Source organism: Candoia aspera, chromosome 2 (genome assembly GCF_035149785.1).
Source record: "Candoia aspera isolate rCanAsp1 chromosome 2, rCanAsp1.hap2, whole genome shotgun sequence".
Taxonomy (NCBI): domain Eukaryota; kingdom Metazoa; phylum Chordata; class Lepidosauria; order Squamata; family Boidae; genus Candoia; species Candoia aspera.
The window spans coordinates 69931461-70062223 of NC_086154.1; the positions used below are offsets into that span (position 1 = coordinate 69931461).

Consider the following 130763-nt stretch of genomic DNA (forward strand, 5'->3'; position numbering starts at 1 on the left):
AAATAGTTAACAATGGCCGAATCCAAGCTCACGACCGGGAGACTTGAGGAGCCGACTGGCTTGATGCCCGAGTCACCGGTCAAGAGTGGAGAACTGAGCCTCACCCCAGAACCTTCAGGTTTCCAGCAGAATTCGAGTTCCAGCCCTGAGGTGGAGGAATCCGATGATGGGAGAGCTCCAGAGCAACCGGCACCCAGTGAATCGCCCACAGAGTTGATCACCTGGGATGAAATGGGAGAACCCCAGGCAGGGACGTCCCAGGCGTCCTGGAAGTATCAGTTCCCACTGACCCCAAATGCAGAATCTACCACAGTATCAACAGGGAGACAGCCTAACACGCGAGGGAGGGAGGAATCTCAACCCCCTGAAAGGCTAAGAGTGGTAGAGGCCAAAATAGAATTGATGGAGTACATGCTAAAAAAACCTGTCTCTGTCATGGGGGGGGGGGCAGCTGAGGCATGAAGGAGATTCCAGCTCCACGCAATCATCCTCCATCCCCTCACCCGGACCGCTGGCGGAGCGGGGCTGGAGACGGCGCCGGGATGAATCTCCACCCCGCAGAGTTCGACCATCAGTGTCCCCACCCTGAGGAGGGAGAACTACTGTAACCTGGGGCCCAACCATTCAAGCAGCCACTGATTCAGCTCCAACAGGAGTGGGGGTGAAAGACTTTTCTGTCAAGTTTGATGGGGATCCAACTAAGTTATCTTTCTTTCTCACTAATGCTAAAAGTTACATGAGGCAGTTTGGACCATGCTTCCCTTCTGAAGAGGCTAAAATAACTGCCATTGCCACCAAGCTGAAGGGACAAGCAGCTGATTGGTATGTTCAATTAAGTGAGGCTGACTCCCCTGAGCTTGAGTATTTTGAGGACTTCATGTGGGTGTTAAAGCTGCATTTTGAGGATCCTCTAGCCAAGGCAAGGGCTAAAAAGGCACTGAAGGATCTTACCCAGGGCCAACTGTCTGTAGCTGATTATGCCCTGGAGTTTAAGGCTTTAGCTGGGAAAATCCCCAACTGGTCTCAGTCAACCTTAATAGAACGGTTTAAAGAGAGACTCAACAGGGACGTCCTCAGTGGGCGTTGTGTAGAGACGACCCAGAGACATTGTATGAATGGATCTGTCTGGCCGGCAAGGCTGAGCATGCCCAGCATACCTACATGCAAACCAAACGACCTGAAAAACAACCAGCCACCATGAGGGGACCCTGAAGTGCCGCAACTGCTACCCGGCCAGGCTATAGAGCCTGGGAAGAGGAGAGAGATTGGTGCTATGCGAGGGGTCAGTGTCTCCAATGCGGAAAGGAAGGGCATCGAGCAGTTGATTGCCCAAAAGCCAAAGCTGGAGATCGAGCAGGCAAGCTGCTGGCCAAATTGCCGCCCCCCTCGTGGAGGATGACAGCAGCCAAGGGGGCAGCCGATGCTGAGAAAGTACTCTACTTCTCGGGAGAGGCTGAAGATGACTCTAAGGAGCCGGTGGGAAATGCCAGCTACCTGCCATGAAGAGCGCCTGCAGGCAGGTGGAGGAGGATGGGCGCGAGGATGCTATGGTGAGTGCTGACTGTCCCACTCTGGCAGTAAAAGTGAAATTGGGCTCCTGCACAAAGACTACAGAGGTCTGGGCTTTAGTTGACTCTGGGTGTTCCAGGGGTCTGATTCACCCTGATCTGGTTGCTGCTCTGGACCTGCCTAGCTTTCCCCTCCAGCAGCCTTTGATCTTCACACAGTTGGATGGTTCAATGGTGGGCGGGGGGGCGGCAACCCATTTCACTGGAACTGTCGCAATGCAAATGGGCAGCCACCATGAGACTTTAAAATTTGTAGTGGCACCTGTTGGCAACCCCTTGGTAATTCTGGGGATTCCCTGGTTGACCTATCGAAGCCCACATATAAATTGGGAACACAGAACTCTGACTTTTAAGGATGGGTTTTACCAAGTCCCTACTTGGTGGCGCTGCGGGTTAAACCGCTGAGCTGTCGATCGGAAGGTCGGCGGTTCGAAACCGCGCGGCGGGGTGAGCTCCCGTTGCTCGTCCCAGCTTCTGCACACCAAGCAGTTCGAAAACATGCAAATGTGAGTAGATTAATTGGTACCGCTTCGGCGGGAAGGTAACGGCGTTCCGTGAGTCATGCTGGCCACATGACCCGGAAGTGTCCTATGGACAACGCCGGCTCCAAGGCTTTGAAACGGAGATGAGCACCGCCCCCTAGAGTCGGACACGACTGGACTTTACGTCAAGGGAAACCTTTACCTTTACCTTTACTGCGGAGAGGGCTTCAAGTGCAGGGGTTGGAAGGGCTGCAATTGCCATGCTGCGCCCTAGTTTGGCACATTTACAAGGCTTGCCCGATCGATACCAAGACTTTGCAGACGTCTTTGGAGAAATGGAAGCAGATCAGCTACCCCCACATTGGAAAACTGATTGTGCAATAGAGTTGGTTTCCAACACTCAATTGCCCAAGCCAAAAATTTATCCAATGACTCAGAAGGAGCTTGGGGCATTACGGGACTTTATTGACAAAAATCTGTCAAGGGGGTTTATTGAACCTGCAAATTCCCCAGTTGGGGCCCCTGTGCTATTCCGGGAAAAGAAAGATGGCACACTTTGACACTGTACAGACTATCGGGGGTTAAATTCCATCTCAATTTCCAACAAGTACCCTCTGCCGCTCATGAAGGACATGTTAGCTCACTTGTCTGAGGGCAAGATTTTCTCCAAGCTCGATCTTTGTGAAGCCTATTTCTGCATCCGCATATGAGCTGGAGATGAGTGGAAAACCACTTTTAATTGTCCACTGGGTTCATTTCAGTACAAAGTCCTCCCTTTTGGGTTAGCAGGGGCACCCAGAGTCTTCATGCAATTGATTAATGAAGTATTACATGATCATTTGTTTAAAGGGGTCCTGGTTTATTTGGACGATGTGCTCATTTACACTGAATCCGAGGAGGAACATGAATGACTTCTCAAACAGGTGTTAAGTAAGCTTAAAGATGCCAAGCTTTATGCCAAGCTTTCCAAATGTTTCACAAAATCCAACTTGACTATCTAGGCTATAGGGTACCTGACAAGGGCATTGAAATGGACCCTGAAAAAATTCAGGCAATTTTAAGTTGGGAACATCCCCGCACCTGGAGGCAATTGCAAAGTTTCCTAGGGTTCAGTAATTACTATTGCCAATTTATCCAGGGGTTCGCTGAGATTGCTTTGCCCCTTACTGATTTGCTCCGTACCAAGGGTTTGGGGGAGACACGCAAAGTAAAAAACCCTGGGGCAGTGCTGAATTGGATGCCTGAATTCCAGGCAGCATTCAAGAAGTTAAAAACCCTCTTCACTGCTGAGCCTATTTTACAGCACCCCGATCCTGAATGCCCCTTTGTGGTCCAAGTTGATGCTTCTGACTCCTCAGTTGGGGCTATATTGTTACAGAGAGATTCTGAAAATCACTTGAAACCCTGTGCTTATTTGTCCAGAAAATTTTCTGAAACTGAACACCAGTGGCATGTTTGGGAAAAAGAGGCTTTTGCTGTAAAAGCCGCTTTGGAAGCCTGACATCACCCCCTGGAAGGTGCTAAATGCCCTTTCGAGGTTTGGACTGATCACAGGAATTTGGAAGCCCTCTGCACCTCCCGGCATCTCAGTCCTAAACAAATTCCCTGGGCTCAATTTTTCAGTCGCTTTAACTTCCAATTAAAATTTATTCCAGGAAAGAAAAACTTTCTGGCCGATGCTTTGTCACGTTTACCTCAGGACCTTGACCACGTGGCAGATATAGTTGGAACTGTTCTCACTGAACCACAACTGGGCTTGGTTGCCGTCACTCGGAGCCAGACCCGTGCGCAGGCAATCCCGCCCCTAGCCCCGTCTGGAAGCGGAAAGTGCAAGTTCCTTGTCAGTTACAGAAGGACTTTCTCCAGGTGCTGAAATCTGACACTTGGTTGCTAGCTAATAGAGACAATGTTTCTTTTGAAAATGGTCTGGCATGGGTGGAGCACCGCCTCTATGTGCCTGAAACTTTAAGAGCTGATATTTTGCAGCATTCCCATGATGATAAACTTGCTGGACACTTTGGTTTTGTCAAAACCTTGCATTTGGTTCGCTGTCAATTTTGGTGGCCAACCTTAAGGCATGTTGTAAAAGACTATGTTGCTTCCTGTCCTGTTTGTGCCATGTCAAAGCGTAAAGGAGGAAAACCACAGGGGCTTCTACAGCCAGTGGCCAGCCCATCCCGTCCCTGGGATGAGATTTCTATGGATTTTATTGTGGACCTACCTCCCAGTCAGAAGAAAACTGTCATTTGGGTTGTAAAAGATTTTTTCTCCAAACAAGCCCATTTCATTCCATGTGCGTCCATCCCGTCAGCCCCGCAATTGGCCTGCCTATTTCTCATCCACATCTACCATCTCCATGGTAGCCCCTCCCATTTGGTCAGCGACCGCGGGACACAGTTTACTTCCCAGTTTTGGAAATCATTTTTAAAATTGATTGGCACCAAACAGGTGCTGTCCATGTTGTCCCATCCTGAGACTGATGGATCTACTGAGGTTTTGAACTCCGCCCTTGAACAATTCCTTAGAGCATACATAAACTACCATCAGGACAAGTGGGTGGACTTGCTGCCTTTTGCTGAAGTGGCTTACAACAATGCTGTCCATCAAAGCACCGGGCAAACCCCTTTTCGTGTGGTTTCTGGTCATGACTTTGTTCCCATCCCTGAACTGCCACAAACCCCTCCCCAATCCTGTTCTGCCTCTGACTGGGCTGTTAAGCTGGCTGATTCCTGGCCGGTGATTCAACAGGCTTTGGCTGATGCCCAGGCTGCTTACAAGTTTCAAGCCGATAAACGTCGTTCTTTGCAACATGATTTCAAAATTGGGGATCAAGTATATCTCTCTACCGAATTCATCAAGTCCCCACAACCCTCTAAAAAACTTGCTCCTAAGTTCATTGGTCCTTTCCCTATTGTTGCTCTTATCAATCCAGTTACTGTTAAGTTGGACCTGCCTCACAATTTGAAACGCTTGCACCCTGTTTTCCATTGCAGCCTGCTCAAGCCTGTCCACCACTCTTCCCGCTGGCATCCCCAACCTCCTCCTCCTGCTCCAATCATGATTGATGGCCAACAGCACTTTGAAGTCAAGGAGGTCGTTGATTCTCGCAAGCTTTGAGGCACCCTCCAGTACCTGATCCACTGGAAACACTTTCCTCATCCTGAATGGGTGCCTACTTGCCACGTTAATGCTCCTGATTTAGTTAACCGTTTGCACTTGGCTTACCCTTTGAAGCCTGACACTTAGTGTTTTCTTTCTTTTGGGGGGGCAGTATGTCATGTTCACTGTTTCACTGTGCACTGTACATCGCAACGTTTCACATGCCATGGCGCTGATGCACGTTTCTGTTTGGGAGGGAGTTGCTGTGAAATCTTGTGCCAAGCTCTGTATCTATGTTCATTTCAATGGAACGTGTTTGGGTTATGTGCTCTGCTCAAGGACTTTTCCCGTGGACCATCAGAAGCCGTTAGGAGCACCTGGGATTGTGAGCTTGGGAAGATTCTACTGGGGGAGGGATCTCCTTTGTACCGAGGGCTTTTAGTTTGCATTTGGCATGCTTTTTCCATTCTCAGCTTTCTTTGTGATCCTGCACACTATTCTTTAATAAATCAGATATCTTTGTGATCCTGCTCATGAGTCTGATGGTGTTTTAGAATAGGCAATCCTTACAACTATCCATATTCAGTAACGATAATAAAGAAATTAATCCAGTACAGACAAGTGAAGCAGGGGCCAAACACTATTAAATGAATAGCATGGAACAGTTTCTCCCATGGAGGGGGAGATGTAAAATATCCTGAGAAGCTCTCAAAGAGTACAGCACAATTAAAATCCAAAGGGAAAAAAATGAAGTGAACAGAAGAGTTGAGAAAAAAACGATTTAAGCTAAAAGACAGGAAGACTAAGAACTCAAATTTTTATTCCACACACCAATATACAGCACCAGTGACATACAGATACGTTCTGCATTACTTTCGTACCAGTCTTCATTCAGTTTGATGAAATACAACTTGTTTGAAAGAACAAGAGATTTGGGTGACATTTTTATGAGTAGAAAGCACTTAACTGTACTTCATTATGAGATAGCTTAGAGGTGTCTCTGTGTCTTTCAGTGTACTTTTTTTTTCTCCAGTGGTCTGCAGCTTCCCTGAATTTTCTTGTTCAATTTATCAATTCAGTTCAGTTCATCAGAGAAGACATAATACACTTGAAGGAATTCTTCCCTTGACTTTTTCAGATTGCCAGGTATAGCCAGACAGAGAAGCTTCAGGGTGATGGAAAGATTGACAACAGAAAAAAATAGCATCACCTTCAACAGCAAAGGAAGTCCAAAAATATTACCAAGAGAAATTCAAAAGAAACGAACAAGCATTCTGAGGACAAGGTAGGAAAGCAGAAGACTCTTTTAAACAGCAGCATCCATAATATTTATTAGTAAAAGTTCTAAACTGTCTGTGATGGTTGCCTTATTCCCAAAGAGACACAGACTCACTTAGTCAGGGCTAAGGATTTCCGGTTTATTAGGAATAGAATGCATACACAGAAAAAGATGGGAATGAGTACATGGCGTGCGAGGTAGCCGGTAAATACCCGCGGTGCAGACCTGGTCCTTCTCCACCCCCCATTGTCCCAAAGTCCTGATCCGGAGTCTTGATGGGCGATCAGGGTGCGATTCTGGAGTCTCGATGGGCGATCAGGGGGATTAGCGCTGATTACCCCTGTCCTCTTCCTGTGTCCAGTGCAGGTGTGTCCCCCAGGGTAATGCATAGATGTCAGGGAGATAGGATGATGGCTTCTCGGGTCAGGGCAAAGGTATGGCTCCTTTGTCCTTTATTGGTATTTGTCTTTTAGTGCTTAAAGGATTATCACTAATTCCTTCCTCTTTCCTTCCCTTCTCCGGAAAGGCATGTTCCCCGTTGTGATGCCTGTATGCATTGCAACGGGGGACATGACACTGTCTCACTCCAGAGGCTCTAGCAGTGTCATGAAGTCTGATATAAACAAAAAAGTTGCCGCCTCTGTGTAATGACTGTTGCAGAGTGCTGAAAAGCGTTTGGCCCAAGAGATCAGGAAAAAAAAAACACCAGGCATTTATATAAAAATAAGTATTTAAAGAAAGCATAAAACATAAACAGTTTCCATATCCAGAGCTCTGGATAAACACAAAAGCTTCTTACTATTTGCAAGCTCACCCACAGGTGCTGAGCTGGAAGAGAGGCTGCAAAACAGAAACTGAAACTTCTGGTAGCAAGTCCAGGCAAGTTCCCCCAGGCTTTTTCTTATTTGGTCATCCTTTCCACACCCCATCCTGAGGACAATTAAGTCTGACCATCTGACTCTGCCAAACACTTAAGAAATGATTTGTTACCATGGTAACTTAATTCCTCTGCATCCAGGTTTCCTGGCAGAAAACACCATATACCAACAATCATATCATCTTACACATGTTGTTATTGTCTCCCTTGGCATCCACCAGGAATCAAGGGAGGCAGGCAACTGATGACACTGGCATCATATAATTGTGCAAATGACACAATTATATAATTGCATCATGTGTTTGATACAAGGATGCAAGTTACATCATACTGATTTTGTTAACAGAACCAGAACTTTATTGTGCTTATGAAGATAGAGGCAAGTTGTAATGGGAGGTAGGAATAATCTTGGGGAACAAGAGGAAGAGCCCAACCGAAACAGGAGTGAGATAAAAGAAATCTGAGCCCAGGGCAGAAAGGTACATTGAAAAAGCATCTCAGACATGACCCTCCCCAGTTCTCATGAAGATAAAGGGAGGGAGGGGGAAGTGCATTGAGACTTGCAAGATTCTGTTACTGTAACCTTATAATAAAGTAGTATTAGGATTCATAACTCTGGTGTCCTAGACTGGTCTACATTGATGGGCTGACATCAATTTTGTAAGTCTGAATGCACTTCCCCTCTTTTGGCTACCTAAATATTCCCTTCTGGAGATGAAGCCCATTTACTATTCTACATATTGTCCTTTTGAATCATGATATGGTAGTTCAAGGTTAAAACATTTTTTAAACTGCTTTTCTTGGATCAAAAGCATAACAAGATCATATTTCAAGATGAATAAAACATAGTAGAAAGGGGATGCTCTGCAGCATGCAGATAGTACATCTTTTGAGGAAGAAAACCTATAGAACAAAAAATATCCAAATATACTGCTTATTCCAGGAAGATGTCAATGATGTCTTGATTCACAGCCAGATTAGAAGGGGGGAAATTATATTCTTTGTTATAACCACAGTCTGAATTTTTAAAAAGTGAATGCTGGATTTCTTAAAGTCCTGGAACAATGTCATTAGAAAAGAGTCCTTTGCAAATTTGGAGATATATTTTCCAAGAGTCAGAGTCCCTTTTTCTCTAATGCAAAAGGAAGTTTTTTTCACCAGAACTTTACTGTACATATGAGTAACTAAGAACATTGTGTGAATATAGATTCAGTTAAAAAAGTACTTCTTTACTTCTCATTGGTTTTGATTAGTAGTGAGCCTAATCAGTCCTGTAAATAGTACATTAATTTTTGGTGGGGTTTCTTAGAGCTTTCCCAGTCCCCACATCCTATATCTGCCTTAATGAACCCTTCTGTATTCTCCCTGCATTCTAATTGGCAAACACTGGGGACTTCCCAAGGCAGCCTAAAATTTTAGTGCTTATCATAATTAACCGTGATGCTGATGATGCATGAGCACGCATGTTTCATTAGTTCGGTTAGGCTCCCCATCACACACACAGTCCTCATCCAGATTCTTTTGTAATGTATTCTTCATCTTCCTGGAGAAAAAAAAAAGGATGTGATTATTGCTATAGCACATGCAGCTTCACTTTGTATAATTTGCCACACTCAGGATTTATGTCACTTAAGGATTCTTACTTGGCAAGAACCCTTTCCTCTAATGGGTATGCATTAACTGAGCCATGAAAGACAGGCAGTAAAAATGGGAAAGAGAGACCCAGGATGGTTTGGAGCAGTGCTGCTCAACCTGGGCAACTTTAAGGTATGTAGACTTCAACTCCCGGAATTCCCCAGCCAGCAAGCTGGCTGTTGAAATCCACCTATCTTTAAGTTGCCAAGGTTGAGAAGCACTAGTTTGGAGTGTTACACTGGTTAGGAGCTAGTCCCCAAGCAAATCAGGCAGAGCCACTTCTTTCATAAAGTCTGGTGGACCAACCTTCTCCAGGTGGCAAATTGTGCAAAACAACTGGTTTAGAACCTAAACTTGAAAAATGTATTATTGTTTAGCAATATGTGTAAGAAAGCATGTGCAGTGATGTGTTCAGGGAAGTCTTGTGTTCCAACCAACATGAAAGCCTGAGCAGCTGAAAATTCAAGGGGTGGGAATGCACTCACTCCCTATTTGTCCTTAGCTTGCAGGAACTACAAGTGTTTTCCCAAACAGAAGGCCTGATTTTTGAAGAAAGACTAATTTCTGGAGATTATAGGAAGAGCTCTCGACTGGGCAAAAGCCCAAGTTTAGGCTTTTGGAGGCCCTGGCTGCCGCCTGGAATAGGGAGGCAGCCAGAGCCTTGGACAGGATCGCACCTGTGCGGCCTCTCTTGGCCCATCAAACCTGGCATTCCCTGTGGTTTACGGAGTTGTTGAGGGTTGTGAAGAGGATTAAGAGACACCTAGAGCACCACTGGAGGAAGACAAAGACCGAAACTGACTGAACACAAGCTAGAGCTGCCATTAAGGCCTACTTTGTGGCAGTAAGAGCGGTGAAACATCAATATTTCTCTGCTCTTATTGCATCCGTGGAATGCTGCCCAGCAGCTCTGTTTAAGATCACCCAATCCCTTTTGGGGAAAAGGAATTCAGAAATCCATCTACAGGGCCATGCTGAGGAGTTTTCTGGGCAGCTGCAGGATAAAATTGCTTGGATCCGTTCCACATTGGACTCCGAAAGTGAGGCAGGGTCTGTAGAGATGCCTGGGGAACATACTTACCCAGTTATCTCGGAACAGTTTGATCCTGTTGGGCCTGAGGAAGTAGACAGGATCCTCTGGACTGTAAATGCCACCACTTGCCAATTAGATTCATGTCCCTCCTGGCTGGTGAAGGTAGCCCGGGAGGGGATGTGTGGTTGGGTCCAAACAATGGTAAATACATCCTTGAGGGAGGGGGTGTTTCTGGCAGCCTTTAAGGAGGCACTGGTGTGCCCCCTCTTAAAGAAGCCATTGCTGGGCCCTACTGTACTGGACAATTTCTGTCCAGTCTCCCACCTCCCCTTTTTGGGGAAGGTGGTTGAGAAAGTGGTGGTGTTACAGTTTCAGAGGATTCTGGATGAAATGGATTATCTGGACCCCTTTCAGTCAGGTTTCAGGCCCAGTTATGGGATGGAAACGGCATTGGTTGCACTTATGGATGATCTTTGGCAGGAGAGGGATGGGGGCAGTGCATCCATCCTGGCTCTTCTTGACCTCTCAGCAGCTTTCAATACCATCGACCATGGTATCCTTTTGGGGTGGCTCAGGGAGTTGGGGTGGGTGGCGTGGTTTTACACTGGTTCACCTCCTTCCTCCAGGGCTGGTCCCAATTGGTGTTGATAGGGAGCAAGAGATCCAGCCCACGGCCCCTTCTTTGTGGGGTGCTGCAGGGCTCAGTACTCTCTCCACTCCTTTTTAACATCTACATGAAACCACTGGGCAAGACCATCTGTCACCACAGGATGAGGTATCATCAATATGCTGATGATACCCAATTGTATATCTCCATCCCAGGTGAGGTAAGTGATGCCGTGACCACCCTCTCTGAGTGTCTGGAGGCTGTGGGGGCCTGGATGGGGAACAACAGGCTTCAACTGAACCCTGGTAAGACGGAGTGGCTGTGGATTAATGGCTCCTTGGTATCTGGGAAATGTCATCTTTAGTTCTGGATGGGGTGGCACTTCCCCAGACAGACCTGGTACGTAACTTGGGGGTCCTCCTGGACTCACGACTCCTGCTCGAAGAGCAGGTGTCAGTCGTAGCCAGGAGGGCCTTTGCTCAACTTCATGTTGTGCGCCAGTTACGCTCTTTCCTGGATCGAGAGGCCCTTTGAACTGTCACTCATGCCCTGGTCATCTCCCATATAGACTACTGTAATGCGCTCTACATGGGGCTACCCTTGAAGAATATCCGGAAGCTACAACTGGTCCAGAATGCAGCCTCGCAGGCAATTTTAGCTGCCCCAAGGTTGGCACATGTAACACCGCCACTGCACGAGCTGCATTGGGTACCGGTTTGCTTCTGGGTCCAATTCAAGGTGTTGGTTATCACCTTTACAGCCCTACATGGCATGGGGCCAGGTTACCTGAGGGACTATCTCATCCCCATCACATTGACCCATCCCACCTGGTCATGCAGAGAGGGCATGTTATGGACCCCATCTGTAAAAGAATTCCATCTAGCAGGGTCCAGGCAATGGGCCTTCTCTGCAATAGCTCCCCCCCTCTGGAACATTCTTCCCCCACAGGTGAGACAGGCCCCCTCGCTCCTGGACTTCTGTAAAAAATTAAAAACCTGATTCTGTCAGCATGCCTGAAGCAGGAAGGGGAACAGTCCTTCTTGGGGCCCTTTATACTCACGGGTTGAGATACAATCTTAGCCATCCAGAATTTATTATGTTTTATATTTTTACTGTTTATTTATATTTATATTCATATTTATTGTATTTAATGGCATTGAATTTTAAACTTTGTTTTTGTTGTAAACTGCCCAGAGTCCCCTCTTTGGGGGGAGATGGGGGGTGATAAAATTTGATAACTAAATAAATAACTAAATAAGTTCCCATACTCCAAAGCATTCCCTGTAATCTCCAGAGGTCTTTCTAAAAAATGAGCAATGCTGGGCACACCGCTTGGGAAAACAGTTCCAGTTCCTGCATGCTAAGGGCAAGTAGAGAGTGAGCATTGCAGCCTTTTCTCCTACCTCTTTGTTTCTATGTATTTTGAGGAAATTTGCTTCAGAGTAACTGAATACAGGATTAAAGCTTCAGCAGCCATTTAAGTATCTGTGTCTGTATCTTCTGGCATTTAATTTGGGGATTTCTTTGCATTACCATCTTGATTTCCAGTTCATTGCTGAAATAAAAATTCAGTTGGTCACTCAAGAAAATTTGTGGTCCTGGGAAAGGAAGATCTCATTTGTTTATTTACTTAAAAGAGCACAGTTCCTTCTGTATCTTGGTTTTTCATTTGTAATATTTTTCAAGCATCACCTAGAAGTCATCATGCCAATACTTTGTAGTTATATTTTCCAAGAATAACAACAAAGTATTGGTACAATGACTTCTAGGTGGTGAAGCCCTGAATATGAATATAGGTGTGTTCTGAGGTTTGGCTTGCCATGGTGTTAACTTCCTCAGAGGAGATCTGAAAATGAATTTGGCAAAAGATGTCACCTTCCCCTATATTCCCCATGTTCAATGAAGAGAAATGCTATGACCATCATATAAATGGCAACTGATAATTTTTCTCCTTATTTAAATTATTGCCATTTCTATTGCCTCTTTCATCATTTTGGGGTAATACCTGTTATATCATGCCAGGATGCTAATGTTCTCGAGGTCTATTTTGTGATATGATTGATACCTTAAGATTGGTGTTCAGCCAATGCTGATTGTCCCTTACATTTACACCTAGTATTCATTTCCAAAATAATTTAACAGATGTTCCATATCTGTTAATTTGGGTTAATTAAAATACTCTCTTTCATATTAGGAATTATTCCTGCAGTTTGCAAAACTATCAATTTTACTGGTAAGTAGGCATTTGGGGCATGCATATACAGTACTGCAAATGTAAAGTCAAAAGTTTGCAAATCACTTAATCAATCTATAAATCACTGAAAGAAATGAGTAGGCCAGTTCAGTGAAATTACCTATGGGTTGAGTAGGAAATACGAAGTCTTGAAGTATAAAGCAGTCATAGGTAAATTTTATTTATTTATTTATTTATTTATTTATTTATTTATTTATTTATTTATTTATTTATCCAATTTGTCCCTGCCCATCTCCTCCCATCGGGAGTAAATACCTCAAATGTTTTACACCCATTCTATGTTCTAGTGACATTTATTTTGTATCTTCTGTATCTTTGGTGTCTGATTCTTAGGCATGGCTTGATTCACACTCGACTCATTTGAAATGCTAGGTCTGGGATTCCTGTCAATTAACATTTTACCTTGAAATTGATTAGGATTAACACCTGGACTTTATAAGCACGGATCAAGTGGGTATTGGTGCATGCAATGTATTGGCCAAAAGACATCTAGGTAAAGTCAGGGTACCCTTTGATATCCTACTTTAAGCAGCAGAATTTTTTTTTGCAAGACTTGGCATTGGATAACATCTGTAACATTGCTGTGCCTGCCTTTGCTGGGTAACATTTCACTGTTTCAGAAGAGGCCCTCTGGTAATGCTATAACTAAGTCTAGTCTTCCTTTGTGAATCATCTCTCTCATGTATGTCCTGTGCAAGCCTCTGTGTATATTGTGCTCCTGCAACCCAATTCTCATTAACAAGAGATATTTGATCAGATATGGATAACTAAAACCTTCTTGGTTTTGACATAAACCCAGTACTTGGCCCCCTTAAACAATCAGGAAATGGAGACTGACCATTCTAGTTCTTCAACTCCCAGGTTAACCTAGTACTTCATCTAGTACTTCATCTAGTACACCTAGTACTTCATATAACATTCTTTAGGTCATTGATGCACTACCAGAGGTCCCAGGGTAGAGGTGGCCTTCCAAGATTGGGCCTTCCAAGGATTATTAATCCTTACACAGGGTTAATAAAGAAGGAATGTGGAGAGACAAGAGAGAGACAGGGGGGATGGGGGGAAGCACAAGGCCACAAGAAAACAAAGACCTAACTTTGAATATGACAGGAAGGTGGAAATGCTTAACTACTGGACTGGAAAAGAAAATTTAAATAGAAAAAAATCATTTTTTGTGTGTGTGGGTCCTGTTCTGACACACTACTTTCATGCCACTGAAGGGGCAAATGTTTCCTGTATCAGGAAAACAACAACAACATGCAATTCTGTATGACATTCCACTTGCAGAAGCGAAAAATGACTCCTGTAACACAAAGCAAATGGTTATCTACAAAATAAATGTGATAATGTTTCAATGAAGCTGAGTTCCTTAAGGACATGCAAAACAGATTTCTGTTCCTCCAACAATTAATAGAAACTCATAACCATCTTATCCACAGCACCCATGGGTACACAACCAGTCTTGTGCTGATTTCCATGTATATAATAGAAATCTATCAATGCACAAAAAATCCAGTTTTGGCACAGAGCCATTACATTAAACAGCTTGAGCCATCCTTACTTCCAACCTGTAATGACATGCACAGAACTACTTGACTGCAACTATCATAGTTAGACCTGGAAATAATATTGATAACAGTAGTTACCCTCCATTCTTTCTCCAATTGTTTCTACCTGTCCTACCAGATCTGGCAGGAGGAGCATGCTCCGGGAGCTGTTGGCTAAGGAGGGCCTTTTCTGCTGGGCATAAGGATGGAGAACCCAGAAGTGATGACCAATTGCAACTGGGTGCTCCATCCTTACACAGGGTTAATAAAGAAGGAATGTGGAGAGACAAGAGAGAGACGGGGGGATGGTGGGAAGCACAAGGCCACAAGAAAACAAACAGCAGGAGACATGAGAGGCCAGTGGCATCAGAGGCATCAGTGCCAGCAGGCATGAAGCCAGAAGAAAGTCATTGACACAGAATAAAGAGTAATCACAAAAGAAGGAGCTGAGAGGGAGGGGTGAGTTGAAACGAGAAGACTTAATGTTTAAAGGAGAGATGGGGGTGGAAGGAACCCATTTGTGGCTTTAACGGAGTGCGATACTGATCTAATAAAAAGAACTGCACATATCCCTTGTGGCTTGAGTTGTAAGTTACTGGGTTTAGATCATAAAGATCATATACCTCACACTCGGGCACCCAGCCTATGGAACTTCATTCCACCTGAGATTAGCTTAACCCTAACCCTGCTGGCCTTTTGCAAGGCCCTAAAACTTGGTTTTGAGCCCTGGCCTGGGGCCCCAGATATATGATAGAGCCCATATAATCCTCCTGCCAATATGGAGTTTTATAGTATTTGTTTTTTTTGTTCCAGGGGCATAGAGTATGTATTCAGATTTCCATGCTGCAAGTCAACACTCAGCAGAGACTCACTGGTTGCTTCCTTTTCATTAGAAGTAATATACTGAAATGTAGTTATTTTGCAGCAAGGCAGAGCAGAAAATGTAAATTGGGTTCACAACCATACTAATCATAGTATTGAATAAAACACGATCAGCGTAATTCACCCAACATACTAGCCCAAACAAAAAACCATTGTGGCCTGAAGTGTGAACCCAGCCCAAGTGATGATATGAAATCTGATGCATTGACTGGAACTCAGCCAAATGATGGAAATGGGACAATTGTAGAAGTTCCATTAAGTATATACGCAGTAGGTTGCAAATGTTATACCTTTGCTGATGTTTCATAAAATGATCCTTTTCAGATGCTGCTGTAAATAATCATAGGTGGCTACAACTGGATTTCTGTATTTAAACATTTCTGAGAGGCTTGGAAAAGGTACACAGTGCCGTCTACAATTTACAGATCTGAAACCTCAATGAGCAAAATTAAGAGCAGGAGAAAACAATCTCTTTTAAAAAGAGAAGAAAGTAAATTTGTTTACATTTACCAGAAAAGGCCAGAGAAGGTAAAAAATTATAACTACTTGCATGAACCTATTCTCAATAGTTAGGGAGGAACTACAGAAGAGGCTTTAACTGTTTTTGGATGGCATATCCAAAAGTCTCCAAAACTGATCTTGTGTGTAGGCCTTCATCACATGTTACATTAGCTCAGTGTTTCTTAAACTTTTTTTCTCTCAGGACCCCTTCCTGCTTTTAAAAATTGTGGAGGACTCCAAAAGAGCTTTTGTGTGTATGGGTTATATTTATCAGTATTTACCATATTAAAAACTAAACATTTTCACATTCATTGCCACTACCACTTCTCACCATTGTTTGATGGGATGTTAATATTATATTATTTTTCAGCATAGGCTGGCAAATAATTTTGATTTCGTGGACCCCTGAGAGGGCCTTGGGGGAACCCCAGGTGTCCTAGGACCACACTTTAAGAAACACTGCCTTAGTTCATAGATCTTTGTGATATTTTTACAAATTGCATATAAAGCTTTGCCAGTAGTAATATAGACTCAGCCGAAGCGACTCCTACTGGGACTCCTATTTAATCTAAAAGTTGCAAAGATTCATAAGGAACAAGAACTCTGTAGTTGGAACCAGTGTTAGAGATAGAGATGTTAGAATCAAATAGCAAAGGATCTTTTTAATACCCAAACAAAACCCAATGCAGGTCCACAGTCTCTCTTCCTCCAGAGAAAAAGAGGCAATTCTTGCTTGCATCTTTGAGGTGCACTCCAGCATTTGACCACTGACAGGCCACAAGCCAAAAGGACTACAGTATTTCCATAGGAAACAGCCAATGTAAAGAAAGGAAGGAAAGAAGGAAAAGAAAAGAATTCCAAATGCTGAGGTTGGATGTTAAAATTAATTTCAAAATCACAGTCCAGAATCCAAGTTCAACCTGGCTTTGGAGAACTATAAAATTTCTGCAGCTGGCCAGGATCTCCAGATAAGTGGAAATTATGAATCAGGCACATTGCCATCATTGTCTGTGTAGTGGTTGCCAACCTGTAATTAAAATGTAGCCCTGATTATTGATTCAGAGAAGCAGCCAAGCACATACATACTGTACATTTATTCAAAAGTGCCCAGATAGGCATTGAATATTATTCAAATATTGGGAGCCACCTATATTGGGCAGAATGCTCACTTAGAATAAAAGGGTCACTCAAGCTTGTAGAAGGGATCAGATACCCTCTTGCTCCTTGGCAGAGCAATCCCGAACACAGGGTGGTGGTTGGGGGTGGGTGTCCAAAGCTAAGGTGCCATTGCAGTGCAGATATCTACTGAGCCATAATGACAAGAACTGCAAATAAGAAGAGGCAGTTTTGGGCCAAATTCTTTTCAAGGGAGTTAAGAATGCCATCCTGAAGCCGGTATAGTTTTTCAGCCTGTTCAGGACGTAAGACGGATCAAGCTGCCCACAATACTTTTCCAAAGTCCCATCTTTGTCAGCCTGTCTCTCTCCCCTCCTGGCCTTTTACTGTCTCTCAGCTGTCCTCCCTGGGAACTAGAATTTCTCCACAAGTGTCCTCGAACCACACACAACCTGCACTCGGCTTTGGGTTCAGGAAAGAGTGAAAAATGAGAAGACACCTTAGAGCAGTGTGGATTTCAAGCTGCCAAGATTGAAATCCACAGAAGATGTGTGGATTTCAAGCTGCCAAGGCTGAGAAACACTGCCTTAGAGACACTACTCTGAGCTTCTTAGAGGAAGCATGGGAAAGAAAGATGGCTAAGAATAATTTAACGTTGTCTCTGTTTTCATCAAGCTCAAGGGATAAGCTATTCCTTTTGCACTATTTTACAAGCTATTATATATATATAGAGAGAGAGAGAGAGAGAAAGAGAGAGAGAGAGAGAGAGAGAGAGAGAGAGAGAGAGAGAGAGAGAGGTAGTACACACACACACACACACACACACAATTGGCAGCCTGGACTGTAACTGGGGTTGGTTTGAATCTTTTCCCCAGGCCTGGGCATCAGTTCATTTTTTTCTGATATCATCTGATTTAGCACTTGATTTTTTTATCCTTGGAATTAATCACAACATAATTAATTGCATGCACGAGAATAACTTGGACAGTCATAAAACGGCAAAGAAATGGAAACTGTAAATTGGGCCACTACTTGTAACACACCCATTTTATTTGAATCTCTCTCCAAGGAAAGATTATCAATTTTATTTGTCTTTTCTATCTTCAACTTTTATTGGGCTGTCTCTAGAGTGCATGGGCCATATGTTTCAGGGATTTGTTATCTATTTATTTTCACAGCCATTTCACTCCCGGTGCTTGCTTCATCTGCTGAAATGACAACCTGCTCATATTTTACCATAAGACTCCATAAAGTACCAATTCACTTTTTTAGTGCTAAAAATAAATGTTCCTCTCTTGACTTATGTAATGAAAATGTCTTCCTCTGCATTGTTTCAAATTACTTCAACATATTCAGACTTGAAGTCAGTTATCAAAAACAACGATTATCATACTTTAAAAAGACATTTTTTTAAAAAAAAATAACAGCAGGGGAGATGTCTGTAGATTTGAGATTTCAGCAGCTTCACTCTTTGCAGCAATGACACAGTATTGCAAGGGTCTTTCCCTGCAGGTTCTTTAGAAGTGAAAGCAAGATTTTGAGACCTTTATACAATACTTCCATTTTATTGTTCTGTTTTGTTTTATTCCATATTATTTGAATGTTCTTGTTCTTTATGAGTGTTATTCCAAAATCTGATTCAAATTAATTTCTAGCTAAGAGAAATAAGGTGTACAGTTAAACATTATTTTGCTGGCTTGTTCTTGTTTGATGTTCAGTGATATCATTACTAATATATGAGTTTGTAGTGGCAATGGTATTAACAGTATTTATTGGTTTTAACTGGCTTTGTTTTTAAGAGTATTTTATGGATGTTTCATTATCTTTATTGTATGCTACCAAGGTCAGGAGAATAGGCAGCAAACAAATGACAGTAAATGCATAAATTAAATAAATCAATATTCCAAATTGTAAGGAAAAACATTGTTTAGCTACTAGACAATTATGATTAATAACATCAAATGAATAAATCAATAAACAATAACTAGACAAGAGTTTTATCTGGGTGGTATCATATTGATGGGCACTGTTGTGACTGCTATGTGCACAAATACAGGTAGATAAATTAAAGTATTTTAATGCAAGGAAAACTTGAAGTGGGAAGGTGGAAAACTGCAATTTTCCTAACTCCAGGTTCACACGTCAAGACAAGACCCTGACTTTCATCCCAAACTACCATATTCCAAAATATTTGTCCTCAAAACTCTTTTTCTTGAAGTGCTTGAATATGAAGGAAAACCAAAATAGATATTCACGTGGCACCTGCTACACAAAGGTTAATTTTTTTTCTTTGACTGGGCAAGAAAAAAAATGGGGGGGGGGGAATTCCCCAAATATCTGAAGTTGAACAGTCCAGGATTCAAACAATCTTTCCCACTTCTCAGTAGAAAGATGGAAGGTTTATGAGAGGCTGTCTTGCTTCTTGAGCAACCTAGATTTTTGACCAAAAAAAAAAAATCACAAAAATTGGTTTTTCTGAGGGTTTGACCTATGATGTTTCATGTTCTCCAGGCAATCAGGGCAAGGTCCATCCTAGTCTAATCTTTTGTTCACAATGGCCCACTGGATGCCTCTTTATGCTTGCAAGCAGGGGATGGAACATACCTCTTTCCTGCCACTGTTCCTCCGCAGCTGTTTTCTCAGGCATACTATCCCCAACAGGAGACAACATTGTCTCAAGACTAATAGCTCTTGATAGACCTGTCCCCCATGAATCCATTCAATCTCCTTTTAAAGCCATCCAAGTTAGTGGCGATCAAGACACTTTGTAGTAATTAATTCCATAGGTTGTGGATGCCACACTATGTGAAGAAGTGGCATTGTGTGAAGTAATCAGCTTCTTTGGATGACTGTTAGTCCTAGTGTTACGACAGACACAGAAGAATTTCCCCTTCTCCACTGTCTCTGTGCCATGCATGTTTTATACACCTTGATTATACCCCTGCTCAGCTGCCCTTTTTCTAAGGTAACAAAACTGTCTAGTCTTTTTTTGTAAGGAATATATTTGTGTTCCCTGATGATTTTGGTTGCTCTGCTTTTCCAGATCTATGATATCCTTTTTCAAATGCAGCAATCAGAACTGTACCTAGTATTCCAGATGTGGAAGTACCAATGATTTATACAAAGGCATTACAATATTGACAGTTGTATTTTCAATCTCTTTTCTAATGTCCTCTAGCATGGAATTTACCTTTTTCACAGTTGCAGCATATGGAGTTGACATCTTAATTGAGCTACTCTTCACTATGACTCCAAGCTCTTTTTCCTGCTATTATAGACAGCTCAGACTCCATCAATCTGCTTACCCCTGCCCTGCTTATCGAGATCATTTATGAACAAGTTAAAAAGCACCAGGGCTAGGCCAAATCCTTGAAGGACTCCACTTCTTACTTTCCTCCATTTAAAAAATTGCCCATTTATTTCTCTGTTTGCTTGCTATTTTTTAATTAGTAAAGTATAAAAAGACAAATCTTCCTATCTCATGACCCTTATGTTTATTCAAGAGTTTTTTAGGAGGAGCATCACCAAATGTAGATAAAATTCCACTGCAGCTCTTGTATAGAAGTTGATAAAAAGCCTCCTGATTTCCAATTATTTTTTGCCATTTCATATGACCCATTTGTTTTCCTAGGTCTATATTCCAAGTTTCTTTTAAATCTACAGAGGGATCTTAAACTCCTTTTTCAATAATAACACATATGCACAAACATATATTTGGGATTGCTCCTTTAGGTTGGGAGGAGTAACTAATCATTAATTTCTCAAAATCTGAAAAACAGTAAGATGTTGACTCTCTTACATCCTTTTTATTCAAAAAAGATTTAAGTTGCAGCCATGTTAACCAAGACAACCCTATTTGTGTCTCACTCTCTTCCTTATAGAAGTCTTTTTTCCTACAAAGGCTATCATCACTCCATGATGTCAGCTTGGGTAATTCCACATTGTTAATTAATTCCTGGAAATATCATTAAGGATATTTGGGTGGGAGGAGAGAGGAGCCTGAAACATAGCTTTTGTAAACATATTATCCAGATTAACTCTTTAAAATAAGTTCCTTAGGAAACAAAAACATTTGCCTTACAGATTTATCTAACCCTTGTATATATTCTACCTGTATCCACTATCTTATGGAATCTTCCCACATAAATGGAGTAATATGTCCCAAATTTGCTAATATAATTTTAGAAATGGGATTCCCCCAACTTCCCTGTTTCTGAGGCTAATAAAGAATATTTCTATTAACTCTTAATTTTTTTTAGGTTTCAATTTTTCTTTGCCATAGCATGAATATTTTATCTGGAATTTTTTACAGGAAGAGATTGAAATAAAAAAAAATTCAAATTTGAAAGAGGTATCATTTTTACTGCCACAATCTGACCCTGTATGTTCAGATATTTCTTATCTTCAATTTTTCATTTCCTTTTTTATCTTCCTCCAAACTAGAATAAAGTTGTGAACAAATTTAGTAAACTTTTTCATAATGTTTATGCCCAGACCTATTTAAAAAATTGGATAAATGTTTCTGTATCTAAATTTTAAAATACTGTATAGTAAAGGTAAAGGTTTCTTTTGACATTAAGTCCAGTCGTGTCCGACTCTAGGGGGCGGTGCTCATCTCCGTTTCAAAGCCAAAGAGCCGGCGTTTGTCCGTAGACACTTCCGTGGTCATGTGGCCGGCATGACTACACGGAACGCCGTTACCTGCCCGCTGAAGTGGTACCTATTAATCTACTCACAGTTGCATGTTTTCGAACTGCTAGGTTGGCAGGAGCTGGGACTAGCAACAGGAGCTCATCCCGTCATGCAGATTCGAACTGCCAGCCTTCTGATCAGCAAGCTCAGTGGTTTAACCCACAGCGCCACCATGTCCCAAAATACTGTATATCTGGGCATAAATATTATTTTAGGAGGAGTATGGAAGATCATCAATTGTGACTTTTGAGAATTTACTGTTAAGCTGGATATTTCTGCAATTCATCCAACTCCATTGTAATATATTTGGCTGAAAGACTAGAAGAAAAAATAAATATTGCATAGTCTGCAAATAGGTTTAATAAATAAGAATTTATTTTTTTAATCTTTTTTATCACTTTTAACTGTTGCCACAGTGTGCTACTGCTAATATTTCAATAACAAGATTAAATAATAAATGGGATAATAGGCAGTCCTGCTTACACTTTCAAGATTAAGAATCATTCTGAATCATAACTAGTAAGAATATACAGTAAATCTGATCAATCATACCATGAAAGTGATTGCCAAATTTAATTATATCCAGTGTGCACTCTGGTAAAGGAGATGCATTTATTTTGCAATAATGAATAAATATTCAGCAATTTCTTAATGGGGCTAGATGTATTTCTTTTTGGAATAAAACCTGATTGATCAGGGTATATAATTTTTCCAATGATGAAAGTAGTTTAAATTTCCTTTCCTATGATTGGGCAGTAATTTGACATTTAGTCTATATTAAGTAAAGAAATTGGTCTATAAAAAGTTAATTCTAGCAGATCTTTTCCTGATTTGGGGATTAAAGTTATTTTAGAACTAGGATAGCAGACAGGGATACGTTTGACGTAATACATTGCTTATTAATAAAAATTCAGGTGCAAGTTTAAATTCTGTATACAATTCACCTGATAAACCATACAGACCTGGGGATTCTCCATTCTGAAAAACTCTGAAAACCTCAATAACTTCTGATTCTGAGAATGGGGAATTTAATTTTTGGGCATCCACTGAAGATTGTTCTGGAAGATTCAGTTCATCCAAGTACTTTTTCTATTGTTGGATTTGTAGACATCTATAACTGTTTGAAAATAATTTGGGAAAATATGTATTAATATCTTTGATGGAGTTTTTAAAGGTTAATAAAAGAACTCCAAGCAGCTAACAACAATCTTGCAAAGTAGAAGCATGAACCAAAAAGAAACTTGCACATTAAGCTTAATTACATTCAGAAAAGAATTCAGTCTTCACACAGTAGTTAGATGAAGGGGGGAAAAAAGGTAGCTTACATTTATTCAGTAGATCTGGATACAAGTAGATTCACAGTAGAAAGCACTTATTCATCACTGGTTCTTTGTAGACACTTTCTATGGAAATAGAAAGTCTGCATGCAAGTAGGATGAGAGGACGAGAGCTGCATTCTGCAGCACCTCCTGCTTGCAGGTGTGCCCAAGAGGTAATGGAGATTGTTAATCCCCAAACCCAAGAAGGAGGAGGAAGTGGAAATCAGGTGACCCATGTGACATCCCACAAGCACAATAGAGATGCGTTTACTAGAAAGACCCCCTTATGCTTATCCCCTTATGCAGTTGCCAAATTCTGTGTTGCTGCAATGAAAATAAGACAAATCCAGACAAAGAAAATAACTCCCTATTTTAAAAAGTACTTTTAAATTTGAAATATTTTAATTGATAAATTGTCAGAGGATATATATTTTTACTTTTATTTTATAAGTTCTTACCATATAATTTCTAATGTTTTAGGCTCACCCCATAAGGTAACAAATGTATTAATACAGTAATAGCAGAGTGAATGCTGTATTATTATGTGATATATTTTGTTAGTTTGTAGTTTATTATTGTATTTCTTGATTGTACTTTGTTTTTTCTTTTAAATTTTGCTGGTCATTGATCGAATAAATAAATTTATTTACTTACTTATGAGGCAATGCTGAGTTGACCCCTGATAATTCCAACAATCTTTAGTATTAGAAATAATATCACCTTTAGTAACTTTTACTTTTACAAACTTTCTTTCTTTTGCTTTTTTGAATTTCTTTGTTAATATTCTTAAATTCTTATTAACTCCATATTTTTGCTTTAAAAATAAAGTAGAAATTTTAGCTGTTTCTAAAACTCCAAGCTCTTTTCCTTTGTAATTGTTTGTATACAGTATATTTACTGATACTGTTCTATTACATTCTACCCATAAGTTCTTGATTTCTGAATGTAATGAATTTATCATTTGTATAATATTCTTTTTAATTCTGATCATTTGGCTTATGCACTCACCTCTTATCACTGCCTTCATGGTGTCCTATCTTGTTGTTAACAATGTTTGCTTCTCACCATTTTCATTTTTTTTTTTAAATGTCAAAACCTGAGCTGAATGTTGTTTCACTTGGCTGGAATTCAAATGCCAAAAATGAGAAAATGGGATGCTTCCATCTAAATTACATCCCAAAATCAATGGAGCATGATCTGAATGATGTATTGGTACAATTTCTGTTTGCTTCAGTTGATTGAAAAATATTTTGAAGCCCAAATATAAACTATCCTTGAATGAGATTGATGCCTGCCTGAATAATATGAAAATCCTTTCATTAAGGGATTAATAGTTTCCCAAATACCAATGAGTCCATACATTTGCATAAATTTTACAGCTACTTAAATACTAAAAGTCGCCTTCTATTTTTATGAAAAACTTTTATTCCCAGGTATACCTGCATCACTATTTAAATAATCATTTAGAATAAAATTTTCCCAGCCAAATTACTCAAATCTTTTTATTTGCTTCTTTTAATTCTGGTTTGGTGCATATATAGAAACCAGTGTTATAATTTTTTTATAAAACTTCCCTTTAACAAAAATAAACCTCTCCTCCCTATCTTTTGGAATATTTCCTATCTTAGTTTATATTAGCCTTGAATAAAATGGTCAGATCTCTTGACTTACCAGTGCCTTCTGCAAAAAAAAATATCTTCCAAACTACTTGTCCTTGATCCTTTCTAATTTATATGTTTCCTGTAATATACACACAGAGGCGTTGGAAGATCTTAAATAAATTTTATCTTTTTTTTTATCCCAACCTCTGACATTCAAAGAAACGATCATCTGTTCTTCACCCATTTCCCTATTATGCTTCTGTTGTTCCTGCCTTGCTTACCAGAAATATAAACTGCAATCATCAAAAGTGAAAACAAATCAAGCATATAACCAAATAAGTTTCCAATTAAATTAATAGAAAATACAGGAATTATTTTCTGATTAACTATCATTTTTAAAAATACTATTCCTTCCCCATTTTTATCTTATTTTCCCCATACATCTCTCCACCCTGCCCTCCCCCCATTCTGGCCCTCCCAATCCCTTTTAGGCAATGTGCAATAACTGCTTTATTATTTGTTTCATTTCTTTATTTAAATAATGCATATGGCCGCCCAACTCAAACATTGCAACTGTGGGCAGTGTACAATAGACAAAAAACAAAAAAAGAAAACCATTTCAATTGAAATCCAACCAGACATTAACAGATAACCAGAGACACATATTTGTATCCGCTTCTGGATGGGAACTCCAATCATCCTGGCCCTGAAGCCTAAGAAAAAATGGATACTTTTACTATCTTCTGAAGGCTAGTAGGATTGGGGCCAATCATATCTTTGGGGTGGGGGAGGTCATTCCAGATTGTTCTCATGAGATTCAATAAAGCCTGTTTGGTCTAACATAGGGAGATGCTATGCTGAGCTCATGTCTTCCCACTCCCCAGCCAATCATGCCCCTCTATTAGCTTCTACAAAACACTTAGCCATTCTCTTTATTTTTTTCTCACATTTCCCAACTAACATTGAACACTTATTCTATAACATTGAATTTTCTTGTATTTCCCCAGACTACAAAATGTTATTTTATCTTATTTTCTTCTTGGAGAGTTACACCAGTATTCTAAGTGTCCAAGGTTGTTGTCTGTTAGTCATTCAAGCAGTATTCTGTTTTTTAATAATTCTTTGGTAAGAAGCTTAAATGCTTTCCTTCTCTGTAACTTAATAGGGCTAACACATCAAAAAAAAGCATTGTATCTCTGTTCCACTTCCACATCATGAGTTCTTTGCACTTTTTTGTTTCTCACTTGAATATTTACAACTGTTATATTTCACCTCTTTGAGTTTGCATTTGGGTGAGCCTAGGGGGAAAGCCCTATGGGCATGTTGTACATCTTTATCTGAAAGCTGAAAGTCTAGCAAAGGGCATTAATCTTGGAGATAAGTTATCCGATTAAATCAGTCTTTTCTGCATTTTCTCTGATGCCTTTAAGTCTCAGATTATTTCTTCTGTTCTGGTCCTGGACATCTATCAAATCTAATCTAATATCTGTAATTTTGGGGGGAAGTGTTCCAATATCAAGCTCATTTTTCATAGCAGTGTCAGATGCTTTACCAGCCATCTGAGTGACTTCTGATATTTGATAAGACATTTCTTTCAGTTGTTAATTTGTTCTAACGTACCCACCAAATCCTTTCATATCTCCTTAGTTGACTTTTTAGCTTTCCTTAAGTTGCTTACACATATCTTTTATTGAATCAAAATCCAACCCTTTCCAGGACTGTGTATAATTTTTGACCTTCCTCTTGAGACAGGAAGTGCCACTTCTGCTTTGTCTATATAAGCTTTCATTCCTCTGCTTCTTTGTGAAGCTCCTTTTTAAGACACAGTATCTTTCTTATTTAGCCTTATCACTTAGCAGGATTCTAGCCAGATCTAAATAGCTAAAATTATAAAAAAATCTGGGTCAGGAAGGGAGCAAATGGCTCAGTGTGCCGTTTTTATAAGTGGCTACCCACTCTCTCTCCCCGGCTCCAATAATTGAGGTTTTAAAGAACCTCCAAGCATTATGGGGTGACTTGGTCCTCTTTCTTTTTAGTTTCTTTTTCACCACCCCTCTCCTTTTGAAGAAGTTTCTCCCTTTGTAGCCCTATGGAATAACGTTATGATTATTATTGGTTCCACATCATTTCCATTTCACGCTGATAGTCACCATGTAGGATTAAATCTAGGGTTGCCTTCCATCTTCTTGACTCCAGCCCTAGCTGTGCTAGGGCTCAGTCATTTAGGTATGCAAAAAATTGGCTTGTCGTGGCTTGAGCAGAATTGTGCTTGAACTATGTGAAGTCCTCTATTATTACAACAACTTCCTATACATCTGCATTGACAGGAGGGGGTTGGACTTAATGGACCCTTCAAACTCTGATTATTTTTCTGTTAAGACAATTGTTGGTATTATTGTTGTTTATTCGTTTAGTCGCTTCCGACTCTTCGTGACTTCATGGACCAGCCCATGCCAGAGCTTCCTGTCGGTCGTCAACACCCCCAGCTCCCCCAGGGACGAGTCCGTCACCACTAGAATATCATCCATCCATCTTGCCCTTGGTCGGCCCCTCTTCCTTTTGCCCTCCACTCTCCCTAGCATCAACATCTTCTCCAGGCTGTCCTGTCTTCTCATTATGTGGCCAAAGTATTTCAGTTTTGCCTTTAATATCATTCCCTCAAGTGAGCAGTCTGGCTTTATGTCCTGGAGTATGGACTGGTTTGATCTTCTTGCAGTCCAAGGCACTCTCAGAATTTTCCTCCAACAAATTGTTGGTATGCTTTGAACCAAATGTTTTTCTTTGTTTTTTTAAAAGTTCTATGCAAACCCCAGGATATCATACTCTCCATCTTGGGAAACTCTTAAATAATCCTTCACCAGGTATTGAACTAATCTGATTCAACTACTGTGTGTTTCACAGTTAATCTAGTACTTTGTGCTTCTGATTGCTAGAAAAGCCCCTGCTTGTGAACTGTAGACATCTGGTGACAAGTGTTGGCAAATTCCTTTCTCAGTGCTCATAGAACGTAATGATGAGAAATACTTATTCCTCTGAAAGCTTCTCTGGTTCCAGATGGCATGTGATATAAAATCTCATGGTGGAAGATGACAGTGGTCTGAAATAGTTTATCTCCTTTGGATGTTTGTGATGATTTCATTGGTAGCTGGACCAGTCTAATCTCTAGAAGATTTGCTAACAGAAAAGCAATGTGTTTTGCATTTTTCCTTTCTCTGTTGAACGTGGATGAGAAGGAATGATTGACTCTATTCTACATGAAGATTAAGTTTCACAACAAATGCAGAAAAGGCACACAGCAATCAGAAGTTCTGTTTGAAGGTCGGAGTCAGAAGACTAAATGAATAGATTAAGAGAAAACAGAAATCAAGACCTAAATTAGGAACATAAGTCACAAATCAATCCAAATGTCAAGGTAAATGGACAACAGTATCTTTAAGGAACTCTGATTTATGATAATTGCATTCATGCAGCTTTGACTGACGTTTGGTGAAGTTTTTATAGCTAATGTTTCTTTTGGCCCTCCTCTATCCCAGTTTTCTGTTTCAACTAATTTCAGGAAGTCTTTTTATTTTATTTTCCCCACTAACTTTGTATCTCCAGTTCCACTTCTAGCAGTCAACTCATGTATGTTTCCACTTCTGTAACATTGCAGATGATTCCAGCTCAAAATCAGATGGCTTTCTGATCAGCTATTCTTGGATTAAATAATGGTTCTGTTCAAGCACCTCCTCCAGTTCAACTAATTCTGGCCTCCAGTTCAACTGTCCTAATATCATAATCTGTGCTTAGAAACAATAATCCTTCCTGAATAATCTCTCTTCATCCCCTGATTTAATTAAATCAGACTGATTTATGATCCCCTCAGTTTCCTCATTTCATATCTGTATTTCTAGGAAAGGCTTGGAAAACTATATACAGTATTGTTGTTGTTGTTGTTTATTCGTTTAGTCGCTTCCGACTCTTCGTGACTTCATGGACCAGCCCACGCCAGAGCTTCCTGTCGGTCGTCAACACCCCCAGCTCCCCCAGGGACGAGTCCGTCACCTCTAGAATATCATCCATCCATCTTGCCCTTGGTCGGCCCCTCTTCCTTTTGCCTTCCACTCTCCCTAGCATCAGCATCTTCTCCAGGGTGTCCTGTCTTCTCATGATGTGGCCAAAGTATTTCAGTTTTGCCTTTAATATCATTCCCTCAAGTGAGCAGTCTGGCTTGATTTCCTGGAGGATGGACTGGTTGGATCTTCTTGCAGTCCAAGGCACTCTCAGAATTTTCCTCCAACACCACAGTTCAAAAGCATCGATCTTCCTTCGCTCAGCCTTCCTTATGGTCCAGCTCTCGCAGCCATATGTTACTACAGGGAACACCATTGCTTTAACTATGCGGGCCTTTGTTGTCAGTGTGATGTCTCTGCTCTTAACTATTTTATCGAGATTTGTCATTGCTCTTCTCCCAAGGATTAAGCGTCTTCTGATTTCCTGACTGCAGTCAGCATCTGCAGTAATCTTTGCACCTAGGAATACAAAGTCTTTCACTGCTTCTACATTTTCTCCCTCTATTTGCCAGTTATCAATCAAGCTGGTTGCCATAATCTTGGTTTTTTTGAGGTTTAGCTGCAAACCAGCTTTTGCACTTTCTTCTTTCACCTTCATCATAAGGCTCCTCAGTTCCTCTTCACTTTCAGCCATCAAAGTGGTATCATCTGCATATCTGAGATTGTTAATGTTTCTTCCAGAGATTTTAACTCCAGCCTTGGATTCCTCAAGCCCAGCTTGTCGCATGATGTGTTCTGCATACAAGTTGAATAGGTAGGGTGAGAGTATACAGCCCTGCCGTACTCCTTTCCCAATCTTAAACCAGTCTGTTGTTCCGTGGTCTGTTCTTACTGTTGCTACTTGGTCGTTATACAGATTCTTCAGGAGGCATACAAGATGACTTGGTATCCCCATACCACTAAGAACTTGCCACAATTTGTTATGGTCCACACAGTCAAAGGCTTTAGAATAGTCAATAAAACAGAAATAGATGTTTTTCTGAAACTCCCTGGCTTTTTCCATTATCCAGCGGATATTGGCAATTTGGTCTCTAGTTCCTCTGCCTTTTCTAAACCCAGCTTGTACGTCTGGCAATTCTCGCTCCATGAACTGCTGAAGTCTACCTTGCAGGATCTTGAGCATTACCTTACTGGCATGTGAAATGAGTGCCACTGTTCGATAGTTTGAACATTCTTTAGTGTTTCCCTTTTTTGGTATGGGGATATAAGTTGATTTTTTCCAGTCTGATGGCCATTCTTGTGTTTTCCAAATTTGCTGGCATATAGCATGCATTACCTTGACAGCATCATCTTGCAAGATTTTGAACAGTTCAGCTGGGATGCCGTCGTCTCCTGTTGCCTTGTTATTAGCAATGCTTCTTAAGGCCCACTCAACCTCACTCTTCAGGATGTCTGGCTCTAGCTCACTGACCACACCGTCAAAGCTATCCCCGATATTGTTATCCTTCCTATACAGGTTTTCTGTATATTCTTGCCACCTTTTCTTGATCTCTTCTTCTTCTGTTAGGTCCTTGCCATCTTTGTTTTTGATCATACCCATTTTTGCCTGGAATTTACCTCCAATGTTTCTAATTTTCTGGAAGAGGTCTCTTGTCCTTCCTATTCTATTGTCTTCTTCCACTTCCGCGCATTGCTTGTTTAAAAATAATTCCTTATCTCTTCTGGCTAACCTCTGGAATTTTGCATTTAATTGGGCATATCTCCCCCTATCACTGTTGCCTTTTGCTTTCCTTCTTTCTTGGGCTACTTCTAGTGTCTCAGCAGACAGCCATTTTGCCTTCTTGGTTTTCTCTTTCTTTGGGATGTATTTTGTTGCCGCCTCCTGAACAATGCTGCCAACTTCTGTCCAGAGTTCTTCCGGGACCCTATCTACTAAGTCCAGTCCCTTAAATCTATTCTTCACCTCCACTGCATATTCCTTAGGAATATTAGTGAGCTCATATCTAGCTGATCTGTGGGTCTTCCCTAATCTCTTTAGTCTGATCCTAAATTGTGCAAGAAGAAGTTCGTGATCGGAACTACAGTCAGCTCCAGGCCTTGTTTTTACCGACTGTACAGATGTCCGCCACCTTTGGCTGCAAAGGATGTAATCAATCTGATTTCGGTGTTGTCCATCTGGTGAAGTCCATGTATAAAGCCGTCTCTTAGGTTGTTGGAAGAGAGTGTTTGTTATGCAGAGTGAATTGTCTTGGCAAAATTCTATCAGCCTGTGTCCTGCTTCGTTTTGTTCTCCCAGGCCATACTTACCTGTAATTCGAGGTGTCATTTGACTGCCTACCTTAGCATTCCAGTCTCCTGTGATGAAAATAACATCTCTTTTAGGCGTGTTGTCCAGTAGGTGCTGCAGATCCTCATAGAACTGCTCTACTTCAGCTTCTTCAGCATTTGTGGTTGGGGCGTATATTTGGATCACTGTGATGTTAGATGGCTTGCCCTGAATTCGAATTGAGATCATTCTATCATTTTTTGGGTTGTATCCAAGCACTGCTTTAGCCACTTTACTATTAATTATGAAGGCTACTCCATTTCTTCTGTGGTCCTCTTGTCCGCAGTAGAAGATCTGGTGGTCATTTGATGTGAAGTGGCCCATTCCAGTCCATTTCAGTTCACTGACGCCCAGAATGTCTATCTTTAATCTTGACATCTCACCAATAACCACATCCAATTTGCCCTGGCTCATAGATCTTACATTCCAGGTTCCAATGGTGTGTTGATCCTTAGAACATCGGATTCGCCGTTCACCACCAGCACCGTCGGCCGCTAGCCGTCCTTTCGGCTTTGAGCTAGCTGCGTCATCACGTCTGGGGCTAGTTGAGCTCATCCTCTGTTCCTCCCCAGTAGCATTTTGACCATCTTCCGACCTGGGGGTCTCATCTTCCGATGGTATACCGACATATCTCTGGTTGTGCTGATCCATTTAGTTTTCACGGCAAGAATACTGAGGTGGGTTGCCATTACCTTCCCCAGGGATCGCATTTAGTCTGACCTCTCTGTCATGACCTTCCCGTCTTGGGTGGCCCTTCACGGTTTAGCTCATGGCATCATTGAGGTGCTCAAGCTCCAGCACCACGACAAGGTAACGATCCTTTGCTGAAGATATACAGTATAAAACTATATAAAACAAATGTTGATAGAGTAGCGATGTAGCTCTAAATAGCTGATGTTAAAGTGTTTGAAATGGAGAATTAGGCCGTAATATTCAGTGTTAGTATTGCTGGGATCTCTCAATGCTTAAAGCAATATCAGTATATGTGACTGCATTCTTGACAGTTTGCATGGTAGACTGAGTGTTTTTCTCATAACTGAATCTTCATTTTTGCTGTAAAGAGCTAACTTCGGCACTGTGATGGGCTTAGAAAGGCAGAGCTGTTTTTATTTTGCCATCCCGTATCATGTCCCCTGGGCTCAACACCTCTCTGAGGAATACTCTGATGAAGCTCAGGGTGCCCCATCCGAAGGACCCCTTGAGGAGAAACTTGTCAGTGACCACTCACATGCTTCCCACCTTGAGCATATACAGTAGCTCTGCACTCAGGTTTTAAATATTTTATGCTAAACTTATCCACACAAATAAAATGCAAAGATATAAAGCAGAATAAAGGTCCAATACCAACTCAATATGGGAAAGCATAGCAATAAATAAACAGTGATTAGTTTCTGATAAATAATTTATAGAGTGGGAATAGAATGGATAATATATTTCAGTAGGTGAATAATAGCATAATTGATTCATGAAGCTGAGACCTCAGCCTTTTCAGGCCAGTGGAGACTTTGGAATGTTGAGATCATGTTACCAGCCCATTCACAAAATGGTTGCCATGATGAGTATGGCCAATGCCACTAGTCAAACAATGCATTAGAGTGCTGTCCCCTGCTCCTCTTCTTCCTAAGAATGCCTCTGGCATTCAGGCACTGTTTGGAACACAAGTTAGAATTGAGGCACATGCTTTGCTTTGCAGCTATTAGCTTTCCATTCATTTTTTAAATTAAAAGCATCTTAAATAATACAGAGCAGGAAGTTCGGCAGTTGCCCTTCCCCACCAAAAATAGTTGGAGATATGCTGTCATCCCAGGTGGCATTCTAGGGAGTTAGGACACAGCATAAATCTTTTGAATTTGCCATGCTGATCCACTTTATTATTTAATGAGCATTGGGTGTACAGTATATAAACTGAACAAAAATAGGAAGGAACATGGGCAATTTATTAAACCCTTATTGCCCAATCTTGTTTCCTCCATCAGCCATGCTGGGGGGAAATTATAGGAATTGAAGTCCAAGTCCTCTTGGATCACGCTGGGCCAAGATGATTGACACAAATAGATATGTGGGATGCCAGATTATGCTTCTAGGTCTATTGGTAAAGTTATAGTCCCATGTTAATGTGGAAAACAGTATTGTTAGATCAGGGATATAGAGGGGCTGCTGTGGAAAGTTAAATCTGAAGTAAGTGCTCTGGATGTCCTCTAATGATGAGCTGCATCTTGTGGTTGTAGAAGAAGAGCTACAGATTTATAATGTACCTCACAATGACTCCCCACTTCCCACCCCCTGCCCCAAGAAAGACCTTTCTGAGATTGTGCCAAGAGGAGGAGGTGAAAAATTTACGTTGATGTCCTTAGGACCACACACATTTTTTTTCAGTTTATAGTGGAAAAGAACAAAAGTAGGGAAGGGTATGTTTTTTTTTCTAAATGCCATCAGCTGCATATTATTTAAGCAAATATCAGTGTTGATCCCCAATTCACATTTTGTGTGGAGGAAGGCATCATAAGAAATCAAACACTTGAGTTTTAATTTCCTACATCAATATGTTTCACTCAGCTTGATGAATGTTCATCTATTTGTGCTATGGTGTTCCTGAAATCAAATTCCATAAGTGGCTCTAAATTGGATTTCTTCACTCCTTTTACTGTAAGACAAGTGCTTAATGTCAGATGAATCAAGAGGAAATGTCTAAAAGAAGGCAACACAAATGCCTATAGCTATGAAATAATTAGAGAATTAACAGCAGCTTCCTGTTATTTAAAAGCTACCATGAGCGAAGAAGTAATCCATCCTACTTGGTTTATCCTATCAATTACATGTTTTATATTAAAGTGAAAATTTAGGTCAGGGGGAAAAAGTGATTCTGAATCTGGCCAGGTTACCATGAGCATTTTCATTTAAAAAAACGTTGTACCCAGAGAACAAATGAGTAATGTAACCCTAGGCTTATTTACTCCAAATTAAGGCCTATTGAATTCAATATAGTTTACACTCCAGTAAGTACAATTTGGGTTGCAATCAGTGTTCATTTTTCTCCCAAAATAGCCATGCATGAAATGAATGTCAAATATTCACAGATTTATTGTAAACATTTTAGTAAGAAGATTTCCAACTTGGCATGAAGTAGAAGCAGTTCCATGCCAAGATAAAATACAGTGCAGTTAAAATAATTAGAAAAAACATACAACAGCATCAGTGGAATAAAAATTATGTATAATAATTTATCATAAACAGTTGTTGAATGCACTAAAATTGGAGGTGCAATTTTGTTTTCTCTCTGAAGACAAATACAAACAAAGAAAAAATTAGCACTGAGGATGTTACCTAGTCGGGTAATGGAACAACTGCAAGCAAACAACCAAGCTCAGAGGGCACCAAGGACTCCACAAACAAAAAACTGGAAGTACAATAGATATGGTAAAAGTGCTAGCCCCATATGAAATGCAGACTATCCAAATCTCAGGTTAGAGAAAATCTCCCTAGGTTAAACTTCATTGATCTGGGACAAGAGAGAGAGGGAGAGGAAGAGGGAGAGGGAGAGAGAGAGAGAGAGGTTAAACTTCATATACTTAACTATGCGGTTTTCTTGGGGGCAATGTGGAAGTAGTTTGTCATTAACTCTGTCTCTCTGCATTTGTGTGTGTGTATGTTTTAATTTCTCGGTCTAGTCTCTAGCCCTGGTATTCATTGCAGTTCTCTCCTACAAGTGCTAACCACACTTAAGTCTGCTTACCTTCTGACCTCAGACAAGATGGGCCAAGCACCATCACCTGCTAAGACAGAAATGCCTCATCCCAAAGACACAAAAATAGCCAGATTAGATAAAAGTGCATCCAGAGCTAGCAGGGTAGACCTTAATTATTTGTTTACAAATTCGTGTGGTACCCTTATATCATACCAATTTGTCCTGGCACTCAACTTGAGAATGAATAGAGAATTATTATTTCATTGTAGTGCAATAGTTGATCAGCAATTGTGTTTTATATTTAGAAGCGTTTCGTAGCTGACATGCTACGATATGTAATCAGCTGATACGAACTGACGGAGGAGATGTATTGGTAATACAGCTTTACAGCTTCAGAACTTCTATTAGTTTAAATTTTAACAGGTCTCAATTACCACATGCACACAGGGATCAAAGATTTATATTTGGAGGTAATCAAAATTCAAACAGAAAATATGAAGATTAAATTGTTGCCTGCATATATTTGATTCAGCTCTGCATAGAAGATGTAAAGAATGTGCTGCAGGCTGGAAACAACCAATCACCTCCTTCTGTAGGGAAACTGAATCCAGATAAGCACTGTATTCTGGAACTTCTCACCACTTCTAGGGAGATAGTAGCAATGTTCTGCGGTTGGACCCCATTTAATATATTGTTTGGCCAACAACACCAGGACTGGTGTGAAAGTAAACCTACTTTGTCTAAGCAAATGAATTAATATCACTTCTACATCTTGCTTTTGAGTTTGGGGGAGCGCTCCACTCTATTTCAAAAGAAATGAAGCATACTTAACATCTTTGGGTCTTTCTTCTTCCTTTAGAACAGATTGAATACAGATGGCGACAGATCATTTTAGAATAGTGTTTTTTCAAGTTCATAGGATATGCTATTCATAGAGCCATCTAGTGTTATATTTCAAAATAGTTCACATATATTTACTCCAGTCGACCAGGTGTTAGATGTAATTTTTATTGTATATCAGCATTTATATCCGTCTTTTTTGCTTTATACATGAGACTCAAAGCACTCAATGATAAATAACAGAATAAAATAGATAATTAGATGGGAAGAAATTGCAAACATCTATTATAACTCAGCCATATCAGAAATAATCAGAATCCAAACAAATAATCAGAGAACATAAGACATGCTTTTTTAAAAAAAAAACTGCCTTCACAGATATTTGAAAAATTAACAGATGAAAACAAATTGAGCTTCCAAGGAAGGATTTCTGCTCACATATCCTTACCTGGATAAGGAATCACACAAACAAGGGTCTGAGTGTAGGTCTGCTTAATGAAAAGAGTTTTATCAATTCCAATAGTAACTGGGTAATCTAAAGCTTCCAAATTTAAGAAACGATTTTTCAACCCCTCCAAATTTTGCAATGCAGTTAATTCAAAGTACTGTGTATTTTAGGCCAAAATACACTAATCCAGGGGTTCGCAAACTTGTGAATTTGTGCAATTCTCCCTCCACTATAAAACTAATAATAATTTTATTGGCACTGAGGCTGGGCAAGAAGTAAATATACATTTTAATCTATTTCTCAAATAAAACAAGGCTAGAACTTTTTGTTTGGGTTTTTTTTTTTTTGGAGTGCCTTCAAGTCAGTCTTGAGTCCTAACAACTGCCTGGAAAAGTCCACACAGCTTTCTTGACAACATTTTTAAAAGTGGTTTGCCATTGCCTCGTTCTTAGGGCTGAGAGAGATGGGCTGGCCCAAGGTCACCCAGCTGGCTTTGTACCTAAAGCGAGGCTAGAACTCACAATCATCAGTTTACTAGCCTGGTGCCTTCAAGGACTACACCAAACTGGGTCTCACTAGAGCCTTATGTTATAAAATAAAACTGTTTCACTGGAAAAAAACAAAGAAATCACATTTCAACCATATTTATTAAATAGGAGCTTGATTATTTTTGCAGTGCAGTTAGAAGGCAGAACACTGTTCCATTCACTTAGCAAAAAGCCCCCCCTTTCTTTATGGTGTGCAGTTATTTTTACTCACCAAAGTCAGGACTATTTTTTTAATCTGGTCACCAGACATAACACTGCTCCTTGGCTCAACTCAGCTTCTCTTAAACTGCTCTTAAATTCCTGCTGTTTGCAAAACAACAGGCAGGCTGTAAACTGTTTTTCGCACTCTCTCTCAATGCAGCTACACTGAGCTCTCTCTCATTTCTAACCTGGTGCTTGATGCTTTTAAACTTCTTCCCCACCCTTGTAATTCCACCCTCAGTGCACTTTCACAGCCCTTCCTCCCTTTCCCTCAGTTTGTAATTCCCTCTGCAGAGAGAGAAACAGATCAGATGGTCAGAGGTTTGCATACTCCTCCTTTGAAAGACAAAGGTAAATTAAAAAAAAAAAACCAGCAACACAGACAGACTTGAAACAGAGCTCTGGAAACATTGCTTTGTATTCATCATATTTTTGCATCAAACTGGGCAAGCTCACGGATGAGCCCATGTTAAGAATCACTGCATTAATCTACATGCAGTTGGAGAGAAATGAGAAAAGCTATTTCAAAGGGCGCATATTTGAATTCTTGTGGTGATTTTCAAAAGAAATGTGCCGATTCATAAGCAATGGAGACAGGATGAGCCCATGTGAAATTGTTATGGACCATCAATAATCTGATCATCATCCTGAAATATGTGTGGTGCTCTAGCGAGTGATAAAAGGGGGAGGAAAGAGAAGGAATAGCTCTAAAGCTAAAGTGGTTTCTAATTTTGCCTTTTTCCATGAAAAATATTTGATTTTAGCTGTTTAAAAAGTGTTCTGTTTCGGTCACAAGTCTGATTACTCCTTGTTTAGGTTGGCACTTGAAAATATGAAAGCAGCAAATTTGTCTATCATTCAGGCATGCTTACTGAGAGCCATGACTGGCTGCAGCTTCCTACTGAAGTGACAATTCTAGATTTCCCTCTGCATCAGGTATGAAGTGACATAATTAATTTCTGGTTCAGATGCCCATATTTATGCATGCCTAATGGCTACTGAAATAGATGACTATAGGAGCACACGACTCGGCAGAGGATCACAGCCAAAGAGAACATATTCATCTTAATGTTTTGCAAATCCCCCTCATTGCACAAAGACAATTTGGCCAGAGTCTCACACAGAGGAAAATACATTGCCTAGAACAAGAAGCCAAGATTTTAATAGGAATCAAGGGGCCATTATATGCAAGCAAGCAGGCAAGCAAACAAACAAATGTTGAGCTAATATGCTAGCTCAGTTGCTCTTAGGCAGCAGTGCTGAAATTAGGTGGTTGTTGAGTTATTCAACTGGCTTACCATGATACTGCAGATCCAATTACAAACCTGAAGCAGTGTTATTTCTCTGTGATATCTTGCATGGATGGCTGATTAAATCCAAGGACTTTTAAGGCTTTCAAAACTTGTGTTCCTATTGTGCTTTCAGAATGGCTGACTGTTCTGCCTCCCTTTATATTCTGTGCCTGTCCCACTCTTGACGTCAGCAGGCGTTTTTCAGGCATTGTCTCTTTTTAGCTTTTATGGCCTTTGTTGTTCATATTTTATATATGCCAGCAATTTTACTCACATCTGAAATGCTGCACACATGGAAGGAGGGAGGGAGGAAGTGGAGGGAAGGCTAGCAAACAAGCCCCAAACAATAATTACTTCCACTTTTTGAAGTGAATCCAGTGCTGCTGCTTCAAGCCTATCTATGTATGATGGAGTTTGGAGGCTGCCTCTTCTCTGAGGGCATTCTCATGCCCGAAGCATCTTGAAATGTAAGAAGGTGAAAGAAGCAGATAGATTGCCAAAGTCACTGCTGCAGTATGAAGATGTCAAGAATTGCTAATTCCCACCATCCATGTCCTTCAGCAAAGGATCGTTACCTTGTCGTGGTGCTGGAGCTTGAGCACCTCAATGATGCCATGAGCTAAACCGTGAAGGGCCACCCAAGACGGGAAGGTCATGACAGAGAGGTCAGACTAAATGCGATCCCTGGGGAAGGTAATGGCAACCCACCTCAGTATTCTTGCCGTGAAAACTAAATGGATCAGTACAACCAGAGATATGTCGGTATACCATCGGAAGATGAGACCCCCAGGTCGGAAGATGGTCAAAATGCTACTGGGGGGGAACAGAGGATGAGCTCAACTAGCCCCAGACGTGATGACGCAGCTAGCTCAAAGCCGAAAGGACGGCTAGCGGCCGACGGTGCTGGTGGTGAACGGCGAATCCGATGTTCTAAGGATCAACACACCATCGGAACCTGGAATGTAAGATCTATGAGCCAGGGCAAATTGGATGTGGTTATTGGTGAGATGTCAAGATTAAAGATAGACATTCTGGGCGTCAGTGAACTGAAATGGACTGGAATGGGCCACTTCACATCAAATGACCACCAGATCTACTACTGCGGACAAGAGGACCACAGAAGAAATGGAGTAGCCTTCATAATTAATAGTAAAGTGGCTAAAGCAGTGCTTGGATACAACCCAAAAAACGACAGAATGATCTCAATTCGAATTCAGGGCAAGCCATCTAACATCACAGTGATCCAAATATACGCCCCAACCACAAATGCTGAAGAAGCTGAAGTAGAGCAGTTCTATGAGGATCTGCAGCACCTACTGGACAACATGCCTAAAAGAGATGTTATTTTCATCACAGGAGACTGGAATGCTAAGGTGGGCAGTCAAATGACACCTCGAATTACAGGTAAGTATGGCCTGGGAGAACAAAACGAAGCAGGACACAGGCTGATAGAATTTTGCCAAGACAATTCACTCTGCATAACAAACACTCTCTTCCAACAACCTAAGAGACGGCTTTATACATGGACTTCACCAGATGGACAACACCGAAATCAGATTGATTACATCCTTTTCAGCCAAAGGTGGCGGATATCTGTACAGTCGGTAAAAACAAGGCCTGGAGCTGACTGTAGTTCAGATCACGAACTTCTTCTTGCACAATTTAGGATCAGACTAAAGAGATTAGGGAAGACCCACAGATCAGCTAGATATGAGCTCACTAATATTCCTAAGGAATATGCAGTGGAGGTGAAGAATAGATTTAAGGGACTGGACTTAGTAGATAGGGTCCCGGAAGAACTCTGGACAGAAGTTGGCAGCATTGTTCAGGAGGTGGCAACAAAATACATCCCAAAGAAAGAGAAAACCAAGAAGGCAAAATGGCTGTCTGCTGAGACACTAGAAGTAGCCCAAGAAAGAAGGAAAGCAAAAGGCAACAGTGATAGGGGGAGATATGCCCAATTAAATGCAAAATTCCAGAGGTTAGCCAGAAGAGATAAGGAATTATTTTTAAACAAGCAATGCGCAGAAGTGGAAGAAGACAATAGAATAGGAAGGACAAGAGACCTCTTCCAGAAAATTAGAAACATTGGAGGTAAATTCCAGGCCAAAATGGGTATGATCAAAAACAAAGATGGCAAGGACCTAACAGAAGAAGAAGAGATCAAGAAAAGGTGGCAAGAATATACAGAAAACCTGTATAGGAAGGATAACAATATCGGGGATAGCTTTGACGGTGTGGTCGGTGAGCTAGAGCCAGACATCCTGAAGAGTGAGGTTGAGTGGGCCTTAAGAAGCATTGCTAATAACAAGGCAACAGGAGACGACGGCATCCCAGCTGAACTGTTCAAAATCTTGCAAGATGATGCTGTCAAGGTAATGCATGCTATATGCCAGCAAATTTGGAAAACACAAGAATGGCCATCAGACTGGAAAAAATCAACTTATATCCCCATACCAAAAAAGGGAAACACTAAAGAATGTTCAAACTATCGAACAGTGGCACTCATTTCACATGCCAGTAAGGTAATGCTCAAGATCCTGCAAGGTAGACTTCAGCAGTTCATGGAGCGAGAATTGCCAGATGTACAAGCTGGGTTTAGAAAAGGCAGAGGAACTAGAGACCAAATTGCCAATATCCGCTGGATAATGGAAAAAGCCAGGGAGTTTCAGAAAAACATCTATTTCTGTTTTATTGACTATTCTAACATCTATTTCTGTTTTATTGACTGTGTGGACCATAACAAATTGTGGCAAGTTCTTAGTGGTATGGGGATACCAAGTCATCTTGTATGCCTCCTGAAGAATCTGTATAACGACCAAGTAGCAACAGTAAGAACAGACCACGGAACAACAGACTGGTTTAAGATTGGGAAAGGAGTACGGCAGGGCTGTATACTCTCACCCTACCTATTCAACTTGTATGCAGAACACATCATGCGACAAGCTGGCCTTGAGGAATCCAAGGCTGGAGTTAAAATCTCTGGAAGAAACATTAACAATCTCAGATATGCAGATGATACCACTTTGATGGCTGAAAGTGAAGAGGAACTGAGGAGCCTTATGATGAAGGTGAAAGAAGAAAGTGCAAAAGCTGGCTTGCAGCTAAACCTCAAAAAAACCAAGATTATGGCAACCAGCTTGATTGATAACTGGCAAATAGAGGGAGAAAATGTAGAAGCAGTGAAAGACTTTGTATTCCTAGGTGCAAAGATTACTGCAGATGCTGACTGCAGTCAGGAAATCAGAAGACGCTTAATCCTTGGAAGAAGAGCAATGACAAATCTCGATAAAATAGTTAAGAGCAGAGACATCACACTGACAACAAAGGCCCGCATAGTTAAAGCAATGGTGTTCCCTGTAGTAACATATGGCTGCGAGAGCTGGACCATAAGGAAGGTTGAACGAAGGAAGATCGATGCTTTTGAACTGTGGTGTTGGAGGAAAATTCTGAGAGTGCCTTGGACTGCAAGAAGATCCAACCAGTCCATCCTCCAGGAAATAAAGCCAGACTGCTCACTTGAGGGAATGATATTAAAGGCAAAACTGAAATACTTTGGCCACATAATGAGAAGACAGGACACCCTGGAGAAGATGCTGATGCTGGGGAGAGTGGAAGGCAAAAGGAAGAGGGGCCGACCAAGGGCAAAATGGATGGATGATATTCTAGAGGTGACGGACTCGTCCCTGGGGGAGCTGGGGGTGTTGACGACCGACAGGAAGCTCTGGCGTGGGCTGGTCCATGAAGTCACGAAGAGTCGGAAGCGACTAAACGAATAAACAACAAACCATCCATGTCCACAGGCCCTAACTTCCCCACCTCACAATCACACCAATTATCCATAATTCAGTCTGATCATCCTTGGCTGACATGGCCACTAGCTATGGTAGCTGTGGATAATGGGATTTATATTTCACCATGTTTGGGGAAGACCTTTCCACGTAGGAGAGGTCTACCAATATTGTCACTCTTGACTTTTGCTACTGCTAGGTCTCTGAACAAGACTATAGTGAACTTAACCCCTATAGTTCAGGATATGTATCATTCTAACAGTAGACATCTACTTTTTATTATTATTCAAATGTTGTTACTTACATGCACCATCATTCCCCTCCTCTATGAATGGGACTTTGCCTCACTGTCTTCTGCCATCCCCACTTCATTTTCCAGCTGTAGATGAAATCTGACCCTTTGCTGTCGAAAGCCCCATGGGTATCACCTGTGAGGTGCTGCAAGCTCCTTTTGCATGGGCCAAATTGACAGGCTGAAGTCATATTGAATGTTGGAGTTTTCATTCTGACTATGAGTACTGGAGTCCCAGCCAGACTGTTCAATGATGTGAGATGCTGGAGCTGCTGCTAAGCAACATCTGAAAGGTTCCAATTTCCCCCTACCTGCTTCTATCTTCCTGCCCCCTCCAACCCCCAGCAGCCAGCATGCTGCTGGAACATGCTTGACTCTCAATAACTGTTTAACTCTAGGGTCACATGCACACTTCGACTTTTTGGTTCAAGCCTTATGATCTCTCTCCCTTATGCATAGATGGTGGCATTTTGGTGACCTACAAAGTGGCACCAGGCCCTGAACATCAGGAATAAAGGGAATGGCATTTATATCTGGATACTGCTGAACATAAACTGTACTCTGTGCCAAATCAGCAATGAGCTGCACTTTAATGTCCTTCACTTGGGGCTCAGCTGTATGCAAAGCCTGTAAGCTACTGCTGGTTTATATACTTGGCATGTGAGTGGACTATCCAGGGTTCCTGGTCACTGTATGTGGATTGATTCTGGAGCAGAAGCAAAGCAGGCACACTTGTCAACTGAACAGTAGTGCCTGAAGTTGACATAACCCTGATAGCAATTGATTAGGTGGCCCAGCGATTCTAGATTAACATTGATCATCTATCCTCTCCACCCCCAAGCTGAAGCTTGGAGCACTGATTTGCAATTGGAGGCGGGGAGGGGTTCTTACTGCTTAGAAAACATGATTGACATGCCAGACTTTACATGAGAAGCTTGGAAACTTTACATGGTACTAGTCCACACCTATAAAATGCAAAATGACCACCACCTAGCTACAATTATTTGGCTTACGAATCATTAGGCACTGACAAGTCCATTGCAATGGTGTGTTGCAGCAAACCAGCTTGCAGGTTCTCCATTGAGGCAGCAGCTCAGTGTGGGTAACAGGAGATTTAGGCCCTCAAGCCACCATGCTGGATTTATAGCTTCCTTGGGAGTTCAAGAAGGTATATTTAGTACCCCTCCAATTTGACCTTTGTGATAAGTCCTCTGTGCTGGTAACTGTGCCAGCTTGAGACAGTGGGTACCCAAGACACCATCTCCATCAGCTTCCATGGCTAAGTGTAGATTTGAACCTGGATCTTTCTGGTCCTAATACATTCCTAGTCCATATCATGGTCTCCTGGTACTGCCCTCTCTTTCTGTCTTTTGTTTTATGTCTCTCTGGAAGCACTAGGACATAAAGCTAAACCCTTGATTAGCATGATGGGAACAAGCCTGGGACCCCAGTGTGCCTATATGAAGAAGAGAGAGGAAGTATTGTTTCAATTTTCAGCTAACATTAGTCTCCTGTCATGTCTGAATTGAGCACTGCAGCTAATTTTAGTTTATCTGACTAAGCCAAGATTATGTATCATAGTGTGAAGACAAAGAGCGACAACATGGTTCTATGAAAGATTAGGGAATAGGTGAGGCTGGAATATAGGGATTTCACCAATGGATTGGGCCAAAAACATCAGTCCATCTTGTCCAGTGTGTCAGCTCAGGTGGTATGTACACATAACATGCTCAGTCAGACATGGGCAAGCTGAGGTCTCATGTGACTCCCTAATCCCCAGTTATAGGCCATATAACCACCTCTAATCACAGTTGCCATCAATAGTAATTTTTTCCACATTTCTAAGATGAGAAGACACAATAACTGTAGGGTAAGCCTTAAAATAGGCATAACATAGATAAACAAAAAGAAAACGTATTCACTCAAAAGTGTGTGTGGGGGGGGGGGGTGGAAACCAGAAAATCCTGAACTTGCCCACAGGTATAACACAAGAGCCAGTGTGGTGTAGTGGTTAAAAATGTTGATCTAGGCCTTGAGAAATAAAATTTCAAGTCTACCTTTGGGTCAATCACACTCTCTCAACTTAATCAATCTCACAGTATTTCTCATCTGAGGATAAAAATAAAGAAGATTCCCCATGTAAACTGCCTTGAGCTCCTGGAGGAGAGGAGAAAGAATAGTTTATTACAGTCATATAACAACACAGAGCTCTTAGAGGAAGGATAGAATATAAATCTAACGAATAAATAATTCTGGCCTGGCCATTGTCACCTTAAGCCCTCTCCAAATACGTGAAGTGCAGCCACCAGCCACCAATGGCTTTCCTATCTCTCTGGCAAGGCATTGCTTAACAGAATTTACTACATAATCCATAATAGTCTGGGTATACACAATTAATTAAAACATCATGTGGCCTGGTGGATTGAGTTTAGCATGTTGCATGAAGACAGATGCAAACAGTAGTGCTTTGGGGTTTCAGACCGGAGGTTTTTTTAATCCCTATCTGGAGATACAGAAATTACTGTGCCACTGGATGACAGTTACATTAGATGAATGATGTTACAGCTGAGGAAAAAAAAATGCTCATAGCTCATCTGGTATGTAGCTTAAAATGGCCAATTAGTATTTAAATAAAACCTTCAAAAGATCTACTGTATAAAATTGGATGGATGGCACAAAGTCATGACTCCAATGACCTGGACCTCTGGAATTGTTAAACCAGATTGTCTTTACATACCATGGAGGAGAGTGGAGACGAGCAGAAGAATGGTGCTAATGTCCTATGTAGGACAGTCATTTGTTAGCCCTAAAGTGGAACACTGACAGGTGATTGCATATATCTTGTTGAACAGTGAGCATGTGGATTAATTCCTGAGTAATATGGTGTTCCCTGAGTAAATATGAGATCTAAGTTTGAATCCAACTTTGTTGGAAGATCTAGACTTGGTCCTTTGTTAGGTGATCAAGATGTGCAGGCCAGTTAGATAAGGAAGCTTTATGTAAGAAAAGGCCTGGAACCAAGTAGACCTAACCCAATGTTTTTAATAATTAAGGATTTATTGGGGTTACACTGAAAGCTGAAACTAACAGGCAATGTTACAGAATTCTCTATTCTGGGCCTCATCTGTAATCAGCAACTCTTGGGCTTGTTTGTTTCTTTTTATTTCTTTGGATTAGCACTATTATTTTTAGAAATGTCAAATGAAAATCCTTAAGTGTAAAAAGAAAGTGGAATTAATATGGTGTCTCATGAGTGCTAGTTGCAAAAAATAGATTCTATGGCTAGCAGGCAGGAAATGAAAGTAAACAGACAGGCACGATGTAACTATCAGAGCTTCCAATACAGAATATAGTACATCTTTGTATAGCTGTGGTAAGTCTATGACTGCATAAAGGGGGACCCATGGAAGGTATTCTAAATTTAGAGCTGTCTGTTCATAGGAATCATAATTTTAAACCTTTAATCCAAAGGAGCTTTGGCACTTGAATATCTCAAGCCCTTCCTTTGAAGAGTTCAGATTGGTATATGCGGTGTATGTCCCCCCCCACTGCCCTTTATCATCATCATCTGCTAAGAGGAAGAATATTACTTTTAACATTTAATCACAGCCGTTCTTGAACAAACTATTTTACTCTGCTTTTCAGTTAGATTGTAACATCTGTTTCCCCTTCACCGTATTTTTACAGAATCATTTTACAAATACTGAAAAATCCAAGAAATAAGGTCCATTACAAACTATAATGAAAAGTAAGTCAACCAATCTCAACCAAAATCATATTCTTTTGAACTTATAGCAGGCTTGAATGTTTATTTGCCCAACTAAATGAAATAGTTCAAGTTGCTAGCTTTTTCAAATAGAGACCTTCTGGCTGACTTGATATTGTCTCCATGTTCTTCAAAACAACAGCTGCCTCTAGTGTTAACTGCATATAATTACAATTAGAAAAATCTTACATTTAAGGAAAGCAGAACTGAAAATGAATATATGATGATGACTATTTGTAATAAATAAGTCAGTAAGGTTCCATCACATTTTATTTTAGAAGTGCATACAGCTGCCCAACTTTACAATGACTCTTTATAATGTAATGGGTGATTTAGACTAATTTAGCAGAACTGAGCAAAGTAGATAGATACTTTGGAACTGTGGTGTTGGAGGAAAATTCTGAGAGTGCCTTGGACTGCAAGAAGATCAAACCAGTCCATACTCCAGGAAATAAAGCCAGACTGCTCACTTGAGGGAATGATATTAAAGGCAAAACTGAAATACTTTGGCCACATAATGAGAAGACAGGACACCCTGGAGAAGATGCTGATGCTGGGGAGAGTGGAAGGCAAAAGGAAGAGGGGCCGACCAAGGGCAAGATGGATGGATGATATTCTAGAGGTGATGGATTCGACCTTGGGGGAGCTGGGGGTGGTGACAACCGACAGGAAGCTCTAGCGTGGGCTGGTCCATGAAGTCATAAAGAGTTGGAAGCGACTGAACAAATAAACAAGAAGCTGAACATAAGCCCCACAAAAATCAATAAAATTCAAATACTTAAGACTCTTCCAATATATTATGTGTATACCAAAGATATACACGAATGCTTTATAGAGATATTTTTCTTGTTTTTAATGGTTTTATATGGTTAACGTTGCTCTAATCCCACTAAATTTTCTTTTCATTGTGCATGAGTTGTGAATTTTCCCTATTATATGGCACAAGACCGAACAGCATTTCCTTCTGTTATACATAGGGTTGCTATGAGTTGTAAACGATTCGACAGCAACTGACAAGTATTACACATTCCTTCCACTGGCTTGTTTGGAACTGTCAACTATTATCTAATTGTCCCCTCTTGAATTGCATTATATGAACAAACAGTATGAATGGAATGAAAGCAGATATACTTGTATACATTCAGGGATAAGCCCATCCTTGGATAAGCCAACCCTCGAATTTTTAACCAAAATACCATGAAAAATGGGCCACCCGCAGATAAGTCAATTGTGAAACAAACTGTGAAAATTAAAACTTATATGAAGTTTGAGGGTCAGCTTATCTGCAGTTGGCACATTTTTCATGGTATTTTGGTTAAAAATTTGATGGTTGGCTTATCCACACATGGGCTTATCCATGAGTATATATGGTAGTTTATTTTGATAAAGATTCCTTCACTGAACTACCTTCCTCTTTGTGCTGATTGTGCTCCATCTTGTTTTAGAAACTGGGATATTAGGAACTGCAAATAACTAGGACCTTTCTGAATATTATGTAGTGCTTTGCAAATTTAAGCTAAGGGCTATTATGAATGAAAAAATAATGGAGGTAGGGCGAAGCCAGGGCAAGATTTTGCTAAAGAAACAAGTCTTAAAGAAAGAACCCATGAAATATTTCACCTGAGAACTGCATGGAGAGGCTGCCCAAAGCGTAAGATTACAAGGGCTTTCAAAACTGGAATAAGAAGACAAGGAGGCAACTGTGTGCTCATCAGTGATCAATATTCAGACTCAACACAGAAGTACTATATAAGAAATGAGTAAATGAATGGGAAGCTTAAGGCAGAGAAACAGCATAGTGACTTGAGGTTTTGCTGTGATCCCTGAGAATGATTTTCTGCAGTTATAATGGAAATTTTAGTTCAATATGTCTGGAAGACATCAGACAGATGAACACTGTATCATGATATTGGAACACTAGATAAATCAGAATGTTGGTGCTGCTATAGTTTCTAATTTTTTGCAGCTCTTTTGATACTGGGAGACTTGTCTATTGTTTTAATTAAAATTCAGGCAAGCTATTTGTTGATTACTTTATGTACTTTAAATTTCTATTGTTACATGTATTTAATGCTTACATATTTCAAAAGCAGATTTATATATCATGGCTTCTTTCTATTATTCTCTATGTAACCAGATAGAAAATCAAAAAGTGGTAACAGTGAATGAGAATGCATACATTACAGAGGCCCAATTGGCAAAAACTGCAGAAGCCTACACCTACAGGTACTTGTAAAGATAAATGATCACATATGGCAGCAGGGCTTTAAGGCACCATGTGGTAGACAGCAATTTATAAATATGTAAAACCAGAAACACATTTCAGGCATTTAATAGTAGATTTTATTATTGGAAAAAAGCACCATCTTATTTTTATATAAAAGTATGAAATGATATTCTGTTACAGAAACTGATGTGGCAACTCCCAAACTACAAATGTGATGCTGGAACCATATTTTGGTGAACAGAATAGGTTTTCTAATATCTTTTACAAAACACTAGAGCTGAAGAAACAAGAAGACAACCTCATTCTGATAATGTAAATTAGTTTACATATGTCCAATTGATGTTCCGTAATAATAGTTTTATGGCTGGGTTCTTGCCCTGCTCATTCATAGAGATAAAAATCTGTTGGCCATTTGAGAAGTCTTACATTGTTTTTTCATAAGCTTACAATAATTTTTCAAACAAGTACCCACCACCAGCAATATTTTCTCCAAATAACACTACAGCAACATTTGATAAAGATCTGTTTTAAAAAAAAACTATCCACACTCAATATTCACCATGCATGATTTTTACACCTAATCCATCAAAATTGATTGTTTAGTGAAACAAAGGCAAGACAGAGACTAGCAAAGTGATGCAAACCAGGGTCCTCTGCTTTTCCAGGTTATATATAAAAATGATTTACAGAATACAGAGAAATATCCTGTATTTACAAATATATCCCTTTGCCAAGCTAATGCCTCCACGATCTCTTTTGCTTCAGAAACAGAAACAAATATTAAGAAAATTAAGCTAAATATTGTGAGGTGAATATTGTTTTCTTAAACTATCTGTTAAACAGATGGGTGTTACTACCAATGACTCCAATTTCCTAGGTGTCATTACTATTACTGCTTGCCACCCACTTCTGCTATAAACATAATAGATTCTTTTAAAAATCATGTTTCTTCAACATTTGCTAGAGCAACAGGGATTTCATATCTATTACAAATTTAGACTTACACTATCTTAATTTTCTAGATTATGGGTCAGCTATGTTTGGTATGTCACATTTTTTTTTCCAAGAAGGAAGGAAGGAAACTAGATAGATGTTTCAGGGCTCCTCCCACCCCCAACATTTCTTTATATGAACTGGGGCAATTCAAATGGCTGCAAGAGAAAGTGATAATCTTATACCATTAGAAAATGTGACCTCATAGCATAAGGAAAAGACAGACTTGCATACAGTAGGAGGTGATGATATAATGGATTGCATCACGTCAGATATGTAATAAAATTTTCTGGAAAGGTTAAAAGCTTCACACAAGGGTTTGTGGGGGAACAACAGCCAACAACTGACTAAACTAGACCCTCACAGTTTAATTCTAAATTCACAAAGTGGATGTCTATTTTTTTAAGGTGAGATTTAACAGTATTATACCACATCTGTAGCCTGAAGCAGGAGGCAATTACACTACTGTTGAACATGTGCATTCAGACAAACATCAGAATTACAGAAAAGTTGCTTACTGTGGTATCATGTTGCCCTTTGAGGATTCCCCAGTTTTTCATAAGGACCAGATCAGATGTTACATAACAGATAGTAATTCTCAGGTTACTTTTCTAACTGTGCATCTTTTTGACCCAAATTACCATCTGCTCAAGTTGATAGCTTCCCCTGGGTCTTTTAATTAAACACTTATAACTGCTATCAAATGACACTGCCCTCAACATTGGCCACTTAATATTAACAATAATAATACTTAAGAGCATACTACCTGAGAAAGAAGACTGAAGTTATAAATGAGGTTACTGCAGACACTGCAAAATAGTCACTAGTACTGAAGTTGTCACTGCTTTTATCATACCAACACTGAAAGAACTTGAAGATTCTATCATTTCACCACTGCAATACCAGAAATGAAAGAATATTTCAAAAGCTGACATTATGAGCAACACTGAGAAAACAAGCATCATTTATTAAAATGCTTGGCAATTGGCAGAATGTTTAAGTGGTCTGTCCTTGGTTGCAATGCAAAGGTTGCACCTGGGTTCCTATTTTCTAATGCAAATACTGCATATGAACACAAATACAGACAATTGAATCTCTAGGTATTTCATAAGTTTTCAACTGTAACAGTTATGTAGTCTCGTTATAGCTTTTTTTCAATAAAAGATCTTCCATGTTACAATTACATGTACACTTGTGAACAGTGCCATTGATAACTGAGCACATACAAGAACTTAGGTTTCTGAGTTGACATGACAAAAACAATTCACATTGATGTATTATTTTGCTCTAACTCAAGAACAGACAACCCACCAGCCTTAATTTTATAGTTCCTAATGGCAAGCAAAAGAAGTAAGGTGCATTGAATTCCTGCTGTAAAATACTTCAAAGACTAGTTATAATATTCCTCCTAATAAGAATTTTAAAATAGCTTAGGCTAAGCTGATTTTCAAATCATCTAACAAAATTTAAAACAAAAAACAAACAGGGATCATGCACATGTGACTATGGTTGCATTTTCCCTTTGAAAGCATTCTCTAAAATCAGGAGGAACTTCATACAACTAGCTTTGCTATTCTATTTGGATTCAGCACATGGACCATCCTCTGATGGTAGGGAGGGGAAACTATCGTGAGAAACAGTATCAATGCTTTGTACTTCTGACTGAAGGTGGACAGATACCTCCACAGCTATTTCTTTGCCATGGTCATTCACAGAACCATCATCCGAATCTCCTGCTGGTGAATTACTGCGCTTTATTTCTGGGTTTAAGGGGTAGAGTCCCCCTTGGGCACCAAGTGCCTGGGTCTGTTTAACTCCATCTCCAACTTCATCAGGGTCGTCAACATGCACTGCTTCAAATATTTCTTCCATAAACGCCCTGCAGTTAAGGATTAGAGGTGGTAGAGGGATACTCCTGGCAAGTTCTTCAATGTACCGGGCAAATTCCATAGTTTTAAACTGGGTGACTTTGGCCAGCTCTAGAGTTTTAGCAGAGGTAATAATAGGAATGCGTTTGGCTATTTCAAAAGCCTTCTGTAGCTTCTCAGCCCCCTCAGTCCTGAAGAACTCATTGATGGCTTTCTCTGTTTTACGAAGATGGCTGCTCATCATGCAAAGACGTGTAATATTTAAGATCAGGATGATAGTAAAAGCAACTAGGCAGACAATCATGTAATAAATGCCCATGTCTCCAGATGTGGAGACCACTCTGAGAGTGACTGAATAATAAGAAGTGCCATTTTCATTTGTGACAATGCATGTGTATCGTCCCCGATCACCAAAGATTACGCTTGTGATGTTAAGGATATTGTCAGAGATCACCAGTCTTCCATCTAAAGACACAAATAGAAAGAAATGTTAGTATTGTAAGATCAAATCATGCTTTTATATTTTAAATATTCTTTTATTCTAATCTGCCTTTAATTGCTGGAGCTGTTCTGAATTTTAAAACTGTTGTTCCTCATGTTCTAGAACAAACATAAATCACATTAAAGTTTAGAAGGAAGAACTAAATATTCCAAACCCAATTTTCTACAATTAGAAAATCTAACCTTTTATTTTGGATTAATATTATCCATTCATTTTCCCTTTTATCCCTATGAAATTACTTAATTACGAATATTTTCATTGCAATTGTAGTTAAATCCTCCGGATAGTAAGAGCAGACAACAGCTGCTAACAGAAAGTGGACACCTGGACAAAACATTTTAATGCCTGCACGGAATGGGACTTTCTCATCCAGAGTCCAATTAACAGTCAAAACAGTAATCTTTAAAAGATACATTAAATCAGTGCAGCAACTTTGTTTTAAGCTTCTAATTTTCTTAAAAACTGTCTATGCAATATAAACTTAATCCCTACAGATCGGGTTCAAATAACTAGATTCAGGATCTCATTGGGGTTTCTTCCACTTGTTCTTCCCTACAAAAAGAACTCTGTTACTGCAAACTCAATTTTCCTTGCAGCTGCTGCAAATTCGGATGAACAGTCCTTTAAAGGGGACTGTTTCAGAAAATGCTACTGTTCAGAAAGGTATTCACAGATGTGCCTCCAGATTCTTTTCACCCCTAAATTCCAAGTGATTATAGTGTTAAAGCAACTTGACTGAATGATCTATTTATTGCAAGATGAATAGATAGATGTAACTGGATTCTTAACTCTGTAAACAATAGTTGTCCAATGTTGTAATTTAAGAGAGATTCATACTACATTTTAATATAGGTAATTTTTTGGCATGTGATTGCACATCTGATTTTTTTTTTCTTTATGCTTTTTATGGAATGTGACAAAGAAGAAAACCTCAATGAGCATTATATAGTGAGTCAAGTTTCTTGTAAAATTAGACAAACAGGTGTCTCTTACCTCTTCCACCTTGCTCCAGAAGATGTCCTTTTGAGTTGTACCACAGTATGGTGTCCTGTTCGCTAACATTCAAATTACATTCAATGAAAGCACAGTTACCTTCTTTTGCTATGAGATCCTGAGGAACTGGAGATTTTGTCAAGTCTTGAAATATAGGGAGAAGTGATATATTGAGAGGCAGGGACTTCAATCCCACTGTAAATGTCAGGTTGGAAGCAACATTTTCTTGAGCAAAAACTCTAATATTAAGAATCAGAATCAACAGGCAGCAGCTGAACTTCATGGAAGCTTAAAATTAAGTGCTTCTTTTGTTGAACTTAACTACTGAAGAAAGTTAACACTGAAACAATGTTCATTATGTTGATCACCAGAGAGGATATTGATTGATGCATCAACCATTGTCTTTGAAGATGCCTAAAAAGCAAGTACATGGGAAATCCAACTAAAATTCTAAAAACACGAATAAAAGTTATTAAAAATGCAAAACTTTATGGATTGTTGAACTTATGAAAAAAATCTTAAGTTAGCACAGGTTAGAACCACAACTGAGAACTAGTCTATATATCAGCAACAAGAAAAGAAATGCAAGCATCTTTTGTTTGACACAAGTAACTGGGATTTGTGGTGGCAACATGAGCCATTTTCATTCCTATATTATGGGACTGGATCCAGAGTTTATATCATTAATGGAAGAATTCCTTCTATTTGTGGAAGAATCAAAATTTAGCAGCATTTTCTCTCATTGAAGATTATTTATTCTTAATACCCCATAATGGAGAGTAGAAGCTCCAGAATTTTCTTAGTCATTGAATTCTACACTTTTTCTAATATACATTGAACTATAAAAATACATTATTAAAGCAAAATCCAAAGCTTTAATAATAAAATAGAGTTTTATTATGGCAAATTTCTGTCATTTTTCCAGGTATGCTATATGATACTTTATGATTGAAAAAAATATAGCTGTTCTACAGGTTCAATCATTTCTTCAATATTAAGGAATTTTCTGTCCATAATTTAAGACAGGATTAGGAATGTTTATATCCACTGAAATCAATGGCCCATAGCACATCAAATTGTATGGATTGTGGCTCTATATTTTAATAAAGTAGAAAGAAAATATCCTAATTTAGAAAAATCAAAAGATGTGTACCTACACATACACATACAAAACATATAAAATAACATCTTGCACAATTAGTACTTTCTATAACCCAATTTTTCAGGTGGAAATCTGCTTTGGACACTTTTCCACAACTACCATAGAAAGATCTACCACCTCTAAGAAAAGAGATGGCAACTTCCTATTCCTTTGGCGTGGTTCTAGAACAGGGGAAAAAACAGATTTGGAGTTGGTATTAAAAAAGCAAATTTCACTAATAAAAGAGACTTCCCCCATTTTCCCTGCCTGGGCTTTCTTAGCAGTTTATCTGCCTTGGCTTCTCCCCTGCTCAACTCCATAGAACTGACTGGTTCACATTAAATTTTAACACCTTGATTAAATGTTTTGGGGAAAAAATAACATAGCTCAAAAATATAATACAAATAAAGCTTCTAATTATATTTTATCATTTGCTAAATGGAAATGAAAGATAAGTTAACAGACTTGGTAACTGATCTCACTCTAAAATAACTTTAATAGTAAAAGGCAAAAGATTTATACAATCTGACGGGAAACCAGGTCCAACACTGGAAGAGGGACACAGTTCTGACAATATCTTATTGGGAACTTGGACTTGGAGAGTATGCAGTGATGGCAAAACTGACGGTATATATACACAACAGAAGTTTAACTAAATTTAGATGAACCTAAACTTAAAACAAGGGAATAATTAGAATCAGAAGGCTATCCTTGTCATTGGTTTGCATTTCTGCAATTGTCAGAATGATTTAACTTGGATGAAAAGATTTATAATTTTGTTAATAAAAAAAACCACAATTTGAAATGGAACTTTGTACAAATGATGAACATGTTATTGCAAAGATGTATAAAATATTGTTACAAATGAACTTAGAAGAGGAATATGTCAAAGATTATATGATTAAATGGGCTAAGAATTTTGGGTACAATATTATGCTTGAACAATGGGAGAACATGTGGAATAAATGTTTGAAATTTACTTGGAATTATAATTTGAAAGAGAATTTCTACAAAATGATGTATTGTTGGTATTTAACACCTGACAAGTTATCAAAAACATTCAGTGGGGTATCAAATGTTTGTTGGAATTCTCATGGTGAAGGAACTTTCTATCATCTTTGGTGGACCTGGGAGGAAGCTAAGAAATTCTGGGACCAAATATGTGTTATGGTCCAAGGGATTCTTAAAATGGACATACAGCTGAAACCAGAACTGTTTTTTTTGGGTTTGATGGACCAACAGCTTGAGAAGCAGCATGGGACTTTGCTTTTATACATGATAACAGCAGCAAGACTTTTATATGCACAAAGATGGAAAGATCCACAAATTCCCACAATGGAAGAATGAATGGTTAAATTAATGGAACTGGTGCAAATGTTGCTAAGTTGGCAGCATTGATAAGAGAAAATACTGTGATTGGATTTATTTCTATTTGGTTTCTACCGCTTTTGAATTATTTGCTTGTATCGGAAAAAAATGAACTTCTGATTTTGGGTTTTGATGACTGAATGGTTTGATTTTATAGAAATAATGTTACTAAAAGTTTGACTAATGGTAAGAGATTACATTTGTATAATACGCATTTATATCTGTGTTGGAGAAGGTCGGAAGTCACTTTCTATGTTTTCTATCTATTTCTGCACTTTTATAGTTTTTCTTTTTTCTTTAGTTCTGTATTCTATCTTTTCTGTACATTTTGTATTTTACTTATACTTTGAAAACCAATAAAGCTTTTAAAAAAGAAGAAGTTTAACTAAACTTAAGCAAGAATGGCTCCCATAAACACAACACATTATGGAGCACGGCAAATATAATCACTTATAGTTTGGCTTCTAAGGAGGCTTAAATATCTACAAACACTGCAAATTGGCAGATGTATAAAAAGGGGGAAGTTGGAAACACAACAGTTCTTTTTTTGTTTTCCCTTTCCTCTACTTTTTGTTATTTTAATTTTTGTTAGATTTGCTTTATCTTTTTCCCTTTCATTAACACACACAATATATATGTATACTAAGTAACAAAACAATGGAGATTTTAATATTAAGTAATCAGCTTAAGATGGAAACCTTTATCATACAACAAATATTTGATATGAGTCGCAGCAGTTCTATCTTCAAGGTTATACTCAACTTTGTTGTGAAAAAGCCAAATAATTTTATGCTTGTAATATTGACATTCTAAATTGTAATTAATATTGATGGAATACTTATTTTCCTCTTCTCTATTTTCAATATTCTAAGCTATCTAAATAATAGAATGCCAATAATCTTTATACTATATAAACATTACTGTAATAAAACAAAACAAAACAAAAAATAACTCTAATAAAGCTGAAAGAGGTGCTTTGCAAAGTGGGTTAGAATGATTAAGAACACCCTATTCTTGAGTCCTGATGAGTGGAGCAAAATCACAATTATGTAATCAAAATGATTACACAAATGTGCAGGTGTATCAAAAGAAAAATGCAATGTGTTTCTTAGTGACGCAGTTGATACAGATGGAAATGCACATACCAGTATTTACAGGTAGCAGTAAAAGCTCTAACAAAGAATCAGAAGAATTTTGCAAAATAAGAAGGCATTAAAAGAAAGTGAATTAATCCCCAAATTAATAGCAATGCTCATTAAGCGCACTTTCTGGCAAAATACTTCACTGCTCCAGAAAGGAAGGCTAATGTATACACACTGAAAAGCATATTCTTTTCAGCAGCTGCTTTAAAGCAAGCAGGGGAACCACATTAACTCTCCCACAAAATGTCTAATGGGACGCATTAGTAACTTGTTTCGGTGCTATAGCACAAATCGACCTATTCTGATGGCAATTTCCAAAAATCATAAAGAAGTTGATGCAACTATTAGGGCCAAAGTTCCCAATTACTGGGCTAAAAAGAATCAATGAACTTCTGATATCTATCCTCAAGCCTATTTCTGTGCAGAATAACAAGTATTCTATTTCTGATGCTACCATCTCTGGTGACATTTTCTTGACAAAATTCTCAGCACCAGGATCAATCATTTCCTCATATGATGCTGAAGTTACTAATTTTAAGAAGTATTGAGTATTTAATAAACTTCTCCCCTACAGTTTTATTTATATCATTATTTTTATAAAGCTTCGTAGAATCTACCAGAGGTGATATTTAGTCCCTTATTTGTAACTGAGATAATTATATGCAGCAATTGCATATGCTTCCTAAGATACAGGACAGAGTTTGTATAATACACAGCAGTAGTTCTGAATGTCATTGAATTTTGCCATCAAATCCTTTTAAGTTTTATCTATTAAACTGCTCACCTTGGCTTTTTATTCAAATTCGTTTGCAGAAAGAAAAAAAAATTCCTGAACTTTGGAGGTAAAAAGATATTACATTTTTACGACAGAGTTATTATATATCAAACAGCTACTAAAGATGAGATGGAAAAATGAAAAGACATAACGTTCTATATTCAAGAAAAAAGATCCGTAAGTATCATAAAAACATGAGGAACCTCCAACCCCTAGGCCAAATATAACCACTTCAGGATTCTTATCCAGTCTACCAGATTCATGCTCAGACTCCTTCCCACATCCTAGACAATCTCCCTAGCATTTATCAAGCACTGTTTTCTTTTCTAATGGCCTAGAATGTAAACTTTTTTAGCCTCCAATTAGGAACTAATCCTAAATAAGAAATTATCTACCAACGCTTGAGCCAGCCACCATTAAAATCACTACTATATGAGGTAGGACTGGAGCTTGATAAGGGAAGAAAAGGCTAATCCCCTTTCCCAATGCTGTGACCTCCTTCAAAAGTAACCACCTTCTTGCATGACAAACAGGCTTTTATGTATTCTCCACTAATGTAAATGCAGTCTTATTTTAAAACCTAATTTAACATCCATACATCCTGGATAGTATTTCGTCATTGTTCATTCACTTTTGACTCTTCATGACCATATGGATATCATGTTGCCATGATTGTCAGTAACTGTTTTAGAGTTCTTGTAAGCTCATACTTGTGCCATCAGAGATAGTACCTAATGTCTTCTGTTAACTTTTTTTATTGCCTTTGATCTTTCCAATGACTCTCGACTTCACATGTTAAATAAATAGACAGTATGCAGCTTTGGCATATTCCTTTCTTAATTTTGAACTGTCTACTTGCTCCATATTCCATTCTAACTGATGCTTTCGGGTCATAATTCTTCAACATTCAGATAAGATGGCTGTTGGCCACATTTTGTAAAAGCTATCTACAAATTGTGGTCTACACTATCAAAAGTCTTAATCAATAAAGCAAAAACAAATGTCATTTTGGCACTCCCTTGAATTTCCCACTATCTATGAGATGTGGCGCTGCGGGTTAAACTGCTGAGCTGCTGAGCTTGCCGATCGGAAGGTCAGCGGTTCGAATCCGTGTGACGGGGTGAGCTCCTGTTGCTAGTCCCAGCTCCTGCCAACCTAGCAGTTCGAAAACATGCAAATGTGAGTAGATTAATAGGCACCGCTTTGGCGGGCAGGTAACGGCATTCTGTGTAGTCATGCCGGCCACGATCACGGAATTGTCTTCGGACAAACGCCGGCTCTTCGGCTTTGAAACGGAGATGAGCACCGCCCCCTAGAGTCGGACACGACTGGACTTCATGTCAAGGGAAACCTTTACCTTTACCTATGAGATGTTAGCAATGTGAATTTGGCTGCCCTGACTCTTCTGTATCCAGCCTGCATATCTCTCAGTTCTCATTACATGTATTGCACTGTTGAAGTTTGGATTGTAAGATTTTGAGCACTGCCTTACTAGCATGTGAGAGAAATACAATTATTTGGTACTGTAGTCTGAGTATTCCTCAGCATTTTTTCCTGTCTAGATCTTCCCAGTCCCTTGGCCCCTGCTGTTTTCCAAACCTGCTTACAAACTGCATCCTTCACTATTACATCATTTTGTAAGCTATTAAAGTTTTGCTGGTATTTTGTTGACTCCTGAGGTTTTATTGTTAGCTATATTTTCTAGGGCCCATTTAATTTCCTCTTTCAGAATGTCTGGCTCTAGTTCATTGATTTGGAGATTTGTCGTTTTCTTCCAAATATTCACACAATCTCTTCTTCATACATTCTTTCTCCAGGAGATCATAACCATTTTTGCATGAAAGATTCACTTAGTATCTGTAAATTTTTAAAAACAGAACTTTGGAAAAGATAGTATCTATGTTTATTGCTGACTAGAAACCCCTTATGGACTTTTTGCATAAAACTGAAAAAAATGAACTTACAATTTATGGTTTTGATGATTAGACAGACTAGATTATAGAAAGACGTGAGTCATGTTGTAACCATAGAGTAAGAGGTAAATTTATAATTACATCTGCTGTAAAGAAGATCGGAAGCCACTTCTTTGTATCTTTCTTTCTTTTCTATTTTTCTTTTCCTTTTCCTTTCTTGCTTTTAGCTTTCTCTTTGATTTTTTTCTTTTTCTTTATATTAGTTTTTATCTTCCTTTTTATTTTTTTAAAAATAAAATAATATTACAAATACATGCAAAACTTTTATCCTTCCCATTTTGTTATCCTTATTTAGATATAAGTTCCTTGTCTCTGGAACTAAGCATTTAGTTGGACTATTTTTTTCCCTTGTCTCTTGTTATCAGCTATTTTCAACATTTCAGTAGACATCCATTTCACCTTCTTTTGCTTTTTGAATTTTAGCACTCTTTCATCTTTAACAGTATTCTTCAGGTACCCTATTTATCAAATGAAATCCATTAACTCTATTCTCTACCTTCACTGTATAATATTATGGAATAATACTGAGGCCATAACTTGCTGGTTTAATTATTTTGTTTTATTTAGTTTAAGATATAATTTGCAAGTTCAAGTCAGCACCAATATTATTTTTGATGACTGAACAGAACTTCTCCATCTTTGCTTGCAGAGTATATAGTCAATTTGATTGTGGTACTGTGCTCTGATGTCTGTCTTTTAGACTATTAGAAAACATTTAGAATAAACACAGCCTTTTCATGACAGAGCTCTATGAGTCTGTTTATTTATCAAATTTATATAACTGCCCATCTCACAGACATGACTCCTGTTTTGTTTTGTGCATCAAGGACAAATGTTTCTGTTACTCCAATTGCTATGCTAGAATTCCAGACTCCTATAATTCATATGATATCCTTTTCTTGGTGTTTTGTTGATAAGATGTTACATATTCAAAATCTGCTTCCCCTGCATCTGTGATTGGAATATAGACTTTGATCACCATAATACTGGTTCTCTCTCCTTGAATTCAAAGTGAAATCATTTTGTCATTTCCTAGGTAACATTCAGTCACTTTGATACTCTTTTATTTTGAAATATGGCTACTCCTTTTCTTCTATGATGTTTTTTGACCACAATAGAAAATCTGATGGTCCTTTGATGTGAATTCCAGTACATTTCATTTCACTGATTCCCAGACTGTTATGTCTAGTTTTGACATATACTATCTGCCCAAAGTCAATTGATTCTTGACCAAAAGATGTTTCCCAGTAATAAGCAGTTATTTCTGAACATTCAAAGTTTCAACATTTAGCCATTATGCTAGGAGAAAGGCAAACAAGTATCTAGCAGTATGCCCAGTTTCATTCTTATCTGCATACTTAAGAGTAAACATACACAGTACAAGATGTTTAGAATGATAAAAGTACAGAAGGAAACCTAGGCTCAAGTTTCTGAAGTATTATCAATTTATTACTGTCTAAATAGATCACAGAGAAGCAGAATCCAGAATATAATAGTTTAATACGATACCACAGTAGAAGGATACCACAAATATTTTTATAGGCAGTACAGTAAAGGATATGCTCAGTTGTTTCAATCTGCCCAACACTGTGTGTGGGATGTTTATTTCCTGGTTTAGCCCTCTGTCCTGGGATTGCTGGTGGTCTCCCATCCAAATATTAATCAAGTCTGACTCTGGAGGACACACTGATTCAAAGGTCTATACGTTCTCTTACATATACAGACACTCCTATGTAAACATATGCATTGCCATTTATTTAAATAGTTTAGCTCTGGCAACAAGGAATTGTATGCAGAGTTTTATTTTTAAGTGAAACTCCAATATTAAAACAGTTCTGAAATGTTGAATTTCATGGACTCATAGGATTGGTTGGTATCTTGGAAATCTTCTAGTCTAACTTTCTACCCAGGCAGAAATCCTCAGACCATCCTAAACAAATGAAGACTTCCAATGATGGAGCACCCACAATTCTAGAAATCAGACTGTTTCCCTGCTTTATAGCTTTTATATCAAGGAATTCCTCCTTATTTCAAATTCAGATCTCTCTCTGTAAAGCTTCCAGTTATTGATTCTTATACTCTAGCACTACAGACAATAAGTCTCTGTAACACCTCCTTTACTGTGACAGCTATTTAACCCAGCAAATTGCTGAGTTTAAATTCCATAAAGGAAATCTTCTTTAGATTAAAAATGTCAGGAATCAGTAGCTACAAGAAACAATGATCTCTTCTATGATAAGGAAATGTAAAATTGGCCTGTACACCCTGGTAAAACCTAGCATTCCTGACTGTATAACAAAACATTCTGGCAGCATGCAAATTCTGTTGGTATCTGATTCCTGGTAAGACTTAACTATGAACAATAATGTAAATACAAAATTATTTCTAATTTTATTCTTATAATTTATGGCAACATGTTGGTGAACAACTGTTATAAAGATAACAATTAATTGAAAACACATACTTTTCAATTAATATTTGAATTAAATGAAAAATATCCTTGAAGGTCACAAATATGTATATGAAGTAACCAGGAGTTGAGCTTGACTTTACATTTTACATCTCACCCCCCAAAACCTCTTAAGAATTACTAGCTACAATTACTGCTTCACAACATCAGCTTTCATGATAACTAATGCAACTATTACGGCAATACAACATAGCCAAATAACTCTGGAACCTGATTCAGCAAAGATATCGGAGGGTACACATTTTACTAAAATAATCCAGAAGTAGGCACAGACAATATTTAGGGGAAACAAGGGGGAGGGGGAAATAAGGATGCATATTCTCCTGAAATCTCTGGTGTCAAATTTTTGAAATGCTTGTTGTCTCTATGTAAAGTAATGCTCCTTATGGACCCTATCTTTGGACATCCTTCTGAATTTATTTATTTATTTGGGGTGGCTTCAAGTCACGTGGTGACTGCCTGGACAAGTTCCTGCGTTTTCTTGGCAAGGTTTTTCGGAAGAGGTTTGCCCTTGCCCAGTTCCTAGGCCTGAGAGAGAAAGTGACTGGCCCCAGTTGGCTTTGTGCCTAAGGCAGGATTAAAACTCACGGTCTCCCGGTTTCTAGCCTGGTGTCTTAACCACTACACCAAACTGGTTCCATCTTTCTGAGTACTACTGTGATTACCATTACTCCACCGAGTGGCAGGGTGTGGATGCCTCGAGTTACAACTGCCTGGAAAATCCTGGCATCTGTGGCCCCAGCTCATCCCGACAGGCCCAGACCGAGGAAGACAGCCCCACGCTGCCCCTGCACAGGCGCAGGCTCCCTCTCCGGCCCTGCTGAGTGGCCTAGTATTGTATCTACATTCCCTCTCCGACGCACAGGCAGGGCAGTAACAGCCTGGCCTGTGCCTCCACGGCGCAATTCCATCGCACTCCTGCAGGCAGTTTTCCCACCAACACTGAGCTCCGCGGCGCAAAGGTGCCTATCACATGACGTCCCGACAGCGCCAATGACTTCATTCCTCCCCCTTACATCGCGCTTGATCGCCCCTGCCTAGCGAGGAGCGTCGGCTGCGGCTTTTCTTCCCGGGCCCTGTGCCCATCATCGCCCTCCAAAAGGCCCACCGCGAAGAGAACCAGCCCTACCTCTCCAACAACCAGCCGGTCGGTAACTTCCCGGCAAATGCGTCACGTCCGGTAACGAAGAGAACGAGGTCACCCGACTTCCGGCGCCGTGACGCTCTTTCCTGCTCTCTTTATGGTGGAGGTGATCTAGCGTATTGGGGGTTGTCGAGACGTGGCTGTTTTGGGTGAGAGATTTCCGTGGAGAAAAGGAAAAAGGAGGGCTGGCTGGAGCTTGTTCGCCTGCAAGCAGGGCCCGGAGAGGGCAGTCCCTGCCCTTCAAGTTGTTATTTATATTCTATACAAGGTGTATTTCTGTTACTTGGAAGTGCCTTTTTATGTCTGCTTTGCTCTGGTTAGGAACATTTATTCCCCAGCTTCAGTTAGTGATGATACCAGTTAAAATCCCCGCCAGTGGGTGGAATAAATCTTCCCTTCAGGATGATGGTCCTTCTGCTTGGGTGTATTCCTAGTCCTCCTCCTTGACTGCTTGCCAGACTGTTGGTCTCTGGTCGTCCTGGACTACAACTCCCAGGAAGGCAGTGAGCTGCTGGCCAGGGAGGATGGTAGTTGAAGTCTTTGGTGTTTGAAGGCTGCTGGGTTGGAGAAAGTTGATCTGCTGGAGTGTCAGTGTGTGTGAGAGAGTAGTGAAAGACTTCTGTATTTACTTTCCCTGCCCACGGATGCTCAGAGGACCCTTTTGTTTTAGATCTTGATCTTTTTCTCCTCTTCCCCCAACCTGCTACATAAAATGTTTTGGTGATACGACAGAAGTAGCTCAGCTTGGACTGGTAATTACAGTTTGGCTGGAGTCCATCCTCTAAATTCGAGTAGGGGTGTCTGTTCTTTCTCATACCAAAGATTACATCCTGGAACAAAGTGGCTTTTATATCTTACACTACTCTTTACTTGCTCCTACTGCTTTCTCCCCCCCCTTCTTTAATAGTCACACTTAATATACTTAACTTCCTCCCCTTCTCCACATCATTTTTTCTTCTTTTTCTGTCTTTCTTACATAAAGTTGTACAACTAAAGTCTCTGCATGTTATGTAACACTGATGTAATACTCTTAAATATCAATGGTCGGCTGAAAAGTCACCTGGATAAGTGGGATATCACTAAGTGCACATAAGAACAGCACAAGCCTGGAAAATAAGATAGGTGTCATACGCTGTGCTGGGAAGATTGCCTGGAGGAAGCACAAAGAAAAGTGAGGGATGGTTGAGGGATACCAGCTTAATGTATCATCTCTGATTTTCTTTATAAAAAACAAACCTCTAAGCTGATACGTTAACTGCAAGGCACTAAACAGGTAATTCTCATTGTATCAAATCAGCAAAGGCAATAATTTCTTTGAAATTGTGATTCATCTTCTCTCATTTACCCTTAAATATGTCTATCCTGCAGTAGACTGGGGGACAAAGGCAGGAAAGAGAGTAGAGGAATCTGATGTGTAAATTACCTTCTATAAACCAGTCCATTGACTATCTTTCAGAATACACCAAGGTTTTTTCACAATTTTTCATACATTGGAAGCCCATAATTTTCTGGTTAAAGCAGAATAATGCTTCATGCTTTTACTCTCATATTCCTTGCAATGGTAACGCATCCTAATATTCTTTCCTCTCTGTGGCCTTTGATTTCAGTTGATCAAATGCTGATGCTTCTGACGCTTTCCCACCTTTGTCATATGTAATGTGGGTTGTATTAAGGCAACTTGGCAGATCTCTTGGGATGATCTCATCATCCACATATTGAATGAAAGCTGTTGACTTGACCCTTGACTTGCTCCAAGGGTCATAGAGAGGTACCTATTACTTAAATTATTCATAGGAATCCATTTTCACATAGTCAACACAGAATAAAAGAACAAAACAAAGCCCAATAACTGCAGAATATGCAGCAATAAAAGCCCATATTAATTTAAAAATGGTGGAAGGCTAACAGGGAGGGAACAAGGTAGATCTCTTAATGAAATCATTTTCAAAATCTAGGTGAAGTAGAAGAGGAGAACATATTTTGTTCCATGAAAATAATTGGTTTTATTATTTATTTATTTGTAAATAAATATTGAATCAATAGCAGATATAGCTGATCTAAACACACAAAAAGTAATGGAAAACATTGTCTAAGATAACTTGGTCCTGAATCATATAATACTATAAAATTATAACCAACATTTTGAATAGGACCTTGAAAGAAATATGAAGACTTTGCCATTGTTTTAGCAATATAATGATGTGCTTTTGGAACCCAATTTTGGTTTAATAGCTTTCTTGCCATTATGGGCTGAAACCTCTGGGCATTTAAAAAATACAGCCTCATGTGGAATGTCTTGATCCAATTATATATCACCATGGTCAGAAACATTTGGAACTGCTGCTGAAGGCTGTTGGACAAAGATATTGGTGCACGTGTGTGTGCAGAATCAAAACTGAGAAGAGTAATTGTATCTAATATTACTGTCATATGGGAAGCTCAGTTTATGTTTCCTTTGAGGTTATTTGTGTTATTATTAAAAACACATCTGCTGCAAAATGCATAATTAACGTGTTGTTACGTTATCTGATTGCTCTGCAATTTTAAAGCCATTCTAATTATTAATTTATATGTATGCCAAAGAACTTATTATTTCTCCCCTGCCTGCTGGCTTAAAGGAGGTGAAAGTAGTTAGCTATTTAAGAATGGAATGTTGAATCTAGAAAGTCTCAGTACAATGGTTATATCTTCCTGATGGAATTAAAATAACCAATATTTATTCTAATAAGCCTATTTATGTCTCATAGGACAATTTAGAGTAATATTTATCTAACTATTTTACTTGGAACTGAACAACTATTTGCTTGAGTTGTAGCCCTATACAAACCATGGAGTCAGAGATGCTTACTTCTGAGTAAACATACATAGGATTGTACTGTGTATGTGCTTTAATATTTATAATTGCCTTCTCAGTTATCTGATGTTTTGATTATGTGGATAATCTAACAAGTAATGAACCTCTTCTATCAACCTCATTTTCCAGGTGAATTGTGATACAGGTTTTCTAGAAAATTTTCTGCTATCTCCAAACTCAGATCTGATTTTGCACGTTTAGTAGTATGTAAACTGTTTTACTATGCTGATGTGCTTTTTTCAAATAGTCATAAGGACTCAATTGACTTAAAAATATATGTCACAGTAAGCAAATATAAATAATTATAATAATTATTTATAAAATTAGGATATGCTTTGCTCATGTCCCAAATGGAAAAAGAATCACTGAGAGAAGATGTATGTGAACCTGATGAAAATGTGCAGAAGACAACGGATGCAGAGCTGGCCAAGAATAATGGAGAGGAAGCTGAGCCTATGTTCCTGACCCGGAAAAGACCAGAAGCCAAAATCACTGAAATCAGTGCAGCACAAGAGCTACAGGTGCAAAATATATTAGTATTTATGCTATAATCTGCTAGTAAATTCCAGTTTTATCTCAAAATATGCACTCTTTGTATCTTCCACAGCAAAACTTGGAGTGACAGTCATTCTAATTCTGCAATTTAAACAGAATCTATCAATTTCAGTCTGCAGTCAGATTGTTTCTCTGAGTTCTTAAGAAATATAAATATATCATATGCAACCAAATTAATTACTTGATGGTGGGTTGATATCTTAAGAACCTAAGTCAAAATAAGAAATATAGGTGAAAGATGTATCCTTACTTTTCCCGCCATTAATCTGAAAGCAATTTGTATCCATTCCCTTAATACTTACTATAGTACTGCTTACTGTCAGTACTCTAACTGCTGAAACAGAAATAAACATGCAACGTATTTTCCTATTCTTGGCCAAACTGATTCGCATGACGTGAAGAGTTGCACTAACACAGTATAGTTAACAAATGAAAATGATTTTTCTCATAGTACTGATAAATTTGAGGACTGTGTACAACTATATCTTTAATATTTTTGTAAATAATGTTTCTTATTGTATTATTACAATCCCATTTAATTTGGAATGGAACTTACTATTTTTTATTGGAATTTCTATCAGATATTTCCCTACTAAGCAAGTTTGCTAACAGAAAGAAAACCCTCATACAATGCTATTGAAAGGATGTCTGTAAAACAGAGAAGATTTTAAAATGTAGTTTTTATTTTCTTTCCCACGTTGATTGCCTTTGCTAGAAATTATTTTTAATTATTAAAGGAAAGGAATAGATGAATACCTGCTTACCTTGTTCTCTTCCCCTCAGGTCTCGGGGTCCACTGAGAAGACACAGACAGGATGGGGATATTGGGGAAGCTGGGGAAAATCATTGCTTTCCAGTGCTTCTGCTACAATGGCTACTGTTGGTAAGGAAAGCCGAGACTGAGCAGTGTCATAGAACTTGCACTACAAATCAAACGAAGTATCTTTTCTAGTTTTTTTTTTCTTTTGGAAGTTAATGGTGGCAAGCACAAAACACTTTATGGACAGTAAAGAAAAATATTGAGCAAGATCAAAAGATTTTAAAAAAAATATGTATTTATATAACAAATGTATACTGTCCTTCTGAGTATGAATCACTCAACTAACTCAAACCCACATAGCTTCTACAAGCTCTTAAAGGTTCATATGTTATCTCTAAAAAGAAACAATATAAAATTAAGATTTAAGCCAATGGCTAAACTGAGCAAAACAGTAGAATAATGCATCCTACTGTCTTCTATTTTGCTTGCTTGGGGAATTCAGGCAGATCTAGGGAAGGCCCCAGTGTTCCTGTCATCAGCTAACAATAGATACATTGTCACACAGCTAGAAACACCCAGAGGAAAGCTTTCTCTCTTGCCCAGCGTCATGCTGTCCCCTCTGCAGTATTGGACGGCAAATATAAAATAGTACAGTTGTGGTTCGGGAGAGGTGGAAATGATGGAACGTGTTGTTCTTTGTTGCTCCTTTTATAGAGACATTCAAACCAGATTTATCCTCCCTCTGATCAGTTATCCTGATCACTTAGACTCAGCCTATGCCCAAATGCTGCTTACAGATGAACTTGTCCTAACAGCCAGGAACCACGCTGAGACAAGGAATAGGTCTCTAGTACTTTATTACTGCTACATTAGACAGAAAATCCTAACAAACTGAAGAAAAACCCAGACAGATAAACCCCAAAAGTCAAGGTGGGTCGGATCTGTGTCTCTTTGAATGGCTGCTTAATTCCTTAGTACTATGCATGCGTTTTCCCCGCTGGATAGAGGCCCCCTCCTGCTCGCCATCAGTACTCATGACATCACCCTCCCCTCCAGATTCACATTCCATTTCAGCCCCCTCCGTTCCAGAGGTCTCATAAGAGGCCATCTCTGCTTCCAAGCTCCCATGGGAACTGGGCAACGATGGAAATTCTTCAAAGGAAAACTCCTCCAAGGACGAATCAGTGCTGCTCTCCAGGTCTGATAACGCTTCTGGCCCAGGTGGCTGCTGCTGGAAAATAGCTAGATAATTAGAAGATTCTTCCCCCCTCCCCCTTGGGAAATGCACGCCCGAGGTGGAGGGCTGCGGCTCCCCCCCCTCCTCTCTCTCTGGCCTCAGAGCCTCAGGCGGGGGTGGAGGTTGCCAACTTATGAACTCCTCTGCTTGGGATTCCTCTGCTTGCTCAGTCAAGTGAGGCATCTCTGGTAGAGTGCGAGGCTTGGGTTTGTGAGGGAAAAGCTGATGGAATCGATGAACCAGCGTTGGTGCATGCACATCTCTGGCATTTTCCCACGTGCGCTCTTCCTCAGGGTACCCTTTCCAGTGTATTAAATATTGGATGCCCCTTCCCCTCCTCCTAGAGTCCAGAATTTCCTCGACTTCGTATTCTTCCTCCCCCTCCACAATTACTGGAGGTGGGGGGGGGCAGTTGCGATCGTAAGGTACTTGGGGGAGGGTCTTTGGCTAGCAAGGCTCTGTGAAAGACTGGATGGATTTTCATGGATGCTGGCAGCTTTAAGCGATAAGCCACTGGATTTATCTGCTGTACCACAGTGAAAGGGCCCACAAACTTAACAGTCCAACTTTTTGGAGGGTCTGGTAGAGGTCAAAAACTTGGTAGAGAGCCACACTTTGTCTCCTACCACAATCGCTGGCCCCTCTTGTCTGTGAGCATCTGCAGCTCTCTTGTAAGCACTCTTTGCCCTGCTCAGCTGCTCCTTTAACAACTCCTGTGCGGCTTGTTGCTCTTTAAGAAAATCACCCGCGGCTGGAACAGTTCCCTGCTGGGAGGAGGTGGGCAACACCTGAGGGTTAACCCCGTAGAGTGCTTGGAAAGGAGACATCCTGGTAGAGGATTGCACAGAGTTGTTATAAGTAAATTCTGCCATGGGGAGCAGGGCTGGCCAATTGTCTTGCTGATAAGTGGTGTAACACCTGAGATACTGCTGTAACCATTGGTTAATTTTCTCAGCTTGCCCGTTACTAGCCGGATGATGCGATGATGATAGGTGGATCTGGACCCCTAATGACTGGAAAAGGGCCCTCCAGAACCTGGAAGTGAACTGAGGGCCTCTGTCACTCACCAAGTGATTCATCATGCCTGTCATGAGTAAGGATGGCGAGCAGGGGGCTCCCATCCAGACTGTTAAGCGCATGCGTAGCACTGAGGAATTGGGCAGCCATTCAAAGAGACACAGATCGGGACCGCCTTAACCTTTGGGATTTATATGTCTGGGTTTTTCCCACGCTTCTTCAGTTTGTTAGGATTCCTGTTATGTACTAGCAATAAAACATTAGAGACCAGTTCCTTGTCTCAGCATGTTTCCTGGTTGTTAGGACATCAATACTAACAAACTCCTACTCCCATCGAAAGAGGGAGGAACAAGAAATTAAGGAGAGACGTTTGGAAATGTCTTCAGAAAACCAAGAAATGCGGCTCGCCATCCTTACTCATGACAATGCCTCCATACTGAAAAACATGGTCCATAAACAACTGCGCTGTGGCTTGCGCAGATGGGAGGCCCTTGCAAGGAATAAAATGTGCCGTTTTAGTGAAAAGGTCCACCACCACTAGTATGGAAGTCAGCCCCTGGACCGGGGGCAAATCAGTGATGAAATCCATGGAGATTGTATCCCAAGGCCTACTAGGGGTGGGTAGGAGTTGCAAGAGTCCTGTGGGCTTCCCTGGGAGAGGCTTGGCTCGTCTACAGGTATGACAGGAAGCAACGTAACCCTTTATGTCTGCAGTCATCTTAGGCCACCAGTAGTCTTTCAGAGCTCTATGGAGAGTTTTGAAAACACCTCCATGGCCTGCTGTTTGATGGTCATGGCAAAGTCTCAGTACTTCTTCCCTCAATGAGGGGGGAATGTATAATTGCCCGCAATGCCAGAGGATTCGTGCCTCCACATTAAAGGGGGAGGCAGTGTCTTGCGGGCCCCTCTGGAGGTCATCCATCCTGGCCCTGGCATAGGGGTCCTGTTGCTGCAGAGCTCTGACTCTTGTACATAGGTCCTCTGCTTGTCTGCCTGCTGCTAAAATCTCTGTCTGGTTTCCCCTCATAGACTGCTGAAAGTTGTGAGGTTGTAATATCGTAGCCTGTACCTCCTGGTGAGTAGCGGGGGTTGCCTGAATGGATCGAAACAGGGCATCTGCCAAACGGTTCTGCGCCCCGGGACCATAAGAAATAACAACATTGAAACGGGAGAAAAACTGGCTCCATCTGATCTGGCATGGGGTGAGGGATCTGGTGTTTTGTAGAAGCTGTAAATTCTTGTGATCAGTGCAAACTTTCACAGGAAAGGTTGCACCTTCTAGCCAGTGCCTCCACTCTTGAAATGCTGCTTTAATTGCTAGCAGCTCCTTGTTAAAAACATCATAGTTTCTCTCTACTGGTGAGAGCATGTGGGAGAAAAATGCACAAGGTAGCAATGTATTCTCGGTTTTGTTTGTATATTGCAATAAAACCGCCCCAATGGCAATATCAGAAGCATCTGAATGCATTATGAACTGCTTCGTGGGATCGGGGTGCTTTAAAAGCAGCTTGGATGCAAAGAGTTGCTTAAATTCTTGGAAGGCTGCTTGCTCTCTCTCCCCTCAAATGAATTTTGATCCTTTCTTCAAAAGCTGTGTGAGGGGTTTAGCCCTGTCACTAAATTTATTTATGAATCTCCTGTAAAAATTGCAAAACCCTAGAAATCTTTGTACCTCTTTCACATTTCGGTGGGGTTGCCAAGAGAGAATTGCCTGGACCTTAGAAGGATCCATGGATATGCCTTCTGTTGATATTTTATAGCCCAGGAAATGTAATTCAGTTAAATCGAAGGCACACTTCTCTAGCTTGGCGAACAGCTTGTTCTCTCTCAGTCTTTGTAAGACATTACGTACATGGGTTACATGAGTTGTAGCATCCTCAGAGAATATTAATATGTCATCTAGATAAATGACCAGATACTTATCTAGTAAATCCGAGAAAATTTGATTCATAAATCGGGAAAATATGGCTCCTGCATTAGAAAAACCAAAGGGCAAAACAAGGTACTCAAATTTACCAAACCTGGTATCGAAGGCAGTCAGATATTCATGCCCCTCTTTCATCCGGATCAGATTGTACGCATTCCTGAGGTCCAACCTAGTAAAAATGCGTGCTTTCTGTAAGCGATCCAGCAGATCAGATATTAGGGGGAGTGGGTAATTTGCTTTGACCGTGAGTTTATTGAGGGAACTGAAATCATGTACCACTCTCATGGGTGCCTCCAGACAGTTGATATAAACCTTCTAGGGTAGCTGGTGTTGCCTGGCGCACTAATTCATTTTTAATTTCTTCATCCAGCCCCTGTTTGAATTGGTCTTTCAAGGCACTCTCATTCCAGTCCAGATCTCCTGCTAACAGCTTGAAATCAGCAATGTAGATTCCCACTCTCTTGTTGCCTTGCTTGAGCTTCCAAATTTCCTGGCTGGCAGTGACCTCTCTGATTGGGTCGTCAAAGTGTGCTCGGAACCCTGCCAGAAAATTCTGGTAGTCGTTGAGAATTGGGTCGTTGTTCTCCACCATGGGAATAGCCCATTTGGCTGCTGGGCCCTTTAGCAGACTTAAAATGAAGGTGACTCTGGTTCTGTCTGTGGGAAACTCTGCCGGTCTGCTGTCGAAAAACATTGTGCACTGTGTGAGAAAGGTTCTCAACTGTCCTGCTTCTCCTCCAAACTTCTCTGGTAGACTGCCCTGGGATCTCAAGACTACTGGCGGAGCTGCTGCTGCTGGCACCGGTTGTGGGTTAATCGGAGCTGGTTGTTGTAACTGCTGTAGCATGGCTGCTTGTAATGTCTTGATCTTGAGATCTACTTGTTGTTGATGTTGTTGCAATGCTGCTGCCAGTTGTTGGATGGCCTGCCGAATTTCCTGGTTTTCGGAAGACATTTTCCCAAATGTCTCTTCCTTTTTTTTCTTTGTTCCTCCCTCTTTCAATGGGAGTAGTGAGTTTGTTAGGATTGATGTCCTAACAGCCAGGAACCACACTGAGACAAGGAATAGGTCTCTAGTACTTTATTACTGCTACATTAGACAGAAAATCCTAACAAACTGAAGAAAAACCCAGACAGATAAACCCCAAAGGTTAAGGCGGGTCCGATCTGTGTCTCTTTGAATGGCTGCTTAACTCCTCAGTACTATGCATGCGTTTTCCCCCTGGATAGAGGCCCCCTCCTACTCACCATCAGTACTCATGACAGAACTGCCATTTATTACAGCGCACAAGGCTAGGTTTTGCACAGCAGCGTGTAAGATCTGCTGAACCTTGATAGGCCAAGCTCCTGCTCCACATAATGTATTTTATGTAGTTTTAAGTATTATCAAATTTTATGTAACTTCAGATAGCATCACACTCCATGTAAATTTTAGATATTGCCACATCTTTAGACATTTTAGATGTCACATTTTATGTATTTTATGTAATTTTAGGTATTAGCAAATTTAATGCAACTTCAGATATTATCACACTCCATGTAAACTTTAGATACCATATTTTTGTAATTTTACATGTTACCATATTTTATGTAATTTTGGATACTATCTCATTTATGGCCTAGACATAGATAGTTCCTTTTGCCTCTTACTCACTAGTCAGGTTGTTTAATAGATATATTTTAATTTTGTCTCAAATTTTATTTACTGGTTTCTTAAGATATATTTGTAGGTGCTTACAGATCACTCATGGGCACACTTCTTGTACTGCTCTAAGACTGTTGATAAAATAATCTCTGCTAAAATATATATATATATCTATATCTGCATCCTCCTGACTTATTTTGCTTGTTTGGGAAATTCATCGTATTTTTTACTTAGGGTTAAAATGATCTCTGCTTTCTCTAGGTCATGGAATCTCAAATGTCATTGAAAAAGCAGAGACATCCCTAGGGATCCCCAATCCTAGTACCTTATCATCTGAGAACAAAGATTCAATAAAAGGTCAGATCTTATCTTAGAAATAACATATTTTATTTATTTTATATATAATGAAGTTTGCTGCTTGAGGTGCTATGAAAGATGATGGCATTACTTCTAATCTGAAATAATCTGTGCTCTATTGCACAAGCTGTCATATTAATTGCAAATAATGAGACTTAGAAATATTGGTGTTGCTTGTGCCTTAGAACTGTGTATATCCTGGAGGGAAAGCACCTGCAATTTGGTATTACTTTGTTTTGGCAATAAAATTTATGCCTGCATTGGATAAACCTTTGCTCTTTGTGCGGTGTGAAGATGGTGGTGTTCTAGTTTTGACATCAGTCTAGATGGAAATGCATGTTTATAACTGACTGCATAAGCAACTGGTTAGATTCAGAGAATTGCTCTCTTACTTTCATATGCTCAAAGAGGGCTTAGGATAATTTGAAATGTTCAAAGGCAGTCTTGAAACCAAATAGCTCTGAACAATGCAGTATCCAGTTTCTGTTCATAATGCAAATGCAAACACTTAAACGAATGCTTTTGTTTCAGAAAGCCACAATGCTGAAGAAGTGAGTGATGGCAAGGAAGAGACTGAAAATCTCTCACCTGTCAGTGGTGCACTTGGAATGTTTTCTACCATTTCTTCTGCTGTTCAGAGCACAGTGAGTGAGGGTGAAAGGGTTATGTTAACATTTGTCTTATTTTGATCTTGCTGTGCTGTCATTGTTCATGCTGTCAGCCCTTCAGGGTAGACCAGATCAGGAAACAAGCTCCGCAGAAAGACTAGAACTAGACTTCATTGAGATTGGCTATAATAACAGGATCTTGCATGCCTGCCTGCATTTTTCCTTCCTTCCCTCTTATACCCCAGAGAGTCTGGGGTGGGGGCTAGTTTGAGTCTCTTTGTGACATTCTTCCCCCTCACTGGACCTGGCACCTGTTTCTTCTGCGCTTGGGTGTTTCCCTGAGAGTCTCTGGATTCCTTTTCCAACTCCAACCTTCTGCCTGGCTCTCTTGAAGTTCATTACATGGTCAATCAGGGATGCAGCTCTTTTTTATAATTTGTGATCTCTAATAATTGCTTTGTTTGTTGTCAATAAGTTATTTGTGCTCTCTTTAGGGTTCCTGAATTACAAGCTTTTTCCTATCAAAAGGATTAGACTAATCATGGACTTTTGAACTGGTGAATTCTTCAATGGACATTTGAAATTTAATTGGACTACAGTGAAAGGGATACATAAGCTTAATAGTCTGAATTTCATTAACAATTAGTCATGTTGCTGAACTTTACTACTTGCTTTGGGATAAAGAAGTAATGCATTTACAAAGCACTAGTATTTGAACATTGTTATTATTTCATGTTTAGTTGTTTTATAATTTGCTTTTCTGAACAGAAATTCTCATAAAGCAAAATACAACTTACCTTAAAATGTGAAGATATACTGAAGGGGGTAGATACCATAGTAGAGAAGGCATGCTTCCTGCATCCTATCAGATGGCATTGTTTAATGGATGGGATCCAAAGTATGACAACTCTGTCTGATCTTACAGGATGGGAAGAAACAATGGGAGAGATTACTCAAATTACTAGGCCCTATGCTGTGTATAGAACTGCTGTGTTCTTTACCAGCTGAAGCTTCTGGGTGGTCTTCAAGGTCAGACCCATGTAAAGTGCATTGCAGTTTTGTTGTTTATTCGTTTAGTCGCTTCCGACTCTTCGTGACTTCATGGGCCAGCCCACGCCAGAGCTTCCTGTTGGTCGTCAACACCCCCAGCTCCCCCAGGGATGAGTCCGTCACCTCCAGAATATCATCCATCCACCTTGCCCTTGGTCGGCCCCTCTTCCTTTTGCCTTCCACTCTCCCTAGCATCAGCATCTTCTCCAGGGTGTCCTGTCTTCTCATTATGTGGCCAAAGTATTTCAGTTTTGCCTTTAATATCATTCCCTCAAGTGAGCAGTCTGGCTTTATTTCCTGGAGGATGGACTGGTTGGATCTTCTTGCAGTCCAAGGCACTCTCAGAATTTTCCTCCAACGCCACAGTTCAAAAGCATCTATCTTCCTTCTCTCAGCCTTCCTTATGGTCCAGCTCTCACAGCCATATGTTACTACGGGGAATACCATTGCTTTAACTATGTGGACCTTTGTTGTCAGTGTGATGTCTCTGCTGTTAACTATTTTATCGAGATTTGTCATTACTCTTCTCCCAAGGATTAAGTGTCTTCTGATTTCCTGACTGCAGTCAGCATCTGCAGTAATCTTTGCACCTAGAAATACAAAGTCTTTCACTGCTTCTACATTTTCTCCCTCTATTTGCCAGTTATCAAGCTGGTTGCCTAATCTTGGTTTTTTTGAGGTTTAGCTGCAAGCCAGCTTTTGCACTTTCTTCTTTCACCTTCATCATAAGGCTCCTCAGTTCCTCTTCGCTTTCAGCCATCAAAGTGGTATCATCTGCATATCTGAGATTGTTAATGTTTCCTCCAGTGATTTTAACTCCAGCCTTGGATTCCTCAAGCCCAGCATGTCGCATGATGTGTTCTGCATACAAGTTGAATAGGTAGGGTGAGAGTATACAGCCCTGCCGTACTCCTTTCCCAATCTTAAACCAGTCCGTTGTTCCGTGGTCTGTTCTTACTGTAGCTACTTGGTTGTTATACAGATTCTTCAGGAGGCATACAAGATGACTTGGTATCCCCATACCACTAAGAACTTGCCACAATTTGTTATGGTCCACACAGTCAAAGGCTTTAGAATAGTCAATAAAACAGAAATAGATGTTTTTCTGAAACTCCCTGGCTTTTTCCATTATCCAGTGGATATTGGCAATTTGGTCCCTAGTTCCTCTGCCTTTTCTAAACCCAGCTTGTACATCTGGCAATTCTCGCTCCATGAATCGCTGAAGTCTACCTTGCAGGATCTTGAGCATTACCTTACTGGCATGTGAAATGAGTGCCACTGTTCGATAGTCTGAACATTCTTTAGTGTTCCCCTTTTTTGGTATGGGGATATAAGTTGATTTTTTCCAGTCTGATGGCCATTCTTGTGTTTTCCAAATTTGCTGGCATATAGCATGCATTACCTTGACAGCATCATCTTGCAAGATTTTGAACAGTTCAGCTGGGATGCCGTCGTCTCCTGCTGCCTTGTTATTAGCAATGCTTCTTAAGGCCCATTCAACCTCACTCTTCAGGATGTCTGGCTCTAACTCACTGACCACATTGTCAAAGCTATCCCTGATATTGTTATCCTTCCTATACAGGTCTTCTGTATATTCTTGTCACCTTTTCTTGATCTCTTCTTCTTCTGTTAGGTCCTCACCATTTTGTTTTTGATCATACCCATTTTTGCCTCCGATGTTTCTAATTTTCTGGAAGAAAATTCCTTCCTATTCTATTGTCTTCTTCCACTTCCGCACATTGCTTGTTTAAAAATAATTCCTTATCTCTTCTGGCTAACCTCTGGAATTTTGCATTTAATTGGGCATATCTCCCCCTATCACTGTTGCCTTTTGCTTTCCTTCTTTCTTGGGCTACTTCTAGTGTCTCAGCAGACAGCCATTTTGCCTTCCTGGTTTTCTCTTTCTTTGGGATGCATTTTGTTGCCGCCTCCTGAACAATGTTGCGAACTTCTGTCCCTAGTTCTTCCGGGACCCTATCTACTAAGTCCAGTCCCTTAAATCTATTCTTCACCTCCACTGCATATTCCTTAGGAATATTAGTGAGCTCATATCTAGCTGATCTGTGGGTCTTCCCTAATCTCTTTAGTCTGATCCTAAATTGTGCAATAAGAAGTTCGTGATCTGAACTACAGTCAGCTCCAGGTCTTGTTTTTACCGACTGTATAGATGTCCACCACCTTTGGCTGCAAAGGATGTAGTCAATCTGATTTCGGTGTTGTCCATCTGGTGAAGTCCATGTATAAAGCCGTCTCTTAGGCTGTTGGAAGAGAGTGTTTGTTATGCAGAGTGAGTTGTCTTGGCAAAATTCTATCAGCCTATGTCCTGCTTCGTTTTGTTCTCCCAGGCCATGCTTACCTGTAATTCCAGGTGTCATTTGACTGCCCACCTTAGCATTCCAGTCTCCCGTGATGAAAATGACATCTCTTTTAGGCGTGTTGTCCAGTAGGTGCTGCAGATCCTCATAGAACTGCTCTACTTCAGCTTCTTCAGCATCTGTGGTTGGGGCGTATATTTGGATCACTGTGATGTTAGATGGCTTGCCCTGAATTCGAATTGAGATCATTCTGTCATTTTTTGGATTGTATCCAAGCACTGCTTTAGCCACTTTACTATTAATTATGAAGGCTACTCCATTTCTTCTGTGGTCCTCTTGTCCACAGTAGTAGATCTGGTGGTCATTTGATGTGAAGTGGCCCATTCCAGTCCATTTCAGTTCACTGACGCCCAGAATGTCTATCTTTAATCTTGACATCTCACCAATAAGCACATCCAATTTGCCCTGGCTCATAGATCTTACATTCCAGGTTCCAAAATGGCGTGTTGATCCTTAGAACATCGGATTCGCCGTTCACCACCAGCACCGTCGGCCGCTAGCCGTCCTTTTGGCTTTGAGCTAGCTGCGTCATCACGTCTGGGGCTAGTTGAACTCATTCTCTGTTCCTCCCCAGTAGCATTTTGACCATCTTCTGACCTGGGGGTCTCATCTTCCAATGGTATACTGACATATCTCTGGTTGTAGTGATCCATTTAGTTTTCACGGCAAGAAAACGGGTGGGTTGCCATTACCTTCCCCAGGGATTGCATTTAGTCTGACCTCTCTGTCATGACCTTCCCGTCTTGGGTGGCCCTTCACGGTTTAGCTCATGGCATCATTGAGGTGCTCAAGCTCCAGCACCATGACAAGGTAACGATCCTTTGCTGAAGCATTGCAGTAATCCACACTCACCAAGACATGTTGCTGTTTCTTAAAGAAAATGTTCTTTGTTGGACTGAAGTGAGTCAGACTAAAGCTGAGTGTTGGTATGCTCATAGAGCATTTTTTTTTAATACAACCAGTTCAAGTGCTATAAATGCATGCCTTGTAAAATTCTTGCTTTCTGCGTTCCACTGTGTCATGTTCCCCGTTGCAAGGCATATGTGCATCACAACGGGGAACATGCCCATCAGGAGGGAGGAAGGGATAACCATTATCCTTTAAGCACACAAACGCCTAACACAATAGAAGCACATCTCTGCCCGGACCTAAAACCTATTAAGCAGATCGGGGGAACTTCCACCCATTATCCCAGGGGATGCACCTACACCGGGCAAGAATGAAAAGACAAAGGAGACCAGCGGAGATCGCCCGAATCGCCCATCGACGAACCCATATCGCTGCAGATCGCCCATCCGTATCCAGCTTATGGGACAATGGAGGGTGGAGGAGGACAAGGTCCGCCACGCGGGTATAAACGGGGTACCCCGCTACCACGCCCACATCCTCGTCTTTTTCTCCGTATGCAATCTGCTTCAATAAACCCGGAAATCCTTAGACCCTCTAAGTGAGTCCGTGTCTTATTCGAAGTAAGGCTACCCTGACACACTGTCGGTATAGTGTCACCATTTACTTGTGTTCCGCCTTGCAACCTTGCTTCCTAAGGAAAATGATACAAATCCATCCTGTACTTTGAACCTTTGGCTTCCAGAAGTTCCAACGTGCATTTATATCTCTGTCATAAAATCTTGTCTTTCTTTCAGAGTGATATCTGAATTTCTCTTAAAAAGTGCAAATCCCTTTTTTTAGGGGAAGACAGTTATAAGTGGAAGTTTGGATGCATTAGAATACATTGGTAAAAAGACTATGGATGTGATAGCTGAAGGTGACCCTGGATTTAGGAAAACAAAAGGCTTGATGAGCAGAAATTCCACACTATCTCAGGTATGGATTTCCCACACAAAACCTGGGAATGATTTCTTTCTGGATCCTCTTACTAATGAATTATCAATCAAAAAAATAGTTCATGGCAGAGCATTAAATTTCTAGGCTTCAACCTTTTCTCTCTCCTTGTTTTTTTAATGCTGCTGTTGTCACACTTCAGCTTTTTTATTTGTAGGTCTTACGAGAGGCAAAGGAAAGAGAACAACAGAGGGTAGCTGCTGAGGTTTCCATGACTACAGAGAAGAAAGCACATTATGGACTGCTTTTTGATGAGTTTCAGGGTCTTTCTCATTTGGAAGCCTTAGAGATGCTTTCCAGAGAGAGTGAATCAAAGGTAAATGACCTTAAGCTTTTTTTTTTTTCCAGTTGAGGGGGAATAAGAATAGGGATCTATATAAACTCTGGGAGATAAATCCATTTACAGATTCCTTGCAGCACCAGTAAATAAAAGCCAATCAAAGCAGAAGAAAAGACTTCCTGTAGTTACCTGTTCCTTCTCTGCTTTAGGCAGGGCATGTGTTTTTAAGTAAGAGCTTTCTCAGGTTTTGTTATTCTAACTGGGATAGTCCAAAGAAAACCAATTCCATTGTATGATGTGATGGGAACACACACGCATAGAACCTCTCTGTTCTTTGTTCCCCTTTTCAAAGAAAGTATTTTTTGTTACTGAATCTATTTTTAATGCTGCTGTTGTATTTCTCATATCAGATGTAAAGCTAGCAGGTCTACAATTCTCACTGTATCTTTCAATCAGGTAAAATCTGTTACAAGTACATTTTCTGGTGAGGAATTTGAACCTTTAAAGGCAGAGCTGGAAAAGCTTAAAGAAGCATTTTCATTAGCTGAATTTGATGATGATGATGATGAAGAAGATGAAGATGAAGAAAAGAGAGGTACCTGGGATCCAACACTTGGATATTGGCTGTGCATTAGTATATAAGGACCTCTTGAAGTGACTGATTTAGTTTTCTAACATTTTGTAGCATTCAGTCATTAAAATAATGCTAATATTTTAGAGGTTCCAGCTTTTCAGTGGTCATGTGAAATAAATAAAAGATATTAAAAGCTTCCACATCTTTTACTGCTGTGCTCTTCCTAGTACTAGATTATTATCTGTACATTTAAACGAAAGACCAAATGACAGTATGGGACTTCCTGAACTAACATAATGTCGAGAAAAACTCAGTGGTGACAGTGGCTGACTGCAACCCTAGGGTGGAGACTTATATGGCTCCTGCTTCTATGGCCCAGGCGGGTTGTATGTGAAAAAGAAGAAGAGAAAAGGCACTCATGTTTGTTCCATTCCATTGCTAGCATTATGTTGGTTGCTCAGCTGTTGACTGGTGTACCTGTTACCTTTGGAAAGCATCAAGAGACCCCTGCCTTTGGATCACAAAGTTTATTAAAGAGTGCGGGCGTGTTCTGAAAGGTTATTAACGAGTTTATGTATGTTCTGAAGGACAGAGGTATGCCTCATCTAGGTAATCAAAACAACTAATAGGGCTATATGTCATTCTGAAAATGTACTAACTATTTCCTGTTGTTTTCAGGAGAAGAAGATTTCACAAATGAAGTGGGTATACTCTTTTCACAACTGTGTGTCTCTCTAAAACCAGCTAAATTGCTCCAAGTGAGTAAATACTTGTTTTTGGCTTTTAAGATTATGTATAGAACTGTTCTGGAAGTAGTTTGGGCTTCTGAAATGTGGTAGTTTGTATTAGCTAGACTATCTTTTATATTAATGGTATATAGCAGCAGTTGAAGAAATTTTGCAACTTAGAATATCAAATATTAGAACTCTTGTATTTTTCAACAGTGTATATCCTTCAAGCTTGCTCTGTTAGTGGTCCATATTGTCATAGCTCTTTAAAATTTAGTTATAGCTAACTAAACTTAATTTCTGGATATTGGCTTCTCATCTATTCAGTTTTATATGGTAAAGTTTAAAAGGTAACTTAAGGCAATACACAAAGTATAATTTTTTCTGCTTCGAAGTAATCGGTTAATAAAAGTAGAATCAGACAGAAAATACATTTTATTTTGAGTTTCAAACAAAACAGCTCCACCTGAACTATCGTATGAATCATTCTGCTCTAGCTGTCCTGCAATACAACTAAACTCAAAATGGTTCAAGTGTTTTGTACTGTGTTCTGGAAAAAAAAACCTGAAATGTTTTGACTCCAACCATAGGTAACAATGGGAACTGAGGGCCAGCTCCTGCTCCCTTGTGTTTTACAAGAGGGACAGAGGAATTAGGGGGATTGTAGTACATGCATCTACCACCCCAAGCCACAAAGCAGCAGTCCAGTTGTGGTGCTTGGAACAGTTGGAATATTTTAAATAGCGCCACTCAAAATAACCAGGTTTTGTTCAGTCTTAAAATAAAACCCTTGAAACATACACTTTGTGTTTTAAGCTTAAACACTCAAAGCAGCCATTTCCAGTCAGAATATTTCAAGTTTAAAAGACATACTTCCTTGCAGTAATGTGCAGAACCACTGAGTGGCACTGTTTTCCAGAAGAGAATGAAAAACTTCCAGTTTCTGTGACTATTATGTAAATATATAGCATGGTGTTAATTGTTAAAGGAAAAAAAAACTGTTTTTAAAAGATTCACTTACAATTCATATTTTCTTCATTTGTAAATGTTTTCATTTATTCAAACTATATTTGTTCATGGTAGGGGTATACAGATTGGCTCTGATCTATAGTTGCCAATTTGGTTAGAATTATCAGATTGAATCAGCTGAACAGTTTGATCTATATTGTCAGTTCAGTTTGGAGATTTGAGCTTTTTCTGTACATCCCCCAGTCAAGATAAATCTCTCTGACTCAATTGCCATTCATTTTCTTTGTCTGATAAAAACAACAATAGAGTACTGTATATTCCTCTGTTTTTGGAAAGTTTATCTTGCACATACTTATATATAATCATCTTGTACATCCTTATGTATGAGTATTACATGTTCATATAAACTTTTATATGTACGAAACATCTTTAGTTTGGGTGGGATGGAAGAGTGGGGTTTCACTGGCCACAGAAACAGTGGTTGCTTTCACACATTATACTTAGCCATAATGTTTATTTATTTATTTTGGCTTTGCTTGATGTACAAACCACAACCTAGGTTTGTGATTTTTAAGTTAATGGCTTAGTGTTAAATGTGAAACCAGACAATCAGAATTATACATTAACCCAGTCACTGCACTATACCCTTCCCCCAACAAACAAGGAGAAAGAAAAATGGGACTGAGCTATTTCAGTCTTGAACAGGGAAGATTACAGACCTCAACATTATGCGGCAGATTTCACATATGTAAACTATTTTCCAACACTTCATTCCATACCAGTATGATCAAACGACTGTAATGGGGTTGTGCAGTTAGAAGCAGTTTTGATTTTCAGTGGCTAGAGTTGGGAAGGCAGGGAGCAATTCATGTAAATAATGAATAGTGACCATTTACTAAGGAGATGTGTTGTGGTGGAGATATACTGCTTGCACTCTCCTCATGTGTATGAGGTTAGCTTGATATTTTGCTGCAGATTGTGAATGGAGAACATGAAGCCTTATACATTTTACTATCTCCAGCATCTTTCCTCACTGGTCATGTTGGCTGGGAGATGCTGGTAGTTCAGCCGCATTTGGAGGGCTACACATTCCCCATACCTCTGTAGGGGAAATAATGTATTTCTTCAAAGAAATCAGTTTCCTTGTCATGTAGCAGGCCTTTGACATTTTGTTATCACCACCACATGGGAACAATGATGGCTTACTGCTGGGATATTTTTACTTTTTCTATGTGGAGACTGGATAGGGTCATTCTCCTGATCAGCAATATGTTGATGTACCTCTCTTTTCACTTGGGCAGGCAAGGAACTCTGCTCATGAATTAGTTAAAAACATCAACATGCAAATGGTCAAAGAAACAGGACAGCGTGAAGGAGACCAGCAAGTGGGCTCAGGAGATACTGAACAAGAGAATAAAAAGTCAGTGGAGGTAATAATTTTAATCAAAAGAATGCTGCAGTACAGTTTAAATGGATGAATTTATCTAAGAGCTATCATCATATTCCTTCATCCTTAAGCTGTGATCTCTGCATGAAGTCTTTGGGGTGGAATTGGATGTGAAAATAATGTCATGACTTCCTCTTTTAAAGAAGGTAGACTGACATCTGTTTCTAACTTCTGCAGGATATTCACATGATTGCAATCAGAAGCCTGGCTGAGTTGACAGCTTATTCCATTGAAATGTTCCACAAAACTGCAGCATTGGTTCTTCATGGGCAAAAAGATGTGTTGGCCATAAACCGAGCTAAAGCCCTTTCCCAGTAAGACTAATCGCTGTTGACTTCTCTATTTCTTTCCCTTCTCCTCAAAAATACAAAGAAATTAAAAAGTACCTGGTTCCTGCTAACCGGTCTTGTTTTAGGGCAGTAGCATAAAGGCCCAAGCAATCTGTTACTCAGCTCTCATCTCTGTATCTCCATATCTAGTTTAACACAATGCCCCAGAAAGTTTCAGGCCCTTACAAGTGCTTCCTGCAGGTATTGTCCTTACTACCATGCTTACAGGCCTTCTTCTGCTTGCTTATGGCTCCGGGAGGTTACAGAGTTCTTTCAAGACATGGTTTCAGTGTTTTCCTTCAGTTGAGCCTTATTATTTCTCTTTAGTAATGGAAGTAATCAGTCAAAATAATGGATGAATGAGATGAGGAAGGGACATACAGAACAGAGCCCAAAGTGGGGAACAGCCTGATTTATCTTTAATGGTCAGTACCCAGTTCAAATCAGATCCTGAATCCAAATTTTGGTATGGCAATCGAAACCTCCATGCCTTACTACCTACCACTAGAAATTAAGAAATGATTAACTCTCTCCTCGTTTAGTGACCATCTTCCATTCCAACGACTTGGTTGTTAAGCGAAATGGTCGCTAAGTTAACACGTGACTGAGAGAGAGAGACGCTGCAAAGATGGTTGCTGCCATCTGATTCAGAAAAAGTTCTCTTGTACAGTGTCCTGTGCCTACCCATTTGTTTTCCTTTTTCTACCTCCTCGCAGGATGGAGAGATTGCTTAAACAAGCTATCTCTTCCTGAGCTGCTTTTCTCTGCCGCACAGTGCTTTCCTGAAAAGTGCTAACCACAAGTTAACAAGCTCAGCTCTGTAACTTTAGTTTATTAGAACCCTCTGGCCCACTGGGCTGCTGCCTGAAACTGACCAGACCTTAATCAGTTTCACACTGGAGGCTTTTGTCAGGCACACAAAATTTGGTCATAAATGTGCACATTGGTCAGAAAATGACTTTTTATTACCGTTTATTACTGTTGTATTTACGAATGGTCACTGAGGTAACCTTTAAATGAGGAGTGGCTATCTATAGTTTTCTGCTTGACAACTGGATGTTTGTGGATATATCCCCCGAACCCCTTTCTGACAAAGTGAAGTCTGGCAAGTTTTAAATGAATGGGTTCAGGTGCAGTAATATATTTAAAAATTACCTGTCCCAGAAAGAAATACATATGTTTCTTTTCTATACAATTTTTATGAAAATAGTACATATCATGATTATCTTTTGTTGGAAATCTTAATTTTGGGACAGATGCGGGGCAAAATGAACAGCAGTACAAAGCTTTTATAATTTTGCTCAATACCAGCAATGGGAGGATAATGGGTCAGATGCTTGCAGTGGCAGTGAGCATCCAGCATCTTTCAAGGAAGCAGTCAGTGCTATACCCTCTCAGGTCTCACAGGCATCAGTATTTTTAAAAAAATATTCTTTCTCCTGAGAGAGAGAAGTAATAAAGAGCACTAAACAACACAACAATCTTGCACCATCCTTTTTTCAACATCTCTCCCAGAAAGTACATCAATTTGATAACCCTGCTAGAAGAATTTACTGTGATTAGAAGCTAAACATGTCCTCACCACCTCTCTTCCTTCTTTCTTACATAAAATGCTAAAGGAAATATTTGCAGGTTAATTGCCTATGTCTCCAAATCCCTTCAAATCACCAAGGAAGTCTTAGAACCTGCTTTAGAAGGGCTTGGTTTTCTATTCATGTATTTTTTTAATAATAACTTTTATTAAACATTACAATTAAAAAGATAAAAAACTAATACAAACTGAAAAATGGAAAAAGGATTTGTCAGAATGGCTGAGCGAGTCTAAGGCACTGCGTTCAGGTCAAAGTCTCTCCTGGAGGTGTGGGTTCGAATCCCACTTCTGACAAGCTCTCCTTTGAGAGCCAGTTTGGTTTAGTGTTTAAGGCGCCAGACTAGTATCCAGGAGACTGTGAGTTCTAGTTTCACCTTAGGCATGAAAACCGACTGGGTGACCCTGGGCCAGTCACTCCCTCTCAGCCCATCTTGCCTCACAGGGTTATTGTTGTGGGGAAAATAGGAAGAAGGAGTATTAGGTATGTTCGCCACTTTGAGTTATTTATAAAAATAATAAAGGTGGAATAAAAAAATCTAAAAGAAATGATATGGAAAAGATGCTACATAAATGAAACCAGCTGATGTCTTAATAATAAATAACAAACTGTCAGCTGCTTCTATCCAAAGCAGCACTGCAACTCTGCTCCACCATAGTCAGAGAGAGGTCTGGGGATTCTCCCTTGCAGACATTTACACAACTGATTCAGTTGCTCCAGCCTGTGATTTCCACCCAGATGTCAAGGAGCAGAGATAATCTAGGGGGCAAGATCTAGGGGGCATGATGCAGAATGTTTTGAGGCCAAAGGTAAACTGATCAGGGGATTTAAGCTATATAAAGAGAACCCAGTTGAGCACCCCATCCAAGATTTTATGCTCCAGAAGAAACAATACAAACATCTACAAAACAAGAAAAGAGAATTCACTAAGGTTTCCTGGCAGCAACTGATAACAGCTTCTCAAGCCAGAAATTCCACTCTGTTCTGGCACCTTATAGCTCTCCATTCAATTGACAGGCCCCTTTTACTCCCTCACCTCATACCAGCATCTGTGTGGGAAGACCACTTTAGAGCATTATACTCACAAGAAGAGGCCCATATAGTTGACTTAGATCTTAATATTAACCTGCTCCCAAACTGGGCCCCTGTCACAAACGCTGAAATAAAGAGGCTTTTTTAATACAGTTTTTTAATACAGAAATAAAACAGTTAAAGCCTGGTAAAGCTCCAGGCAATGACTTTATTACACTTGAAATATTACAAAACAACCTGGATTGGTGGACTCCTGTTCTTGCTTCCCTGTTTACTTATATTGATCGCACTGCACAAATTCCAGAGGACTGAGGCCTAGCTATTATCGTCCCTATTTATAAAAAGGGCACTCGAGACCTGCCTGCTAACTACAGGCCCATTAGCTTGTTAAGTATAATAAGTAAGCTCTATGCCAGACACTTATACAATAAGCTAGTTGACTGGATTGACTCAGAGCACATATTGGCAGATGAGCAAGCAGGTTTTAGGTCCTAACATTCTATTTATGGACATGCCCTTAAACTTCAACATCTGGCCGAAAAATATACATCTAAAACGGGCTCGACGTTATATACCGCTTTTATTGATTTTAGGTCTGCATTTGATCTGGTTCCCAGAGCAAGGCTTTGGTCTAAGCTTATCCATACTACAATTGATAGAAGGCTACTGCTGCTCATGCATAATCTTTATAAGAACTCCAGAATCAAAGTTCGATGTAGTACGCAAGGCCATCACACAAGTGAGATTCCAACTCACAGAGGAGTGAGGCAGGGTTGTATTTTAGCTCCTCTGCTGTTTAATCTGTATATAAATTCACTTGTGGCCAAAATGAATCAATTAGAATATCACCCTCCAAAATTGGCAGACAGGCATATCGTAACTTTGTTGTATGCAGATGACATAGTACTCCTATCACAAACACGAATTGGACTCAAACGAGCCATGAGCGCTCTGGCCACTTACTGCTCTGAAGAAGCTTTCGAAATCAACTAAAAGACTAAAATTTTGGTCTTTGCAAAGAGACCTAAACTGCACATCTGGAGGATAAACAGCCAGAACATTGAACAAGTTAAATCCTTTAAATATCTGGGCATGGTTTTTCATAGCTCCACTAAACGCAGTGCGCACCAAAGCTATGTTATACAAAACGCCCAAAAAACACTGGCAGCAATCCAATCCTTTCATTTTACCAAGGGAGCACAGCACGTTCCAGCAGCATTGAAGTTATACTCAGCTAAGGCCCGCACACAATTACTCTTCGGTGCTCAGCTAGGACACTATCCTTCTTTCACACCATTGGAAAGGGTTCAGTCCAAATTCTTAAGGGCCATATTTCAGGTACCTCCCTGTACCCCAAATGTAGTATTAAGGAGGGAAGCAGGGTTGCCTAAAGTTGAAACAGGTGCATGGACTTGTATTATAGCACATTGGCTGAAGCTACTGTTTTTCCCTACGGGTTTGGGTTCTTTCCTTTCTAAGCATAATTATAAATCAGTATGGTTCAGGACCATCTCATAAAAACTACAACATCTCGGCTTTTCTATGAGGCACTCCTAACGATGGGCTAAGAGCGTGCACTTAGCGAATTCAAGCAGCATATCAAAGACCTGGACATTCAGCAGGACCGGTCAGCTTTGCCTAAGGGTGTCTTTTTGGGTGATCAAGCCTTTTCTTATAAGCCAGCGAGATACCTAAATCATATAACTGTCTCCAAATTTCAGAGGGCACTTACTTTGGCACGCTGTAATGTGCTTCCCACAGCAGTTTTGGAGGGCTGCTACAAAAAAGTCCCATACGAGTTGAGACTGTGCCCCTGTGGACAAGGGGCTATTGAAACTATAGAACATGTCCTGCTATACTGTATTCTTTATAAGGATTCACGAACCCATTTAATAACTCCTCATTTGATAAAATATCCAGGAAATTCTGATCTCTTTTATGTTCAGTTGTTGCTATCTGATCAGAATGACTTAGTTTCCCTGAACGTAGCTAAATTTTGCTATACTGTCTGCAAATTAGGCAGACCTCGACTGCCCATTGACAACTCTTATTAATCTGTAAATATATTATCATGTTTTGTTCATTTCATTTAATGTATTTTTAATGTATTTTAACATATTTCAATGTATTTCTTTTTTTTTTTTAATTTGTAATTCTGGTCTGTGACCGTATTAAAGATTGATTGATAACAAACTGAAGAGTGAACAGAATAACTTTTCTATATTGGATTTACAAAAGAGACCTGTTAAAGTTTTGAAGGATTTTGTGAGAAGGGACAAAGAAAAAATTAAAAGAAATCAAGTTTTACAACATTATTAGAAAGGATTAAAGATCAAGATTGTTAAAAGTAAAAGGAAGGAATATAAAATTATTATTATTATTATTATTCAAATTTTATTACCGCCCATCTCCTCCAAAAGAGGGACTCTGGGCAGCTTACAATAAAATCAAGCTACAGCAATAAAGGTTAACATCCCATAAAAATAAAGCACATTACAAATATAAAATGCAATAAATAAATATAAAATCCAAGTGGCTCTAAAGACGCCAATCCGGTGAGAGGGGCTCTAAGGTGCAAGCCACCCCCAAGAATGGCTACCCACCTTCCCCCACAAGTGCGATGGCAGAACCAAGTCTTCAGGGCCTTCTGGAAGGTCAGGAGTGAAGGGGCCTGCCTCACCTCTGGGGGCAAGATGTTCCAAAGGGCGGGGGCCACTGCAGAGAAGGCCCGTTTCCTGGACCCTGCCAGATGAGATTCTCTTACAGAGGGGTTTATTTTATAATAATGAAATTGGTTTATTTGATCAAGGTTAAAATGGATATGTTGTTATCTCTGGTAACCCTTAATGGACTTTTGCTGGCCACGACTGACTGATGAGGCTTTAAGGATTTGTTTATAGATAAGAGATGAGATATGGGAAGAAGAGATCATTTATTGAATTTTAAGAGAAGGTGATAAGTTACTAAAATTGTTTATACTTGTGATGAAGGAGGAAGTCATTTCTTTCAATATTTCTTTTCTTTTTCTTTACTATATTCTTATTTTTTCTTTCTTTGCTATTTTTCTTTCTATATTTTTTCTTCTTTCCTGCACTATTATTTTTTTATTCATGTATTTTTCAAATCAGCTCGTTATGGCAAAATCCAGGGCATACCCCTAGTATGTTCCCAGGCACACTACTTGCAAATCATGCAAGATATTTAGAGACTCACTGAAAGCTTGTAGATTATCCTTAGACCCATACGTGGTAAAAAAAAAACATTGAATACAAGAAACTATGTATTTTATTTATGATGTATTGTTCTTTTTTAGAATGACCATTACACTGTGCAAAGAATTGTCATCTCTCTCTAAGGAATTTGCTACGTGCTTAACAGCTGCAGGGGTAAGATGGTCTACGATGTCTAGTGGTGAAGGGCTTGTCATGAGAAAACAAAGATTCAACTTGCAGGTTGCCTTCGCTATTTGACATATTGCTGTTTTTGTTTTACACTATTTTTAAAGAAGGGCATCTTGCAATTTCCCATAACTGCTACAATCAGTATAGTGTTTTACTTTATTTTATTAGTGAAATGTTAGAGTTTTCTGTTTTTAAAAAACTTTTTTTTTTCAGGTAAATCAGAAATGGCCACTAGGATTGGACTTTATCATAGATTTCTTCGTATCAGTTGTTTCCTGTATTTTGTTTTAGATGTTCACGTTACTGGTATATTATGAGAGGATCCATGCCAGATATGTAGCATTATTTCCACTTTGGTTCTGAATACTATACACATCCATTTCAATAACATAGGGAATAGATTCTTAACTGATTAAAAATCAATGGTTTTGAGTTAGTTTTAGATATGAAGGCTGTATTCTATTGAAGATTTTTCCTGCTTGGTTTTAAAATGCAACCTAATATATCCAATCTTTTCAGGTAGAAGAGAAGGCTGATATGCTTAACCCATTAATCACTGGAGTATTTTTGGAGGTCAGTTGTATATGCAAATACTTGAGAGGGATGGAACTTAGATTCTGAAAAATCATTTAGAAACGGAGGGATCTGGCCTGATATAGCTGTGAAGCTAGTATCTGGTTCATATTACCTGTTTCTGAACTTTTATTGTGCAGAGAGTAGGAGAGTGCATAAAATGGCAAATGTATTTGGAGTGTTTTTTGCTCAGCACAAAACAGTCCTACCCAAGTTGGGATGAATAAGTTGAACAAATAAAACATCTGGAACATGCACACTTCGTTTTGAGTTCATAACTCTTGAAACAGCTCAGGTCAGAATGGTCCACTTCAGAATTCTCTTCTGTGATCAAAACAATTAGTTTTTGCTGCTTGAAACAACCAAGTTTTATTCTCAGCTCAAACAAATCTCTTGGAACACATGATCTGGACTTTTGCTCAGACATTCAGAATGGCTGTTCAGAGTTGAAGCACTTTGTATATTCCTACAAAAGTGTGATAGTGTCACATGATTTATTGCCCTAGATATTAAGGATAATGAGTAATCTAAAGATTTTATGCAAAGGACCTTGGCTAGGGCTTCAAAACATAACCGTATCTTCATAGCATAAGCTTATACAGACTAAATATATAACTATGAAGATTAATACAGTATCACATTCCCCAGGCTCTATCCAACTGACAAAATAGATACGTTGTGTGAATTAATTCCCATAGATTAGAACAAAACTGAAAGAGTGTAAAATGATTTAAAAAAACAGATGGGAGGGTAGGTACAGCTATAACTGAACATAGGATACAGTTTCTGCATGTAATATGCCTATGTCCCAATCAAGTTGCTTATATACCTATTCTTGAATATTTATTTCACTAAAACAATTGATCAGAGAAGCCAAGTGAGATTCTGAACAAATTCTAATCTTTAGAATGTATGGGTTTTCTTTATTCATATATCTTGCCTTTTTATTCTCTTTTGTAGGCTTCCAACAGTGCCTCTTATATCCAAGATGCCTTCCAGCTACTTTTGCCAGTGCTGCAGATCTCTCATATCCAGGCTCAGACGGAGTTAGCTCAGCAATAAATCAAGTCTGACTAAACTGGAACATCATTTCCAATCTACCTGAATGAAAATTCCCTTATTCCATAAGAAGATGAAGGCATCTTAATACAACTACAAATTAAGACTAATGTGTTGACCTGTGGTTTTTCCCTGACCAGAATAAGATGCTGAAAGGCCATGATGTAGCCACCTACATAGGTAGACTAGATGACCTATAGACAGCATAGGAAGTTTGTAATGTGACTTATCTGCTGAATTTTGCTGAATAATGTTCCATCTGCTTCTGCTCCTTAAACCTCCTGCATTAACCTCCTTGAGACAAGAGCTTTATGAAGGAAAGACACAAGGTGCAAGGTATGCATAGCATAACAAAGTTCGTGGATTGAGACCTTATTGGAGTCAGTAACTGCATCAAATTGTATCATCCTCACATTAAAATCCTGTTTTAAGTAAAATGCCTAGCACTCCAAAGAGATACTACTGAAAGGGGAAGAGGCCATCTATACAGCTTGTAAGCCTGCATTAGGGTATGCTTCAAGTGTGTAAAGTTTTTAAACAAATTAATGATCTGATGTTTTATTGATGTATCCTCTTTATTAGTGCTAGTTTAGAGATAAACTTGGTATTTTTTTTAAAAAGAAACCCACTTATATGTAATAACATTTGATGTTTAGATGAATACATGGTGAATACATTGGCTAAGTGAGGTCTAAGTGATAGACCTCACTTAGCCAAGAGATATTCAGTGTCCTAATTTCCTAGCAGAAAATAAAAGTAGCCAAGAAGGAATTGACTCCATTTGAAAAAGTTAGGACGTTGATAAACGAAGCTAACAAAGAGAAGTCCACAAATTGGATACAGCATCTTGTTTCCCTTTAGCCCCATTTCAAGACTCTGAATACTTCTGTGAAAATAATTTTTCAGGGTTTTGGGATCTCTGCCTGAACTCCCAAATTGTGACTAAATACTTCATATCATAACTCCAAAGACTTTAAAATGCAATTACCCTTTGTCTTTTGGTACAATTGTTACTTTGTACAATTTTGTCTTGTACCATTATGTATAAGTTTATTTACTTGTTCCTTCCTGGAATTCTAGTTCTCCTCAGGGGAATTCTACTATGTTTTAGTTTTTCAACAAGCAGCTTGCTACGATTACAGTGACTCAAATACCATTTCAGCAAAGAAAAAATTAAGATGAATTGCAACTTGTTTTATTTTAGTGAATATCCTTGCTATTGCCTTTATCAGCATGTCTGTTTTAACTACAGTTCTGAATTTCAATCTGGTTGCTTGTTGGTCTTGCAGTTATTAAATCATTTTATTGGCATTATTATGGCATTAGCAAGGAATGTTTGAACAATGCACTTAAGATGCAGCTCTCTCTCCATCAGAGGAAAAAATCCTTTAACTCTACAAATAAAATACGCTGTTTTAGATAGTTTAATTTCTAGCAAAGAATCTATTTTGAATATGTATATGCACTATATTGTATATTGAGAATAAATGTTTTGTGATGTAATAAGGAAATAGCTGCTTATTAAATAGGTTGACCATAGGGTATCTACAGTTACTCATGTTCAGGTCAACAAAAGATTACTCACACATCTTAACTCAAAAGCTTTTCTGTTGAATATTATTGATCCTTCAGAAGAAGAAGAAGCAGCAGAGTAATCCTTTGGGGGTTCACCAGGGTACAATGATTGGATGAGGGATGACCACTTCCATGTCCTATCCAATCTTGACTTACAGTGGCTGTAGTGTGGAAATTGGAGAAGCCTTTTTGCCTCTTTTTTAGTTTTTTTGCTTTTTTCCTTTGCTTTCCCTTTTTGCCCTTTCCATTTTTTTCTAGGAAGTAAAAGCACTATATCCACTGCATGGCTGGTATATATTTTTTATCTTTCTTGGAGCATAACAGGGAAAAACAAAGTTGTGGGTCCATGGTTTCCTTTCATCCCACCATTTGCATGGTAAATTTCCATATGGAAGACTTCCTGAGGCAGATCCTCAATCTCCACCAAGGTCAGAGGGATTCCACAATATTATCCTGTATAACCTTTGAGAAGCTTCCCAAAGGCTGTAGCATTTTGAGAGGGACTATAATCTGTTAGTACCATGGATGATGACATGGCAAGAGAGATGAGAATATGTATGGGTTTGTGAAACCTATGATCAGAATTTTCCAGAAATTGTTGACTTCTCTTTGAAACTTTACTAACAATACCTAAGTATTACAAGAAAACTGACCAGTTGTTACTGTTAAATTACCAAAATGTGGAAAGAAAGAGTGTCTCAAGAAGCTTAAATAATTTTAAGGAGAAAAATCTGCAACTAATATCCAGTGTCCAAACTTCTGAAACTGGACTTTTTTTGAAGAGACAACAGGAATCAAAACACACTATACATTATGATATTCCAGAATGCAAATTATTTCTAAGTCATATTAAACATTTCCATTTTTTTGATAGTAGCAATGTGTTGTGTCACTTCTTTAGAACATTAAATCTGTGGATAGAGCAAAATGTTTTTAGTGAAATAATTTACCTTTTTAAAAACCTTTGTTATTCATAGGTTTTTCCCATTTGAAATGGCATGCCCAGCATTATATGAAATATTCTAAATCTAGATTTATCCTGTCATATTTGGTTTTATTTTCAGTCCTTTTCATATTGATGCTTAATGCTGAAGCTGGCTTTTTTTCCTGACAAATAAAGCTACACTGAGCTGATACATTCAGGGAACTTCCCACTATGACAGCAAAGATAATTCAGTTTAGTCACCATCAATAAACTTGGAATATACTTTACAGCTTTTGTCCCACAGTGTGTCATTTCACAATCAGATCAAATTCATTTGCTGTTTTCTTATTTAATTTTATTTGGATATATCATTTGGGTGCTTTTCATATTCAGTTTGGGATTTCTTGGCTCTGGATAACTTCAGGTCATCCTTAAGTGGCTGCTTTACTGCTTATTCCTCACATCTATATGTAAAGTAAGTGAATTACATGACATAATTACTTTGTTGGGAAGCTTGTTTCCTTCCATTATGTATTATCTAAGTATTTCTACCACCTGCTTCTTTCACACATCTTCTTGCTTATTCTTGTATGGAAGAAATCTGAATTGGTTCAAGATAGAGTGATGGCAGAAGTGGTGAATATATGGTATATTGAGCAGAATATGTGCATTTTGTTTCTCTACCTCTGTGAAGTTAATATTTATAACTTCACCATATTGCTTTACTCTGATAAAAGAAAATAGCTCTCTGTTCAAATGGAACAATTGCATATTCTCTCCAACAGTTGCCCAGCCCTCATTCCATTTTCAGATCTTTTCAAATGAGTCATAGACCATATGAAATATTTTGCATCTGGTTGTAGAATTGAGAAGTCTGGTTATAGACTAGAGAGAAATGGCACTTCCAATTCATAAAAAATGGCATGAGAGTAAAATTAGAAATGTAGTGGATTTATAGTACACTATGTGAAAGAACAAACCAAGACCGTAGGTTGTAGTCCTCAAACAAAGTGGCTACAGATTTGGTTTTTAAAGAACATTTTGATTAAATTTAAATGCAAAAAAGAAGAAAGGAGAAAAAGAAGAAAAAGCTGAACAACTTGTATACTGCACATTTTTTGTTTTTGGCATCAAGTCCCAAATGTACTTCCAAGTAAGCACACTTACTTGGAAATATAAACGTTTTAAATGTTGAGTACATGTAACTAAATTTATTATGGTCTAGCGGTTAAGGTGCTGGGCTAGAAACCAGGAGACCATGAGTTCTAGTTCTGCTTTAGGCACGAAAGCCGGCTGGGTGACCTTGGGCCAGTCACTCCCTCTCAGCCCAACTCACCTCACAGGGTAGTTGCTGTGGGGAAAATAGGAGGAGGAAGGAGTATTAGGTATGTTCACCGCCTTGAGTTATTGATAAAAATAATAAAGGTGGGATAAAAAAAATCTAGAAAAAACCCCCCAATGCCCATCTTAATCTTTTTTGTCAGTTTTGTTAGCCTGTATTGTTGTTCTGTTGTCTGCTCTATTTTTCCTTTTGGTATAAGGCTTTGGAGGGAATTGTTTGCAACCCAAAGAAACCTACTCTGCTGGACAACCAACAGTCAGAGATCCTGTGGTTGCATCAAGAATACCACACTGAGCAAGGGTTAAACTAAATGACCATAAAGTCTCTCTTTATTTATATGATTCTGTATCAAAGGAATGAGAAAAGAGAAAGCCCATCATCTCTTGTTCAAATAACTGCTCAAAAATGAAAGGGAGATTGCAGTACAATCAAATGGGGCTCATGAAGTAGACTTGGCTGAGCAGAACAGATTGTAACACAAGAGGCCAATTGCACAAACTATTATAGCAATGAGGCATGAGGTGTCCACTTGAAACATGCTAGCAGCATGATCAACATTCGCTGTCTTGGCTTTTGGCAATACTTGCTCAGGACTGAGAAGGAGCAGCAATCCTTTCAAACCTCCTCTTTGGCCTGTTGGACATGCCAATTTTAATACTGAAAATGAAATCCAACTTTGAACCATGATTATTCATTGGGACTTTTTAAAAAAAAATGGGTTGAAAAGCAGCTCTGGGAAGTGGTTGGTTGCTTTCTCACAAAACAACATGATTCTAATGTTTTAATGCTTTTCCTATTTATATTTTAATGCTTTTCCTGTTTATATTTTATTTTCACACTGATCATTCTACACAAGTGTGAACTGGTTCTCCATTACTGTATTATTCCTTATTTATAGTATGAAGCATCCTACAAGTACTTCTGCTAAAAATAAATAAATAGCTTAATTTGGAATATTAATCTGATCAGTCATTATGTAGTTATATAAGAAAGATCATTTACTCCAGAAAACCTGCTCTGCTCTGCATGTGATATGTAACTTTGCACACGCGTGTAGGATCTTTTAGACATCTTCACAACACTTTTTCAATACTGACTCTAAACTCAATGGAGTGGCTACAGATTTGCTGCTATGGAAGAATCTCAGTTACAAACCCAGTTGCTTTCAAGATGTATGTGCAGAAATCCTTTAACTTCTAACCCTTGCTGAGCTTTCGAATGATTGCTGAGGTTTATATAATCTCATCACTTGACCAACCAAGTAACCTCTTTGTTATTTTCTTTCGTTCCTGGTCATATCTCTTGCAGAAAAGGAAGGGCAAAAGTAGAATGGTGAATGAGAGAACTCTTGGGAAAATACTACTATTTTCCCAAATATCTATCATTCATATTCATCTCTCTCTCCCTCGCTCTCTCTCTCATCTATTATCATCTACCTAACTACCCACTTTTGAAAGAAAACTATTTTGGTCACATCACATTTATATTTGTATAAAGCAAATACAGGGTGAATTTAGGTGTCATGAAGGAGCATGACAATCATTGAAGTTATGATTATGAATGATACTATTACATATTACCCCAGGAGTGGTTAAGGCCCCAGGCTAGAAACCAGGAGACAGAGTTCTAGTCCTGCCTTAGGCATGAAAGCCGGCTGGGTGACCCTGGGCCAATCACTCTTTCTCAGCCCAACTCACCTCACAGGGTGGTGGTTGTGGGGAAAATAGGAGGAGGAAGGAGTATTAGGTATGTTCCCTGCCTTGAGTTATTTATAAAAATAATAAAGGCAGGATTAAAAAAAATCTAAAAAAATAGGCACTTGTTGGATTTTTTTCCTTAAATGCTAAAATAATTTAGATGGGTTTTGGTATAATGCAATTGACAAGTTCTTGGCCAGCACACTGTGCTCCATCATAGATTCTACACTGAATTATTCTCAATGAGATTATAGGATTAGAGGTGGAGAAATAAAGACAACCCATCTGACACCTGGGCCTGTCAAAACTGGCCAGAATAATCAGGATTTAAGAATCAAGTCAGCCTGAGCAACTGTGTACATATTGCCCATTCATTCCATGTGGGACTTAAAAGCCTGGTGCTGGCTGGAACCAGTTTTTCTTCTTTCCTAGGTCATAAAAAGGGAGGAATCACAGGAGTTACATTTCTGCTAGTCAAGACTGCATTGGAGAGCTTGCTTCTCTTTCCACTTCACCAGGTGAGAGAGCTTTCTTGTATACTTTGCCTTTCTCCCTTTTCTGTGAATTGGTTCTACCCCAGCTGGCATTATCGAAGGCCCTTTAGAGGATTGCCTCTTGATTGGGACTGGGTTCTACATGAATCTGAGTGAAGATATTTTGCTTTGACTTTTAAGCACTTCAGCTTTCAGGAGAGCAAGCAATTGTTTCAGTAATTGGTTAAAATTCAAGAAGAGCAAGTCCGTAGGAGAGATCAATGTTAGGGCTTGCCAAATTTGCATTTGGTGCATGAGTGGGGGTTGTGGACTCATGCAAGTTTATGAATTTGTAGCAGTGGTGTGTGTGCTTGATTAGCTGCACAGTGGTTGATTCAACATTAAGGGAGGTGAGTGGGAATCCAAACTCTTTCCATTAAGGTCTCAAAATTAGAGAAACCTATTTATCATAGTATCTGAATTTTCTGCATAGAAAACCTGTACAAATTGCCTGTGTTGTTTGTTATGGGGCTGAAGATGGGTGAGGCCAAACAGAAACTGGTGAAACCAGATTCTTAAACAGGGGTTTGGAAATCTCATGGCTTCATTTATCTACACTTCTAAAGCAAATCTTGTGAGTTCTTTCTCTAAGTACCCTATGTTGACTTTATGCCAAGAATTTTTCGCCTTTGTGTCTTCTTTATAGATAAAACTAAGTTGTTTTCATTCCTTTTATCCTAGGTATCTTCCAGTCCTGCTTAGATACAACTTAATTTACATTGACCTGGCCTAAGAAACTTAGGGTGGAGCATTAACAGATTATATATTTTGTAACAACAACTGTATTGTTACTGAACAATGTCTTCAATCTTAAAAGGTAGGTCCCTTTTTCCCCTTAGAAAAAGAAAAAGAAAAGGAAACAAAACAAATCACCTTAGGTATTTGTTGTATGATATAAGATGTTAATAAATAAATAAATAACATTGCTTAGCACTGCACTGAATTTAATTTATTTTGACTTACCGTGCATTCTGTATATATAGCTGTGTATGAGCTAGTATATGGCATTCTGAAAATGTGCGTTGGGAATCTGAATGTTTCTAAAGAGTAAAAATAGCATTGTTATTCAGTGGGAGTTTTCACACTTGAATTCTTCAGTTCTCTCCAAACCCATTTGAACTATTTCTGTGGCACGTAATCTTGGGAGTCCCACATAGGTTTCTACTCAGAGCTCATCTTCTATCCTCTTGCCTTTTGCAAAAGGTAATTATTTTCTTCATTTTAGTTGTGCATTACATTTTGTTGTATCCCTGTTTTTCTACTGACAAGCTAGTTTGAACATCATTCCCAAATCATTTGCTAAAGACTTTCAGTAGAAACTTAGGCTTTTCATCGGAATGCTACAATTCCTTTGCAGAGAAAAAGCAAAGTTAATCATTACACTGATCTTCAGCAATTAACAGATAATAGAGTAATAATGGTAAAGGTTAAACAGAAGTCACCTTACTTTTGATTCACTGATTTTATTGTCCAGTGTTCTGCAGTGATTTATAACCTTCCCATGTTTTCCCATCATTTCACCCATTTTTTCTTTCCACAAAATCAAGGATAAAATAGGGGTGTCTTTTACATATCCAGAGAGTCCCACAAATATATAAATGAATACATTGCCCCACTTTTTTTGAGGCCCTGTTCTTTTTTAATTTATTTAATTTTTATTGGTATAACATCCCAGACTGTGCAGACTGATAGGCACTGGAATTGGATTTTAGAGAAAGTGAGGTGTAAATTTATTCTATATTAAATACCCCACCTTCAGTATAAAAAGTAATGATATTCACAAACCAAGCCAACCAACCAAGGAACAAAAGGTGCTAGAGATGAAGGTATGATCACATCTGCCTTTATAGTCCCTCTGGTAATTTACTTCTTACAACAGATTGACTTCTGTTCTACTAGTTCCATTTCACTTCTGATCCAGGATCCTTGGGGAAAAACAAAGCAAAATAAAGAATGGAATTTGTCCCTGTTAACAGTTTAGTTTTTATATTATTTATTTATCCCTTAAACTAACATGCCACTCCATTAATGCTAAGCATCTCACAGGTTTAATATAATAGGATTAAAAACCAAAACCAATTAATACAACAATAACCAATTTGATGAACCACTATGGCTAGGGGGACCTTTGCACAGATTCATCTTGTGCACCAAGTGTGCTCTTTCCTGGACTGGGATCAAAATAACTCTTGCCTTGGTCACTTCTCATTTGGATTACTGCAATGCGCTGTACATGGGGCTGCCTGGAAGTGACAACTGGTCCAGAATGCAGCAGTGCATGCAGTGTTGGGCATCCCTAGGTTCACTCATGTTACACCCCTATTGTGCGAGCTGCACTGGCTCCCAGTTTTCTTCTGGGTGAAATTCAAGGTGCTGGTTATTACCTTTAAAGCTCTACATGGCATGGGACCAGGTAATCTCTGGGACCACCTCTTCCTGAGGACATCTGTCCATCCCACTAGAGCGGATAGGGTGGGCATGCTCCAGGCCCCTTCCCTTAAACATTGCCACCTTGTGGGTCCTTGGAAGCTTGCCTTTTCCATTGCAGCCCCTGCCTTATGGAACACCCTTCCCCCTGAGATCTGACAGGCACCTCCCCTTCCATCTTTCTGGAGAGCACTTAAAAACTGGCTCTTCCCCCAGGCATTGGGATAGAGCAAGGTCAGGGTGGGACAAGAATGTGGGTGCATCAGAGAACTGTTGCTGTGGTGCCAGGTTTTTCTGTTTGTAGTTTTATTGCTATTGGTTTTAGATTGTTTATACTGTTAATTGTTTTATTGGTTGTAATCCACCCAGAGTTGTTTTAAGATGAGTGGCTATACAAATGTCTTAAATAAATAAATAAATAAATAAATAAATAAATAAATGTGGAGTAGGGTGCTCTATAGACCCATGAAATGTCTTTCTGTAGAACCATATTTTTACTGCTTGCTGCTCTCTTTCTTGGGGGAAGGGCCTCTGATATCCAGGAGGTAGGTGTTTCAATGAGAAAGCTCAACGGACCATAAAGATCGCCTTCCTTTAGAACTGGGACCTTCCGCAAGCCCTCTGTCCCACATCTTACCAGACGGGCATATTCTACTTAGGGCAAGTGGTTACAGAGATATCCAGACCCTGAGCCATAAAGCCATATAAGGCCTTCATGCTGAATTTAGCTTAGCCAAGCTTTGGCAGGTTCTTGCTTGCTTCTCTTTCTTGATTAAGTATGGTTACTTAAGTTTAGCCATTGGAATAGGTGTTAAACTAGAAGATAAGGACCTTTGAGGTAATTTCTGCTACATAGTTTATGGTACTGAATGCCTTTCATATGCCAATTTCAGTGCTGGCTCTTTGTTAGGTAGAATGACATATTCCTCTCAGATAGAATGGTGGGGAAACAGAACCAGTGCTGGAAGGCAGGAATGCCTTATGGTGTGTTCTCCACCTGGACTAGTTTCCTCCAGTGTAGTATAAATTTCCCTTTTATAGTTTATTGGAAATAGGGGATTGTGGCCCTTTAAACAGTGCTGTTGCTCTTGGTTCCATATATTCCGTAAAGCTATTCTAATGCATGAGATTGTATTGCATGTGCAGAAAGCATTCCTGAACAACATGATAATGATTTTGTGCAACTATCTAATGCTGGCCCCAACTCAAAACCTTAGGTAAAACTTCTTTTTCTTTCAAAGATTAATCTTTCCGTCATTTCAACAACTGCCACTAACCTGTTTTCTACAAGCAGTGGTTTTAAAAATCTACCAAATCAATCATTGGTGTTATTCTTTTGCCTTCCGAGCCTTCCCCTGAGCCCCACCCTTCCTATGGAAAGCAGGTTTGAGTAGCTATTCAGCACTGCAACACATAATATGCCGGAAAAAGTTGCCTTGCATTGAAACAGCCTTTGAAAATGCCCTTGATGGGAAATCAAGGCATATGATAGATTATGCCCCTGCTTCTCTACTTTCCCGATCTGTGAGTGTCCCAGCAGATTTACTTACTCTTTCCTTATATTCTGAAATTTCATTGCCATTCTTAGCATTTGGGAGAGAAGAGAAAGAAAAGAAGGATGAAAAGGACAAAGGAAAAGACCATAAAGACCATAAAGACCATAAGGACCATAAAGACCATAAAGACGGAGAGAAAAAAGACAAGAAAAAGAAAAAGGAGAAAAAGGAGAAAAAGGTAAGATGAGAATGGAGGGCTAGAAATGGTTTCAAGTAACAGATTTAGATGAAATGGCATGTCAATGCCTTCCATCACTTTTTTGGGTGAGCCTATAATGCATAAAATTTTCTGCAGAACCAATTCAGCTCTTTTCAGTGTAGTGTAGTATATTGGGTAAGGTGTTGGAGCAAGAATGAGGGGACCCAAGTTCAAATCCACTCTCCATTATGGAAACTCCCTGGGTTATTTTGGTCTAGCCCTCAGCTCTGAGCTCAACCTATATTATTTCCCTCTTGTGGGAAAGGTTGAAGGAAGGAATGTTGCCATGAGGATATACTGTAAATCAAACAAAATAAGTTACCCCACATTTCTTAAAACTGCAATACTGGTAGTGTTCAGAGGAGTCTTAAGGGTTGGAAGGGATGTTATGGGATCCTGAGCAATGCTTAAATTCATATTCAAATGAATGTGAATTTTGTCAAATCATGGTTACACTCCTCAGTGTCAGCCAATTTCATCTGGTGAAGTAGAAGGCAATACAAAACCATTACCATTTAATATGGGTTCTTAGTGATACTAAATCATCAACCTGATACAGGCTTATTATTTTGATTTAGTGAGCAGAATTAATCATTTGTTCAAAAGAATTAGAAGCAACAGAAAGTTAGAGTTGCACCATAGGTTAAAAATACCTATTTCTGCTCATAAATGCAAATGAATTAACTTGGCAATGCTGCAGAGAACAGCTGGGTTAAAATAAATTGAAGAAGTAAAAGCAATACTGTTGTTTATGTCTGCTATCACCTAGCCAACCAAGGAGGTGATGTGGATGGTGTCTTCCAAAAGAAAACTACTATCTTTCAAAGAGACATGAAGTTAGTAATGATGGAAGACTTCAATTGTTCTGGCATCTGTTGGGAGACAAACCCTGCTAAGCATGGTACTTCCAGGCAGTTTTCCTTTTGTCTTCTCCTTCACAGAGTAAAAGATGAAAAAAAGGATAATCTATCCTTGTTTTGATCTAATCAATAGAAAATAATTAGTTGGGTAGTGGTAGTAGTAGGATCATTGGAGGAAAGTGACCACATAATGCTGTAGTTCTTGATTATAAGGGAAACTAAAACTGAAGTCCACATAAATTGGACTTAAAAAATGTGGATCAATTATATAAAAAAACTTAGATCAATTATATATAGGATCCCAAAGCAGTAGAAATGGACTAAGAAAAAATTTCAGGATTGGTGAGGATTTCTGAGGAAGCAGATATTAAAAGTAAATAGTACAAATGCGGGTAAAAATGGAGGACCACAAACAAAGACAAGTACAAAGTTCAAATCAAATGCCTAAGTATAGGCTATCATGATAATAGTACTTGCAAAAAAGATTTTGGAATTGCAGTTGAGTGCAAACTGAAGATGAGATCTGCAAAGAGAGGAAAATCAATTTTTGATGGCATCAACAAAAGTATAAATTTCCAAATCATGAAATAATCATTCCACTCTGTTCTGTTTTAGAATAGAACACCACTTTTATTGCAATGGCTCTTGGCACCATACTTGTAGGATTCGGAGAAAATGGAATAGGATTGAAGAAGGATAACAAAGGAGGTAGAAATTAAGACTTACGAAGAGAGATTGGAGCTGGGCTTGCTTAATCCTGAATGAAGACAACTGAACTAAATTAGCATTCTTCAAATACTTGAAAAAATATCTCATAGAAAAAGATTAAAACGTGTTCTCCCTCAATGCAGTGTGTAGGACACAGAATAATGAATTTCAGTTAGTTGAAGACAGATTCTGGTTGAATGTTAGAAAAAACATTCCTAATAGTAAGAGCATTCTGACAGATGAACCGGAGAGATGGTGGACACCCCTTCATTGAATGTTTTCAAGCAGAAGTTTAGACAACCATTTGTCTGGGAAGCTATAATTTGGATTCTTACACTGAGTTGGTAAGGATCTGAGGGGGAGTTGGGCTCAAGATCCTAAAGGACCTCTTCCAGCTCAGTGATTACATGATACTACGTTAGCTACTGTGGCAAGGCTGTATTTGAGAGCAATGCTTTCAATGCAGTGGCTTCTCCCTGAGACAATTTGACATCTCTTCCTCAGAATAGGCCTGGGGGGCAAGAAGAAGGGGTTGGTACGTGAAAATCAGTGAAGGTTTAAGATAAATGAAGATGACTTGAAGATGTTTAAGAGCACCCTTACTGATTAAGATGTTTAAGAGCACCCTTGAGAGGAAGACAAATCATCAGTAAGGGTGCTCTTAAACATCAGAAACATCAATGCCTTTTTAAAAAGCATACTTTCTACACATTTTCATGTTTATAACAAGATAGATTTTATCTTCTATTTCTCCTGTCTCAGTTCTCCTCAATGTTTTCATGTAATCTGTGATGCTCAGAAAAATGCTTTTCGGGATAAATATCAGGCATGTTCTGAATTGTGGAGAACTAAAACTTCTGTCTTCTTGGAAAATGTTGAAGGAATGGAATATATTGCAGGAATTTGGAGTTATGGAAAGTGCACAATTTGATAGCTGTGGTCAGTGAATTTTGCCCAATTGCCACACATAATTTTCCAGCAATGTGAGAGACTGTGTACTGGTAAACAGATTTAATAAGTAATGTGTGGATCAACCTGTCATATTCAATTCACATTAATGCCTGCATATCATGGTGGAAGAGAAATTGCAAGGCCAACTGCCTCCAGTACTGTGTGAGCTAATATTCATTCATATAATAGAACTTTCCTCTTCTTTCCACCTGACTCCACCCACGCATCCCCAAAATCTTTCCAGAGGATCCAACTTTCCAGATGGGAGGTTCTGGGAGGAAGAAAGCTCAACTGGCAAATGCTGTTCCATCCACAGACAAATACAGTTGGATCTGTCTCCTGCTGTGATCTCTTTTGCATGCATATTTGAGGGGATATAAATGTCTCAGATAGAGTTGGTAAAATGTAGGAGGAAGATTAAATGAAAGAATGTCCAGAATTGTCCAAATACAGAAGGTATCACTCAGAGACCTTTTTAGAATAATGAATCTGAATTGACACAGAAGCTTGATGAAGGCAGAATGGAAGGGAAGATCTTGTTTGCCTCAAGGTCTGGGTGGAGAAGAAGTATGTGTTTACCTAATCTGAAGCCTGGCTTCTATACTGAGGTCTTACGTACTCTGATAACATGCCAACAGGTACTCTTTCGCATGACTCAGCCTTTGAGTTGTTTTAGATCTTTTATAAGCAATTCAAGCTCAGTTGGCTCTTTCTTCCCTGTTCTGAGTAGGAGTCAACCTGGTCCCAGCCTAGTTAACTAAAACAAAAAGTTAAATAGGAAAATGCATGTAGAGCACTGGGCACGTAAGAAGGTGGTGGAAAAATTCCTTTGCAAAACATGGATTAAGGAATTCATTCAAAGGATACATTGTGAATGAGCTTTCAGAGTAGAGCAAGAGTGAGATGGTATTTTTGCCCTTTAAACTTTCATCTTCTTACATCACAGCATTTTATGGCATAGGGTGTGCCAATATGTATTGAAGGTATGGACAAAAGATACTAATTGAATCCCTGGTGGCATGCTTCAGTTCCTTCTTTTCCTCTAAAAGGGTGTGGCAATGTTTGCTCATTCATTAAAATTGCTGGGGATTTAATCACTCAAGAGTTTGTATTCTTCCTTTAGTCACTGCATTTAACAAATCTGTCACATGCCTTGCATGATTCTTTTCCATTTTCATGAAGTACATGGAAAAGTTGCTGAGGAAAGGATCCTACCCATTCTTTTTTAACCAATTAAGTGGTGATAAATTCTAGCATGAAGGAGCTTTTCATGATAGCCCTCATCATCATGCCACAAGGAAAGTCTCCCCAAATGTACCCCCTCCCATTAAATTACTAATTTCCATAGAAGTGTGGGCTGGCAAAAAGTGACATGGTGATTAGACTTTGAACTTTGGTTGGGGAGTTCTGGATTAACTTCTGCAACAACACATGATCCTCACTGGTGACCATGGGCAAGTCTCTGTCTGGAAGGGTTTGCACAACATGCTCAACAGTGGAAATGCTCTGGGTAATTTCTGATTTAGCTTTTGTAGGAATCCAGTCATCGTTTTAACAATTTGTGTGAACCTGGCCATCATATTAAGCCATAATGTGATTTATTCCTTTGGACACAGCTTGTTATGTGTACATAGCCATTGTGGTTTGTTAATCCAGGCTTAAGGTTTAGGTGCTGTGTGAACCCAGCCAATGAGTCTAGATTAGTTCATAGGCTTTTTGTGAAAGTAAAGTTGGGTAACCCATACCTATGCTCAGTCAGCATGGGATTCAAATATGAATAATGTCCAAGTGTTATTTAATATGGAAGGATGCCACCCAGAGTCCATAGACCACATTTGATCCTCCCAAAAGTCTAGTGCTATTAAAGAATTTGAGGGGTCTAACATGAGCTTCATTGCTTTCTATAACAAGAGGTAGGGACAGCTATACTCTGAGATCAATGCCAAGAGCTTTGGGTTCTTGTGCAACAGTAATTTGAGACCTTAAACACAAAATCAAGCAGTAAAAGTATTATTTAGGAAGAACAGTTTCAGTAATCAGCTCATACTTATTTCATCATACACTCAAACTTGCATGCCAGGCTGGCCAAGCTCTGGTCTTGGGGAAGACAGTGCACAGCAGATGCAGAACCTGAGTCAGATGTCTTCCAGTGAGCTTCTCGATTCCATCCTTCATTCATGTTCTTGTTTCCTTTAGCACAGCATGCATTATTCATTGGCTTTGCTTCTGGGTACATATTTTTTTCAGAGGAATCTGTTATTAAGCTCTTTTCAGAATTGGCTGTTAAGCCTTTCCAGACACCTAGACCTAGACCACTTCCCATTCTTGCCATCTTTGAGATGATGGGCTCTCTGTTGCTGCTACCAAGTTGTTCTTTTCTTCTGTCAATCACTTAGAGTTCATTGTGGCTCTACTTTGGTTCTTACTTTCTTGTTTCTATAACAATGTAGCTCCCTAAGTCCCTTCCTTGGCTTCTGCTAAAGTTCACTAGCAGCAGCATTAAATTCTTTTCCCCAAACTGCCATAACCACTTCTCTGACTTTCCCTTCCCTCTTTCTCCTATCCCTGCCTCCCACCATCTGCTCCATGTTCCCCATTTTCCTTCTTACTGCTGCTGTTGCGGTCTATTCCAGGCCTTCTTCTCAATTTTTTTGTCCTCACTGCCTCCATTTTCTACCCTTTCTACTCCAGCCACCCCTCCCTCTCATCCAATCTTTGTCCTGTTCCATTGCTTTTTATCCTCCCTCTCTCCCCCATTTCTTTCCCTTCACTCTTTTCCACTTCAGCACTGTTCTTCCTGCCCTGATCTCCATCTTGTCTACCCATCCACCTGACTCAGGGATGGGTAAAACAAAAGCAACCAGAAAAAGAGCAAAAGAGATGAAAGACACTCAATTGAGGTTTTTTTTTTTTTTTTAAAAGGGGGTGGTGGAAGCAGAGATAGAGCTTGTTGTAAAAGAGCTTCTGTCTCCCTCCTCTCTGTATTTTTGCTGTGTATGTGTAGGTAAAGGTAAAGGTTTCCCTTGACGTAAAGTCCAGTCGTGTCCGACTCTAGGGGGCGGTGCTCATCTCCGTTTCAAAGCCTTGGAGCCGGCGTTGTCCATAGGACACTTCCGGGTCATGTGGCCAGCATGACTCACGGAACGCCGTTACCTTCCCGCCGAAGCGGTACCAATTAATCTACTCACATTTGCATGTTTTCGAACTGCTTGGTGTGCAGGAGCTGGGACGAGCAACGGGAGCTCACCCCGCCGCGCGGTTTCGAACCGCCGACCTTCCGATCGACAGCTCAGCGGTTTAACCCGCAGCGCCACCGCGTCCCTTCCTGTGTATGTGTATGAGAGACTTATTTCACAACAGTTTCTCTTTGCCCAGTATTCATTCATGTTGGAAGTATTGGCAAATCCAGTATACCCCATTAGCATACGGATGATTGCTCTAGGATGCAAACTCTCTCTGCTATTGAGGAAGCTGTTTGTTGCCACTTCCACTTCCTCTCTCCTCTTCCTCCTCCTTCCACCAAGGGAGAAGCAAGCATGCTGCTCTCCTCTGTCTCCATCTTGGGCCTAAAGCCATGTGCCTAGCCCTTTCTACACGCAGCTTTTAGCAGCTATAGGGCTAAGAGATCACCAAGTATAGGTAAAGAACAGAAGAAACAAGGAACTTCATTTTCCACCAAAGTTAAATATAACTGGACCAAAGAATAAAGTCAGTAAAACTCTTTTTTACTTTACTTTGAACCTACTCTGCCTAAGCATGTGATTCTTTATGCTTGGGAGGGCTAAGTGTGTAAGATCAATAACTCTGACATGCTCATTGAAGTTATTTAAGATAATATTCTTTTTCTGTGTGAAGCTTCTCAGCTGTGTTAAGCTCTGCTCCAATAGGGGGTTCTAGCAGGCCACTAATGGCTTCAATTCAAACATAGGAAATGGCTGGAAAGGAAGAGATCAGTTCCATTCATCTGAAATTCCTGATTACTAGATGGAGATGGGGAACAGGGGGAACCTTTTAGGAAGGGCTTCTTATCATTCTTCCTTACAGGTGCAAATCCCTAGTTTGCTATTGTGGGAACAATAGAATTATAAGCAGTTTGCCAGGAGATATATGTATGTGTGTCTGTGTGTCTCCCCTCTCTCTTCTGTGAATTGTATTGAGTTTTACGCCTGCAGTGAGAAAGGAAGGATTTTATTAATTCTACTTGAGGGAGTCTGCTTGGGAATGGAGTTTCAAATATAACTGCAAGAGTATAAAATCTGTGGGTTGTATTTATCTTTATTAGATATTGTTTGAATAGGTTTTATAAATTATACGCCATATTTTATTGTATCGTGGCATAAATGTGAGCTCCAATATACTAAGAGAATTGAAGCCCTTTAAAGGATTTATAGGTTTAGTCTTATATTTAGTTTTAATAGATTTTAGCTTCTGCTCATTTTTATAGATTCATAGGCTTTTATAGGACTATAAGCCTAGTCACCTGGCTTAGTTTTATAGATTTTAGTCACAATTTATTAATATTTGCCTGTTTTATTTTACTGTATTATATGCCGGTCATTAACCAAAAACCAAATCAAATTTCTTCTTCCTCTGGTGTTTTAAGTAAACTAATATAACTCATTTACATTCTACAGATTGTTTTTTCTCCACCTATTTTTCAATTACTTCCAACCTACCGGCTGGAAGGCTAATGCAGCCTGTAGCATTCAGCTGAACTAAAATTGCATATCTACGATCCAACCCAAGAGTCAGTAGATCTCTGGTTGTTTTGTGATGAATTGCCGAGGATTTCTGACTCCTAATTATTTAATAATACCAGAAACAATATTAAACTACAGTGTCATCTTGGATAACCAGAGGCTTTGAGTGTCACTACAAACATGTATACATATTAGCTTCTATAAATGTGAAATCTGCCCACTCGTAATTTATTGCACTTTACATTTCAATAGTGAGGCTTACTCTGAATGATTATAGGGTATTTAATGCTACAGTCTAACAGATCTTTAATATAAAGAGCAGAGACAGGATTTTTCCCCTTTTTTTTATTACCAGCTGGCAAGAAGGGTGTCACTGTTTTTCCTCTTAAAAGGAAAAGAAAAAAGTCCTTCACTATATCACTCCAAAACACTAAGGAAAAAGCCCGATATTTCTGCTCCTTGTTCTTCTTGCCTGATAACTGAGATCACAGGAAATAATTATTTCACTTTATTCTTCTATGAAACGTTGGTTCTAGTGGAGAGCACCAAACTTTAAGAGGATTCAGACAAACTGGGACAGCTTCAGAGAAGGGCACAGTCTGGGGACTAGAAACTAAGTTCTATGAAGAGAGATAGAAGGAATTGAAAATGCCTTGAGAAAGGAAAACTGGAAGTGATATAATAGCACTCTTCAAGTATCTGAAAGCAGGTCACACAAAGAAGGTCAAGATTGGTTTGTACTGTCCCAAAGCATAAGAAACTGAGTAATGGATATAGGTTAACAGAGGGCAGTTTCTGATTAATTTTAGGAGAAAAAAGTATTCTTAACAATAAGAGCAGTTTGACAGTTGACCAGAGTAGTTAACTAGAGTAGTCATGACTTCTCTTTCACTGGATGCATTCAAGTAGTGGCTGAATGTTGTGGATGTTTTCATATGGATCCCTGCACTGAGCAGGGGGTTGGACTTGATGGCCTAAATGACCCCTTCCAATACTCTGATTCTATGTCCACTAAGCTCATTACTGCCAGTCTTACTGGCAGCAACTCTCTAAGGTTGTAAGTGGGATTTTTTCCCACTATAATTGTAGATGCCAGGGCCTGAGTATGGGATTTCCTGTATGCATAACAGGGACTCTACCACTTAGCTACAGGCCACCCACATACTATGTAAATTGTGGGGTTCTTGGTGCTTGCTGAGCCTTGTTGTTCTCTTGCAGACATTTCATTGCCAGACTAGGCAACATCTTCAGTGCGAACAGGGAGTGGGCCTTGCTCTCAGTTTATATACCGTGGCTTGCCCTGCTTGTGTTGGTGGGGGTGTTGTTCTCTCCTTGGGAGTTCTTTGATTGGGCTGTTGTTTGCTGCTTGGTTGATTGCCTGAGTTAATAGTTCCTTGATTAGGGTGTATTGTGCTGTCTGATGGTTCATCTGGCAATGAAATGTCTGCAAGAAACAACAAGGCTCAGAGAGCACCAAGGACTCCACAGTTCAACCCTGAGCTACAAATATTCTCTTTGATTGGTACTCTGTAAGTTGATTGGCAAGGGCTGTGCTTTATCCTGCTGCTGGTCTAATCTCTTGGTTTTTATTTCCTAGCATGATGGGCAAGATGGTGACAGCTCCAGCAGTAGCAGCTCTGATAGTGATTCTGGAAAGGTAATACAAGTTTAATGGGTCCTTGATAGATTGAAGGGAAATATATCAACAATTAGAGTTGCCAGTTACTTTCACCAGCCTGATGTTCCCAGATGTGTGGGATTTCACCAACTCCCAGGAAGCAAGGATGGGCTATTTGTAGAATTATTAGAGTTGAAGACTCTAATAACTTATGGAACGTATCAGTTGAGGAAGGCTGTTTAACTACTATTATTAATAGCCCTTTACATTTTCTTCCAGGAAAGAGTTACTTACTGCATATTAGCCTTTCAGCAATCCTGCTACAAAGCAGGCTTCCACTAGCAGTGTAGAAAAAGTTTGAAGCTGAAAAGTCCTAACCTTGAAACATCTCATTCCAAAATCCAGATTCTGACTTCTATGGAGTGTTCTGGCACCAGAATAGCCTGACTAAAACAGAGTCAGAATGGCCTGTTTTGTTGCCATAGTACTTTGGGCAAAGCTGGAGCAGGAGATTTCGGTATCAGGATCATTTCAACCTTGAAATGTTTTGCAGATGTTTTGCAGCATACAAGACCTAATTCTCATAGAGGTGACAAAACTAAGTCTGGATGGTACCATTTGAGACTTCAGTAAGGAACTCACATGATGACATAGAACAAAAACAACAGAATACCCTATTTAGATAGGAAAAAAAAAATACCATGAAGACATTTAGGCAAGAGCCCATCTCCTTTGCATACTTATTTTTTTTAATGGTTCATTTATTTATTTTATTTATTTTTCAAATTTCTATCACCGCCCATCTCCCAAAAGAGATGTGGAGGAAATTACTTGTATGGAATAATCCCAGTCCATTAATTCCAGTCCATTATAGTTTATAGAACTATAAATGCTTTACAGTTCACCACTTTTCAGAAAATATAATGCTGATATATATGGAAAACTGGGGGTATAGCCATCAACATCCATTTTCTACTTCTTTGTTTTCACCTGTCTTTATAGCAACAGGTTTCCTGGGGAAACAAGTGTTTCTTAATACTGCAATCCCAAAACACTTTTTCCTGCCTGAAGGCTATCCTGTTGCAATGCTGGATTCTCTTAACCACTGTCAGCCATTTGAGGTAGGCCAGGTCAGGACACAGACACCACAAGGATTACAGGAATGCTACTTTATTGTTGCATTGATGGAATCTAGACAGCCCATCTGAAATTCTCTCTGTCCCCTCTTATACCAAAGAGAATCAAGGTGGGATTATTTTGAGTTTCTTTCTCACACTTCCCACTTTCCCAGGACTGAGTTGTCATTTTCCCTCCTTTAATGGCAGTGGCATTCCTTCATCATGGTTATCTCTCCATTGGTTTACAACCACTTATGGAAGGCGATTCTGGGCTATACTACTGGACTGTTTCATCCATTCACCAAAACATCCTAGCCTGCAGCCTGCCCAGCCTAGGATACCCCTCAGTGTGCACTGAGAGTGCATTGGAGGCCTCTCAACCAGTACAACAGGAGAATGCTGCTCTCATCTTTTGATGACCCCTGAGGGATGAAGAAGGTTAAGGGGACTCACAGCAGCCATGTTCATTTCACTTGTGGAAGTGAGGGGACCATCTTTCTTTGTATAGCATACTTGGCTGATTGATTGGTTTGTACCTTCACAGAAGTATAGCGCCTAATAAAAAGTGCTGTAAGTCTTTATTGTGTGGTTTGGGTGATACAGCACTCTACCAATATCCCTAGTTTCTTTGCCAGGGAAGTAAAATTGTATACCCAAGAATAACAGTAAGAGCTTCAATTTGTTTACTGTAAATAGTATTTCCTTAGTGGAAGTTTGGGAGCAAGATCATCTGCCAAAGATGAAGATTTGGAAATTCAAAAACAATATTGAGATACCAGTTGATTTATTTAAGTCAATTATAGAAAGAACAGTATAAATGAAACTTTCTTTTTCTAATGATGCCACTCAATATATTGCTAAATAGAAATATGACAGAAAGAAATATTACTGCTAAGTATCATTTGCATATATTGGAGTGAAGCTGGATATATGCATCCATCCATATGCATCCATCCCCTACAGAATGCAAACCACCAGTGGAAAATATGTTCTCCACACTCTCCCCCAATTTGCTTGGGGTGTGGGGTGGGAGGTTGAGGGCCCTTTGGTGAAGATATTGCAGAGTATGGGAGAGCTGCAAGGTGGAGGAGAACAAATCCCAGTAGTTGACCTGAATGTTGGGTTTGATATGTATTAAATATGATTAAGATTCTACTTTTATCTGTTTCCTTGCCTGGTTGTAATTCAGTACAATCTGTCCACCAGGCCATAGAGATTACAAAAAATATGCTGAAAAAGTTGTGACCTAATTCGATCTGTTTTTCTGGAGGCTCTGGGACTTTTGTTGTGTGTCATCAGAAGGTAACATTGGACTGGAGAGATTTAATGAGACCAATATTGATTTAGCCCCTATCCATTGGAGTTGGGAACATTTTCCTGTACATTCCTTCAGAGGTAATTTGTAGTTAGGCACATGATGAATGCAATAACAAAAGGGGATGGGAAGGCCCTGGCAAACCACCCCGCTGTAGTCTGCCAAGAAAACGTCGCGAAAGCGGCATCCCCTCAAAGGGTCAAACATGACTTGGTGCTTGCGCAGGGGACCTTTCACCTTTCAAAATACCACGGGACTTATCTGACAACCCCTTTTTTATTTCTTTATTTTGTGGTACTCTCACGCACAAAAACTAGTTGGTGGAGAAAGAACAATAGCTCTTGCCAGTGGTCTAAACTAGCTTTTGCAGAATGTTTTGTAAGCTGGCTAACGGCTATATATGTTCCTAGAGTTGCAAGTTGCCCACTCACGTTACACATGCAGTTAGAATCAGAAAGATTTTGATGTAGTGGATCTTCTCCGTCTATGAAAAGAACAGAAGCATGGCTCTGGTGATGGAAAGCTGAGATGATTAATCATTTCCTATTTAAGAGAAAGAAGCCTGCCTCCCTCCCTCCCTCCCTCCCTCCAGGATTATCATATTGAAAGGATAAAAGATCCCCAGTTTAAAGTCAAACAATGCCTTTTTTTTAATCACACAGGCTCACAGTGGTGATAAGAAGAAAAAGGAAAAGAAATGACTTTGAAGCAGCCTACATCTTCCAGCGGAATGGAAGCTCAACTAGTGAATGGTATTCTTTGAGCATTTGGAGAGAAGGAAGAGCTCTGTTCAGTTCCTTTGGAATAAAATGTCTTTATTTTGGTTTACATTAACATAATGTGCTTGCTTCATTATTTTCCATTTTGCTCCTTTGACTGATGCTTCATGTTAGGAATTATCAATAACAAGTGGGACCTGTAATGCAACATTCCCCTTATGCTCCTGTTCAAGGCTTTAGCTGGTTAGCCAACTAATCTTGTCTGCATACAAGTTACTGCATTTCATTGCCATATTTCGTTTTTCATCCCCCTCCCAAGAGACATTTAATAATATTCTGTCATTAATGAGCATGTTCATATTCTGCACTACTCTAGGGAAAGTTCATCTGCAGGTTCATTTCTGAAGATGACCATATTTAGGGCAGGACATCACACTTACTTAAAACGGGTGAATAAAAAACTCGGCTGAATGAAGCAGTGACACCACATAATTTGTGAGAACAAGTTTAAGTGGGGAACTGAAAAAGCAATTGCACTTGGCTTTATCAACCCTGGTAATTACATGAATAGGTAACATTACATGGGAACTGGATGCTACAAAACGTGGCGGCAGCTATATAAATGGCTTTAAAATCAGACCAGTGGGAGTTCACACAATTAGTGAGAACAACCTTAATGGCAATGGGGTATATCCATGACCAGGGAAAGTATATTAACTCACGGTTATTGTCAGCCCTATAAGATAGGCCAGACCACGAAACCAAAGCCATATAGGTCTGAAACCACTTTTATTAGAACCACTATACAGGCAGCCCTCAGTTTGCAACGACAATTGGAACTGGAATTGCTGTCGCTAAGCGACATGGTTCTAAAGCATGATGTCATGTGACCATGTCACTTAGCAATGGCAGTTCTGGCAATCCCAGTTGCTGTTGTTAAGCAAGGACCTCAAATCAGCATAACTTCCAACTTCCTGCTAGCTTCCCCATTGGCTTGCTGTGGGAAGCTGGCAGGGAACATCGGAAAGCTTGATCATGTGACTATGGCTTGCTGCGATGTTGTAATTGCAAGCCAGACGCCAAGTGCACATTGTGATCATGCAACTATGGGAACACTGGGATGGCTGGAACTCCAAGGACTCATAAGTTTAAATGGTCGCTGAATGAGTGGTCATAAAATGAGGACCACCTGTAGTAACAGAATCTTGCAAGTTTGGATATGCTTCCCTCCTTCCTCACATTACCTTTGTGTGAATTAGGGAGGGACTTCTCTGAGGCATTTTCTCAAATTAGTTTCTTGGAATGGACTTAAGCCGCCCTTATCTGATCGTTGCCTTGGTAGCGGCTCTTCCTCCTGTCCTTCTAGGCCATTCCCTCTGCCCTCTACAGTTAACATTATTAATTCAATTGACTTGTACAGTACACTGTGCCATAAAGTAACCACACTGGCTGGATTGGCAAAACACACTAACTAGCCAATCTTATTTCGAGGTATGCAAACCCAGCCAAAACTTGTGGAGAACAGCGGCAGGAAAGGTCTGTTGCTATCAAGTTCGACATGAGGGTTCCAAAAGTCATACTGTTGAGCAATTTGAAAAAAACAATTAGATGATAGATTATTGCTCTGACCCAGTAGGGCTCTTACCTTGAATTACAAAGTAATTAAATAGGAGGGGGGAAGTACTTGCTTACACTGCATAAATCTTCACATGAATACAAATAAGCAATAAACAGCATACTTACAGAAAACTGCTTGGTTAAACCTTGCAGTCCTAGCATATATGAAGAGTTTGAGCTCCGAGGAGGACCAACGGCATCATCCAAAGTCTTTGGGTTTCTGGATTCTTATTGGAAAAATCACATCTTTGGTCTGTCTCCAAGTTACTTTCCTAGTTTTAATGCTGAATCAAAATTAGCTTGATGAGTTATAAAAGACATTTAGAACCATCAAGAAGTCTAAATATTTTCTCTATATATTTCTGATGAATTACCTGGACTACTTGCACAAAAAACAGCTCACTTTACTGTTAGTCCTGAGTATACTTCATTCCAGAAAGGAAACAGATTCCAGTTCCCCCAATTTCCAGAAATAAATTGAATGTATCCACACTGTTTAATATTCTTTGAGGATGAGATGTGCTGGAACTCAAGGCTTAACTCTAGCAGGGAGGAATATTTTTAGCTTTTCAAGGAATTCATGACATACTTAATTAGGTTGTTAATCAAGACATCATAGGATATTTTGTAAATGCTTTATTGAAATCAAGACATATTACACCTATCGCATTTTCATAATCTACTAAGAAAGTTATTCAATCAAAAATTGAAAGATTAAGCTAACTATACTTGTTCTTAACAAATTAATGTTGATTTCCCAGTAATCACAACACTGTTTTAACATGCTTACAGATAATTCACTTTATGATTTGCTTTTGAATCTTCCCAGACTGACTGGTTGGTAATTTCTGAGTCCTTTTTTCTTCTTTTTGAAGACAGAAACATTTGCTCTGCTACAGTCACCTGGCACTTCAGCAGTTCTCCAGGATTTTTCAAAGATAATACATATGTAAAGGTTTTGCTAGACTATCACTTAGTTAGCACTTGAGTATGCAGCCCATCTGTCCCTGGAAAACTGAATGCATTAAAGTCAGTAGGAATTCCCTGTGTTTCTATTAAGCTCAAACTGGAATCCTGCTTCTTTAGTCACCTCTTCACCAGTGCCTAGTGGATGCTGCTTTTCTCAGAGAAGACTGAGTCAGAGCAGGGGTGAGGATTTCCATCTTTTCTTTACTATCTGGTACCATTTCGTCATTCTCACTGAACTAATGATATACTATTTCTTTTCTTTTTCTTTTGAATAAGAAGCCTTTGTGTTATTCTCAGTATTCTTCACTAATCTCATCTCATCTTATTTTGATCTTTAGCATCCTGACCCCATATTTAATAATCCAGGCTACCAGTCCATCTTATCAACTTTTATATTATGTACATCGTTTTTGCTCAAGTAAGGTGCAATAAACAAAAAAGGGCATTGCAAAAAAGTGACATGATGGATGTGAGGAGGGAGGAGAATTAGGCCAATGATTGGCAGAATAAGAATAGCTGCCCAGAGTCATTGTTGAGATGGGCAGTGGAAAAATGTGATTGATAGATAGATAGATAGATAGATAGATAGATAGATAGATAGATAGATAGATAACTAACTAACTAACTAACTAACTAACTAACTAACTAACCAACCCTCGTGAGGAGACTAGGATTGGTCATGCCAAACCCAGTATGTGGGATAAAGAGGCAGGGTATCAATCTGGCAGCAGGAAGAGGGCAACACAGGCCAGAGAGAACAAAGGAGGGCAGTGCAGGGTTACATTATGGTCAAATGTGCGTGTGAGAAGAGAATTACTGGGAACTAATGGAATGTAACTAATCTGAACAAGCAGTTGCTAATATTGGCAGTGGAAAACAAAAGCAACAATAAATACAGTACTATATTTGATACCCAGAAGAAGTTACACTTTTAAATCAGCTATCATGGCAGTTTGTTCTGCCACAGGCACTTTCTGCCTCTAAACCATATGCTGTATTATTTACCAATAGCCCTTTTAAAAGGTTCCTGCCAGTGTCCTGGATGTGTTTTCACTAGCCTCAAGCTTCTGTGTAAGAATTAATATAGAAGAATGATCATGGCTGATCTCTTGCCCTTTACAGGTAGTCCTCGACTTATGACCACAGTAGGGATTCAAAAATTCATTGTTAAGCAGTGTGGTCATTAAGCGATGCATCACATGATTGTACCCAATTTTATGACATTTTTTGCAGTGGTTGTTAAGTGAATCACATGTTTCCCCATTGATTTTGCTTGTCAAAAGCTGGCTGGGAAGTTCGTAAATGGCAATCACATGACCCCAGGATGCTGCAACCATCGTAAATATATGCCAGTTGCCAAGCGCCTGAATTTTGATCATGTAACCACGGGAAATGCTTCAACAGTCATAAGTGCAAGGACAGGTTGTAAGTCAGTTTTTTTTAGCACCATCATAACTTTGAGTGGTTGCTAAATGAATGGTTGTAAGTCGAGGAGTACCTGTAAAAAAAGGGAATTATTTAAATAAGACAACTGCTAACTAGTTCTGTATTGTGGGCAAGAAAGCTGCAGGGTTGCATCTATGTAGTCATGGGCAGCTGAGGTTGATGAGAGGGTGTCTTTTCCTTTATAAGGAGGGATTCCTGGTATGGAGTACTCTGGCGCACAATGGATAGAGTTAGGAGAGGGTTAGTCTATAACAGTGTTTCTCAACCTTGGCAACTTTAAGAAGTGTGAACTTCAACTCCCAGAATTCCCCAGCAAGCATTCTGGGAGTTGAAGTCCACACATCTTCAAGTTGCTAAGGTTGAAAAACACTGTGCTATAACACTGAGGGAGGAATGCCATCTGCTGCTCCCACTGGCACACTACAGCCTCTCTTCTGGCTCTTTGGGGAAGATCTTTTCAGCAAGCCTCACATCTGCACTAGGACACTGCGTTTAATCAGGCTCCTGGCACTGGTTAAACTACAGGTAGTCCTCATTTAGTGACTGCAATTGGTTCCAGCGAAAGGGTCCACATGGAGCCCCATGACTGAGAGAGAAAGACACTGTGAAGATTGCTGGTTGCTGCCCTCTCATTCAGATAAAGTTCTCTCAGCAGTGACTTGTGTCTGACCTGTTTTTTTTTCTTTTTTTGCCTCATCACAAGCTATCATTTCCTGAGCTACTTTTCTCCACAGCGCAGCACTTCCCTAAAAAGTGCTAAGGCCAAGTTAACAAGCTTAGCTCTGTGACCTCAATTAAGTGATTAGAACCCTGGACTGGCTCTTTGTGCTGCCTGAAACTGACCAGACCTTAATCAGTATCACACTGAAGGGTTTTGTTGTCCTAAATGCAGGCACTGGTCACGAAGTTACTTTTTCATCACTGTTGTAATTGCGAACAGTCACTATCTGAGGGAATCGCTCAATGAGGACTACCTGCATTATGTTTTAATGCCATAATTACTCTATTCATTGAAAAACGTTATTGTATCTGTGGTGCAACATTTTTTTAAAATAAATCTTGCACATTAGATATATTTTACCACCCTGTAAAGTGGAACCCAACAGTCCAAGCAGGGACCATTGTGACCCAAAGTGACTTGGGGATGCAGCCATGCCATGGAACAAAACCATGCCAAGTAAATGGCTTTACGTATCTCATCTATAAGTAAATGGGACTTGTTGATTTCTCTCTTTCGGAGGGTGGTACGAAACCTTCCCTTTCCCTCCTGTTGTGATTCCAAAGCTTCTCACTTGAGAGAGAGATTTGTTAGGAGTAAAGAGAAGAAGAAGAAGATAATATGAAGGCCACTCAGTATGTATTGAAAAGGAGCTGGGGCTCCAGTGTGGATTCCACTTGATTTCTTGTCTTTGTTCTCTGGCTAGCTGCATGTTTGGTGTACGTATATATGTATGTGTGTGCCTTCATGTGTATGTGAAATGATTGCACCATGTTTCTGTACAGGTTTCTTCAGCCAGTCAGGTTCCCTTTTATAAAAAGGAACTCCATGTTTAGGCCTATACATTATGCTAAGTCAAAACAAAGGCCAGCCATCACGGCTTGTAAACTATGGTTCATGGTTTAGTATAATGCATGCATCCAGCCACTATGGCCTGCTTATCAAATTGTGCTTAAAACACACCATGGCTCAGTACAATATCTGAACTTAGCCCAGGTATGTATGTACACTGATGCCTTTTCATGCTTGTCAAATATACAGTGGAATTGTTTAATTATTGCTGCTAAGTTGGCCATTAACTACTGATCCATAAGGTTAAGTATTTTTTTTAAAGCAAGTATCCTGTACTGGGCTGTGCTGAAGCAGCAAATTAAGAACTGCTATCTTCAATCATGTGAACCAATGTTCAGATAAAATTGCTCAATCAATTACAAAACAAAAAATTATGTACAGCTTACAGAGCTCATCAAAATTTAACTTGGGGACAGGTGGGCGAGAGCCACTTTGATATATAGTAGTGGTTAAAGCACCAGGCTAGAACCCAGGAGACTGTGAGTTCTAGTCCCACCTTGGGCAAGAAGCCAGCTGGGTGACCTTGGGCCAGTCGCTCTATCTCAGCCCTAGGAAGGAGGCAATGACCAACCACTTCTAAAATCTTGCCAAGAAAACTGCAGGGACTTGTCCAGGCAGTCGCCAGAAGTCAAAATTGACTCAAAGGCACCAATAAAAAAAAGGAAAGGAAAGGAAAAAAAGGCAGAATATACAAAAAGTATTCGCAATAAATGAAGGAATTGAAAGAGTTTGTCATGGATATCTTCACTGGAAATACCTATTTCTGTTGAAATAATGTTTTTTTGGCAATTCCCATTTTTTCCAACTCATTGGTAGAATATGAAAAATAATGACTTAGACATCCTCAGGCTTGGGTGAGAATGAACTAGGACATGCCATTATGTTGATACAACTACAACTGAAATTCAAACACATTTTTTTAATATTAGTTCCCTGCTGTCTGAATATCATTTTACCTCATGCAGATTGACAGGCAGCAGTTTTCTCATTCCCCACACAAATTATATGGATAGGGAGAAGCAGGGCCACAGCTAGGGTCTGTGTCACCCGGGGCAAACATGGATTCCACGGCCATTTTGGTGCCCCCCCAGTGTGGCGCCCGGGGCACATGCCCTGGTTGCCCCCCCTAGTTGCGGCCCTGAGGAGAAGGACAGAGTGGCTTTTGCTGGGAAAAGAAGGGCCAACAATCTCATGTGCTGTGATATGCTCCATGGCCACAAAAACCAATCCCATGCAGCAACTGGAGTTTTAAAATAGCTTCTTTTGTGCCAATGGAAGTTTTTTCCAAGCCATATTGCAGTGCAAGGGAGGAAGAAGAAAGGAACAGTCTGATCTGGGGGGGTGGGAGAAAAAGAGTGAAAGGGGACAGAGGGAAGTAGGACAATTAAATGTGATTGCTTGATTTTATTAATATCCCAGCTGTCCATAAATGATCATGACAAACAGCCTAAGTGGGATGGTGGCATGGCCATTCAACACAAATGGGTGACATTTCCATTGTTATGGGCCAACTTGTCTTGGTACTGAAAATCCAATTCTAGGGAGTCCCCAGTAAGTTGACTATCTAGCTTATCTTGAAGACCTCCAACCAGCTGACTAGTCAGTCTCAGCAATAATATCTGGCCTAAGTTTGGATTTTTTTGCTGCTTCTTCACATTTTGTTTTTTCCAGCTCCCAATGAAGAGTTCTGAAAACCTAGAAAGTTGGCAACTCTTTAGTGTTATTTCAATTGGTGAAAATAAAAGTATTTGCAACCTCTGAATTTTGGATATTTTACCCCAAGGGCCTACAAAGCTGTGATTACTTTTAAAATTTCAAGCAACATTTTAAAAAGTACAGTATTTATACATTTTAAATTAATGAGTGCATAGGGCTATCTGGCATGTTCTCATGCCCTACTAAAGGAGAAACTAATCAACTGATTTTAGCTTGAGTGTTACGTTGTACGGGCTGAAGCTGGTGGTACAGGAACCAAGAAATGCTCCATAGAGACATTATTTAAAAATGGAGCAGTTGTCTCCAACATCCAGCGCTGGGTAGAGTACAGCCAAGAGTCTGTCACTTTGAAAGGGAGGGAAGAAAAGGCTTAGGACTTAAATTCTGGGGCCAACGTACAGTATATATGTCATCTTTCTGGTCTGCAATAAAACAACTTATCTAGTCATGTCAAGTCTATTAAGTTTCTACTGTCTGGTAGTTCTTGAATGAGGGGTTCCATAAATAATTTCACTCTGACACAGATTAATCTGACCTGAAAAATATGCTGCATTTTATATGCCAGGATGGCATGTATGACTAGAAATGATGGCTATGATTCTACTGTCAGCAGATAGTTGTAGCAATTTATATGCTGAAAATAAAAAAAGACTAAGAATTCACTTGAGGTAGTATGCTGTTCTGAGGTCTCTGCAAATCATTTTTCATCCATAATAGCCAGTATTATCCAAGATTTTTCTCTGAAATAAATCACATCTCTAACAACCATTATATCTTGTGAAAGAAAGGTGTGTTGTTTTTCCCTGCTTGGTTACAATGGCAATATTGTTTGTCGCTTTTCCAAAAAGATCTCATTTTTCTTTGTTTGGCAGCTTGGCATTTGAAACCCATATTAATGATACACTGTACTTGCAAGTGAATTGCAAGCTTATGTTTAAAAGAGCCTGGACATAAATGAATACAGATGCCTTTTCCTTCTCCTGGACATTTGCCAAGACAGTCAGCTTCACTATGGCATAAACCTGAAAAGCCTCATTCAGTAGCATTTCTGTTTTGCACGTTTAGAACCTGGTGTTTGTGGGCCTTAGGATCCCTGAATCTTCTTTCTGTTCTATAGACATTTTCCCTAGTTTTGTGTCATCTGCAAATCTGATAATCATTCTTCAACCCTCTCATCTGGGTCATTAACAAAAAGGACCCAGGACAGACCCCTGGATTACTCTACTTGATACTAATCTCCACTTAGAAGGTGTCTCTGGGTGGAGTCATTCAGCCAGTTCTTACACTATTCAATGGTTGCATAATCTGGCCCATATTTTACTATTTTATTAATGTGAATTACCATGCAAGACTTTGCGGAATACTTTGCTGAGTAACGTAAATACAATTTAATTGAAATTTAAAAGAGAGGGACCCCCCACCACAAACAGCACATTATATTTATTTAGTAGATTTATATCCCATCCTTATCTGTATAACTTAAAAGGGCCTACATAATACTCTGTCTTCCTATTTCCCAACAACAACAACCCCGAGAGGTGGTTGAGCTGAGAGAAAGCAACTGACCCAAAGTCACCCAGCTGGCTTCTATGCCTAAAGCAGAACTAGAACTCACGGTCTCCCAGTTTCTAGGCCAGCTCCTTAACCACTATATCAAAATGGTTCTCTATACCACCTGCTCATCCCAAGCACTTTTATCAGCACAAGCAAGTTATACCCCCAGAGATTTTAGAAACCTGAGGTAAGTTCAATCACTCAATCACTCAATGTATATACCTGTCCACCTCAAATTCACGACTCTGGGCAGCTAACAACAATTAAATACTATATCTATATCTATATCTATAAAAATAAACAATATTAAAAACCATGCAAATACAATTAACAGCCAAGGTACAAAACCACCAACAGCAATTAGCACAGTCACTACAGGGGCTCAGCGCACACCTGGATCTCCAAGCCTGGTGAAAAAACCATGTCCTTGCGAAAAGCCAGTAGGTTCGGGACTGTTCTAATCTCAGGTGCAGGAGGATGATGTTCCAAAGGGATGGTGTCAGAACAGAAAAGGGTCTCTTCCTGGGCCCTGCCAGATGGTATTCTCTAGTAGACAGGACCTGGTGCATGCTTCTCCAAGGTAAGATCCAGATGCATCAAACTAAAGTTACCAGTTCCATCTGGTGTATATACAATTATTTTAATAGACTTTTTCTATTTTCTTCCTTCCTCTTCCCCCGTGCCAAGCACCAGATTGCATTTTCTCTTTTCTTTGATACCAAAGCAGCACAGTGCTACCCAGATGACTCAAAGTTAAGTTAATATACATCTAGATCTAGATCCTGTATATTTCTTGCATCTACCGATGGCAGCCAATGGAGCAGAACTGAGGAAATGTATACCATTGCAATCTGTCTTCTCCAGCCTGGTGCCTTCCAGTCATATTTGGTTTTAAATAACTGTGGATTATGAGTGTTGGACCAACCCAACTGCAAAGCATCAGGCTAACCACTAGGGAACATGGATATAAACCATCCCTCCTGTTACATAAATGGAATGTCTTTTCTGGCAACAGCCTCATGCAGTTCAACCTGTAGTCATGTTCATGCATGCAGAGCTGGCTTGCATGTGTAAGTAGGCTATAAGATCTGGATTAATATAGTCAGTGTACGTCAAGCCCTACAAGGGTGGCAAACTTAGAAAATAACCCACTTGGATTTCTAGGATGATTTTTATTGCTAGTAGGCTAATGCGACAGAAGCTTGAAAGCTGCCAAAGCAATTCTCCTGATCAATTTATACTTAGCCCAATCGAAGCAGAGTTACTTTTTCATGTTTTTCCCTCCCTTGGACCAAAGGATCTTTTCTGTAACAGTCCTGCTCCCTCCTCAGTGTTCCTGGAATCTGTTAGATGTTCCATCACTGTTTAGTTGTACATTTTCTGCTAAACTAAACTGTGTGATGGAAACAGTCTGCACTTTTAGCTGGGAATCATCAAAGCTGAGTAATGACATGATGCATGTGTAATTCTTTTTTACAAAATGTATATAAATGTGTGAATGAGCCAGCCCAGAGGTATATCTTTTATTAAAACATACATACCAGCTGTATGAATTCTTGAAATTCTTACACAATTTGAGGTCAGAATATTATCTACTAAAAATGTAGACCTGAGGTAGCTAAATGCAATATGCAGGAAACTATTTGCAAACATATAGTTTATACTGTTAGGTAACTATGACTGGTTGCCCTTCTCTGTTGAATGCTCAGATGATGGCAACCCCTGTTTTGCTTCTGAATAATCAGTAATGAAATATGCTTTTACTCTGATAAATGGCTTTTTAATTTTGGTAACGTAATCACATTGGTTATTGAATTATGTGCCAGGCATACTGATTTGGCATTTTTTGATGCATAAAAGAAAAGTGTAGAAAGGGCTTTCATTTTCAAATTTAAAGCAGCCTTTTAAACAGTTTTAATAAATGCCATGAAAAAAATAAATTTAGAAGATCACCATGCCAATGTTTAAAGTAGGTAGCTTAAATGCAGAACAAACAGTGAACAGATGTTTTGCAACAAGCCCTTCAGTGACTGAGAGTTATGACTCAGCTTTGCTTTTTTGCTCATGGCTGTCTTACCTGCTTTCAAACATACTTGAAGATATTCTTCAAATTTATTTTTGTTCCAATCACAAACATTTTTTAAAAAAAAAATCCATCCTGTTCTACACATGTAAAGCAATTCCCTGATAAAAGGGAAGGAATCTCTCAGTTGGAAAACAGAAGATCCCTTTTGCCTACCCCTTCCTGATGTTGGGCATGGCTGATGCAATCACTTCCTTCTTTCATACATTCACAGACGAGATTCACATTTACACAACTGGCCTTTCAAAGGTCTATGCCTAATCTTTGGGATGGATGCTATCTCTTGATTTTTTTTCAGGAGAAAGAGAAATTTTCCAACGATTTCTTAAGGGCAGGACTTCCATTTAGCAGGAACAAAAACCCACCTCCTTAAAATTTTTAATGGAAGAAGTTTTCTCATGTCCTCTTCCCTTGGGAATTAATTTAATCATAGCAAGTCATGCAGACTCCTGTAGCAATCACTGCATAATAAAAGACCCTCCTTTGCTGACTTGGCATCGTGGCTGCGTAACAATATCTCCCTTTGAAAGATTGCTGGTACATAAATCTTATTTTCCAACCACCACAGTTCCTCTCTTTCTGTAAGGGAATCTTTATTAGTGCGCAGCCAGGGATTGTTCTGAAGTTCCTTAATTAGGTTCTGTTTTAAGTCACCAGACACTTTCAGTTTCGTTGTTGTCTTCTTCGCCTGTCTCCTTGTAACTACCAAGCCCAGTTGTTGCTTAGGAAATACAGTGTCTACTATCTCTTCCTTTTGGCTACTATGTTGGGAAAGGCGCGACAGTGCATCTGCCAAATTTTTTTTCCCCCCAGGTGGATACTTCAAAGTGAAATTGAATCTGCTGAAAAACTGTGCCCACCGTATTTGCTTGGCAGTTAGTCGCTGCCTTGTTTTTAAAGCTTCCAAATTCTTATGATCAGTCCATACTTCAAAAGGTTGTGCAGCCCCCTCCAATAGGTGTCTCCAAGTTAACAGAGCCCAGCACACAGCAAATGCTTCCTTTTCCCAAACATGCCACCTGCGTTCTGTTTCACTAAACTTTTTTGACAAATAGGCACATGGCTGCAACTCCCCCTTTACATTTTCCTGCAACAACACTGCTCCGATTGTGATATCTGATGCATCGGGCTGAATGACAAAGGGTTTAGTGGGATTGGGATGACACAGGATTGGTTCAGCGGTGAACAACTGCTTTAAATTGTCAAATGCTGCCTGGCATTCAGGAGTCCACTTTAGCAACACCCCGAGGCTTTTAGTCTTTTTTGCTTCTCCGATCCCTTTCGTCTTTAATAACTCAGTCAGTGGTAATGCAATTTATGCAAATTGCGGGATGAACTGGCCGTACAAATTCGTGAACCCTAGGAAACTTTGTAATTGTCTCCTAGTTTTAGGGGCCGCCCATTCTAACACATCTGTGACTTTAGTGGGATCCATCTTGATGCCCTTTTCAGATACCCTATACCCCAAATAATCCAGTTGGTTCTTATGGAATTCACGCTTAGACAGTTTACCATACAACTTAGCATCCCTCAATTTTTCCAGCACTTTGCACACCAGCTGGATGTACTCTTGTTCACTTTCTGTATAGATTAAAATGTCATCGAGATACACCAAACAACCTTTGTACAAATGTTCGTGTAACACCTCATTTATCAACTGCATGAATACTCCAGGACCCTCTTCAACCCAGATGGGAGAACCAGGTAGTCATAGCTCTCCAAAGGGCAATTAAAAGCTGTCTTCCACTCATCCCCTTCTTGAATTCACACTCTGAAATATGCGTCCCTTAGGTCCAACTTTGTGAAGATCTTCCCCTTTGACAAATGAGACAGTAAGTCCTCCATTAGGGGCAAAGGATACTGGTTTGAACTGCAAATGCCATTCAGGCCTCTGTAATTGGTGCATAATCTCAAAGATCCATCTTTCTTTGTTTGGAAAAGCACCGGTGCAGCCAAGCGAGAATTGGCTGGGTGAATAAATCCCCTTGCCAGATTCTTGTCTATGAACTCCCGTAGCACTTTCTGCTCTTTCAAAGACATAGCATACATTTTGGGTTTGGGGAGCTTCGCTCCTGGTTCAATTTCTATTGCACAGTCTGTCTTTCGATGGGGGCGGGGTAGTTGATCACATTCAGCCTCTCCAAACACCTCCTTTAAATCCCGGTAGGGTTCAGGAATTAATTCCTCATCAATTGTTGCAACCCTCTCCACCTCTGTTGACACTGCAGCCAATTTCCCGACAGCCTCCCTTGCTTCTTCCTCTAATTCCTCCGTGTAATTGAATGCTTCCGGCCACCCAATGTACTTGAGGGTTGTGAGCTTTCAGACAAGGCACTCCCAATATTATTGAATAATTAGCTATGGCTGTGATTATAAATTGGAGGATCTCTTGGTGGGTGTCCACTCTCATTTCCACTTCCTCAGTACAGACCATTGCAGGGCCCCCAGTAGCCTCAGAGCCATCCAATTGGTTAAACACTATAGGCTCCTTCAATTTCTGGACTTTCAATCCCAGCCCATTTACTATTGCAGGGTGAATCAAACATTTAGCACACCCCAAGTCCACCAGCGCATTTAAATCTGCGCTCTTATTTTTTTTTAAGAGTCCTTAACTGCACCCCCACCCCCACCATGCCATTATCTCCACTCACCACTGCTCTGTCACGCCTGTTCCATCTAGCCTGCCTGCTGGCAGGCCTTAGTCGTTTCCTGCCAGTGACTGGGTTTCATCTGAGGAATCCACCTCAGAGGCCTCTGAACTGATGACCAGCTGCAGCGCTTCGCTGGCCACTGCTGCTTTTCCCTTAGCGACAGGAGTCTTGGTTGGCTTGGGCTTTGACTTTGGCAATGGGGTGGGGGTTGGCTGGAACAATCCACAGCTGGATGGCCTCTTTGCCCACATTTAAAACATAATCCTTCCTTCAATCAATGTTCCTTTTCCTCATCCCAAGTTCTTCTCAATGACGCCCTTGGGGCTGTGCCCTCCCCCCCCCCCCCCGCCCCTGCAGGGCTGGTCACTTGATAGGTGCTTAAATCTGTCTTGCTTCTTTAAGTGAATTTGCTGAGCCTCCACCATCCCAGCCAGACAAATCCATTCTTTTAAGGTCTCTGGTTCACCTCTGGCCAGGCATCGGTCTAAGATATCAGGCTGTAACCCATTCTGGAAAAATTCCACCTTAAGCGACTCTGGCCAGTCAATTAGATTCCCTGCTAGGATCCTAAATTCCATAGCATACTCTGTCACTGACTGATTCCCTTGCCTCAGGAACTGTAGACTGGCTTTAGCTTTTATCCGGGCGAAAGGGTCTTCAAATTGGTCTCTTAGAGCTGTCATAAAGTCATCAAAATTCCTCAGCTCTGGGGCCCTGGTGTCATGCAAAGCTACCAACCATTTGGAGGCTTCTGCTTCCAGTCGCGTGGACACGTATCTAACTTTTGCTCCCTCAGAACAAAAAGTGTCCCCAAATTCCTCCATAAACCCACTCACATGCACCAGGAAGCATGCCAACTCATTTGGGTCCCCTCCGAACTTCACCTTCAGGTCACAGAATGCTTTCAGGCTCCTGGAATGTCGCCTCAGTCTTGGCGCTGGCTGGGTCCGAACTCGCCTCCTTGCCTGCTGACCTGTTGGTGGAGCTGGCCCTGCCGCTTCCTCTCCCTCCTCTTGGAAAGGCTCTGACTCTCCCAATTCATCCCCTGACCCAGCTACTGACAGACCGCTCTCTGGGGTTGGTGTTGATCAGGTTAGATGACTCACTAGGCTGTCCACCGACTCTTTCAAGCTGGCTATTGTACTTGCCACGGACTGCATTTCATGCTCCAGTCTCATTAGCCTCCTGTCGGTCATTAGGTCTCGGCTCCTTACTTCCTGTTGAGTAGACCTCCATCTTGCTGGCATTCGCTCCGTTCCATCTCCCACCCCAAATGTCCAGCCAGGCTTGGATTTACGCAGGAGCTCCTTTCCCTCATGCTCCTCAGAATCTGGGGAGGGAAGTCGGCCATCTGGGAGCTTTCAAGCCTTCGGCTTGGCCCCCTTCTCCTTGACTTTCCCTCAAGCTCTTGTAGTTATTGAGGTCCCAGCCACTGCTTCCTCCTCTGCCATTGGCCTCTCTGACTTGGCCCACTCGGTTTCTTCCATTTCAGCCAAATGGAACAGGGAAACGTTGGCTTTCCTCAGAGATGAATTCTCCAGGTAAAGCTGTATGATTTTTAGTCGTGGCTTTATGTAAAGTTCTGACACAGTTGACTCAATAAATTCTGACTCATGCATCCAGATGAAATGCAGATTTCACATTTATTGATGATGTGTACAGATGTTAAGCAAAAAGCCACGACTAAAAAAGTTCTCACACAGCTACCTGATAAAAGACACATAGGCACATCAAAACCTCCTCCACACTCCCCTCCTTTTCCCTTAACAGTCCAGCATTCCACTCCTGGCTGGCTGGTATGACCTTGGATTTCTTCTCACTCTCAGCAACTTTCCCCTTGCCCCATCCGGAGTTTGAGATTTGTTGCTTCAATGGCAGGGAACACAATCAACAGATCTAACAACTCTTTGATTGTGGGTTCTGACAGCCAGTGGCATGGATGACTACACCTAAATACTTGAAATTGGTCACCCGCTCTATTCTATGGCTGCAAATACTCCATGAATGGAGTTTTGGCCTATTGGCAAAAGCCATTATCTTAGTTTTCTAATAGTTTCTAATAGTTTCCAGTTTATCATTATCACAGTGCCAGGCCATAGTTTTCAGAGCTCTTTTAAGGTGTTCTAGAAAGAACTACAGCATTATCTGCATAGAGTAATAGGGCAATGCTACGGTCCCCTAGTTTAGGGGGATGGAAATCTGGAATGTTTAAGCAACTCACCATTTCATTGATATAAAAGTTGAAAAGTGTGGAGGGGGCAGAATACAGCCCTGTTTCACCCCCTTTTGAGCTTTCAGTGGCTTCAAGAGAGATCCTTGCATATTGCACCTGATCTTAAGGGTTGTGTTGGTGTGTAGGGCACAGATTAAAGGGAGAAGCCTGCAGTCAACTGATGTAGCTTCCAGCTTCTCCCATCGTCTGGTGCTAGATACCAAGTCAAAAGCTGCCTTAAGATCTATAAAGGCAGCATACAATGATGTTGTTTTATTGGTTGAATATTTTTCAATCAAATTCTGTAGGACCAAACATTGATCAACAGTGCCTCTACCTTCTCTGAAACCAGCCTACTCTTCTGCTATCTGGTTTCCCTGATCCAGCAAATCCTTAAGTTTTTCATGCAGATGTTTGGCTTAAAGTTTACTAGTTATGTTTAACAGACTGATTGGCCTATAATTTGCAGGATCATCTCTCTTACCCTTCTTGAAGATTGGGACTATAATTGCCAAGCCCCAGTCCCCAGGGACACACCTAGTAGTGTCAATATAGGTGAAGAGTGATGCCAAGGTTGGGGTCCACCCCACCATGTTCTCCTTTACTAATTCTGGAGGAATAAACTCAGCCCCCAGGGCCTTCCCCTTTCGGAGTTGGCCAATGAGGGACTTAATTTCAGATGCAGATACAGGGGGCCACTCAGGTAGAATTTCCTTCTTTTGCATTGCTGTCTCATTGGAGAGCTGTTCATACATGCTCTGAAAGTGTAATTCCCAGGCTTCAGGTGGTATATGAGAGTGTAGTGAAGTAGAAGTTCTAGACACCTGGTGGGATATTAAATGCCAGAAAAGAGAGGAGTTCTTTGCTGCTTCAATGAGACGTTTCCAGGTAGTGTTTATGCCTTTTTAATTCTTATCGGCCACTAGCTGCTTATACTGTTTTTAAGGATGAGAAGGTGTTGAAGGGTCTCAGTGTTTGTATTGTTGTCCCCTGTCTCAGATTTATACAGATGGTAGGCTGTGGTGACAGCTTTCTAAGCTTCTGCGCAGTCTTTATCAAACCATGGCTTTGATAAGGCTGAGGATCTCTTAATTGAGAAGTCCGGGTCACAAGCCAGTAGGGGCTGTAGTTTTTATACTAAAGCTTTGTACAGGTTCAGAGGATCTTGAGTGAAATTGGTTGATATGAAAGTCATTTGACATTTTTGCAAATTGTCCAATAAATACAAATTTATTGTAAAGTGAATATGAGCAGCAGTGTGATGTGGCTGCAAAAAAAGCAAACATAATTTTTTATACATGAATAAAAGTATGATTTCCAAATTTAGGAAGTAATTATTCTACTTGATTCTGCTTTTGTCAGACCTTACCTTGAGTACCATGTCCAATTCTGATACCACAGTTTAAGAATGACTCAAAGAAATTGGAACAGGGAATAGAAACTATGGTATTTATATAAATTAGAAAGATTAAAAAAGTAATATTAATGCTAAATGATTTTATGTCAGGTTAATTTCTTTATTAGGCATTCAGTTTTATGAAACAGCATGCAAACCTCTGAGTTTGTAAGTACACTTAATCAAGCAAGATGATAAACAGTGCAGATGTTGAGCAGAAAATACATTTAGTTAGAATATGGTTATTGCAGCACATATACAAATCAATTTATATCAGGTGCTAAGATGATTTTAGATGGCACAATGCTCTCCTGAGGGCTGATCCCCATTCTGAAATACAGCATCCATCTATTAACTTGAATTCTTTCAAATTAGAGACTTCAAATTTTGCCCTAATTAAAAGCTTGACAAAAAGTAGACAGAAATATATATCAAAGTAATCTCCCTGGAGAGGGAATTACAGATAGACCTCGCTTGCTGACTGCCTCATTTAGTGACCATTTGAAGTTACGACGGCACTGGAAAATCACCTTTATGGTGTATCTGAATACTTGACCTCTCTATATAAATGACATGGTCTGTTTTGTGGGACTCTTAAAAATCTTGAGTTCCTAATTTGCATGAAGATGTGGCATATTGCTATGGCAACCAGCTCTTCTGATTTTTTTCTTTGAAATTACATCTTACAAGTCTCTCTTAGGCTAAAATGTAATGCGTAAATAACAAAGGGGAAAATTTGCTGTACTTTTTAAAATGATAAAAAGTGTTGTGGGAGGTAAAGATTATTCTGCAGGAAAACAACAACAGGGTAACTCTTGATTTCCAAACC

At 39.8% G+C, this 130763-nt stretch overlaps 3 protein-coding genes and 1 long non-coding RNA gene across 8 annotated transcripts; 2 read left to right on the plus strand and 2 right to left on the minus strand.

Moving 5' to 3' along the window:
* Positions 1-36143: 36143 nt before the first annotated feature.
* Positions 36144-47493, minus strand: LOC134489464 (uncharacterized). Of its 2 annotated transcripts, none has more exons than XR_010067125.1 (3): positions 47294-47493; positions 43965-45831; positions 36144-38283 (listed from the first exon to the last, which is right to left on the minus strand). It is a non-coding gene; the product is annotated as an uncharacterized LOC134489464 (long non-coding RNA). The 2 variants fall into 2 exon arrangements; XR_010067124.1 differs by lacking the exon at positions 47294-47493 and having other exon boundaries at positions 43965-44064; positions 45771-46019.
* Positions 47494-47993: 500 nt separating this feature from the next.
* MFAP3 (microfibril associated protein 3) lies at positions 47994-62286 on the minus strand. 2 transcript variants are annotated; one of them, XM_063292162.1, is made up of 3 exons: positions 62255-62286; positions 52356-52670; positions 47994-51226 (listed from the first exon to the last, which is right to left on the minus strand). In XM_063292162.1, the coding sequence occupies exons 2-3, from the start codon at positions 52537-52539 to the stop codon at positions 50469-50471; spliced, it is 942 nt and encodes a 313-aa protein (XP_063148232.1). In that variant the 5' UTR covers positions 52540-52670; positions 62255-62286; the 3' UTR covers positions 47994-50468. The 2 variants fall into 2 exon arrangements, with proteins under 2 accessions (XP_063148232.1, XP_063148231.1); XM_063292161.1 differs by having other exon boundaries at positions 52257-52670; positions 62255-62274.
* Positions 62287-65182: 2896 nt separating this feature from the next.
* Positions 65183-92057, plus strand: FAM114A2 (family with sequence similarity 114 member A2). 2 transcript variants are annotated; one of them, XM_063292159.1, is made up of 14 exons: positions 65183-65252; positions 65451-65644; positions 66462-66561; positions 72526-72621; positions 73153-73265; positions 78344-78478; positions 78654-78812; positions 79233-79371; positions 80032-80108; positions 82349-82477; positions 82672-82808; positions 88758-88830; positions 89365-89418; positions 90379-92057. In XM_063292159.1, the coding sequence occupies exons 1-14, from the start codon at positions 65222-65224 to the stop codon at positions 90478-90480; spliced, it is 1539 nt and encodes a 512-aa protein (XP_063148229.1). In that variant the 5' UTR covers positions 65183-65221; the 3' UTR covers positions 90481-92057. The 2 variants fall into 2 exon arrangements, with proteins under 2 accessions (XP_063148229.1, XP_063148230.1); XM_063292160.1 differs by having other exon boundaries at positions 80035-80108.
* A 4354-nt stretch (positions 92058-96411) lies between these two features.
* Positions 96412-112840, plus strand: LOC134489468 (uncharacterized). Of its 2 annotated transcripts, XM_063292164.1 has the most exons (5): positions 96412-96534; positions 97231-97366; positions 100565-100710; positions 109548-109607; positions 112664-112840. In XM_063292164.1, exons 2-5 carry the CDS (start codon positions 97348-97350, stop codon positions 112700-112702), a joined length of 264 nt encoding a protein of 87 aa, XP_063148234.1. In that variant the 5' UTR covers positions 96412-96534; positions 97231-97347; the 3' UTR covers positions 112703-112840. The 2 variants fall into 2 exon arrangements, with proteins under 2 accessions (XP_063148234.1, XP_063148233.1); XM_063292163.1 differs by lacking the exon at positions 96412-96534.
* The last annotated feature ends 17923 nt before the right edge of the window (positions 112841-130763 follow it).

What these genes read in the sequence shown, in the direction of transcription:
- MFAP3 (XM_063292161.1), bottom strand. Translation starts at nt 52,539, where the DNA reads ATGAAGTTCAGCTGCTGCCTGTTGATTCTGATTCTTAATATTAGAGTT. An exon ending in TCTGGAGCAAGGTGGAAGAG is followed by an intron (nt 51,227 to 52,256) that starts GTAAGAGACACC and finishes TTGTGTCTTTAG; the next exon opens with ATGGAAGACTGGTGATCTCT.
- FAM114A2 (XM_063292159.1), top strand. Translation starts at nt 65,222, where the DNA reads ATGAACCTCTTCTATCAACCTCATTTTCCAG. An exon ending in CCAGAGAGAGTGAATCAAAG is followed by an intron (nt 78,813 to 79,232) that starts GTAAATGACCTT and finishes TCTTTCAATCAG; the next exon opens with GTAAAATCTGTTACAAGTAC. An exon ending in AGAATAAAAAGTCAGTGGAG is followed by an intron (nt 82,478 to 82,671) that starts GTAATAATTTTA and finishes TAACTTCTGCAG; the next exon opens with GATATTCACATGATTGCAAT.
- LOC134489468 (XM_063292163.1), top strand. Translation starts at nt 100,595, where the DNA reads ATGAAAAGGACAAAGGAAAAGACCATAAAGACCATAAAGACCATAAGG. An exon ending in AGGAGAAAAAGGAGAAAAAG is followed by an intron (nt 100,711 to 109,547) that starts GTAAGATGAGAA and finishes TTTATTTCCTAG; the next exon opens with CATGATGGGCAAGATGGTGA. An exon ending in CTGATAGTGATTCTGGAAAG is followed by an intron (nt 109,608 to 112,663) that starts GTAATACAAGTT and finishes TTAATCACACAG; the next exon opens with GCTCACAGTGGTGATAAGAA.